Raw genomic sequence first — 118,197 nt, forward strand, 5'->3', positions numbered from 1 at the left:
CTGGGAAACCTTAAGACACGGGTGTTTTTACAGTAAGAAGAACTCAGGTAATCTTGTATATTACCCCTCATTGTACGGATGCGCGACTTGGACACCCGAGAAGGGGCGAAACGTCTGTGGCCTAAAGGGGACTCGAACCGGGGGATTATATGAGTCATCGGACACTGTCCATTAACCAATCACTCAATCGATCAATTAATTTCCGCAACATAACGTTTTCCCCGATAAAATTATAGATTTTTAAAATATATAAAATTATTGGGAATATTAACGCGATTCCCACCCTAAATCATTACTATTAATTTTTTTTCCTTAAAGCCTTTTTTTCTTCTATATTTTTTAACATGGGTATACTTGCATATGTGTTTTTCCAAATTGGGGTTGTACGGAAATGGGTTCCTCATTTTGTCTCCTTACCTTTTTGTCTGAGATTTAAGGTCATTAAATATTCTTTGAAGATATTTCATCAGAGAGCTAGATATTTTAAGCATAATCCTTATGCTGGGAATTTCGGTTGTTGCCAATTTAACACCTAGAAAAAATGATGCTGCTTAGGAGTTCGAGACCAGCCTGGGCAACATAGCGAGACCTCATCTCTATTTACTAAATAAATAAATTTTAATTAGCCAAGTGTGGTGGCGTGCACCTATAGTCCTAGCTACTCAGGAGACTGAGGTGGGAGGATCACCTCAGCCCAGGAGGTTGAGGCTGCAGTGAGCTGTGACCATGCCACTGCACTCCAGCCTGAGCAACAGAATGAGACCCTGTGTTGAATTATTATATTATTATTATTTTTTTTTTTTGAGACGGAGTCTCGCTCTGTCACCCAGGCTGGAGGGCAGTGGCGTGATCTCGGCTTACTGCAACCTCTGCCTCCCGGGTTCAAGCGATTCTCCTGCCTCAGCCTCCCAAGTAGCTGGGACTACAGGCGTGTGCCACCACGCCTGCCTAATTTTTTGTATTTTTTAGTAGAGACGGGGTTTCACCGTGTTAGCAAGGATGATCTTGATCTCCTGATCTCGTGATTCGCCCACCTCGGCCTCCCAAAGTGCTGGGGTTAGACGTGAGCCACCGTGCCCGGCCGAATTATTTGTCTTTCAAATTTCTAGAGGTGGAACGACCACGTGGACATCTGTAAGGTCCACTTTATGGACATTTTTAAGACTTTTGTTACTAACTGCCCTCCAAAAAATTAAACCAAAACACACTTCCATCAACAGCACCTGTTTCTCTGTTTTCGTGCATGCTAACCAAAACTGGATATTATAAATTTAATCGTGATTTGCAATTTTCATAATTGGAATATGGAACTTCCTTTTACATGTACTTCTTTATATATTTTCTTTTGATGTATTGAATTTTTTCTTGCAAATTTGATTTTTTTAATATATTAAGGGTATTAACTCTTAAATACATTGCAATCTTTTTTCCAGCTTATGATTTACCTTTTCAAAATTTTTTTAACGGCGGGGCACAGTGGCTCATGCCTGTAATCCCAGCGCTTTGGGAGGCCAAGGCAGGTGGATCACTTGAGGTCATGAGCTCGAGACCCGCCTGGCCAACATGGTGAAACCCTCTCTCTACTTAAAAATACAAAAAATTAGCCAGGCATGGTGGTGCGTGCCTATAGTCCCAGCCACTCAGGAGGCTGAGGCAGGAGAATTGTGAGGCTGCAGTTGGCTGAGATCACGTCACTGCACTCCAGCCTGGGTGACAGAGTGAGACTCTGTCTCAAAAAAAAAAGATATATATATATATTTGAACTTGTAGTAATTTTCACTTTTATATATCCAAACTTACTAATATTTGGTTTCTTCTATTATATGATTTTTAAATGTTTTGTTCTTGTGTTGTTTTTACCATTTACTTTAATCCATTTGTCATTTATTTTTTTGCCATTTATCATGATGTAAAGATCAATAATCTTAAAACCTGACACACTTTATTGAGCAATTACTTCATGCCAGGAACTGCTCTAATTCCTTTACTTGGATGAATCCAATCATTCCTTACAACAATTGTTGTACCCGAGCAAGTTAGAAAAACACCACACTTTGAGACGAATTAAGAGTCCTTTATTAGCCGGTGACCGAGAGATGGCTAACGCTCAAAATTTTCTCGGCCCTGAGAAAGGGTCTAGATTTTCTTTTATACTTTGGTTTAGAAAGGGGGGGGCGTCTAGTTAAAACAATCTTACAGCAATAAAGTAGGCAAAAAGTTAAAAGGATAAATGGTTACAGGAAAGTAAACAGTTCCAGGTGCAGGGGCTTTCAGACTATTACAAGGTGATAGACCCGGGGCTTTGGGCGTTATCAATCAGACGAATTCCTGGGAATTGCGAATATAGCTTGCCACAGTATCTTATCAGTTAATTGCATTCTTGGATGTGCTGGGAGTCAACTTGCACAACTGAAGTCCTTGAGGAAGGGGCTGCCAGTGAAAGAGCCAAGATGGAGTCTGTCTGGCTGTCTTAGCTAGGGGAGAGTCAATTCAGGTGGAAACAAGGCTAGGTGATTAAAGGAAAAGGGAGAGTCTAAAAACAGGGTTAGTAAAAACAAGGTTGGGCATTACACAATCCCATGAGGTAAATTCACTTGTTATCCCCATTTTTACAGGTGAGGGAACTAAATTGGCTTAAGGTCGTTGAGCAATTGAGTTACGAAGCCTGAGATAGAACGTGAGTCTGGGCTCTTGACCCCAAGGCCGTCCTGCCCTGTGGACTCACTGTACCCCAGAAGACACCGCATGAGTGGGTTCAAGGACAATTCCCTGTCTGGGCATGGATGGCAGTCACATCTGCCACTTACCCCTCACCCCTACTAATTAGCAACAAGAAAGACCCCATTACTAGTCCTGATGATGCTTTTACCCACTATCTCTGGGCTCTTAGGCATTTCCTCTCCTTTAATAAAATAGGGGTTTAAGTTGCAGCCTGTCTCATAGGCTTTAGGGGGAAAAAAATGCTTCCATATGAGCAGCCGCCACCCACTGTCATGTAGAAGGAACTAAGACAGGCAAAGTTTGACGTTTCTTCACCAGTTGGGAACCATAAACCAAGGCCTTTGTGACATTCAGTGAGACTGAAAACCAGAAAATAATCTGGCAGAAACATCCATTCTTCTGGGGTTTTTAAAAGCCAAACAAGCCAAAATCAGATTCCAAGGAAACCGATGTTCAGGATAAGGAACCAGCCAATGATGGGTAATATAAATTCATATCTTTAGCCAAGTTTTTCCTATAGTAAAATTGTTACATAAATATAACTTTTTACAAAATCTGCCAGAGGCCTTCCAATGGAGATGGTCCAAGCTGCAGATGAAGCTTTTTGGCACATCCAAATAATCTCTACAACCTACTTTTAGGGCCAGTTCCCACTTATAGACCTTTTAATATAGTAGTTAAAAAAATTTAGGCAGATAGTGAGGGTACAGGAGTCCTTGGTAAGGCTTTTAATAAAAAGCAGCCCCCCAAACCATTTCTTTTCCAACAGAAAGCAGCCTGAAAAGTCAAGCTGCAAGCATAAATAAGCAAGCTAGAAGCTTGCATAGATAAATGCCGGCAGCTGCACCTGGAAGCCAGGTGCATCCAATATGGAAGATTTCGCCTCCCTTCTGTTTGTTGCCATGTGTGCAGGTGTCAAGGCTCTGGCCAAGTAAAAAACCCTATCTGCTTAATAAAAGATCAAGGTGGAATGGCCAGTTTCTTCGAGGGCTATGTAAATGGCACACCTGGTCAAACCAATCCCTTGGGCTCTATGTAAATCAAATACCACCTCTTCAAACCCCCTCCTCTATATATCAGACTGCTTCCCACCAGGAATGGGGAGATCCATTCGGAGTCCTCCTCCCTCTGCACGGGGGAGCTGTTCTTTTTTCTGCCTGTTAAACTTTCTGCTCCTTAACCCACCCACGTGTGTCCGTGTCATTAATTTTCTTGGCACCAAACAACAAACGTCAGGTATTTCCCCAAACAACGAAGCCGATTCACTTTGACCCATTTTGTATGTCACGGAGTCTGGCTTCCTGCCGAGTTTTAAAATTGGGTGTCCCCTCACTTTCACTCCGTCACAGGCTTGCTGTGGACCAAGTCTCATGGGCAACATAGGGCCCAGAACCGCCTGTCCTTGAGAGCTAGGATTAGTTGGAGGGACATGTATGTGACCAAGTGGTGGCAGTCCCTGAGGCTGCCTTACACACCTGGACGTATCCACATAGCCAGGGATTCTCCTAGAAGTGTCACACATCTAGGGCTGTCGCCTACCTGGGAACTTCTAACCAGCTCTCTCTGACCATAACCCACAGAGTATGACCTACTCTGTTTTTTTACACCTAGAGTACAAGGTCTCAATCATGTTTGTGTAGGAAGCATTTCTGTTTTCAATCCAGGGAAAAATGCAAACCCCACTTTCAGGGATTCTTGAAGAAAAGGCACCCAATAACCTAGGAATATTATTTGATTTCCTCTCAAAAAACGTTCGTTGTAGTCTGTGGTAGGCTAACGCTCCTCCTGTTGCCGGTGGAGGGTGTCCAGGTTCTTGGCATCTTGAATAAAGAAATGGACAAAATGCACAAAGCAAGGAAAGAATGAAGCAACAAAATAGATTTATTGAAAAACGAAAGTACACCCCAGAGGGTGGGAGCAGCCCAAGCAGCTCAAGAGCCCGGTCACAGAATTTTCTGGCATTTAAATACCCTCTAGAGGTTTCCCATTGGTTACTTGGTGTACACCCTATGTAAATGAAGCAGAGGTCCATGATCAGTCTGATTGGTTGTGGGAGGGGACCAATCAGAGGCTGAAGCAAAGTTACAAAGTTACACCACCCTATACAAACATCTGACTGGTTGCGTAAAGCGACCAATCAGAGGCTGAAGGTACAAAGTTATACTCCTATGCAAATGAAGACTTGGCCCAAGACCAGTCTGATTGGTTGTGGGAGGGGATCAATTAGAGGTACTTGCAATTTTTCACCTGCTGTGCAGAAAAGGGGCCGGGGGTGGGGAGGTTGCAAAGGGAGTAGCCTCTGGTCCTTTTGTTACTTGAGCGTGGAAAGTTGGGGTTTTCCTTTTGACTTAGTTCTAGGAAGTCAGCCTGAATTGGCCTTAGGAGGCCAATTCCATGCCTCCAGACCCTATCTCCCGCTTCCCTCCCCTTCAGAGATGTCCCTGTCCTCCTCACCAGAACCTGTGAATATCTTATTCTGCAAGGTAAAAGGGGCTCTGCAGATGTTATTAAGAATCGCAAAATGGGAGATTATTCTGGATTATCTGGATGGGCATAATCACAAGCGTCCTTACAAGGAGGCAGGGGGGGTCAGAGAGGAGGTGTGCCAATAGAAGCAGCCAGAATGATGCAGCCACAAGCCAAGGAAAGGGCAGTCCCCTATAGTGCCTCTGAAAGCAATTAGCTTCTGCCGACAACCTTAACTTTGGCTCGTGTCCAGGATGACAGAATGATATATTTGTGTTGTTTTAAGCCACTGAGGTTGTGGTAATTTGTTAGAGTGGCCATAGGAACCAATACAGACTTCAACAGAGCAGCAGTGAGCTTCTCCTCACAGCCTCCTGTGGCTTTTTGACTATGTAGCTTTGATGAAGAAGTATACTATGGACAAGTTACTGCCGCCCATCAACCAGAGTAGTAGAGTGGTCAAGACAGCGCCCTCTGGATGAGATGGCCTAGGATGGAGTACTTACTGTTTATTTCACCCTTTTGTGTCTCAGTTGTCTTGTCTATCAAATGAGGGATGATAAAGAACATACAGTCCTTGGAATAACATCTGCTATGTGGTGAGCACATGGGAAATGTCAGCTATTACAGCTGCTACTGCTTCATCACAGCACTTAGAACCAGACCAGATACCCCACTGCCCAGTCCCACGTGGCCCAATGCCCGAGGCTGACTCTTAGGACTATGCCATCTCCTCCCAATCCCTGGTGCCAGGATGCCTTGCTGGTAGCTGGAAAGTGGCCATAGCGGGAATATTTACATCATAGATATCAGCAAACACTCCATATCAGGGCTTTTTAATTTTTTGCCCCAGAGGGCTGGTTTGCCAGCACACCACAACCCCAGACCACCTTTTACCCTGATTGCATCTTCACTCCTTATACTATCAAGGTCTTAAGCAAATAGCAGCCCATGTTGGCAAAATCAGACTAGCCATTCTCTCATCACTTAAAAAGAAAAAAAAAACTTTTATTCTGGTGTAAGGTGCTATGACTATCAGTATCCTCACTCCCAGCTTTCCCGTGTCCTTGGCACGTCAGACCTGGTGGCCACAAGGACTAAACTGGAGTCTAGAACAAACTCTTTCCCCACCCCAAAGATTCTAACCACACACGTGGCCCCATCACTCTACAAGTCCTGTCTTCCTGCATGTGGCTGTTTCAAACCTGAAGGATCACTCGCCTTGAGGATTCTTTGGTCATAACCTCAGAAGAAAAAAAACAGTAACATTCACAAAAGAGACAAAGTGACCTTACAAGTCACTGCATCAGGACCTTACAAGTCTCAATCTTAAAGGTCCAGTAAAAGAAACTGCTGATTCTTGGGATATGATTCTCCAAGGCCTCTCACATTTTTATACATCTGGTAAGAATAGGCACCAATTGCCAGGTTCCAGACTTGTATTTTCAAGAATGTTTATCTAGTGAACAGTCTTGGATGACAGAGATAGTGTCTGTCTCTGGAGCAAAAGTCAGGCAGGCTTACTGCCCATTATCAAATACCAGGGTCCCCTAAGCATGGGGGTTCCTCTTGTAATGCAGCCCACTGCGTGTGCAGGTCTCACCTGGCCCTCTTCGTGGGGCCTGGGGCTCAGGGAACCAGTGCAAATGCTGATAATCTGGCCACTGCTGTTGCTATAATAAACTGTCCTTTGTCTCTGACCTATGAGTCTCATAACTTCTGCCAGTATCCATGAACCCATGTGGTGTGCTCACTTTATTAGCCTGAAAGTGGGGTAAAATCTCATACCCTTCACAGGTTTGATACCTATGTGGTACTTTTAAGAATCCAGAGCTGTAAAAGAAGACAAAGTCCAGGTAGCAAAAAACAGTTTGCTGACTCCACACACAGAAAAGACCCAGGAAATACAATGTTCAAGGAGCACTTTAATAGTCAACAAATTGATGCAGTTTTGTCACAATACTTTGCATAATTTTATAGTAACAGTAAAATTCTGAATGACTTTATAGTAAAAGACACAGAGGAAAATAATTTCCCTGTACAATGAAATTTTCATACACTATATGGCGATTTCCCACATCTGTCAAGTTTTGGCTCAGAATAAAAGATAGCTAATATATTTCACTCTTTTTTCTGTTACTTTTTTTTTTCTTTTTTGAGACAGAGTTTCGCTGTGTTGCCCAGGTCGGAGTGCAAAGGCACCATCTCGGCTCACTGCAACCTCTGCCTCCCAGGTTCAAGCGATTCTCCTGCCTCAGCCTCTCAAGTAGCTGGGATTACAGGCGTGCGCCACCATACCCAGCTAATTTTGTATTTTTAGTAGAGACAGTGTTTCACCATGTTGGTCAGCCTGGTCTCTAACTCCTGACCTTAAGTGATCCACTCGCCTCAGCCTCTCAAAGTGCTGGGATTACAGGCATGAGCCACTGTGCCTGGCTTTTTCTGTTACCTTTAAAAGTTACTTCACATAGTAAAGAAATTAGGACTGATTCTTGGCATAAAGGAGGGTACAAAAAAAATTGTGCCAGGTACAGTGGCTAATGGCCGTAATCCCAACACTTTGGGAGGCGGAAGTGGGCAGATCACTTGAGCCCAGGAGTTCCAGACCATCCTGGCAACATGGTGAAACTCGTCTCTATTAAAAATACAAAAATTAGCCAGGCGTAGTCAGTCATACACACCTGTGGTCCCGGCGACTCGGGAGGCTGAGGTGGGAGGATCACTTGAGCCCAGTAGGTGGAGGCTGCAGTGAGCTGAGATCACACCACTGCACTCCAGTCTGGGCAACAGAATGAGGCCCTGTCTCAAAAAAAAAAAAAAAAAGGAAAAGAAAAGAAAAAAAAATTTGGTTTCCTGGCAGATAGAGTTTTAACAAGTGCATCAAGCAGTAATAATTTGTGGTCTTGTGCTCAATTCTCACACATGATCTTTGCAAGGATCCCAGCAGCCATCACAGCTCTACTTTCACATGCATGGGACACAGCACAGAGCAGCAGCCTTGAAAGGACTGCAGAGAGGTGTGAATTCCAAACATTCTCTTAAGTCCTAACATTTCTGTTCTTCATTTTGTGTGACACAAGCCCACGGAAACAAGGCGATGACGGCGCTCGAGGGTGACCAGACCTCCTCAATCATTCCATCAGCCACCCAGGACTCAACAGCAGAACCTCAGAGGACTCAGCTGAAAGAGGTTTTCACTCAAGCACTAACCACAGAGAAATGGGAAGTGCCATCCTGCTGCCATACACAGCTGATGGCTGGTTAGGACTAAATGCCCTTCTGTGGTGAGATGAACCAAGACGGCAGATGGGGGAATAACATCAGTGAGAGAGAGATTACGAATGGATCCTTATATTGCAGATCAAACTGGGTTGTCTCTTCTCAAACCACCCAGGCAGTTTCTGAATGTCCCAAGATAGGGGTAGGAGAAAAGAAAAAAAAGACAAAACAGGAGACGGTGGGTAAGAAAACCTGAAAGGCACAATGAGACAAAGGCCTAAGATGGAGGCTGGCTTTGGGATCTGAAATCCGGCCACAATCCTCCTTGTTTTACTGAAAGTCCAAGAATTGTCAAAAAGAAAACCCAGAAGAGCTATTCATCCTAAATTTTAAAACCTTTTCTTCCTGGCCTACCAAGTCCTTGTGTTTTCTTTCTAGGTGCCCATAACTTACAACCCCACTACAGTTCTATTTGGCTAATAATTTACAGAACATTTAAAATACCAGGTAGGTGAACATCTCTTCATGGCTTTTGTGCAAGGTCCTGAAGCGGAGAGAAAAACAACTGATTGGAGATTCCTATCCGGTGCCTTCTCCAGGGAAACTGACAACCAGAGAAATCTGTTGCTAGGATTTCTAGGACATCTGGAAATTCCTTTTTGTTCTTTCTCAACAATATAAAATGGTATGTTTGCAAACCTATCTGAATCACCTCAATCTAGGCCACTTTAAAAATTTCATTTAAAAATGTAATCACAGATTTTTAAACTAATTATCCAGTTTGCAAACAAATCCCAGCTACTTCTGGTCTTGAACATGGAGCAAAGGTGTGTCAGTAAGGCCAACGTTCTTAGGTTGACAGAGACAGGTTAACACATTGGCTGGCTTCATTTACCCCCGTGCCATGCCCCACACTGAGCTGGATGATTTGATGGGAAGAGAGGGTCCCCATCTCAGGGTTCACTTCCCCAGCCCTAGCGTTCATGGGTTTTCAGGAGGCTCAGCCTGTGAAAAAGAACCAATGATGATGCACACCCTGGCTGAAGTGACATCTGGCCAAAGGATTCCAACAGAATGAATTTCATCAACATGGAAAAGATAATCCATGGCACCAATTCTGTGCTTCTTACAGGCAATGGTTACCAAATGAGTCAAAACATGGCCTAGAAGTGGAGTCGGGTCCAATGAAAAGCCTGAGTTCACACGTGCTAGGGGCTCCGCTGACTGCCCTCTGCAGCCCAGCACCCAGTCCTCTTGCTCTGGGTGCAAGGTGAGGAGGCAGAGTGCACACACTGGCTCCCATGTCCCTGGCCTGGCTGGCAATGGTAAAATGGGCTGCCTTTCTTTTGCAGCTTCTTCTAATCGAAATACCAAGGGGTACTGACCTCAAGCCTCAGGGATGTGACTTGCAGTGCAAATTTTACCTCTTCAGTGCAGAGAGTGGTCTTGAAATCTTGCCAGTGTGTGGCCCTCCCTCAGCTCCTACCACCCTCGGGAGCCAGGATGCTGAAATGCATAAGGCAAAAGCACTGAATCGGATCTATTCCCCGCTGACCTTTAGTTACGATCACTCTGCCCTGACCAGCTGGAGTTGGGCCTGTGTGAAGCCAGTGATTTCCAACACACTGAAGAAGGTATCTGAGTCCAGTGTGAAAGCCAAATTCCTCCTGAATCTGTGATTTAGTGAAGCTCTATCTGTGAGGTATTTTTTGTGTGTGGAAGACTGAAAGTGAAGGGAAACAACTAAAAAAATTAAACAGACAAAAGCAGTGTACCTTATACTGGTTTCTTCAAACATAATGCCTGTGCCAAGAATTGGGCAGGACAGAAACCAACAAAATGAATATAATAACTTATCCTGAGGCACTCCCTCCCACGCTGGCTTAGAGATCTCGCACACACAAAAACTCTCCCTGTTTATAAGAAGCTGTCTCTCAGTATGCAGGCAGTTCTTCCCAAAAGCCCGTCATTAAATAAGCTAAAAACAGGTGCAAGCGATGTCCCTGCATGGGTTCCTGAGACTTGCCTTGAAGAAGCGGCCTTCCAAGTCACCAACTCTTGAGAACTCCAGAGAAAAACAGCGCAAACGCGTGGGCAAAAGAAAAATCCTGGTGCCTGCACCAAGTTCTTCTCCCAAAGTATGTTTTGCTCACATAGGGCAAATTTCTGTCGCGGCCTCAGCTGCCTTTAGGAGAGTTAAGGATTTGAAGGGGCACAGAGAATGCTGTCAGTGTCTAAGGAGGAAACCCTGCCTCACTTATTTCAAATCTTGACTCTGGTTTTCTAAGCAAATTCATCTTAGGATACAAAGCACACATTAGAGCTTCCTTCTTGCCTTAATGCAATTAAATTTGCAGCCATTCTGCAGAAGAACTGAAGCTCTCAGGTGAAAAGAAGCCTTAAATCATGCCATGATATACATGGGGGGAGGGAGCATTTGGGTATAGGTATTTTCCTGAAGGAAGAGAAAGGGTTGAATGTATTGGCAGCTGAGCTGTCCCTTCAAGGGGATATTGTGAAACAAGCTCAATAAAACCCTCTCCCTCTGAAGCATGAAATGTTCCCAGAGGGGACAGGAGGATTCCTTTGTTGCTATGATGTACCCTCAGGTCATGTGCTCGCACATGCTGGAGCATTTTCCTGAGTAACCTGAGGAAAATGTGGCAACAGAGAAAAGCACTTGGAAAATACATGTAGCAGGCAGGTAGTGTTCACCTCCCTGGTTAAAGGAAAGGCACCCCCCACATGCTCACAGGAACTCTCCCTCCTGCCCCTCCTCTTCCCCTACCCCACTTCCACCCCAGGGACCACTGGAAGCAGCAGCAGCAACCCCGGCTCCTCATCCCCTGCCATGATGTCTGCAAGTGGCTCTGGCTAGAAGTGGTGCTGGTGAAGGGCTGTAGATGAGGCTCTCTTCTCCAGCCTCTTCACGTGGCAGGAGTGACAGAACAGGTGGTCCTCCAGCGGATAACAGCGATGGCCATCTTCATCATTGAGCTCCAGACCACAGTCCTGGGGGGAGGCAGACATGTCCAGGGGAAGCAAAACAAAACAGACTGCAAGACTGACCTGAAGGCCACAGTCCCCAAAATCAGCAGAGGGTGCTGTGTTTTTCTGTACAGGCAGGAAATGCTAGTGCAGAAACACAGCTCCTGCCCTGTGGAGGCCTGTCCAACACAGGAGACACAGCCACACAGCACTTGCTGTGAACCACTTAAAATGTGCTGTCAGTGTAAATGCAGATTCCCAAGACTTAGGACAAAAAGAGGATGTAAAAATATCTCATGGGAAAAAGGAATGAGATCATGTCCTTTGCAGGGACATGGATGAAGCTGGAAGCCACCATTCTCAGCAAACTAACACAGGAACAGAAAACTAAACACCGCATGTTCTCACTCGTAAGTGGGAGTTGAACAATGAGAACACATGGACACAGGGAGGGGAATATCACACACCGGGGCCTGTTGGGAGGTGGGGGTGAGGGGAGGGAACTTAGAGGACAGGACAATAGGTGCAGCAAACCACCATGGCACACATATAACATATACCTATGTAACAAATCTTCACACGTATCCCTTTTTTTTTTAGAAGAAATAAAATAAATTGTGGAGTTACAAAAAAAAAATCTCATGAGTAACTTTCTTATATTGATTACATGTTCAAAATATAACATTTGGATTTTTTTTTCTTTTTTGAGACAGTCTCCCTCTGTTTCCTAGGCTGGAGTGCAGTGGTGTGATCTCAGCTCACTGCAACATCTGCCTCCCTGGTTCAAGCAATTCTCCTGTCTCAGCCTCCCGAGTAGCTGGGATTATGCACGTGCCACCACATCTGGCTAATTTTTGTATTTTTAGTAGAGACAGCGTTTCACCACGTTGGCCAGGCTGGTCTTGAACTCCTGACCTCAAGTGATCTGCCCGCCTTGGCCTCCCAAAGTGCTGGGATTACAGGCATGAGCCACCATGCCCAGCGGGATTTTTTATTTTTTTAAGACAGGGTCTTGCTCTGTCACCCAGAGTAGAGTGCAGTGACGCGATCCTAGCTTCCTAAGTAGCTGAGACTATAGGCACAGCGTGCCTGGCTAATTTTTGTATTTTTAGTAGAGACAGGGTCTCACTGTGTTGCCCATGCTGTTCTCAAACTCCTGGACTCAAGTGATCCTCCCCTGCCTCGGCCTTCCAAAATGCTAAGATTACAGGCAATGGGCCCATGCCTGGCTGGATATTTTGAACTGAATAAAATAATTAATCTCACCTGTTTCTTTTAACTTTTTAATTGTGGCTACCAGAAAACTTAAAATGATACTTGACTTTAATTTGTGGCTCTCATACTTCTTTCTTTTTTGGGGATGGAGTCTTGCTCTGTCGCCCAGGCTGGAGTGCAGTAGCATGATCTCAGATCACTGCAACCTCCACCTCCCAGGTTCAAGCAATTCTCCTGTCTCAGCTCCCAAGTAGCTGGGACTACAGGCGTGTGCCACCACAACCACTAATTTTTGTATTTTTAGTAGAGATGGGTTTTTGCCATGTTGGCCAGGCTGGTCTCAAACTCCTGACCTCAAGTGATCTGCCGGCCTTGGCCTCCCAAAGTGCTGAGATTACAGGCATGAGCTATCGTGCCCGGCCCCTTATATTTCTTTTGGATAGCACTGGTCTAGAAAATGTGGAGAGGCCTGTTGAGCAAATGTCCTCACCTTTTTCTCCTGCAGTGACCTGGGGCACCTGGGGTCCCAGCAGCAATGATTCCCACCCATTTCTTCAATGTTGGCAGTGGGACAAGTCTATATGAGGGACACCCCCATTCCCTACCCACAAGGTCACCAAATGAATCTAATCTCCTTCCATGGGTGAATTCACTTAATTGTGGCTGAAATTCCATGGTCACCCTTCACAAGGGCTGGTGAGGGGCGACCCCTAGCTTTCCTGACAGTCATCAGGTACTAGTGCTCCTTCATCCTGGGTTGGTACACAGGGCAGGAAGGGGCAGGCGGACCCCACCCGCCTTCATATCACCAGCTGACATGCCTGTTTCCAAGAGGGGCTTCATGATTTCCAGGGCTCGGCTGAGAAAGGAGCTACAGGCAGATAGAACAGCCTGCAAGTTGGAGGGGAGGGAGTCCCTTCCCCAAATGGCACACCTGCCTGACAATGTGGCCCCCAGATAGGACCTGAAACCCATGCTCTCCACAACCCTCCTAGCTCTGCAGCTTCAGGGAAAGCAGCTCCAACAGTTACAGGACTTGATACTTCTGAATATGCAGAAGAAAGACCTTTATACCTTGAGCATTTCCATCTTCTCCTACCTCCCCCAAGAACCAGCCTTCATTCCATTTCCTACAGAAGCTCTAGAGGGCTGACCCTTGCCAGAATCTTGTTGACTGCCTCTTGCCCCAGTCAACGCAGGATGCTTTTCTCTTGGATGTCTGCAATGGGCTTTGGGGGCTGGGTGGGGAGGGGCCTACCTCGCAGTGGTAACACTCCACGTGGTAGTCTCTGTCCATGGACACGACACGGATGGTCTCATCTGAACCCTGGGACCAAAAAAAGCAAGAACACATAGGAGAGGCCTGTTGGGGGGCTGTCGGGCTTGATGTACCGTGGGGTGGGGAGGGAAGAGGGTTTTGGGTAACAAGTAGGTGGCCTTGGGAGAAGAAGGTAAATCAGGAGTACTTGTTGGAAGAAGAATACATTTAAGCTGATGAGAGGGGGAGTGGGAGGGACAGGAGTCCTTCCTCCTAGAATGTCAGAGTTAACACTGAAAGAAAGACCTACATGGACACTTACTTTAAAAAATGAAGAAAAGACAAGCCTTTCTGCTCATCTGCTAATCCAAGAATTAGTATCAAGTAAGGGAGTTTGACCTGGTTATGGGGACAAATCAGCACAAGAAGGGTAGTGGGCTGGGGAAGCCAGTCAACAAGGAAGGGTGAGGACAAGACTTATCTCAAAGGTGAAGTGGGTTTTTTTTTTTTTGGAGACAAGGTCTTGCTCTGTTACCCGCTGGAATGCAGTAGCACCATCATAGCTCACTGCAGCCTGAAACTCTTGGACTCAAGCAGCTAGGACTACAGGCACATGCCACCACGCTTGGCTAATTTTCAACAATCTTTTGTAGAGATGAGGTCTTACTATGTTGCCCAGGCTGTTCTTAAATTCTAGCCTCAAGCAATTTTCCTGCCTGGGCCTCCTAAAGTGGTGGGGTTACAGGTGTGAGCCACTGCACCAGGCCAGAGTTGAGATTTTTTAAAAGGATACCTTAAAAGCTGTAAGGACAGGACATGGATCTTGTAAACGAGCCCAGGGAGATATTCATGTCTTCGAAGCCCTGGGAGCATGTCTGGAGGGGCATCTTACCTCAGGTGGAAGGATGGGAAGCCCACAGGCTGCACACTTGGGGGCCAGCACCCTGCGGGGAGAAACAAAGCAGCAGGAAATGTTGCTTCTGGGAGCAAATTCCGGAGTCAGACTTGCACTTGGAATCCACATGGAGCCTTCCTCCATGCCGCCTCCTGCCCCTTGCTTTCCTCCCTCATAGAATGACTGGAACCTGGCTCACTTTGTGGAATATGCCTTAGTATTCGCTCCCCAGCTGCAATGAGGACACTGGCTGCCTCTCACTCTTCTGGGGACAGCACTAACCCATTTGTTTACACCTCTCATGGTGCCTAGCACAGGCCCAGGCAAACCAAGAGTGGTAGGAACCAGCACTGCATAGGGGCCTTGTCAAGTTAGGTAACGCTGAAGCCACAGGGCTTGGTGGATTCCTCCCGAGGCCTAGCCACAAATATGATTATTAGTTTTTTGTGCTCTGTTTTTTTTTTTTTTTTTTTTTCACTAAACATGATTCTTTAACCCATTCCTATCAACGCTGGCATCGACCAACCTCCCAAGGTCCCTGCTGTACCCCTCAAAACCATTAAGCCTTTGCTGGACTGTGATCTAAGGGCGGCTGGCAAACACAGTTCTGTCGGTTTCCACCACTCACTCTGCTGAGATCAGCTTGGCCTACCCGAATGGGTCCTGTCTGCTCCCATCCCTTCTTACTTGTGGTAATCTCGGACACAGTAGATCTTGTTCTCTGAGTCCACAGTGAAGGGTACCCCATCCAAACACTCATTACAGATGACACAGCGGAAACAGCCGGGGTGGTAGGACTTCCCCAGGGCTTGCAGGATCTGGAGGAGAGACCAAGACTCAGTGGGGATTATAGGGAAGGATGAGATGGTGGAAGGGGAGAGAAACACATCAGGCCTAAGGATTACAAGAGCAGTCACACACAGAGTACACTGACCCCCGAGTTTCACCTAGGAGAAGAGCAAGAGGTGATGGGGTGGGAAAGGCAAATCTGTTTAGATGAATACACAGAAGAGACCACACAGGAATCCTTTTCCTGCAGCCTCTCACAGGGTCTCTGAGCTGGGAGGGAAAGAGGGCTCCTTTCCAACCCTCACCCAGAACGGGAAACTCTTGCATGGTTCTTTAATAGAAAGAGATGGTAAGGAAGGGATGGGCCAATCCCAGGGCCACAATCCACCATGAAGAAGTGGCAAACGATGCAAAGCAGGGCCACAGAAGGATCCATCCTTCCCAGATTTGGGAAGCAGCAAGTACTCGGAAAAATGAAATGAAATTCCATGTGGAAATAGCAGAGCTCAAAAGGAATCCCTTCGCTTCTGCCTCTTGGGTGCCCCCTTCCATGCAGCTTTGACTCTGGAGCATGATAATCTAGAATTTCTGACTCAACCCAATGACCTTAAATCCAAGTGTAATAAGTAAAGTTTCTCTGTTGTTGTTTTTAAACGCAATAGAGGGAAAGCCCCACAAACTTCTTCCTCTCAGTGTCATTTAATCTGGATCTCGATGGGATAACTGGAACTGCCAGAACCAACCTGAAACCAGGACAGACCCAAGACATGGAGAGCAGGAAACAGAAGAGATGGAAAGAACATCCTTGGTGAGGTCCATAAGTAACTGAATTAACTCATCATGGAACCGTGTACCTCCAAGCCTCTTTTTAGATGAGATAAAATATCATTCCTATGAAGTCAGTGGTCCCCGAAGTGTGGACCCCAGACCTTCAGCATTAGCATCACCTGAAAACTTGTTAATAATGCACATTGTTGGACCCCATCCCAGATTTCTTGAATCAGAAACTCTGGGGGTAAGGCCCAGCAGTTGGTATTTTAATAGGGTGATTCTGATATATTAAAGTTGAAGGATCATTGGTTTAACTAGAATTGAGTCTGGGTTTTTTCTATAATTTGCAGTTGAAAGCATCTTCACTGACTTAATAGGAGATTCATTTCTGCAATTACCTGCATCATGAAACTTAGCAAAAAACAACTGAACTACAGAATCAACATGAGCAAGGTCACACCAAAACATGCATCTGTAAAGAATGTACAGAACGGTCATCAGCATCCAGCAGTGGGGGCCCACATAGAAAGCCTTCAAACAGGCTGAAGAAAGGGGATTTTGGATTTGGGGAAGCCTTGTCAGTATACTGCGAGACCCAGGGGTAAAGATATGCTGTGTTCCAGCTCCTTCCCCTGGAAGCCTCAGGCAGTTAACTCTACACTGCACAAGCTCCAGCCAAGGAGGCAAGAGGAGGGTGTTGTGCTATTCCAGCTTTCCTCTGAATGCTCAGCTTTCAAGCTTCCTCATTCCCTCTTGGGTTTCACTAACCTTTGAGGGCCCTCTCAATCTGCAGTAAGGCAAAACAGGAAGAACAACTGGCTGGGCTTCCAAAACCCCATTTGGCAATTTGGACCTTGGAATGCATTTTCCCTAAGATGAATGCTGTCTTGGCAGAAAGAGATCCTTAAATTAATTTAATCCACATTGTGCCTAAAGTAAGATTGGAAAAAGATGCCATTTTGCTGCATTGTGACTAGCCGTAATACTTTTTTTATGTGAGACCATGCCTGGTTCTAACCTGCAAGCCCAGAATGTACCCTTCAATTAACAAACGGGTATACAGAGAGACAATTTACACAGAGTTAGACAGCTGGGGTTCTGTCTAGACATTCACTAAAAGTTTTCAAGTCCTAGAGAAGACCTGAAAGACTGAAGGTTCAACTTCATACTATCCCAAATGGTAGAGATCTCACATCAAGAGATGGAGAGTATTTCCCTCCCCCGCCTTGAATCAGAACTGGCTTTGTGACTTTCTTTAATTAACAGAAAGCAGAAGAAACAATGTTCTGAGATTTCTGAGTCAAAGGCTTAAGAAGACTGGTAGCTTCCACTTCCTATCTCTTGCTGTAAGGAAGTCTGAACTAGACTACTGAATGATTAGAGGCTACAGGGAGAGGGGCCTGGAGGGTGAGAGGTCATCTTGGATGTTCCAGTTCAACTGTGCTACCAGCTGAACAAAGTTAAATAGGAGACCCCAGCCAATGCCATACAGAGCAGAAGAATTGGCCTGCTGAACCCTGACCTAAATCCTGACCCACAGCATGAAGCATGATGATAAATAAGAAATCACTGTTGTTTTAAACTACAAAGTTTTAGGGTGGTTTGTCATGCAGCAATAGATAAATGACATACCCTGAGGTTATCCAAAGAAGTCTTAGGATTACTAGAACTAAGAATAGGGTATAATCATACTCATAAATTCGGACCATGTTGACTTCATATGCAGTAGGTTTGTCAGAAGGACACTAAAAACAAAGGCAAATTCTGCTAAAGAAATAGAGCCCTACAGAGTCTAGAAGATACCTGGGAAGGAAAGGTAAGCATATGTAGCTTCTGCCTACCTTCCACTGCAAGCATGGGGGAAGGGCCACGTTTCCCAGGGAAGTCTTGGCTACTAATGAGGACATGGCTCTAACAGGGCTAAGACCTCTGCTGAGGTCTGTCAAAGCCTGGGAGATAGCAGATATTCATCACGAATAGGGAGGGCTCTGGGTCACTGATGTTTTATAAATATTAGCACATAACCAGCAGAAATGAGTGTTTATGTCCATCAAAGACATGTACAAGAGTGTTCACAGCAGCTTCATGCATAAATAGCAAAAAACTAGAAACCACCAAATCTCCATCAACATGAGATGGAGAAATAAATTGTGCTATATCCATACAATGGAATTCCACTTAGCAATACAAATCAATGAACTACCAATACAGGTAACAGCACGGATGAAGCTCAAAAACGTATGTAATAAGACCTGAAAGAGTCTATACTGTATGTTTCTATTTATATGAAGTTCCAAAACCAGCAAAATGAATTTCTGGCAAAAGAAGTTGGAATAATGATTGCCTTTGTGGGAGTGGGGTCTTGAGTGGGAAGAGACGAGAAGGAACTTTCTGGAGTTTGGGAAGTGTTCTACGTCTTGATCTGGGTGGTGGTTACAGGGGTATATGCATATGTGAAAACTCGTTCAGATGTACACTTAAGATTAGTATCTTTTGGCCAGGCGCGGTGGCTCACGCCTGTAATCCCAGCACTTTGGGAGGCCGAGGCGGGCGGATCACGAGGTCAGGAGATTGAGACCATCCTGGCTAACACGGTGAAACCCCGTCTCTACTAAAAATACAAAAAATTAGCCCGGCGAGGTGGCAGGCGCCTGTAGTCCCAGCTACGCGGGAGGCTGAGGCAGGAGAATGGCGTGAACCCCGGGGGGCGGAGCCTGCAGTGAGCCGAGATCGCGCCACTGCACTCCAGCCTGGGTGAAAGAGCGAGACTCCGTCTCAAAAAAAAAAAAAAAAAAAAAAAAAAAAAAAAAAAAAAAAAAAAGATTAGTATCTTTTACTCTATGAGTTATTTCTCAATAAAAAGGTAAAATTAAAAATACTAATGATTAGAAATTAGCTTCTCTAGAATGAAATTAATGAGTCAGCTTAGAGAGGGACTTAACTCTTTCCAACTAAAAGTGTGTTATATAATCATTTCCTCTGATCAGTGTATTAAAGAACTTCTTAAAGGCTTGTTTCCAATGGTGAACAATTTGATGTTGTATTCATTAACCTCATAAGCTAACCCTCTAGGGAAAAATTGTCCCCACTGAAGACCTGAAGCCCAAAATAACCTCAGAGAGCCAGTGACTGAGCAAAGAATGGAATGTATAAAACCTGGTCCTTGCTCTGCTGTCTCAGAACTAAATGACAGGCCCTAAAAACTCATCTTCATAATGGTATGAGCTGGGCATAACATGGGGGGAAAAACAACTTTGCTCCTCTGGCTTTCTGCATTTGACTCCAAGGTAGCTGAGATTTCTGCAGTAAAAACAGACTGTATTTAGCATCTCACCTGGGATGCCACAAGGATCACAGAGAAGCCAGAGGGAGGCCAGTGTGATTCAAACAGCCCAGAGGAGGAGAGAGCATTATCGGAAACATGACATCGTGTGTTCTAGATGGTTAAAGATGTTAATTCCAATAAAAGCCAACAATGTGGGTTCTATTAGAACAAGCAAGCTGCACTTTACAGGGACTTTTTTTTTTTTTTTTTTGAGGTGGAGTCTCACTCTGTCACCCAGGCTGGAGTGCAGTGGTGTGATCTCGGCTCACTGCAACCTCCGCCTCCAGGGTTCAAACAATTCTCCTGCCTTGGCCTCTCAAGTAGCTGGGACTACAGGCATGCACCACCACACCCGGAAAATTTCTGTATTTTTAGTAGAGACGAGGTTTCACCATATTGGCCAGGCTGGTCTCAAACTCCTGACCTCGTGATCCACCCGCCTCCGCCTCCCAAAGTGCTGGGATTACAGGCATGAGCCACTGTGCCCAGCCGTAACCACGAATCAAGATAAGAAACACTGTCTTCAATTATTAATTTCTTTTTTCTCTGAAAACCTCCTCCTCCACCTGAGATGCTGCTCTCTTCTTTGGCTGGCCTACTCACCATGTCCATGATCAAATGTCCACAAAGAAAACACCTGTCAGCCGACTGCTGGAAACCAGAGTACTGCAGAAGAAAAAGAAAAGAAAGTTAAACCCAGACTGGTAAGATGAATCAGCCACTTCCCCACCAGCCAAGAGGATTATAAGGAATTTCTCAGAAAGATGTGTCACACTCTGTGCAGAATTCTGTCATCTCCAAGTACAACACAGCTGTGAGCTGAGTCATAGAATATGCTCTGCCACAAAAGCCATCACAAATACTAGTACCACTCACTCTAACAATGATTGTGTCTGGGCACCCACAGCATGGCAGGCTCTATGTAAGGGACAGTATATAGGGATGCTTTAATCCCATCTCAGTGGTTCTCAAAGAGCAGTTCCCTGGCATCACTTGAAAGCTTGTAAAAAATGCAAATCCTTGGGCTCCACTCCAGACCTACTGATTTGGGAACTCAGGGAGTGGGTTCTGGCAATCTGTGTTTTCACAAGCCTTTCAGGGGATTCTGAAACCACCACTCTAATGCTTACGACAATTCTGAAAGGTCTACATTATTACCCGGAATCCTCAAATAGAAGCAGAGGGCAGCTCAGGAGGTTAAGTGAACCTTTAAAGGTCACACAGCCAACAAAGGGTAAGGATAGGAATCAAATTCAACTCCGGTTCTGGTTAAAAAGCTAATGCCTTTTATAGTTAGCTTCAAAGAAACTTGATAAATATCTGCTTTACCTTACCTTATCTTACCTAAACACATACACACACAGAGTCTTGAAAGACACGAGGTGCTCTCTTCAAAAAACATACTAGATGCTACACACTAGACTAGAAGTTTGGGTATTACAAACACAACTTAACTGGGGGAAACCTTATGAAAGGAAGGTGTGAAAAACAAAAAAGGGAAACTTTCTGCAACCTACACCGTGTGGTGGAGGTTTCTGTTATTTGGCACCTACGCCCCATTCTGGGGGTAATAGTTCTTTATTTTCATTTGAGATCCAGCCCCCAGCTCCACACCACATGGCTCCCATCACCATGTGGGCTGGCTCCATGCCAGAGCCCAAGCAGGACATTGACAGATCTGGCCCATCAGAGCCTTGCATTCCTCCAGCACTGATAGTTTTTCCAGGGGTGGGCATGTGGCCCAGTAAGAGCCAAGGAGACTCCAGGAGACATCTGTGGAGGATTCCGAAGGCGGGACTGGCACTCTTGCCCATCGGATGTGAAACTGAGAGAATGTAAACTCTGGGGTCCTGCCAACATCTGGCCATCACACAGGACCTGAGACTGAAGCTAACACTGATATACAGGGCCAAAAACTGCGGAGAAAATGACTCCTGAGGCACCGCTGGAATAATTTCCTTTTTACTTAAGCCCGTTTGGGTTTGCTTGTCTGTTTCTGGCCAACAGAAGTCATAATGAATCAACTTTTCAGTGAAAACCAAATAGAGCTTTTCTCCAAGGGAAGGCAGGGAGAAGCTGGCCCTGAGCCCATCTCTGCATCTCACATTCCTCATCCCTGAGATGACAGGGTCATTTCAACCACCATCTACCAAGCACCCACTCTGCATGGCATCGTGTTAGAATCTGCAGGTGTGAAGGTGAAGATGCATGTTCTTTCCACCCTGGAAGCTCTCAGTCAATGGAGGAGAGACTTGTAAACAGACATACTGCTCAGGGCTAACAGCCCACAGCCCTGCCAGGGCAGGCCCCGGGCATGGTGGCAGCACAGAGGAGCTCCTCCACTGTGGGTGCAGGAGGGACAGGAAAGCTGTTGGGGGGATCTGGGAAAATAAAGGGGCAAGACGTTGCAAGCAGGGGAAATGGCCCAAGCAAAGGCATGAAGGCATGAGGTTGCACACGTGTGGGCAGCTGGGGATTCCAGACCTCAGAGAGCTTCTGAGTGTGCTTTGTACCCTGCACATGCTGGGACCAAGCAGGCCAGGTTTATGCCCTATAAGGGCCTCTTGATGCGGGTGTGTGGCGGCCATTAAGCTAGCCTGGCTGAGCCGTGCCGGAGGTGTGAACGGAGGTAGAATTGTGGAAGGCATGGCAGCACAGAGTTCAACGCCTGACTGCATTCAAGGAGGCGGGGTCGAGGACAAACCTAGGAGGCAATTCTCACAGATCAGGACCCAAGGCAAGGTAAGATTTTTCTGCTTCACCGAAGTATGGTGAGGGGCTGGTATGTGCGGGGCTGGGACACAGCCCAGGGGCCAGTGGGATGCCAGCAGCTGGCCTCAGAGGTGCGACAGGGCTAGAGCTCAGGTCTGGGAGCCACTGGCACATGGATGGACTTCCAGTCCATGGGAGAAGCTAGATTCCCAGAGAGAGTGGGATGAGAAGAAGAGAGCCCAGGTCCCAGTCCAGAGGTCTTAGAGCAGGAGTCCAGGGTGGTGGAAGAGGCAGAACTGCAGACAGCAGCAAGAGGATAGACAAGTGACCCCACAGTTCCTTCAAAGTACAAGGCTGTGTGGTTTGCCATTGGCCTCAGGAACACGGCCACCCCCATACACCTACAGAAGGAAAAGCAGGGCCCCTCTCTCCAGCAGTGCAGCTTCCCCACGCGCTGGCCCAGGTCCCCCCAGGCCCCTGCCCCCGACTCTGGCCAGGACATGCAAGGGGAGGCTTCGGTGACACACTCACCAGGAAGTCTTCTTCACAAAACACTTTGCCGTTGACAAAATAAAAGGCTTTTCCTCTCAGCTTCCGGCCTAAGGAAAAAAACACAAAGACAGGGTAAAAAAGAAAAATTTTAATAGGCAGTGGGAAAAGTGAAAAGTGAAAAGCAAAATCTTTAGGCAGAAATAAACACATAAAAACCACCAACTGTCAATGACACTTTCCAGTTCCTAAAAGATGCCGTGGCCCTCGGCGAGAGGCAGGCAGGCTGAGGCCGGGAGGAACGGTGCCCTGGCAGGTGCTATTTGGCAAAAAGACTCAAGGGCTGACTTGGAAGTCATCCTACGCTCACCTTCCAGCACCTCCTATCTGCTTGGAAAGACGCCAGCAAAGCATTTGGTGGCAGGACAGCAGAGGCAACACAAGGGGGCGTCTGGGCAACAGTCTCTTGTGAAGATGCAGTTTCCCACAGGCATTTATGACAGTCACCTTGGACATGTGCTCCAGGACCATTGTGACTGCTTATCAGGAGAGTGCTATACATTGGTTAACTATTATTTTCCTATCCATTTCTCGCCTAAACTGTAGAAAACATACATTGTTGGAAGGATATTTTTGTTTTCTCTTGACCTAAAACGAGCAGGTAGGAGTGGGAAAAGTTCAAAGCACCCTGATTCCTTGGATGGAACTCTTGCTTCCATAGGGCTAACTAACCCAGGCAAACATCCTTTATCAGTCCCTCTCATCTCTTATGGAAAACACAATGGGGCTGTGAGCTCAAGGTCGGCAGAGGGATCATTAGGGTGTCCCGGGATCCCCTACTTGGCAGTATTCACAGATCTGAGGGCATTTCCAGTGCCAGGCTCAACACATACTCAACAGGCAATGTGGGGGTTTCAGAAACTGAATGAACTCTCTGCCAAAAGTTAAACCAAGCCCTTTGGGGCCAGCTCACAAAATGAAAGTAAAATCATCAATGTCACAAACAGTGCCCGAGATACAGAGAAACCCGCCAGACAAACACTGGCTGCCCTCGCCTGGTGACACCCACAGGAGGCAAAGCAGTGCAACGCAGATAGCGACAAGACTATCAAAGAACATTCGTCAGACCTCAGAGAGGACCCTGAAAGCATCAACGCAGTGGAAAAGGCATAAAAAAGGAAGTAACTTTAACTACAAATACAAAAACCTCCAGATGGATGAAAGCCCTAAGTATAAAAAACAGAAACTAGTATAAGAAACTACAGGCTGGGCGTGGTGGCTCACACCTGTAATCCCAGCACTTTGGGAGGCCAAGGTGGGTGGATCACAAGCTCAGGAGATGGAGACCATCCTGACCAACAAGATGAAACCCCGTCTCTACTAAAAATACAAAAATTAGCTGGGTGTGGTGGTGCGTCCCTGTAATCCTAGCTACTTGGGAGGCTGAGGCAGGAGAATCGCCTGAACCCGGGAGATGGAGGTTGCAGTGAGCCGAGATCACTCCACTGCACTCCAGCCTGGTAACAGAGCAAGACTGCGTCTCAAAAAAAAAAGAAAAAAAGAAACTACAAGCTTTTTAATTCTCTATTTTGTGATATTTTATTTATTTTTACTATAAGAAAAGAAAGTCTGACTTTGGCATGGAGAAGGATTTTGTAGGTAAGATATAAAAAGCACACCGCATGAAGGTTGACTGATCAATAGACATCAAAAATGTAAACTTCTGTACAAGAAAAAAGAGCATAAGCAAGGTTTAAAAGATGCAACTGCTGAAGAAAATCCAGCCTGCTTCCCAGCAGGGAGGCACTGGCGAGGGTCCCAGGACAGGGCTTGAGGCCGCATGGAGAGCAGTAGAGACAGAGCAGGCAGAAGTGCTCAGCTGTCCTGGCTGCAGGTGAGACGTGGAGGCGGGAACAGAGGTGCTGAAGAGCCAAGAGGCTAAGGCTAGGAAAGAAATGAGGAAGACTCTCGGCTGACCACCCACTTTCATGCCTCTGTGCTTCGCTTAACTGGATGGCCCTTTCCTTCAGGCCTGGCCAGACCCTTCTGATATAGTTCGGATATTTGTCCCCACCCAAATCTCATGTTGAAATGTAATCTCCAATGCTGAATGTGGGGCCTGGTGGGAGGTGACAGGATCATGGAGTGGTTTCTCATGGGTTAGCACCAACTCCCTTGGTGCTGTCGTGGTGATAGTGAATTCTTGTGAGAGCTGGTTGTTTAAAAGTGCGGCACCTCCCACTCTCCCTCTCTTCCTCCGGTTCCAGCCACATGAAGTGCTTGCTCCTCCTTTGCCTTCCGCCATGATTGTAAGTTTCCTGAGGCCTCCCCAGAAGCCAAGCAGATGCCAGCATATGCTTCCTATGCAGCCTGCAGAACCGTGAGCCTCTTTTCTTTATAAATTACCCAGTCTCGGGCATTTCCCTATAGCAATGCAAGAATGGACTAATACATCTTCTTTGCTGTGGTGCTCGTTGCTACCAGATCTAGTGTTGTCTGAATGTTTCCCCAGCCCTCCTGTTGGTTCCTGTAGGACTTTTTAATACTCTGAGTATATGCTACATTCCTTGAAGATATAGCTAAGTCAGCTTCATACTTGGAGGCGAGGGCTTGGCAATACTCTAACAGAGTGCAGTACATGTTGAGTTAAAGAAAAAAGGAAGAGTAAGCCATGGATCGGAAGATGGCCAAAGCACATATAAAATGCTATTAGTATCTGGCCGGGCACAGTTGTTCACGCCTGTAATCCCAGCATTTTGGGAGGCTGACACGGGAGGATCACTTGAGGTCAGGAGTTTGGGACCAGCCTGGCCAACATGGTGAAACCTCATCTCTACAAAAGGTACAAAAATTGGCCGGGCGCGGTGGCTCAAGCCTGTAGTCCCAGCACTTTGGGAGGCTGAGGTAGGTGGATCACCTGAGGTCAGGAGTTCGAGATCAGCCTGGCCAATATGGTCTCTACTAAAAATACAAAAAAGTTAGCTGGGCATGGTGGCGTGCACCTATAATCCCAGCTACTCGGGAGGCTGAGGCAGGAGAATCGCCTGCACCTAGGAGGCAGAGGTTGCAGTGAGCCGAGATCGTGCCACTGCACTCCAGCCTGGGTGAGAGAGGGAGATTCTGTCTCAAAAAAAAAAAAAAAAAAAAATTAGCCAGGCATGGTGCCACACACTACTTGGGAGTTTGAGGCAGGAGAATCACTTGAACCCGGGAGGTGGAGATTGCAGTGAGTCAAGACTGGGCAACAGAGCAAGACTCTGTCTCAAAAATAAATAAATAAAATAAATCAAAATAGTATTAGTACCTAAGACACAGAGAACACCAATTAATCAATAAGAAAAAGATAAATAATCCAATGGGGAAATGAGCAAAGGGCAGGAAGAGAAAGTGCATAGAATAGAAAACCTGTTATACCTTAGGCAGTAACCAGGATTATTAATCATAACCCCAATATCTATAATAAAAAGATGTTCTATCCTATCAACGATCAGGATAATGCAAACTAAAACCACAATGAGATTCTATCTCGCTTTCATAGATTGGCAAAAATTACTAAATCTAATAGCATGTCTTGGAAGGTGTGGGACAAGAGGAGCCCTTTCACACTGGTGGGAGTATCATCAACTGGGATGACTACTTGGGAACAATTTGTCAAGGGCCAATAGATCTGAAAATACACATAATCCACAACACACTTCTAAGGTTGCCCCTTGAGAAGATTACCCAAATATGCATGAGGACAGACATGTATGGATGTTCACGGCAACGCCGTTATGGAAAAACTAGAAGCATCTTCAGTGTTCACTAGATATGAGAATTGATAAATAGACGAAGAAACTGGAGCTGTATTTACTGGATGTGACACCAGACAGCAGTCAAAATGAAAGGGCTAGATCTATGCATATCATTATTAATTGAACTGAATACCAGTGCAAATAAGGCAAAATGCCTGAAGATATACCAATGATCATATATGTGTTAGTTTGAGAGTGCGCACACACACATACACAAACTAGCACTGTTTTTTTTTTTTTTGAGACGGAGTCTCGCTGTGTCATCTAGGCTGGAGTGCAGTGGCACGATCTTGGTTCAATGCAACCTCTGCCTCCCAGGTTCAAGTGATTCTCCTGCCTCAGCCTCCCAAGCAACTGAGATTACAGGCACTCACCACCACACTCAGCTAATTTTTGTATTTTTAGTAGAGATGCGGTTTTACCATCTCTAAAGAGATGGTGGCCAGGCTGGTCTCGAACTCCTGACCTCAGGTGATCCACCCACCTTGGCCTCCCAAAGTGCTGCGATTACAGGTATAAGCCACCATGCCCAGCCACAAACTAGTACTGTAAATTAGTACTGTATGTTTTTTTTTTTTTTTTGAGACGGAGTCTCGCTCTGTTGCCCAGGCTGGAGTGCAGTGGCACAATCTCGGCTCACTGCAAGCTCCGCCTCCCGGGTTCACGCCATTCTCCTGCCTCAGCCTCTCACAATCTCGGCTCACTGCAAGCTCCGCCTCCCGGGTTCACGCCATTCTCCTGCCTCAGCCTCTCACAATCTCGGCTCACTGCAAGCTCCGCCTCCCGGGTTCACGCCATTCTCCTGCCTCAGCCTCTCCGAGTAGCTGGGACTACAAGCGCCCGCCACCACGCCCGGCTAATTTTTTTTTTGTATTTTTAGTAGAGATGGGGTTTCACCGTGGTCTCGATCTCCTGACCTTGTGATCCGCCCGCCTCGGCCTCCCAAAGTGCTGGGATTACAAGCGTGAGCCACCGCGCCCGGCCGAGTACTGTATGTTTTTTATTGATAGTAGCATATATGGTAACAGTAGGAAAATTTCAATTCATAATGGCAGCTGCCCTAGGGAAGGGAGATGGGAAAAGGAATCAAGATGATTCCAATTTTTATATAATATTTTATTTCCTTTACAAAAATACAGAATAAAAGCTACAATGTAAAAATGTCTGTGCATTCTGGGTGATAGGTAAATAAGGATTATTTCCTATAGTACTTTCCAGTAGGTTTTAAAATACACACACAATGTTTATACATTTAATTTCCTTTATAAAAAATATCAAACCAAAACTATAATGTAAAAATGTCTGTGCATTCTGGGTGATAGGTAAATAAGGATTATTTCCTATAGTACCTTCCAGTAGGTTTTACACACACACACACACACACACACACACACACACACACACACACACACTTAGGTGAAACACCGTAAACCAAAAGGCAATAACAAACTAGAGCAAACATCTATACTGTATGACAGAAAAGGATTTAACTCTAATACGAAAATAACTCAAGTAACATTCCTATATAAAAAATGGGTAAAGAATAGGCAGACAAACCACGAAATAAGTACAAATGATCAATAACTATAAAATAAAATCTTTAGCTTTCCTCATGATTTAAAAAATATTGCTGCCAGGCACAGTGGCTCACACCTGTAATTCCAACACTTTGGGAGGCCAAGGCGGGAGGATCACTTGAACCCAGGAGCTCAAGACCAGCCTAGGCAACACAGCAAGATCCCATCTCTACAAATAATAAAAAAATTAGCTAGGTGTAGTGGGACATGCCTGTAGTTCCAGCTACTTAGGAGGCTGAGCTAGGAGGATCACTTGTGCCTAGAGGTTGAGACTGCAGTGAGCTGAGATCACGTCTGTGCACTCCAGCCTGGGCGACAGAGTGAGACTCTGTCTCTCCAAAAACAAACAACAACAACAAAAAACCCTATGCTTTACCTATCAGAGTAGCAAAGCTTAAAAAGAATGATAACCCCAGTGTTAGTAATGACACAGACAAACAGATACTTGTTCACACTCTGCAAGGGATAGCAGAAGCTGAAACAAGTTCTTAAGAGAGAAATTTGGCATTAAATGTCAGTGGAATTTAGAAAGTTCAGACATTTTCTCCCCAAAAATTCTATTTCAGGAATTTATCCTAGTTCCGGAAATCGTCATCTCAGCTTTATTTATAATAGCTTGCTAAAAATGAGCATCAAATATCCAATTCCTATTAAATGATGACCCATATACATGTTGGAATATTATGCAGCCATAAAAAGATTGTGTTTTAAAAAATATATTTATTGACAGGGAAAACTACTTAAAATATTTTAAAGGAAGTATACAAGTATGTGGGTTACAGTTATGAACACACTCACATATATGATGACAAAATTATGTGTACACTCATATACATAAGATGTACACCAAATCTTAAGTCATTATCTTTGAGTGTAAGAAATAGGTAATTTTCAATTACCGTTTTTTCCTGCAATAATTATGCATTATTTTTATAACCTGAAACAAAGTTTAATGGAGTAGGGGAATGTGGGTGGGGGTACGTGGAAGGGACAATAGGACTTACACAGAAGGCCACAACTCTTCAGGTCTCCAAAGCTGCTCTCTTGTCCTCCCCTCAGTTACTGTTGCCCTCTCTTCTAGAAGATCCCCATCCTTGAACGTTCGCAGTATTTTCTGACTCTGCTAAACTAGGGTACCAAGAATGTCTACCTACAGCTGGGTGATCTCAGGGATCATCAGCAGAACACCCTTGACAGCCATGGAAATTAATTTCAGTTACTTAAACTTTCCTCTCTATAAAGGGACTCCAGAGAACTCGAAGTTTTAGAAAAGAAAATGAGAACTAACTAGAGTATCTTTCCCATGTTTTTCCCAAATCGGACACCTACCTGGGTGACAGCTAATCTGCTGCCCTCTGTCCCTCCCCAGGAACAAGGTGACGAGGAACACAAACAGCCCACCTGGCCAGGCGTGGTGGCTCACGCCTGTGATCCCAGCACTCTGGGCAGCTGAGGAGGTTGGACCACTTGAGGTCACGAGTTCGAGACCAGCCTGGCCAACATGGCGAAACCCCATCTCCACTAAAAATACAAAAATTAGCTTGGCGTGGTGGCACGCGCCTATAATCCTAGCTACTTGGGAGGCCGAGGTAGGAGAATCGCTTGAACCTGGGAGGCGGAGGCTGCAGTAAGCTAAGATGGCGCCATTGCACTCCAGCCTGTATGGCAGAGCGAGACTCCGTCTTGGGGAAAAAAAAAAAAAAAGACAGCCCACCTAAGAGGAGCTGCTCAACCAGAAAGCAAAACTATTCACACACTGATCACAAAGTCCAAATCTTTACTTGTAGAGCTCCCCAGTTTCGCCTCTTCCTTCTCGGAATTCCCGCAGGGTAAACTCATTCCTCAAGAGAGGAAAGGAGGTGGGGCTGCAGTTGCGGATGGGGCCCCTAGAGGGAGCTAGGAGGCCACCAGGAAACGGCGCAGGACTTCCAGAGCTTGGGCTTCTGATCCAATGTATGGAGAACACAGCAAACAGCACTCTGGTTCCAGGAATGGGGTTAGCAAGTTCTAAGGAATCTGAGCTGGAAATCAACGTTTCTATTCCAAAAATCACAGAGGAAGATCATTGAACATGCAGAAGCACTGAACCCTCTAGTGTTAAGAAACAAATTAAACAAGAGCTTTTTCACCCAGGAGATCAACAAAGATTTTTTAAGTGTTTGTGACTGTTGTCACTGCATATTTTCATAAGCTACTGCTGAGAGTGTAAGATGATAAACTCTCCCTTGAAGGGAAACTTTAAAATGTTTATCTCTGACTCAGTGAGGTTATCTGAGACTTAGCTTTGGGAAAGAATTTTAAAAAGTAAATAAATATTTACTTAGATCCAAGCTGGCAGCCTTAGAGGAATGGTTATATAAACCAGAGTACATATAAATGATGAAATGTTACATAGCTATTTAAAATGTCATTTAAATAGTGTTTTAGTGATATTGGAAAATGCTTATACTACAGAAGAATAGCGCATATATATATATGTTTGGGGTTTTTTTGAGATGGAGCCTGACTCTGTCACCCAGGCTGGAGTGCAGTGATGCAATCTGCAGCCTCAGCCTCCCAGGCTCAAGGAATCCTCCCACCTCAGCCAGCCTCCTGAGTAGATAGGGCTACAGGTATGCACCACCACAACTGCCTAATTTTTGTATTTTTTGTAGAGACAGTGTTTCGCCATGTTGTCTAAGGCTGGTCAACAACTCCTGAGCTCAAGTGATCAGCCCATCTCAGGATTACAGGTGTGAACTACTGCACCCAGACTGAAAATATATTGACAAGTGGAAAAAGCAAACTTGACAAGTGTATTTATAGTACAATTCCATTTCAGTAATTTGCAGATACCAGTGATATACAAAAGGGAAAAAAACAAACAGTGGTTAACACTGGTAGAACAGTGAAACATCATTTTCTACTTTATATACTTTAATATTTTAAATTTTCTTTCTAGTATTAGGTACAGTGATGGATGGTATTAGAGAGAAATTTCACTTCATATATTTCTATATTAAATTTTTCTAGAAATATGTGTAATATGAAAAACAATACTTTGAATTTTAAAAGAAAACTCTTATGTTATAATGTGAAAAGTAAAAAAGCAAGATTTAAAAATTGTGCATCTCAACTATATAAAGAAATTCAAAGAAAAAAAGACTGGAAAGGAAATCTGCCCATGAGTGGCAATGCCTCTGAGTGGACATATTTAGAATCTGCATGGTAAGGCCAGGCACAGTGGCTCATGCCTATAATCCCAGCACTTTGCGAGGCCAAGGCGGGCAGATCACCTGAAGTCGGGAGTTCAAGACCAGTCTGACCAACATGGAAAAGCCCCCTCTCTACTAAAAATACAAAATTAGCCAGGCATTGTGGCGCATGCCTGTAGTCCCAGCTACTCAGGAGGCTGAGGCAGGAGAATCACTTGAACCCAAGGGGTGGGGGTTGCGGTGAGCTGAGATCACGCCATTGCACTCCAGCCTGGGCAACATGAGCAAAACTCAGTCTCCAAAAAAAAAAAAAGAATCTGCATGGTGGAGGGGATGGTTTATTTCCTAGTTGGTTGCTTCTATATACTTTCCTACACCTTCCCAAACATTTACCAATGAGCAGGTGTTGCTCTGATCATCATTTAAAAAATTGTCCAGCTGGCTAGATAAGTCCTCTTGCTGCCAGTTCCCACAGCTGAGAATTCCCATGTCCAGATACAGGAGGCCAGTACAGGGGGTTGGGGGACTACGTCTGATTTTCCTTTATTCCAAATTTTAAAAAACTGAGACTCTCCCACTGACCTAAGAGGGTGGGGCTTAGTTTGCTCTGAAGAACTCACACTTCATTTTTCACTTTGGTTTTGAAAGACCACCAGAGTTTAGAAACTGGTTAGTGTTATCAAAATATATTTGTTTGTATTCTGAGTGGCAGAAAAGCCTAATATCTACTGATTGTCTTCTGTGGTCTAAGTACTATGTTTAGGGCTTTCACATATATTTTTAAATGCTTGAAAACTTTGCCACACAGGTTACTGCATCACCCCACCTTCTGACCCTGTACTGCCACATGCCTTTTACGGAAGAAACTCACAAAGTCATTTCCTACTCAAAGCCATCACCTACTCCAGGTTTCAGCAAGCGTGGAAAGGGTTCAGCAAAGAGTGAGGCAGAAATAAAACACATCACATGTCAATGTCATGGAGCAATACAAGGATACAGGAATTGATTATTTTGGGGAATCACTTGAAATCACACCCAAGGATTACTCCTAACTTTCTGGAGTAAAAACATGATACTTATGAATTACACATTATCGTTTTCATCTCATAAGTGAGGAAATTGAGGCTTACCCAGGTAGCAAGTGGACAGGATGGGAACCCAGATTTGTCTGACTGAAGACTGTGCTTTTTCCACTGCATCATGAGACCATGCAGCAGTATTTAATGCTTGTTGGATGCACACCTATATGCAAAATCCAGTTTCTCTCTTCTGCCAGGAAATGGGGCAGGCCTTTCTTTCTTTTTCCTTTTTTTTTTTTTTTTTTTTTTTTGAGACAGGGTCTTGCTCTGTTGCCCAGGCTGGAGTGCAGTGGTGCAATCATAGCTCACTGCAGCCTCGAACTCCTGGCCTCAGCAATCCTCCCGCCTTGGCCTCCCAAAGCATTGAGATTACAGGTGTGAGTTACCATATCTGGCCGGAAAAGGGAATTTTCATTCAAACACTTTCTAGGTACTGGGTCCTTTACTTGCCTCATGTCTCAATTAAGTGTCATGAACAATTCCGTAAAAACTCCTTGTGATGACAGGCACTTAGATGTAACTTGATAGATAACCTTCCACTTGGAGACAGGCTAAAGTTTGTATCTTTGGAGAAAGGGAGTTGCTGAGAGGAGGCTGAGGCCAGGTAGGAAACAGCAAGCAACCTGGTGCTGAGAAGCAGGGAGGCAGAAAAGGTATTCTCCAGGCTGAATTACCCCAGATTTGGCCAATGAAACAGATGCCAACTAACCTGAAAATTCCTGGAATCACTGCCACTGTCCTGAAAGTTCCAATCAAAAGCAGGATCCAGAATCCTCCTTATTGACATTTAAGCTAGAGCACCCAGCCGCCACTAGGTGGTGCCAAACCACAGCCAGGACAAGGACAGGTTGAAGCAGCACAATTTAAGCCGGCCAGCCCTGGAGGCCTCGTTGAGTCATTTCATTAATCTTGCAATAATGTGCCCTAATGTTTGGGCAGTTGAAACTCAGTTGTCGGCGGAGCACGGTGGCTCACGCCTATAATCCCAGCACTTTGGGAGGCCAAGGTGGGCGGATCATGAAGTCAGGAGACCAAGACCATCCTGGCCAACATGGTGAAACCCCGTCCCTACTAAAAATACAAAAACTAGCTGGGTGTGGTGGCGTGTGCCTGTAATCCCAGCTACTCGGGAAGCTGAGGCAGGAGAATCGCTTGATCCCGGGAGGCGGAGGTTGCAGTGAGCCGAGATTGCACCACTGCACTCCAACCTGGCGACAGAGTGAGACTCCGTCTCAAAAAAAAAAAAAGAAATAAAAAGAAAAAGGAAACTCACTGTATTATGGTCAAGTTACTGATGCTTTTTTTTTTTTCTGATGGAGAAACAAAAGCTAAAGAGGTTAAATTCACCTATGTAGCTAGAAGTTAAATAGAAGAGTTGAGATTGAAACCCAGGTCTCTCTCATGCAAAGTCAACACTCTTTCCACCACACTATACTGTCTCTCTTGTTGTCTATTCCAAAAGGAATATCTCTCAGACTAAGGGGAATGTCTTAGTCATTTTAGGCTGTTAGAACAAAATACCATAAACCAAGTAGCTTAAACAATAGACATTTATTTCTTACAGCTCTGGAGGTTGGAAGTCCAACATCAGGGTGCTAGTAGGGTCGGGTTCTTGGTGAGGATCCAGTTCCTGATTTACAGATGGCTGTCTTCCTGCTGTGTTCTCACATGGTGGAAAGGGAACTAACTACATCTCTGAGCTCTTCTTATAAGGACACTAATCCCATTCAGGAAGTATCCACTCTCATGACTTAATCACCACCCAAAGACTCCACCTCCAAATACCAGCATGTTGGGATTAGCGATTCAACATAAGGATTTGTGAGGGGGCGGTATAAACGTTCAGTCCTTCCAGGGAAGTAGGCGGATTTGCTGGCACTCCCAATTAAACTTCCTTCTGCTCCCTTGAAGAGGCAAATTTCACTGTCCTCACTGACGTGTTATGGCGGCTCATACGTAGAGGTGTAACACTAGGGAGCTGCTGTGGCTTTGGTGGAGCTAATAAGCACAGAGGACAAAATGGAATAGCCAAGGGATAAACACCAAAAACTTAGGTGGTTCTCAAACCTTAGCATGCTTCGGAACTGTCAGGCCTCTGAGCCCAAGCCAAGCTATCGCATCCCCTGTGACTTGCACGTATACGCCCAGATGGCCTGAAGTAACTGAAGAATCACAAAAGAAGTGAAAATGCCCTGCCCCGCCTTAACTGATGACATTCCACCACAAAAGAAGTGTAAATGGCCGGTCCTTGACTTAACTGATGACATTCCACCACAAAAGAAGTGAAAATGGCCGGTCCTTGCCTTAAGTGATGACATTACCTTGTGAAAGTCCCTTTTCCTGGCTCATCCTGGCTCAAAAAGCTCCCCCACTGAGCACCTTGCAACCCCCACTCTGCCCGCCAGAGAACAACTCCCCTTTGACTGTAATTTTCCTTTATCTACCCAAATCCTATAAAATGGCCCTACCCTTATCTCCCTTCACTAACTCTCTTTTCAGACTCAGTCCGCCTGCACCCAGGTGATTAAAAGCTTTATTGCTCACACAAAGCCTGTTTGGTGGTCTCTTCACACGGATGCGAGTGAAAAGAACCACCAGGTGGGTTTGCTGAAACACAGATTGCTGACTTAGTAAGTGTGGGAAGGGGCCCGAGACTCTGCATTTCTAGTTAAGTTCCTGAGTGATGCTGATGGTGCTAGTCCAGGGACCACACTTTGAGAACCACCGAGTCAGACTATGCCTCAGGCTTGTCTCTGAACTGGCACTTCCATTTGATGCTGTTCATCTTGGTCAAAAATGCTAAGACCTAAACCATCCCTGAATAATCAGCATCAAACATAACGCTGGGGATGGGAGTGTCAGCGTTACATCTTTATAATTCTAGTTTCAGAATCGTCCTGCTTCCAGCAGAGGAATTCCCTCCACTAGGAAATAGCTGATGATAGTCACACTAAATATATACTCAAGAGACCATTTTTACAGTTTTAGAATACAGTAGTCAAAATGCTCTTTATTTTCTTTATTTACATCAATCGTTTATAAAATATTGACTGGGAGGCTGAGGCGGGCAGATCACTTGAGGTCAGGAGTTCGACACCAGCTTGGCCAACATGGTGAAATCCCGTCTCTACTAAAAATACAAAAATTAGCCAGGCCTGGTGGCGTGAGCCTGTAATCCCAGCTACTCAGGAGGCTGAGGCAGGAGAATCACTTGAACCCGGGTGGCAGAGGTTGCAGTGAGCTGAGATCGCACCATTGTACTCCAGCCTGGGTGACAGAGTAAGACCTTGTCTTAAAATAAAAATAAAAATAAAAAAAAAATTGACTGATAAATGTGCAGACTCATAGAGAATCCACTCCAAAAAGACACTTCCCGTAGATGTAGTGAATGAATTTTTTTTTTTTTTGAGACAGGGTCTTACTCTGTCACCCAGGCTGGAGTGCAGTGGTGCAGTCTCCTCCTGGGCTACAGCAATCCTCCCACCTCAGCCTTGAGTAGCTGGCAACACATGTGGATGCCACCAGGCCTGGCTAATTTTTTGTGTGTATTTTTAGTAGAGACGGGGTTTCACCATGTTGCCCAGGCTGGTCTCAAACTCCCGGGCTCAAGCTATCCACCTGCCTTGACCCCCAACAGTGCTGGGATTACAGGTGTGAGCCACCACGCAGGCCGAGAATGAGTATTTTATATTTGCCTTCAGGCCATCTTCAGTTGAAAAGAGAAAAATGCATCTGATAAAGCCGGCGTAGTTTAACAAAGGAAACAAGAGTTAAGGACATCACAAAAAGAGGTCAGCCATTTAATCTGACAAAACTAAAAAGTGCAATAATACTCACCACTCTTCCTTCCCTATAAAATAGAAATGAGATATAACCTATTCTGGAAACATAACTGGTCCTTGGCAGTAAGCCTCCACCACAAATTTCAGTTCCAAAATATCTCCCTGAGAAGTAAAAATGCGAGGGTTTCCCAACAATGAGAAGAGTTTTCCGAGAAAAGAAAGTAAAAATCAGCAGTCACTTGGATTGTTTTGATTGTACTGTCCCAGTTAGTGATTTCTATCTGTACTGTCCATGGTGGCTACTAGCCACATGTGGTTATTTATATAAGTTTAAATCAATTAAGATAACATTAAAAATTTAGCGCCAGGACTTGAACAAGTATATCTTGAGTACTTGATGGCCACCTGTGACTAGGGAAGCTATTTAGAATATCTGCATCATCGCACAAAATTCTAACCAATCTACTTCTTCAAATAGCTTTTCTAGAATAGATTCTTTTTTTTTTTTTTTGAGACAGTCTTGCTCCATCGCTCAGGCTGGAGTGCAATGGTGCAATCTTGGCTCACAGCAACCTCCACCTTCTGGACCCAAGCCATCCTCCTGGCTCAGCCTCCTGAGTAGCTGGGACTACAGGCATGCACCATCATTCCCAGGTAATTTTTGTATTTTTAGTAGAGATGGGGTTTCACCATGTTGGCTAGGTTGGTCTTGAATTCCTCACCTCAGGTGATCTGGCTGCCTCAGCCTCCCAAAGTGCTAGGATTACAGGCATAGGCCACAACACCCAGCCCCAGAATAGGTTAACTCTTAAAAGATATTGCTAAAAACAAATCAATTTGGTTTGGCTCAAGTGAAGGAGAGATCCAGCCTTGATTTTGCAGGCTTGCCCAGCCTCAGTAAGCCAAGGAGCACAGCAGAAAGCGGCAAAGTGGAAAAGCACTCAGGCTTGGGGTCCAACCTTGCCTTTGCCCCTTCCCTGAAATGAGACCCTGGCTGTCACCCAAACCCTTCAGGTTCCCTGGTAAGGATAAAAGTGGGATCACAATGGGGAATGCAGCCCAGTGCACCTCATACCAGGTATCTGGTGTGACTGTTGCCAGCATCCCTATCTGACCTTCCGTTTCCTCAAATGACACCCACCAGAGCTAAAAATCACAACCTTCACCCTCTCTCCCTCCTCATCCAAATCCTCTACATCACTCCCTCCTTCTCAGTCTATCTGTGGCAAAGGGCTAGGTATGGGAGGCTTTTGTTTTTAATTTCCATCTGTCAGACTTATTATCTTGCAAAATACAATCATATACAAAAATGAAACATAAAATCCAAGCCCCAACTGTACTTATTATCCAATTCAACTGACACAAAGCCACTCTGTCAAACTCTTAGGAAGGTCTCTAAACGTTCTCATCTCTTTCTCGGCCTTTCCTGGTGCTGGCCAAGGACCATGTTCTGAGCACTGCTGCCTCACGCTCCAATTCTCTTCTCACGTGCCACTCCAAAGTCTTTCTTTGTCTTATAGTTAGTTTTCCATTTCCCCTATTCCAGGCTATTATCGTCTGGATCAGAGATGAGAATACTGCACAGAGAGACAACCCAGAGACGTGCAGAGGGTCTCCTTTAAGTGTTCAGCAGAGCATGGGTCAGCTCTTGCCTGCGAGGAAACTAACCAAAGTCAGAGGACAAACATCTGCGGGATTCGCAAGAACAGTGCCTGGCACCCACAAAAGCTGGAAACAGTGCCTATTCCCACCAGCCCTGAGAATGAGGAATAATAGAGCCCTAGACTGAGCTCTGCTCTGAATTCATCTAATAAATCGTAAAAGCGAGACTAGAAAGAATCACTGTTCCTAAATAATTTAACGGCATCCCAGAACAATGCTCAGAAGATTGAAAGAATACAAAATATCCAAGACTCAATAAGGTAAAGTTTACAATGTCTAGCAGCCAATCAAATATTCCCAGGCATGCAAAGAGGCAGGAAAGCATGACCCACAGGGAAGAGAATAATCAATCTATGGAAATAACCCTGATCAGACATAGATACTAGAATTAGCAGAGAAGGACATTAAAAGCTATTGTTTCTATATTCAATATGTTGGAAATGTTAAGTAGCAACATGGAAAATATTAAAAAGGCTCAAACTGAGCTGCTAGAGATGAAAACCAAAATGTCTGAGATAAAGAATACATTGGCTGGCCGGGCACGGTGGCTCTCACCTGCAATGCCAGCACTTAGGGAGGCCAAGGAAGGCGTATCACTTGAGGACAGGAGTTTGAGATCAGCCTGGCCAACATAGTAAAACTCCACCTCTACTAAAAATACAAAAATTAGCCAGGCATGGTGGTGGCTCATGCCTGTAATCCCAGCTACTTAGGAGGCTGACCCATGAGAATCGCTGGAACCTGGGAGGCGGAGGTTGCAGTGAGCCGAGATCACACCATTGCACTCCAGCCTGGGCAGCAGAGCAAGACTCTGTCTCAAAATAAATAACAGGCCGGGTGCGGTGGCTCACGCCTGTAATCCCAGCACTTTGGGAGGCCGAGGCGGGTGGATCACCTGAGGTCAGGAGTTTGAGACCAGCCTGGCCAACGTGGCAAAACCTTGTCTCTACTAAAAATACAAAAATTAGCCGGGCATGGTGGTGCACGCCTGTAATCCCAGCTACTCGGAAGGCTGAGGGAGGAGAATCGCTTGAACCCGGGAGGTGGAGGTTGCATTGAGCCGAGATCATGCCACTACACTCCAGCCTGCACAATGGGGGCGAGACTCTATCTTAAAAATAAATAAATAAATAACCATCTGATCTTTGACAAACCTGACAAAAACAAGCAATGGAGAAACGATTCCCTACTTAATAAATGGCGCTGGGAAAACTGGCTAGCCATACGTAGAAAGGTGAAACTGGATCCCTTCCTTACACCTTATACAAAAATTAACTCAAGATGGATTAAAGACTTAAATGTAAGACCAAAAACCATAAAAACCCTAGAAGAAAATCTAGGCAGTACCATTCAGGACATAGGCGTGGGCAAGGACTTCACGACTAAAACACCAAAAGCAATGGCAACAAAAGCCAAAATAGACAAATGGGATCTAATTAAACTAAAGAGCTTCTGCACAGCAAAAGAAACTACCATCAGAGTGAACAGGCAACCTACAGAATGGGAGAAAATTTCTACAATCTACCCATCTGATAAAGGGCTAATATCCAGAATCTACAAAGAACTTAAACAAATTTACAAGAAAACAACAACCCCATCAACAAGTGTGCAAAGGATATGAACAGACACTTCTCAAAAGAAGACATTTATGCAGCCAACAGACATATGAAAAAATGCTCATCATCACTGGTCATCAGAGAAATGTAAATCAAAACCCCAATGAGATACCATCTCATGTCAGTTAGAATGGCGATCATTAAAAAGTCAGGAAACAACAGACTCTGGAGAGGATGTTGAGAAATAGGAACGCTTTTACACTGTTGGTGGGAGTGTAAATTAGTTCAACCATTGTGGAAGACAGTGTGGCAATTCCTCAAGGATCTACAACTAGAAATACCATTTGACCCAGCCATCCCATTACTGGGCATATACCCAAAGGATTATAAATCATGCTGCTATAAAGACACATGCACACGTATGTTTATTGCGGCACTATTCACAATAGCAAAGACTTGGAACCAACCCAAATATCCATTAATAATAGATTGGATAAAGAAAATGTGACACATATACACCACGGAATACTATGCAGCCATAAAAAATGATGAGTTCATGTCCTTTTTGGGGACATGGATGAAGCTGGAAACCATCATTCTCAGCAAACTATCACAAAGGACAGAAAACCAAACACTGCATGTTCTCACTCATAAGTGTGAGTTGAACAATCAGAACATGTGGACACAGGGAGGGGACATCACACACACTGGGGCCTGTTGGGGGTAGGGGGCTGGGGGAGGGATAGCATTAGGAGAAATACCTAATGTAAATGATGAGTTGATGGGTGCAGCAAACCAACATGGCACATGTATACCTATGTAACAAAACTGCACATTGTGTACATGTACCCCAGAACTTAAAGTATAATTTTAAAAAAATAATAAATAACAAAAAACTTTTTAAAAATTTTAGAAAAGAGAATACATTGGATGGGATTAATGGCAGATTACACCTTGAAAGAGAAAACATTAGTGAATTTAAAGGTACAGCAATAGAAAATGTCCAAAATGAAATGAGAGGAAAAGAACTTTTTAAATAACGAAATGGGCATAAGTGAGCTGTGGGACAACTTCAAGATGCCTAAGATTGGAGTAATTGGAGTCCCTAGTGGATGGGGAGGAATGTGAAGAAATAGATTTGATGAAGACTGACTACAAACCCACAGATCCAAGAAGCTCAACAAACCCCTAAGCACAAGAAACATGAAAAGCACACCAAGGATATCATAATCAAATTTCTCAAAATCAACGACGAAATCTTAAAGCAGCCAGAACGGGAAAAACATGTTACATACAAAGAATAGAGATATCAGATTTCTCATTTAAAAAAAATAAGTGAGAAAATACTAAAAAAAAAAAAAAAAACTTCAAGGAACTCAAAAAAGTATCAAGCTAGAATTCTGTATCCAGCAATATATATACATATAATTTTTTTTTTTTTTTTTTTTTGAGACAGAGTCTCACTCGGTCACCCAGGCTGGACTGCAGTGGTGCAATCTCGGCTCACTGCAAGCTCTGCCTCCTGCGTTCAAGCCATTCTTTTTTTTTTTTTTTTTTTTTTGAGACGGAGTCTCGCTCTATCACCCACGATGGAGTGCAGTGGCGTGATCTCGGCTCACTGCAAGCTCTGCCTCCCTGGTTCACGCCAGTCTCCTGCCTCAGCCTCCCGAGTAGCTGGGACTACAGGCACCTTCCACCACGCCCGGCTAATTTTTTTTTTTTTACTATTTTTAGTAGAGACGGGTTTCACCATTTTAGCCAGGATGGTCTCGATCTCCTGACCTCATGATCTGCCCGCCTCGGCCTCCCAAAGTGTTGGGATTACAGGCATGAGCCACCGCGCCCAGCCGCGTTCACGCCATTCTGCTGCCTCAGCCTCGCCAGTAGCTGGGACTACAGGCACCTGCCACCACACCCGGCTAATTCTTTGTATTTTTAGTAGAGACGGGGTTTCACCATGTTAGGATGGTCTCGATCTTCTGACCCCATGATCGTCCCGCCTCGGCCTCCCAAAGTGCTGGGATTACAGGCTTGAGCCACCATGCCCAGCCAAAAAAATATATTTTAAAATAAAAAAAGTGAAAGAAAGATAAATTCAGACATACAAAAGTTTAAAGAATTCATCACCAGATCAGCACACGAAAAAGAACAAATGTTAAGAGAAGTCCTTCAAGCAGAAGGAAAAATGGTACCAGATGAAAACCTGAATCTAAACAAAAGGATGAGGAGGAGCAGAAATGGCAAATGTGAGGACAAGTGAGACTTTATTCTTATTAGTTAAATCTCTTTAAAACTTTTAGAAGAAATTATGGACATGAATCTTTGTGACCTTGGGTCAGCCAATGTTTTCCTACAAAAAGCACCAAAACACCGGCAAAAAAAGAAAAAAAGTAGATAAATTATACTGCATCAACATTTAAAACCTTTGTGCTGTAAACGATACCATCAAGAAAATGAAAAGACAGTCCACAGAATGAAAGAAAATATTCGCAAATCCTATATCTGACAGGAGATTTATATGTAAAATATACAAAGAACTATTAAGACTCAATAATAAAAAGACAATCCAAGCAAAAATAAGCAGGGAATTGAGAAGACATTTTTCCAAATAAGACATACCAATGGCCAATAAATGTATGAAAAGATACTCAACATCATTAATCATCAGGAAAATGCAAATCAAAACCACAATGAGATCCAACTTCACACCAAATAGGTTAGAATAAAAAAACTAGTTAAGCCTAAGTGTTGGCAAGGATGTGAAATACTGGGAGTCTCATACATGGCTGGCGGGAATGTAACATGGTAGAGCTTCTTTAAAAAACAGGTCCTCAAAAGGTTAAACATAATTACCACATGACCCAGCAATTTCACTCCTAATATTTACCCAAAAGAACAGAAATGATACGTTCACATAAACACCTGCCTAGGAATGTTCATAGCAACATTATTTATAATAGCCAAAAATAAAAACAAGTGTCTATCAACTGCTGAATGGATAAACAAATATGGTACATCTATACAAGGGAATACTATTCAGCCATAAAAAGGAACGAGATACTGATTCATACTACAACGTGGATGAACCTGGAATGCATGCTAAGTGAAAAAAGCCAGACACAGAAGATCATATATTATATGATTCCATTCATATGAAATATCCAGAATAGGCAAATCTATAGGGATAGGAAGATCAGTGGTTGCTTAGGGATGAGGGAAGGTGAGTAAGGAGGTGAAGTGATGAGTACCAGGTAATGGGGAAGTGTCACCTTTATTTATTCCAACATTTATTCTGTGTTCAGAATTATACTAAAGGTGCTGAAGGGTTATAAGGAGTAAAATTATGATCAGTTAAACCCTGTCCCTATTCTCCCAAAACTGATCACATAGGAGGAGATAGAGATCCCTGCAAACAGTTTCAATCTAATCATAATTGAAAACACCATAGCACAGGCAAATGAACAAGGTACACATGGGACCCAAGATCAGGACAGTCGCAATGGAGATGGCAATGGAAGACACTGAAGGGAGAGTGATATGCACCTGGGTGGTGATGGAGGGTAAGGGTGACGAGGTACAGGGGTAGAAAAGGGCAGGTGATGTGCAGTGTGGCCAGGGGCTTCAGCACTTCAGGAGGCTGTGGGGCAGTGGAGGAGAGGGGTAGTTAGAAAGAAAGAAGACAGGAAGGAAGTTAGAACTAATTTAAGGAATGTCTTAAACACCAGGCAAAAGAACTGGACTACAATGTTAAGGCAAGAAGTAGCTGAAGGTCTCTGAGCTGTGCAGTGGCCTCCTCGCTGCTGTGCCCAGAGACCAGACTGGAGGTGACAGCAGTGATCCATGCAAGAGACAGAGACGCTCTGCCCAAAACAGGGCATATGGGACCCTGCTGGCATCCAAATGCCACCAATGGTGACCATTGCAGGGCTGCTGCTGATGTGCAGAGGCAGCTGTCACCCTGCCCCTGAACACAGGGAAGGGCCTGCATCCTCTGGCCAGGCATTGGATTTGCCAGACCCCCAGGCTGACCCGTGCCCTGCTATGCATCTGGTCCTTGAAAACCTAGCCACAGGATCCACACCCAGTCAGCCTCAGTACTCCTGGGAAGAGTCTGCTAAGAGTTCACTTCCCCTTTAAACTTTAACTGGCAGGAAGGTTATGTTGGCTTTGAGTCATCAAATCAACAGGATCTTACGCAGCAGATGGTTATGAAGACTATGGAGCAATGAGGGAAAAGGCATATCATATATTTCTAAGTGGAAAAAGCAGGGCATAAAAGCAAACATACACTGTGATGACAACCAGGCAAAAACGTCTATGTAGGTACAGCATACATTTTTGGGGGTTCTTTTTGGTATTGAATTATAGGTGATTTTCTTCTCCCATATATATTTTTTGACAATGTGACTACACTGACTTGGTGATGTATAAAGTATCAAAAACAAGAAACTTCATGAATAACTTCCTACTAATAAGTGAACTCTGGCTAAGAAGATTTAGAGGCCGAGCATTGTGGCTTGCACTTGTAATTCCAGCACATTGGGAGGCCAAGGCGGGAGGATCACTTGAGCCCAGGAGTTTGAGACCAATCTGGGCAACATAGTGGGACTCCATCTCTACAAAAATTAATTTCAAAAAAATTAGCCAGGGGACCAAAGGGACTGAGGTGGGAGGATCACTTGAGCCCATGAGGCAGAGGTTGCAGTGAGCCATAATGAAACACTGCACTCCAGCCTGAATGGCAGAGTGAGACTTTGTCTCAAAAAAAAAAAAAAAAAAAAAAGATTTAGGAACAAGAGGCTTTACATGCAGTCCAATACAGTAGCCACAAGCTGCACATGGCTACTAAAATAAATTTAAACTTTAATTAATTAAAATGAAATAAAATGGAAAATGCAGCTCCTTAGTCACACTAGCCACATTTCCAGTGCTCAAGAGCCCCAGGTGGCCAGTAGCTGCTGTGTTAGATGGTGCAGGTCTACAGGTCAGAGAGAGGCCAGAGGACTGAAGTCCACATGAAGGTCAAGTGGGCTGGTGGTGAGGCCCACTGCAGGGCCACAGCCAAGTTCCCAGCTAACTTCATCATAATCCCCCAGGATGCTCCCCCTGCACACGCAGATCTCAGAAATCAGGATCTCTGTAGGCAGAGCCAGAGGTCGGCACTGCAACAGGCTCCTTGTGATGGCGACTGACGCACAGTGAAGGGTGAAGGCCATGGATATGGTGGCAAGCATATACACAGTGGCCACCTGCCCCTGGGCACGAACACACTTCCCCACTCACCAGCTGGGCAACTGCTCTGAGACCCCATGACCTCTTGTGTAAGATGAGTGTGGCTGGAAGGCAAGCAAGGGACACAAGAAGACAGCCACGTGCAGCTTGTGGCTACTGTATTGGACTGCATATAAAGCCTCTAGTTCCTAAATCTTTTTTTTTTTTTTTTTTGAGACAGAGTCTTGCTCTGTCACTCAGGCTGGAGTGCAGTGGCACGATCATGGCTCACTGCAATAAATGCTCCACAGACAGCAGCTCGCATTACACTGGCTTACAGGCATGGATCCACTGATGGGCAACTATGGGTGCAAACAAAACTGTCGGTGAAAGGAGGAGAGAGGAGGGAAGGGAAAGGGAAGGAGAAGGAAGCTGAAGGGGCCAGAGCCAGGGGCAGAAATGTAAGAGAACAGCTGAGAGACACATGAAGAAGGGATACCCTCAGTGAGATGAGATGGCCACAGAAACCTGAGGAGTGCCTACAACGCCAGAATACAGTCAGGCCTGGGTAAAAGAGTTTACTCCCTAATCCAGGACTCCGGCTCTGAGATGAGGCACTGCGGTGCAACATCTTCCTGCTAATTACGGTGTGATGCTCCTGGCGTACTGGAGTGCTCTTCATTCTCCTCTTCGACTTGAGAAGACAAGTGACACCCTGGGCACTGCCAAGTATCACCCTTGGTCTGGGACTACCACGGGGGAAAGGTACAGACTTCCAACAAAAACCAGATATGTGCAATATCAGGAGCTTAGGATGCAGACATGGCCACATAAGGTATAGGTTACACCAAAGTTAGCCTCTACAATATACTGCAAAACCTCTCAGACTGTGTTCAGACGATAGGAACAAAGGAATCTGATGGTCCCCTGTCAGGGACTTCCTGGCCTCTGACTGAACCAGCAGAGTCTGACCTGGGAAACCAGGTTTGGCCCCAACTCCAGTGCACTAGCAGAACTAGGCTTGCAGGAGATGGACACAAGAGACCCTTTGATAACCAAATTAAGTGGCCCCTCCACTCTCTTCTGATCCCTGCGGCCCTCTGGCCAGCTCCAGCCTATTTTGGTTGCTTCCTGATCTTTCCCGTGCCCACTGATTTCCTTTAGCATCTGCCCACTCTTCCTTTCTCACATTCTTGATCTTCAGCTTTTTCCTTAGGTCCTGCTGACTCATTCAGCTCATACAGAACTGCTGAATATGATGAGAAATATTCGGACAATTCAACAGCTCAGAAACTCAGGGATCAAAGCCCTTAGTCCATTTCTCTACTATGGGTGCATCCCATGATTGAATTCTACCTCCCCTATTCCCAGCCCCAGGCCACTCTCCTGCACTCACAACTCCAGGGTGGCCGAAAACCCAGTCTCTGTTGTCACACAACCCCAAGGCAGCTGCTGAACCTGAAAAGTCAAGGCAAGGCCCCATGGCTACAGCCCGGCTCCTGTCTTTGGCAAATACTCTCTCTAAGTAAAGGTAATTTAATACAGTGGCTAAAAGCAAGAGCTGTGGATCCACAGGTCTTGGGTTCAAGTGCTGACCACACCACTTAACAGTGACATCACCAACCACAAACTAAACTCTCCAAGCCTCAATCTGTACATCTTAAGTTGAGAGTAATAATAATAATGAACGTTGAACTCACTGAATTGTTACAGGATTTAGTGAGCCATGGGTGGAGGAGGGCTATGTGGTGTCAGGCCCACAGTAAGCTAGAAAGCTTACCTATAAATTATCTATAAATATCGCAGTGACTGTTTTACAGAAGCAGACCTGCATGAATTAAAGGAAGATCTCCCTAGTTCAGGCTTAACTAATTCAAAATGTGTAAGCATTTTCAGGGGCTGGGTTGACGAGGTCATTTACAAAGTCAACAAAAAAGGGAAAGGATTTCAGATGCAGTATTTAGACTTTGTAAGAAAAACAAAAGAGCTGGCAAGAACCCTCCTGTCCTTCAGAGGCGAACTAACTGGTGAGTCAATCACCAAGCACTTATTCATTCGCTAAAAACCTCTGTTCCACAACACGAGGCTTGGTCCTAATTGTTTTATTTATCTCAAGTAACAGAATGGCATTTTGTGAGTGTTCTAGATGCAGGCTTTTTACTAAGAAAGGCTTTCTTCCAGCTGGGTCTCAACAAGTGAGGTTTTACTATAAATCCCATTCGCAATCTTCAACAGGCATGGACATTCGGTTTTTGGAAGGTGAAATGAGCAATGGTATATAATCTTAGTTTTGCTTTTTCTCCCCACTAAGGCATGGCTGGCAGGTCACAGTGCATCCTACACCCAGCAATATAAACAGTAGGTTACACCACTGCAATTCATTCTGGCCTTGACTTACACATCCCAGCACCATCTCAAGTGGACCCTGTCTGGCCCTCTGCAGCCTTCCACTGAGCTCGGACCTGCACTGGGTGTAATTTCTGTCAACTGTGGGACTGGCTGCTTCCCAACTTCCATCCCCAAGGTGGGCAGCCCCCTGCTCCATGGGATTCTGGCAGGGAGAGTATATTTACTTAGTCCATCATTTTCCGTCTCATATCATCGAAAAACTAATAGGAATCATGACACTAACATGGCAAGCAGGTTTCACCTGACTGTAGGATGGAATTTGTTTAGTCTGTGAAATGAACATCTTACTTTTTAAACCTCAATCTGCCTGCAGTGAGGACGCAGGACCTTGCCTACTTCTCCCTCACAGACCTTTTTTTTTTTTTTTTTTTTTTTGAGACAGAGTCTCGCCCTGTCGCCCAGGATGGAGTATAGTGGCACAATCTTGGCTCACTGAAAACTCCGCCTCCTAGGTTGAAGTGATTCTCCTGCCTCAGCCCCCCAAATAGCTAGTATTGTAGGCACGTGCCACTACACTCGGTTAATTTTTGTATTTTTAGTAGAGATAGGGTTTTGCCATGTTGCCCAGGCTGGTCTCAAACTCCTGACCTCAAGTGATCTACCCGCCTCAACCTCCCAAAGTGCTGGGATTACAGGTTGAGCCACCACGCCTGGCCTCCCAGACTATTCTTGAAGGTGCCGAGAAGTCCACTCAACCCCACAAGTCAGCATGTTGTTCCTCCTCTCATGCTGCTGCTTCTGAGGCACAGGTGGGAGCCAGCCTCCCTCAGACAGGCCACTTGACACATAAGTAGACACAGCTGCCAACAGAGGCCACTCCTGCCATCTCCACGGGCCTCCCTCCCACTCCAGGGTGTGCCAACAGCTTCCTGAGAGTGTCCAGTGCCAGTGGGGGGCATGGCCGCCTGGGGTGGGCAGAGCCTGAGGGGGGAGGAGGGAGACCCACAGCACTCATCTCCACGGCAACCAAACATTCCCAGCCCAAGGAGCACGGAACTTGAACAAACCACACAAACGCCCACACCACAACCTGATGCTTACTGCTGGAACGAGCACCAAGGAAACAATCCCACAGAAGGAAGGAAAGATGCTGCACAAAGATGCTGGCTGCGGCTGTGTGTAACAACCTGCAAACCAGCCATTAACTGTGGCACGCCTTATCGATCACCATGTAACTTAAAATTATTATTATGAACTATGACATGACGTTAAATTGAAAAGGATACAACATTGTTTATATACTATGATCACAACTCTAAAAAATGTGTATAAACTTGGAGAAAAACTGGCAAGGAAAACATAAAAGTGACAGTAGCTGAGCTACAATGCTAACTTAACAGGTTTCTGTCTTTAAAATTTTCTTTGCAGCGGCCAGATGTGGTGGCTCATGCCTATAATCCTAGCACTTTGGGATGCCAAGGCAGACAGACTACTTGAGCCCAGGAGTTCGAGACCAGCCTAGGCAACATAGCAAGACCCTGTCTCTACAAAAAATAATAAAAAATAGCTGAACACGGTGATGAATGTCTGTAATCCCAGCTACTCAGGAGGCTGAGGTAGGAGGATCGCCTGAGCCCAGGAGTTCAAGGGTGCAGTGAGCTGTGATCACACCATTGTACTCCAGCTTGTACGACAGAGCAAGACTCTGTCTCAAAAAAAAAAGAAAATTTTCTCACAGCTTTCCCCATTGCTGCTTCTCATCAGCAGATGGAGAAATGTGCATATCCGTGTAAGGGAACCTGCCACGGTGCCTGGGAGAACTGCACATAGCCGTCTATGCAAAGGTTTGCCTGAATCTTGGTGGAACACCTTGCAGGCTTCCAGAACATAAAAAGATGCACGGCTGTCTCTCATTCACCTCCCTATTCCCCTAGGAGCCTGTCACCAGACAGTGTCTTATCTCTAATGAGGTATGGGGATTTCTGCCTGCCCCTCAGAACAGAGCTGTGGGCTCTGAGACCACTTCGCTGCAGTCTAAAATTGCTTCTCAAAATCCCACTTGTGTGGCAGTCATCAGCCCCTTTTGCTTCAGTGTCATCCTCTTCAGTGTATGGGACCAGGACCCAGGAAGATGGTACCTTTGACATATTCTTTGTGTTGCCTATGTAAGTAATAAACTGCCTAAAGTAACAGTGGCTTGTTGTATCTTTACCAAACTCGTCAGGCCCTGGACTTGCCCTGTAAATGTGTGTGAGCTTAACAGTATCCCAATACTATGTTTTAATGCAGTATCAATGGACCTCAAGAAGTATGTGTATATACCAACAGATACCACCATATGCCATATGCTATATATATATATAAAATATAAATAAAATAAAATATATATAAATATATATAAAATCTGGCTTTACATACTGTATACAGTGTTTTAAACTAGATTTTCATAAATGCAATGGGAAAATAGAAAAGATACATATACAAATATGTTCAGAAATATACACACTAACCAGACTCTATCAATAACCAAAATAAGATAAAGAACAAAGAAAACACACTTATTTTTGCTTGACTAGGTGGAAATAAATCAGAGGAGGGAGAACCAGAAAAACAACGAAGTACAGGTGAGCATAGATTCAAGAGGTCTGGATTCCGTGCCAGCTCCATAGCCAGGTTTCTGACCTTGAGAAATTCTCTTTCCCTGTCTGCCCCCATTTTCTCTTCTAAGAAGGAGGGGATGCCCTAGATGCACCCAGACCCCCAGCTGTGCCATCTCCGTGGCGTTGAGGCTCACAGAGACACACTCAGGACCTGCAGAGCTGAGACATAGAGCTCCTGGGTGCCTCCTTCTGCTGAAAGCTGAGTTAAAGGGGAGCAATCTGGTAACTGAAAAAAGACAAGTCACCTCCAGTGTCTGAGAGAAGCTGCTGAGACACATGCCCAGTCTCCAACATTCCAACTGCTCTTTGGAACTGGAGAGGAAGTGGGACATTCACACAGCAGGAGGGCGTGCAGCCCCAGGGCAAACAGCAATGCCCCTGCACTCACTTTTTGACAAAATCCGAATCCTCATTCCTTTAGCAACTCTGTTCTAGGGACTGGTTTGCTGACAATGGATCCACAGAGTGTGCGGTTCACCGTCTATATAATAACACCAACAAGGGTCGGGCGTGGTGGCTCGCACTTGTAATTCCAGCACTTTGGGAGGCCAAGGCAGGCAGATCACCTGAGGTCAGGAATTCAAGACCAGCCTGGCCAACATGGGGAAACCCTGTCTCTAAGAAAAATACAAAAATTAGCCGGGCCTGGTGGTACATGTCTGTAGTTCCAGCCACTTAGGAGGCTGAGAGGCAGGAGAATCGCTTGAACCCGGGAGGCAGAGGTTGCAGTGGGCTGAGATCGTGCCACTGCACTCCAGCCTGGGCAACAGCGTGAGATCCGTCTTTAAAAAACAAAACAAAACAAAACAAAACAACAAGAAAGCAGAGTGCACCAAATTCAGGAGAAGTCTCTTCCTGCTAAGGAAACAGGGAAGGCTTCCTGGAAGAGGAGGCATTTGAGCTGAGTCATAAGACTGGACAGAGAAATGTATTAAGTGAATGGGGAGAGGCTATTCTAGATAACAATGTGATCAGAGGCATGGAAGTGAAAAAGAGAAATTCAGTTTGACTGGAATAGGAAGCAGGAAGTGATAAGACAGGGACAAGACCACAAAGGCCTTCAATGCTAGGCCAATCAAAAACCCAAACCAGGTCTGTCTTCCTTAAGTGTCTGTGCTTGTCACAATTTGAAGAAAGAGAAACTCAATGCATTACGAAATAGCCACTCTAGCAGCCATGGATGGAACCCACAGACTCATCTGCAATGGGCTAAATGTCTATGTCCCCCTAAAATTCCTATGTTAAAATCTAACCTCTGGCTGGGCACGGTGGCTCACACCTGTAATCCCAGCACTTTGGGAAGCTGAGGCGGGTGGATTACCTGAGGTCAGGACTTGGAGACCAGCCTGACCAAGGTGAAGAAACTCTGTCTCTACTAAAAATACAAAAATTAGCCAGGTTTGGTGGCACACGGCTGTAATCCCAGCTACTTGGGAGGCTGAGGCAGGAGAATCACTTGAACCCAGGAGGCGGAGGTTGTGGTAAGCTGAGACTGCACCACTGCACTCCAGCCTGGGCAATAAGAGCAACACTCCATCTCAAAAAAAGAAAAAAAATCCTAACCTCCAAGGTGATGGGATTAGGGGGTAGGATTAGGAGGTGATTCTCATGAGGTGGAACCCTCAGGAATGGGATTAGTGACCTTATAAAGGAGATTCCAGAGAGCTCCCCTTCTACCATATGAGTACCCAGGAAGTGGGCCCTCAACAGACACCTCATCTGCCAGCACCTTGATCTTGGACTTTCCAGCCTCTAGAACTGTGAGAAATACATTTCTATTGTTTATAAGCCAACCAGTGTATGGTACTTTGTCATAATAGTCCAAACAGACTAAGACGCTCATCAATTGGTTTTCCCTCACCAACAGCTTCCCTAATTCAAATGGTAATTGCTTGAGGTGGAAAACAGCCTCTCCTTAATATTTATTTTCTTTTTCCTGAAAAATAGAGCAAGTATTGAGAAACCGTTGCAGGAGTCAAAGGTCAAAGATAAATTGTAAACAAAGATCTGATACGAGCAGCCAACAAACATGAAAAAATGCTCAAGGGTCAGGTGTGGTGGCTCATGCCAATAATCCCAGCCCTGTGGGAGGCTGAGGTGGGAGGATCACCAGAAGTCAGGAGCTCGAGACCAGCTTGGGCAACACAGCGAGACCTCTGTCTCTACAAAAATTTTAAAACATTAGCTGGGCATGGTGGCACATGCCTGCAGTCCCAGCTACTCAGAAGCTAAGGCAGAAGAGTTGCTTGAGTTTAAGGCTGCAGTGAGCTACAATTACATCATGACACTCCAGCCTGGATGACACAGCGAGACCCCATCTCAAAACAAAACAAACCTCCACATCATTAATCATCAAAGAAATGCAAATCAAAACCACAAAATGGCCATTATTAAAAAGTCAAAAAGTAGATGTTGGCAAGGCTATGGAGAAAAGGCGACGCTTATACACGGTTGGTGGGAGTGTAAATTAGTTCAGCCACTGTGGAAAACAGTTAGGAGATTTCTCAAAGAACTAAAAATAGAGCTACCATTTGACCCAGTAATCCCATTACTGGATATATATGCAAAGAAAAGTAAATCTTCTACGAAAGATACCTGCACTCGTATGTTTATCACCACACTATTCACAATAGCAAAGACATGGTATCAACCTAGGTGCCCATCAGCAATAAATGAATAAAGAAAATGTGGTACATATACACCATGGAATACTACACAGCCATAAAAAAATGACATCATGTCCTTTGCAGCAACATAGAAACACAAGAAACAGAAAACCAAATAGCTGAAAAACTTTCTACTGGGTACTATGTTCACTGTGTGGGTGACAGGACCAATTAGAAGCTCAAACTTCAGATTCGCACAATATACCCTTGTAACAAACCTGCACCTCTTGAATCTAAAACTAAAATTAAAATTTAACTAAATAAATAAATAAAGGAGGGCCTAAACACAACTCCCATACAGATAAAACACAAACATGTGCCCAAGACTTTATTTAACTCATCAATTAATAAAGGAACCAATAAGTGGTATAATTGGGAGAATTCAAAGAATCATAGGCCATCAGGAAATGTTGACATCAATGTGTTTAATAGATTGCAAAACTGGTCAATCTCCACAGGGCAACAATCACCAACTGCACCTCCACCAGACAGTCTGCATTGCTATAGACAAGAATTGTGTTTGTTACCATCAATATTCTACAACTTACAGAGTGCAACATAGCTCAAAGACAAGGAAAGGCCCAGAGACCCAGATAATTCGATAACCAGACCACTCCTAGATTTCTACTGCGGACATTCTCAAAGTCTTTCCCTACACAGGTGAACACTGATCAATGTGTAAACCATAAACTCTCAGGCACGTGTTCTAGGGGAAATTGCAGTGAGGACTGAAGCATGAGGTTCAGAACTCAGGCATCTGCCTGGACCATCAAGGCTCAGCAGGTTAGGAGGCCACTGGTTAATCACATGCACTGGTTAACTTTATATCGGGAATTAGGATCTCTGGCTGTGAGCAAGTTCTTCCCCTTCCCTTCACCAGAAGGATCCAAAATGAGGATCCCCAAACCAATGGTAGTCAGCCCTGATCACACCCTGGAAGTATCTGAGAAGCTGTGAAAAAATACACTTGCCCCACTTGGGCGGGCGCAGTGGCTCACGCCTGTAATCCCAGCACTTTGGGAGGCTGAGGTGGGTGGATCACAAGGTCAAGAGATCGAGACAAACCTGGCCAACATGGTGAAACCCCGTCTCTACTAAAAATACAAAAATTAGCTGGGCGTGCTGGTGCACATCTGTAGTCCCAGCTACTCGGGAGGCTGAAGCAAAAGAATCGCTTGAACCCAGGAGGCGGAGGTTGCAGTGAGCTGAGATAGCACCACCACACTCCGGCCTGGGCGACAGAGCGAGACTCCATCTCAAAAAAAAAAAAAAAAAAAAAAAATTAATACACTTGCCTCACTCCAGAAATTCCAAGGGTGATGCCCTGGCCCCACCCTTGATTAGCAGAATCAGATTGAGGTTCCTAGCTAATCCTATCAGATTAGGATTTAGCTCTGATTCTGATTAGCAGGGGTTTAAAGTCTCCACAGGTGATTCTAATGAGCAGTCAGGATTGCAAACCACGAGGCCAGATGGTTAGAAAGACCCCTTTGTGGCCGGGCGCGGTGGCTCACGCTTGTAATCCCAGCACTTTGGGAGGCCGAGGCGGGCGGCTCACGAGGTCAGGAGATCGAGACTATCCTGGCTAACACGGTGAAACCCCGTCTCTACTAAAAATACAAAAAATTAGCCGGGCGTGGTGGCGGGCGCCTGTAGTCCCAGCTACTCGGAGAGGCTGAGGCAGGAGAATGGCGTGAACCCGGGAGGCAGAGCTTGCAGTGAGCCGAGATTGCGCCACTGCACTCCAGCCTGGGCGACAGAGCGAGACTCCGTCTCAAAAAAAAAAAAAAAAAAAAAAAAAAAAGAAAGACTCCTTTGTTCCTGACACCCTGTGACTCTGCTGTAACATTCCCTTTTAGTTGAGAGCTGCTAGCCTCAGTATAGGATTGAGAATATAAGCAGGACATTTTCCAAAAATACTCCTCAAAATTAATCTTTGATAGAGACAGAAAACAAGCAAAATCCATAACTTGGTCGGACTTGGCAAGCATGCAACGTGTTAGAATCTTCCACGGGGAGCGGTTGCCATCCATTCAATCCAGACTCCTGATGGGCTGCTTGAATTATAATGCATGTACTGGAGTACAAAGATGCCCACAGGTGTGTGCTACACGGGTGGCAATGCACACACACCTCATGCTCATACAGCAGCCTCCAAATCAAAGATGAGGTGAGGGAGGTGGTTACACAGTAATAAAGGACCCCCTCTCCGCCTCACACTGGGGTAGCTGACTGACGAATCACTTTTGGTTGGCTGGTCCCCACAGTGGGGGAGAGAACCGACAAATAGCGTAGACATGGTGAATCCCAGCACTTCCTCCCAAATCTTCTGAAACCTCTTCTTACATATTTCAAACCTGATGTGATTAGGGATCACTCTGAACTCATTCAACTTATCACCAGAATCACAGGCAATCTTTGGTATTGTGTTAAGTCACCGTGCCCTGATCGGCCTCTGTTGGTGGTAAGAAACTCTGCTATAAAAGACACTGTCTGGCTTTTCTGTGGGGCTGAGGAGGGCCATGGACCAACTGTCTCCGGAAAGATGATCTTCTCTCTCCTCCCTTTCTCGGTTCCCATGTTCCTTATGCATCCCCCACACACCCGACACCCACACCCACACTTACTGCAAGCTGCACAGGTGAAGCATGTGTCATGGTAGAGGTTCCCCATGGCCTGACAGGCCTGGCCAGCCCCAAACACCCCTTTGCTGCATTTCACACAGGCTCCTGCAAGGACAAGAGAAACATCAGTGAGTCAGGAGGGAACCAGTGTAAACTGAGTCATAAAAAAGCCAATGAACAAAGCATAATACCATCCCTCCCCATGGCCAGCCCACCACCAAATCCAGTGGATGATTCATTTGAAGTCTTTCTCTCCCTCTCCCTCTGTCACTCTTTCAACTGCAGAAAACAGCTACCAGGCTGGACTTCAGGTCCCACTTTCCCTGCCCCACTGTTATGCTAATGTTCAGAATTCCTGGGCTTGGTCAACTCCCTCCCTCACCCCACCCAAAGCTTTTGAAGGTTCCCACTGTTTATAAGACAGTTCAGAAAGATTGCACCATCACTATAATATGCCAAGCATGCAGGTTGGGCAATTTCTTTTTTCTTCCTTTTTTTTGAGATGGGGGTCTCGATATGTTTGTTGCCCAGACTGGTCTTGAACTCCTAGGCTCAAGCAATCCTCCCGCCTTGGCCTCCCAAAGTGCTAGGATTACAGGTGTGAGCCACCATGCCTGGCCAGACAATTCCAACTAAATTATGAAGGGGTGGCCTGCCCCTCCACACCTGTGGGTGCTTCTCGTTAGGTGGGACGAAAGACTTGAGAAAAGGAATAAGACACAGAGACAAAGTGTAGAGAAGGAAAAGCGGGGCCCAGGGGACCGGTGCTGTGCTTACAGAGGACCCACACCGGCCCCGGCCTCTGAGTTCCCTTAGTATTTATTGATAATTATCTTTACCATCAAAAAGATAATGGAGTGACTGGACAATAGGATCATTGTAGGGAGGAAATCAGCAGTAAGACATATGAACAAAAAATCCTTGTAACCTCAATAAGTTTAAAAGAAAATGCTGTGCCTTGAGATGCATATGCGAACATCTCCATAAACCTTTTAGTAGTATTGCTCCAGCAAGCCCCACCTTATTCCTAAAGGCGGTTTTCTCCTTACTCAGTAAACAAAGCACACAAAGGGTTTTACCTGGAGATGTTCCATCGCCCAGGGACGGGCAGGAGACAAATGTTTTTCTTTTTCTCTAGATTTAAGAGAATGGTGATGACCTTTAACCATAAGCAGCCTTTAGGCACTTGTTTAACAAAGCACATTCTGCACCGCCCAAAATCCTTTTAACCTTAAGTCACCACAGCACATGTCTCTTGCAAGGACAAGGTTGGGGGTAGGGTCACAGATTAACAGCATCTCAAATACAGAACTAAATGGAGTCTCTTATGTCTACTTCCTTCTATATAGACACAGTAACAGGCTGATCTCTCTTTCTTTTCCCCACAAATTATTTCCTTTAATTTTCAGTGGGAACCACCAACTAGGATTTAGTAACTTCAATTTTTACAAAAAGTATATCACACCCCAAGCCCCGGGTTTATCAGACTGCAAGCAAGTGCTCTTCCCTGCCCTTCCACCAGCAGCTCCTCACCCCCTAACAAGTCCCACAGGGTCTTAGCCCAGCCTTTGCTGATGGGCCCCTACCTAGTACATTCTACTCCTGCCCTTCTGTTCACTCAAGTCCTGAGGTTTCATCTCAGCCTGCCCCACGATTCCTTCCTCAGACTGTTTGAGGCCAGGAGTTCAACACCAGCCTGGGCAACATAGGGAGATCATCCATTGAGAAAGAGAGAGAGAGAGAAACTTTTTTTGAGACACAGTCTCACTCTGTCACCTGGGCTGGAATGCAGTGGTGCAATCTCGGCTCACTGCAACCTCCGCCTCCCGGGTTCAAGTGATTCTCTTGCCTCAGCCTTCCAAGTAGCTGGGACTACAGGAATGCACAACCAAGCCCAGCTAATTTTTGTATTTTCAGTAGAGACAGGGTTTCACCATGTTGGCCAGGCTGGTCTCAAACTACTGACCTCAGGTGATCCGCCTGCCTCGGCCTCCCAAAGTGCTGGGATGACAGGCATGAGCCACCGCGCCTGGCCTGAAAAAACAAATTTAAAGAGCCAGGTTCTAACCTTGAGCCTCCCACCTACCCATGACTCCTGTAGAATGGATTAATGGTCATCGGCTCTCTGGGTGTCCGTTTCTTAATTAGGAAATAGAGGTTCCTTCCATGTGCCCTGCATATTCCCAGGAGCAGCAATTAAAAGAGTTGCTTTGTAAACCAAAAAGTTCTAAAGAGTTAACATGCCTCAACTACAAAGTGCTTATTGGGACGCCTGGTCTAGAACAGCTCCACAATTTACTAGCTATGTGACAAGCACAGACTAATTGAACTCCGATGTTGGGCTAGAAAATGGGGACAACAGTGGCCCCCTCGTAGGGTTACTGTAAGAGAATATGTGCAAAGTACTTAGTGCAGGGCCCCATACTTGGGAAATGCTCAATTAACAGGCAAATTGTAAGGATGACAATCATGTTACTGCCTCCTGCAAAAAGTGCCTTCAGCTTAAAAAGAGCTGTCTAAGAAGTTCTGGGCCTCTCTGGATCTCACATGGGCTCTGTGAACAGGCTGGAGGTCTCTCAGGCTAGGCCAGCCCAGAACCCCTACAGCAGCAGCCCAGGCTCCGGGCCTGTCCACATCAAGGAGGCCTTGGAGTCTCCCTCCCAAAGAACTCCCCTATTACAGTCAAATGAAAGACAGCACAATTATGTAAACAATGCACAAGATGAAAAAAGATTCATGGAGGAATATATTAAAATATAAACAGTGGTTTCTTTCTGTTGTAAAACTGTAGCTGGCCTTATTTCTTTACATTTTCTGTAGTTTTTTATAAGACAGCAGGCATTCATTACTTTACAGATTTTAAAAGGTCGTCTCAAAAAAGTGTTTGAATATGTTCAAATACATTATATAATGTTAAAATTTTTGAAAAATCAACTTCACAGATTTTATAAATATCAATTGCTCCCCTAGCACCCAGCAAGGTAGCCAGCTGGCATCCTTTGGTCAGGAGGAGCTCAGGCATCCTTTTCTAACTCTGGCTCCAATCTGCCAGGCTATTCTCAGGCTGCAAATCCCCAGCCTTCTGCCCACAGGGTAGAAAGCCCTGTGTTTCAGAGTTCATAACATTTTAAATTGATAAACTGCATCACCATCAAAGGAAGTCCAAGCTAACACAGCCTTCATGAAATTCCCCCACACCAACAGGTTTAAGGAGAAAGCCCCTCTGCTGACACCAGGAAGCAGGGTGAAGCAGTCTGTAGGAAACAGACAAGAAATTGACCATTGGAGAAATCCATTTATGGAAAGCTCAAGACGGCACAAGTATTGGTTATCTGCAGTTCTTCTTCTGTTTCAACATTTTCAAACATGCAGAAAAGTTGAAAGAATTATACAGAGGGTACCCATGTACTCACCATCCAGATTCTATAATTAACGTTTTGCTATCCATTCCTCAATCAATCCAACAATCCATCCGATTCTTGATGGATTTCAAAGTTGCAGGCAGCAACTTCACCCCAAACACTTCAGCCTCCCCATCATTAACAAGAGTTCATTATTTATTTGCTTAGGCTTATTTTTTTCCAGGTAAAATTCACAAAGAGACATGAAAAGTATAAGTCTACCATTCAATGAGTTTTGACAAATGATCTAGGTAAAGCAAACCCAAATCAAGATATCGAATATTTCCAACACCTCCAAAAAGTTCCTGCCTGCCTCCTCCCTTCCATCTTCTCTTTTTTTTTTTTTTTTTTTTTTTTTGAGACAGAGTCTCTCTCTGTCGCCCAGGCTGGACTGCAGTAGCGCAATCTCGGCTCACTGCAAGCTCCGCCTCCTGGGTTCACGCCATTCTCCTGCCTCAGCCTCTCCGAGTAGCTGGGACTACAGGCGCCCGCCACCACGCCCGGCTAATTTTTTTGTATTTTTTAGTAGAGACGGGGTTTCACTGTGGTCTCGATCCCCTGACCTCGTGAGCCGCCCGCCTCGGCCTCCCAAAGTGCTGGGATTACAACCGTGAGCCACTGCGCCCGGCCTCCATCTTCTCTTTAATGGCTATGAAATGCATGTGTGTGCATGTATATGTGCCTGTGGAGGGGAGGGTGGTGGGGGGGATGAGATTACTGGGCAGCTGGCATTTCTGTTCCTTGCAAGCAGCAAAGTCAACAGGGAGCCCCCACCAGCATGAAACTGAAAGCATCAAGTAATTCAGAGGCATCAGCATTTCTTTCTGTCTAATGATTTTTATATACAACTTAGGTACCTTATGCTCTCAAGGTAGAAAATACAGTTCCGGGCAAACTGCATTTCTTTTGCTGGCACACATGGAGCTGTGGGGCCCACCTAGCAGCAAAGCATAAACACAACAGGGTTCAGGCATTACCACTCATCTTTAAGGCTCCTTTAAGCGGTCTCATTACTCTGGAAAGCAGTGGTGTTCACGGCTGCTGCTAGGGGCCCATGCACAGTGGCCACTGGACCAGGCCGAGCCAAGTGGGGCCTCTAGTATTTGGGATGGGGCAAATGTGGAAGTGATAGTGGTGGTGCATCCGCCATTGGGCACAGCACCTACCATGCTGTGGTGAGTTGCTAGTTACCTGGGCATTTGCCTGCCTCTCCTAGTGAATTGCAAGCACCTTCAGAGTAAGGGCCATGTCTTAACTGTGGCCTCCGCAAGTGTTCAGGGAAACAAGTGTGAGTTGAATCACATTCCACATAGTTCCCTGCACAGTCCCTTCCTCTTTCTTCCTTACCTGGCACCTGCTTCCTTGTATCTTGGGCACACATGTCTGTTCCCCCACAAGCACTTCCTACCAAGGCCCAGGGTCTTATTCATCTCTGAACACCCCCAGCCACAGACAAAGTGCACTTAGTATCCCCTCAGCAGACCTAAACACAGAGAAATGGGTTCTATAGACATCTATTGGGAACTGGCGATGACATAATTCAAATGTGACGATGGGGGAGAAATCTTTCCGAAAAGTGCCAAATATCAGGCCATGGCAAAATGTCAAGGTATGAGTTAGGTTATTGTTCGGTAATGCCAAAGTCCACTTCGAGATTACCCATCCTAAGTCCCCTGGTGGACCTGACTCTAAGCCTTTACAATGAGCAACAAAAGCTAGTTTGTCAGGCATCAACCAAAGCACACTCGAAGCAGGCTACATGTAATGTTAAAGCAGTGCACTCGTGAATATAATTCTGCTCACAAACATGGTGTAAAACCACTCCCAAATGCTGTGGCCTCTTTGTTTAACCTCCTGTAAAATGCTGGCTACAAAGAGCAGAGGGGCGCAGGGACTCAGCAGCTTAGCATGGCATGCCCACCTTTCCACCACCCACAGCGTGAGCGCATGAAGAGGACCATCCTGCAAGACAGCTCACCAAAAAGGAAAGGTGAAATGAATTGCACGTGTCAGTGCAATGCTGCTGGCCCAGACTGCAGAAGCAAATGCATCTTATTAGGGTTTGGGGAATGAAATCCAGCACCTCTCCTACCCCTGTTCATAAGAGGCTGGCAGGATGGCCAGTGTCTTCACGTGGATGCTCTGACAACAGCTAGTGCCCCCCTGGACTTCCTGCCACTTTATCTCTCAACGGCAGAGCTTCCTCCCCTCTCGCCACACGCTGCTCAGCTACACTCTCTTCTGGTTTCCTCTCTCTGAGGCCTGTGACCCTCTGCCTTCAGCTGTCCCTCACTTTCTGTTCCTGCAGCTGAGTCCTTTGGGCTGCTGACATCCTTTCTCTCCACCGTGACCAGTGACCACCTAGCACAGATACAAAACAAGGAAGCCACCTGTGTTCGAAACCATGGAAGACCCCATAAGAAGCCAAGCAGGTAGGAAAAGATTTCATCCTTGTGGCTAAATGGATCTAAAAGTACTTCCTAGACAGAAAAGGTAGGGAAAACAATAAACTGAATTTCACATTCTAGGAAATCATGTGTCTACTATGGGCCAGACCCTGGACTTGGGGATTTCTTTGTTTTTTTTTGAGACAGAGTCTCACTCTGTCGCCAGGCTGGAGTGCAGTATATCAGTATGGACTCATAGATATTTTATTCTTTGGATTTTTATTATTATTATTATTATTTGAGACAGAGTCTTGCTCTGTCATCCAGGCCGGAGTGCAGCATGCGATCTCGGCTCCCTGCAACCTCTGCCTCCTGGTTCAAGCTATTCTCCTGCCTCAGCCTCCCGAGTAGCTGGGATTACAGGTGTGCACCACCATGCCTGACTAATTTTTGTATTTTTAGTAGAGACGGGGTTTCTGCATGTTGGCCAGGCTGGTCTGGAACTCCTGACCTCAGGTGATCCGCCTGCCTCAGCCTCCCAAAGTGCTGGGATTACAGGCGTGAGCCACCGCACCTAGCTAGACTTGGGGATTTCAACCAGTGAAGGAGCTGCTGCCATCTCCTGTCTAAAACCCAAGTTCCAGAAAGGGCCTGTCACTTGCTGAAGGCTGCACAGTGGGTAGGTTTGAAAGAGGGAATCTGAGCCCCAGTTCCAACTCAAAGGTCTCATTATGACTATCTGGTTGGCAGCTGTGGCTATTCCTGCCACACATGCCCCCCGACCCCCATCATGAGGGGAGCTCCTTCCTCACCCCGTAACATATCACCTGCTCAGGGATTCAGACCCCAGACCAGCCCTGCCCCCAATCTCCTACTACCCACCCTGGCCCACCTTCCATTCTACCTTGTCCCTCACACACATGACCATCTTTCTGCCTGGGACCTCAATCACAAGGCCTCTCCCCAGGGGGCGACCCGCAGCTCCTCCTGCCCTTCTGTGAGGGGCCCCGCAGGTGCGTGCCTTCTGATTGCCCTTCAGGAAACCATTCATTCCCCCCACAAACACTTCCCTCTCACTCATTTGGAGCCAGCCCCTCTCCAGATGCTGGCTACAGGATGGGGAGCAGGGTGACTGCACTGTGGCCCTGCCCTTGTAGAAACCAGACCCTGCCACCACTGGTGGTGAGCTGCCCAATCTCATCTGTACGTTCACTAAGTGGTCCGGGCTGAGGAGAGGCTCAGGATCAACAAGAAGAAAAAGAGTAGGCTCTTAGCCTCCCTTGGCTTTGCCAGGGTCCACCATGCCACAAGATTTTAAAGAAATGCCCAACAGAGGAAAGAAAATATATCATCATGTTACTATAACAACCAAGCTCAAAAATCAGAAGGGAAGTAAGAGGAATAAGGAATACACTTTTAGGAGAAGAGAGGAAGGGATGGGCATTTTTCCCCTGCAATTAGACTTACTGCCCCTTTAGCCCATTCTCCAAATTGTAGCCCAAGCGATCTTCTTATAAAACAGCTTTAATGAGATATAAGTAGCATATAATAAGCTGTACCTATTTAAAGGGTACAATTTGGTATTAAAATGGGAAAAGTCCCATTGTCCCTCTCACAGGGTGTGCAGTGGGAGTGTGGCTCGCTTCTTCAGTGCCCCGCTGTTCAAACCTCTAGGGGAGCATACAGGCTCTCCTCTGACTGCCCCAGCCAAACTCTGCCTCGTTCTGCCAGTTGATGGCCTGCCGGTGTGGTGGTGTCTGTCGGTGTGCTCCCGGCATCCTCTTGCCATCCAGCTGCTTGTATCTTCTTCCGCTGATGTGTTCCTCCCACCATCCAGCAGCTTCTGTCTCTGCCTTGCTAGGGTCTCAGGTTTTTACAGGCCCAGGATGGGAGCAAGGCAGGCTGGGGTGGTCTTGGAAAATGCAATATTTGGGTGCGAAGGCAGAAGTGCCTGTCCTCACCTAGGTCCCTGATGGTAGAGCCCTAGCCAGGGACCATGCCCTCCTCTACCCAGCACTTCCCTTCCCTGCTTCTGTATCAGTATATTGTGACATTTCTTTTCTTTTTTATTTTTATTTTTTTTTGAGACAGAGTCTCGCTCTGTCACCCAGGCTGGAGTGCAGTGGCGTGATCTCGGCTCACTGCAACCTCTGCCTCCCAGGTTCAAGCGATTCTCCTGCCTCAGTCTCCTGAGTAGCTGGGATTACAGGCATGTGCCACCACACCTGGCTAATTTTTGTATTTTTAGTAGAGACAGAGTTTCACCATGCTGGTCAGGCTGGTCTTGAACTCCTGACCTCATGATCTGCCCGCCTCGGCCTCCCAAAGTACCAGGAATATAGGTGTGAGCCACTGTGCCCAGCCCCATGTTGTGACATTTCTATACACCTGTGAAATCATCACCACAATCAAGACAACGCTCAAATCCACTGCCCCAGAGATTCCCCATGTCCTCGTGCCTTTTGCAATCCCTCCCCTCTTCCTCTTCCTCTCCCCAGGCAACCACTGATCTGCTTTCTGTCATCACAGATTAGCTTGTCTTTTCTAGTTTATATAAATGGAATCTGGAGTATGTACTTTATCTGGTTTATGTACTTTATCTGGTTTCTTTCACTCAATATAAATTGAGATTCACACATGCTGTTACATGCAGCAGGAGCTCATTCCTCTTTATTGCCATGTGGTATTCCACCATATGGATGTATTAGTTTGTTTATCCATTTGCTTATTGATGTATATGAGCTGTTTCCAGTTTGAGGCTATTACAAATAAAGATGCCATCAATATTTGTGTACAAGTGTTTGTAATGGACATACATTTGCATTTCTCTTGAGTAAAGGCCTAGGAGTGAAACGGCTGGGTCTTATGGTAGGTGGATGATTAACCGTTTATGAAATTGACAAACTGCTTTCTGAAGAAGTTATATCATTTTACATTCCTACCAGCAGTTCATTAGAGTTCCAAATTCTCCGCATCCTTGCCAACACTTGGCATGAGTAGTCTTTTAAATGTTATCCATTCTATTGTAATAGGTTATACAGTAGCATCTCATTGTAGTTTTAATCTGCATCTCTCTAGTAACTGATGTTGTGTAGGGGCATCTTTTCACCTGCTTATTGCTCATCCTTTTCTTCTTTAGTGAGGTGCCCAAATCTTTTGCCTATTTTTTTTCTTATTGTTATGAGAACTCCTTATACATTCTAGATACAAGTTCTTTATCAGATATTGCTTCACAGAGGTTTTGCTAGAGTCCCACAAACTAGCTGCCTTGGTCCCCATAGACTCTCAGCTCCTTTTCAACTCAGGGAGTCCACCAGGTTCTGCCTCTCTTCTCCCTCCCTGTGCCAAGGCCTGGAAATTCTCTCGAGGCAATTAGCTGGGGCTGTCACTGGGCTCACCTCATTTGCTTCCTATCTCTCAAGAATCACCTTCTTGATGTCCAGTGTCTTGAAAACCTTTGGTTCATGTATTCTTTTTTTTTTTTTGAGATGGGGTCTTGCTCTGTCGCCCAGGCTGGAGTGCAGTGGCACCATCTCGGCTCACCACAACCTCTGCCTCCCAGGTTCAAGCGATTCTCCTGCCTCAGCCTCCTGAGTAGCTGGGACTACAGGCATGCAACACCACGCCTGGCTAATTTTTGTATTTTCAGTACAGATGGGGTTTCGCCACATTGGCCAGGCTGGTATCGAACTGCTGACCTCAAGTGATCCATCTGCTTCGGCCTCCCAAAGTGCTGGGATCACAGGCATGAACTATCGTGCCTGGCCTATTTTTTTTCGGTTGTTTAAGGCAGGAGGTTCATCCAGTCCCTGATGCCCCATCTTTAGAATGGGCTTTTTCATTTTATATTTTATAAAAAAGTGATGGGTTCTCACTATGTTGACCAAGTTGGTCTTGAACTCCTGGCTTCAAGTGATCCTCCCATCTTGGCCTCCCAAAGTGCTGGGATTACAGGTGTGAGCCACCACATCCAGCCCAGAATGGGCATTCATTAAACATCACAAGTGCCAACATGGTGCTAGACAGTTTATATGTGTTTCTTCATTTAACAACAATTCTATAAAACATCATCACTTTATACATGAAGAAACTGAAGTTCAAAGATTAAATCTAATGCGCAAAGTCAGGCTGACTTATCTGTCTCCTTTCCAGTCCACCCTACTGCACTTATAAGAGGGGCTAAGGGAGTACGGGGGAAGAAAAGGTCCAGGAGTTCTGCTTATCCCCAAAACTTAGTATCTTCATGGCTTTGGGGCACCAGCGAATCCCCAAATCCCAGCTCAGTGATGGGAGCATAGCTCCTTCTTGGCTGCAGCTAGGAGATGAAGGCCAAGCCCACCCCTACGCACAGAGAGATGTGGCCCTTGGAACCCTGGGCATGGAGCGGCCCCAGAAGAAGGTGTTTGTGCCCAGGGCCTCTGCTTCGAGGACACCAAAGAAGCTGGGGGAGCACAGTGGATTTTTGAAAGATCATTAATAGTCAATAGGCCCATAGACTTCAGTGGGAATTATTTTTAAAAAAATGAAAATTTATCATTTATCATTTTGGCCTATTTCCTTCCGGTATTTTTTCAATGAATTTACTTTTTTTTTTTTTGAGCAGTTTTAGGTTCACAGCAAAACTGAGCAAAAGGTACAGAGAATTTCCACATATCCCCTTCCCTACACATGCACAGTCCCCCTCCCTATCAACGGCCCCTACCAGAGTGGTACACTTGTCACAACTGAGGAACCTACATGGACACATCATTATCACCCAAAGTCCACAGCTCCTGTGTGGGTTCACTCTGGGTGCTGTACATTCTATGGGTGTGGACAAGTGTATGGCATGTATCTATTACAGTAGCAAACAGACTAATTTCACTGCCCTAAAAATCCCCTATGCTCCACTTATTCATCTGTTCCTCCCCAAAAACCCCTGGCAACCATTGATCCTTTTATTTTCTCCAAAGTTTTGCCTTTTCCAGAATGTCATGTCTTTGGAATCATACACTATGCAGCCTTTTAGATCGGCTTCTCTCACTTACTAACATGCATTTATGGTTTCTCCATGTCTTTTCATGGCTCAATAGCTCATTTTTTCTTAGTGCTAAATAATATGCCATTGTCTGGATATACAACCATTTATTGATACAGTCATCTACTGAAGGATCTTGCCAAGTTTTGTCATTATGAATAAGCTTCTATAAACATCCGTGTGCAGGTTTTTGTGTGGACATAAGTTTTCAACTCATTTGGGTAAATACCAAGGACCGTGACTGCTGGATTATACAACAAGAATAGGTTCAGTTTTATAAGAAGCTGCCAAACTGTCTTCCAAAATGGCTATACAAGATTCTTTAAAAAATCATAATATTCTCACAGGAAAGGGCAAAAACAAGGGACAGTTTCCTGTTTTAAAAGATGTGCAGCAGGACGCAATGACCCACTAAGGATTACTCAAACGTTTCTCCCACCTCTCTTTTGTGGCTTATGGTTTTATACTAGGTAGGGTTAGCAGTATATGTCTCCTCATATTAGTCAAACACACAAGCTTGCTGAGCCAAATAAGCCAGGGCAGGGCTCTGGCTGTATATTTTAGTATCCCCATGTCTTAATCCATTTCGTGTTGCTATAATGGAATACCCGAGATTGGGTAATTTATAAAGAGCAGAGATTTATTTCTTACAGTTCTAGAGGCTGGGAAGTCCAAGGATCAAGGGCCCATATCTACCAAGGGCCTTCTTATTGCATCATGGAAGGGTGAAAGCATGTGCAAGAGAGAGCAGGGAAGGGGGCTAAATCCATCCTTTTACCAGGAACCCGATCCAGAGATACCGTCATTAATCCATTCACAAGGGCAGAGCCTTCACGACCTAATCACCTCTTAAAGGTCCCACCTCTCAACACTGTTGCCTTGGGGATTCAGTTTCCAACACTTGAACTTTGGGGGGCATATTCAAACCCTAAAGGATGCCACAAACAAGAAATGCTGAGTGCCACACACACAGTAGATGCCAAATAAGCACTGAACACATTCAAAAACCAGAGTCAGCAGGAAGGTGTTCTAGGTAAGTGAAGGCACAGAGACAGGAAAGGCAGAGGCACATACACAACTGTGTTCCATGCTTATTTGGCATCTACTAGGTGTGAGGTACTCGGCATTTCTTGTTTGTTTAGGCTCCATATTAATGGCATCGGTGAGCTATATATATAAATCAGGCTGACCTAACTTTCTCTGTGCACAACAGTGGTTCTCAAATGGCTTAAATGGGTAGAAACTTTTCTTTTAAAAAGTATCAATGGAACCTCAACTATATATAACACACATAAGAGAAACCACCATGGTTTAGGGTGGGACAGAGCCCACTCTGCCTCCTAGGCTGTCCTGGCCCCCTGCAGTGGTTCCAGGAAGATTATCTGAAAACCATTAACACACAGCAAAACTGATCAACTGCAGACACAACGCTGCCTGGCCTGGGCAGCATTCCATGTGAAATAAGTTACCCTGAATTGGTATTAAATCACCTTCTGCACACCCAAAGCCAAAAAACAATTTGAACTCTGCGGGGCACCTACTCCACTCTCCCAGCAAAGGCAGGATTTACAAAAAATAAAAATAAAAAATAAATAAAGGAAGATAGCAGAGCACTCTTAGCAAGAGAGTTGGCTAGAAGACAATTCCTGCCTCCTTCCTGCCCACAGCCAGGCTGAGGATGCAGCCAGCCAGGGCGACGACCAAGTCAGAATCTCCTGTTGTGATGGAAAGTTTTTTGTTTTTTTTTTTGAGACGGAGTCTTGCTCTGTCACCCAGGCTGGAGTGCAGTGGCGCGATCTTGGCTCACTGCAAGCTCTGCCTCCCGGGTTCATGCCATTCTCCTGCCTCAGCCTCCCGAGTAGCTGGGACTACAAGCGCCCGCCACCACACCCGGCTAATTTTTTTTTTTTTTTTTTTTTTGTATTTTCAGTAGAGACAGGGTTTCACTGTATTAGCCAGGATGGTCTCGATCTCCTGACCTCGTGATCCACCCGCCTCGGCCTCCCAAAGTGCTGGGATTACAGGCGTGAGCCACCGCGCCCGGCCATTGGAAAGGTTTTAAATAAAAAGGCTCTACCAGGCTAGCCAATGAATGTGGCCCTGCTCCCACCCCCGTCTCACACCTCGACTTTCTTCTGTGCCACTTCCCTCTCAGTGAAGAAGGGAGGCCTCCCAGAGCAGTGCCCCCACCACACCACCAGACATCATGCAAGATCACATAGCCATGAACCACCTACTGTGTGCTGAAAGGGGTTGGGGCAAGGGTCAGGGCATCCAGTCAGCATCTGCAGGGATGCTAGAAGGATCAGCCTGGAACATAATTTTATGAGTTATCCCAAACATAGCTTGAGCAAGGCTCTTTCTTGGCCAAAAGTTGCTGCCTGTGCACCTGGACAGCTCTGGGCATCAGCAGGTTCTGAAGAGGAGCCAAGTCCTTGGGGCAGAGCTAGACCAATGATCACAACAACAGTCTTCCCCCAGCCACTCTAAAAGCTCACAAAAGATCTCCAGGGGTGGCTGCTGCTGGGCTGCTGACTAACACGCATATCAGATTCCCACTTCTCAAGTCTGGCTGTACAGAATCGATGTGCGAATGCCCAACACTACCTCCAGAGACAGGGTCCCGTTTTAGGAGTAAGGCCAAAGCTCTCCAGCTGACTCTAGTGCACAGCCAGGGACGAGAACCACAGATGTAGATAACGCAACACCCTGCATCCTACCTGGCATCCTGGACATCCCCTGCCTCTGCCCTCTCCCCTGCACACTCTGTAGTTCTCACATCAATGGGTAAAGCCATCACTAAGCCACGAAGGAAGTACTTAAGACCACTCTGGGCCATGGGGTCATTGCACCAGCCTACTTTCTTCATTCTGAACTTGCCATTAAAACACACACGGCCTCAAAACCAACGATGGCCTTACTTCATCACAGTGGGAAAGGAAGTTTCTAATGCAATTTCCCAATCACTGTGAGCCTGAGCTTGCCCTGCCAGATTGCCTGTAGGTATACTTTTGCCCAAGGACACTACTACTCCCTGGCCTAAATGATTCCTGGCCTCCACTCTACAGGGAAACAAGGAGCTCAAAGTACCCCTGAGCAAGTCCTGCATCCCACCCCCAACTCCTACATGATGCTCTCCTCCAGCTATCGCCAGGGCAGCCCAGCCTGCAGCCTCTGGTTATACCCTTCTCTCTGGTCTTCCTTTTTCCTCATGAGGGTCTTCACTTCGAGTCTCTCCACAGAGGCTGATGAGCTTTCTCAACTCTAATACGAAATAGGAATGGCCAAGCAGCATTCAAAAGGGTGTTCCTTGCTAGGAGTCACATGCAAAGAGGGGATGCCACTTGTCACTAACCTGATTGACAAAGATGGCAAATAAGGATGATAACAGTGTCACCGAGGTGTAGAGAAAGGGCTCTCTCATACACTCTTAATGGAAGCACAAATGTGGACAACCTTTCTGGAGGGCAGTTTGGCATGATACATCAAAAACCTTTAAAAGGCCAGGTGAGGTGGCTCACGCCTGTAATCGCAGCACTTTGGGAGGCCAAGGGGGGATCACCTTAGGTCAGGAGTTCAAGACCAGCCTGGCCAACATGGTGAAACCCTGTCTCTACTAAAAATACAAAAATTAGCCAGGCGTGGTAGCACATGCCTGTAATCCCAGCTACTTGGGAGGCTGAGGCAGCAGAATTGCTTGAACCTGGGAGGCGAAGGTTGCAGTGAGCCAAGATCATGCCACTGCAATCCAGCCTGGGTGACAGCGTGAGACTCTGTCCTAAAAAAAAAAAAAAAAAAACCTTTACAAAAGTTCACACTATTTGACCCCATACAGCAGTCTCCCCTTTCCTCAGTCTCAGTCAACCATTGTCAAAACATGGGTGAGTACAGTACAGCAAGATATTTTGAAAGAGAAAGACCACATTCACATAATTTTATTATAGTGAACTGCTATAATTGTTCTATTTTATAATTGTTGTTGTTCATCTCTTACCATGCCTGATATGTAAATTAAAGTTTATCATAGCTATATGTATACAGGAAAAGTCACAGTGTGTATAGGGTTCAGTACTACCCACGGTTTCAGGCATCCACTGGGGGTCTTGGACTATATTATATCCCTCATGCATGAGGGCGGACTACTGTAATTTAACAGAATTTTTCCTAAGGAAAAAAATTTAAAATTCTCCCCAAAATAGATGTGCACAGAGACAGCTAGTAGATTCCTGTTTGCCTAGGGCTGGAGGAGAGTGGAGCAGGGAGTGACAGCTAGTGGGAGTAGGATTTATTTTCTGGGATAATAAAAATCTTCTAAAATTAGATAGTGGTGATTGTTACACAACTCTGTGAATACACTAAAAACCAGTGAATTACACAATTTCTTTTTTTTTTTGAGATGGAGTCTCGCTCTGTCGCCAGACTGGAGTACAGTGGTGTGATCTCGGCTCACTGCAGCCTCCAACTCCCTGGTTCAAGTGATTCTCCTGCCTCAGCTGAGTGCCTGGGATTATAGGCACACCACCATGCCTGGCTAACTTTTGTGTTTTTAGTACACACGGGGTTTCAGCATGTTGGCCAGGATGGTCTCGATCTCCTGACCTCTTGATCCACCCACCTCGGCCTCCCAAAGTGCTGGGATTACAGGTGTGAGCCACCATGCCCAGCCTGAATTGCACAATTTCAAATGATGGATTTATGGTAATGTGAAGTATACCTGTTATTAAATGCTGGTTTGTTTGTTTTTTTTTTGAGACAGAGTCTCGCTCTTTCGCCCAGGCCAGACTGCAGTGGCACTATCTCGGCTCACTGCAAGCTCTGCCTCCTGGGTTCACGCCATTCTCCTGCCTCAGCCTCCCGAGTAGCTGGGACTACAGGTGCCCGCCACCGCGCCTGGCTAATTTTTTGTATTTTTAGTAGAGACGGGGTTTCACCATGTTAGCCAGGATGGTCTCGATCTCCTGACCTCGTGATCCGCCTGCCTCAGCCTCCCAAAGTGCTGGGATTACAGGCGTGAGCCACCACGCCCGGCCCATTAAATGCTGTTGTTTAAAAAAGAATGTGCAAAACTACTCATCAAAATATTAAACACTTAAATATGAAAAATAGAAAATATAAATATCTAATGCAGAGGTAAAGTTAAGTAAATACTACACAACTTTTAAAAATCATATTCTAGAGTAGCACTGCCTAATAGAAACGTTTCTATAATAATGAAAATGTTGGCCAGGCACAGTGGCTCACACCTATAATCCCAGCACTTTGGGAAGCCAAGGTGGGAGGATCTCTTGAGCGTAGGAGTTCAAGACCAGCCTGGCAAGAGAGTAAGACCCCTGTCTCTACATAAAATAAAAAAGATTTTAAAAATTAGCCAGGTGTGGTGGTACATGCCTGCAGACCCAGCTGCTTGGGAGGCTGAAGTGGGAGGATTGTTCGAGCCTGGGAGTTCATGGCTGCAGTGAGCCATGGTCACACCACTGCAGTCCAGTCTGGCAACAGAGCAAGACCCTGTAAGGAAAGAAAAGGGAAAAGGAAAGGAAAAAGGAGACGGGAGGGGAGGGGAAGGGAGGAATTCAATCCTGGAACTAAATCCACTGCATTTAGTGGTTGTCTCTCTTGGTCTCCTTTAACCTGGGACAGCTCCTGAGTCTTTGTCTTTCTTGACCTTGGTACTTCGGGAGAGTATAGGCCAATTATCTTGCACGCTGTCTCCAAGTGGGCTTTGCCTAACGTTTCTTCACGATCAGACTGAGGATATGCATTTTTGGCAGGAATGTCCCAGGAGTGATGGTGTGCCCTCCTCAGTACATCATATATGGGTGTACATGATGTCAACATGCAGAATAGAACATTTTACTGCTGGTGTTAACTTGATCACTTGGTTAAGGTGGTATTGGCCAGATTTCTCCACTGTAAAATTACTCTTTTTCTCTTTGGAATTAGCAAGAGCTTTATGAAGAAATATTTGAGATTCCTTATCGTATTTTTGCCCACTATGCGGCATCCATTGATGATTCTTTTTGTTTGTTTTTTGAGACAGAGTCTTGCTCTGTTGCCCAGGTTGGAGTGCAGTAGTGCAATCTTGGCTCACTGCAACTTCTGCCCCCCAGGTTCAAGCGATTTCTAGCTAATTTTTAGTAGAGACAGGGTTTCATCATGTTGGCCAGGCTGGTCTCAAACGCCTGACTTCAAGTGATCCACCCACCTTGGCCTCCCCAAGTGCTAGGATTACAAGCATGAGCCACCATGCCCAGCCGCACTGATGATTCTTGACAGCAACAACTATTACAGTGGTCTTTCCAAATGCTGACCTCTTCATTTATCATTCTTTCTACATTTTACTAATGGAATCCTCTCTACAAAAGTTTTCCCTTCTCCCCACTTATGTATTTATATCATCAGTAAGGACTTGTGGATATTTATTTTATTCTCTGGGTTACAATACACTTCTATCATTATTTATTTTGTTGCTCAAATTGGCCCAGATTTTGAAGCCAGTTTCTCAAGTTAGCTCACTTTTAACATCACCCTTCCCTGTGAGAAGGCTCAAAATCATGCATGTTTCCCAGGATCTTTGCATCAACATAAACTACTAAAACAAATGTCAACCTCCAGCAGAAAGTATCTTGACCCCATCATGCAGGCTGAGTAGTGCAACATTCATATCACTTCTCCCTTTCCAGGTCACTCCACACACCCACTCTTGACATCGGTTCAGTTTTCCCACCAGCAATTTAGAATACCCCATCCGACATCCTCCACCAATTTGCTTCTCTCCTGGATTATTTCCTTCCATCTGGCCTGGAAATTCTCTGATCTCTCAAATAAGGCTCAGTTGTACTCCTTACTCCCTTCAGGTCTCAGCTTAATTTAGGGTTGCCAGATAAAATATAGGATGCGCAGTAAAATGTGCTTTTTTTTTGGGGGGGGGGTTGATTATTATTATTTTTTTTTTTAGATGGAGTTTCACTCTGTTGCCCAGGCTGGAGTATAGTGGTGCAATCTCAGCTCACCACAACCTCCGCTTCCCAGGTTCAAGCAATTCTCCTGCTTCAGTCTCCCGAGTAGCTGAGATTACAGATGCCCATCACCACGCCCGGCTAGTTTTTGTATTTTTAGTAGAGATGGGGTTTTACCATGTTGGTCAGGCTGGTCTCAGACTCCTGACCTCAGATGATCTGCCCATCTTGGCCTCCCAAAGTGCTGGGATTACAGGTGTGAGCCACCATGCCCAGCCTTAAAATGCAAATTTAAGCATAGCAATAAATAATTTTTTAGTGACCGTCCCATGCAAATTTGAATATCAGATAAACAAGTATTTTTAATATAAGTACCATCACATGGTACATATTTATACTAAAAATTATTTGTTGTTTATCTGACATTCAAATGTATTTTTATTTGTTAAATCTGGCAATCTAAGCTCAAGTATAAAGAAGAACTCAAGGCTGGGCACAGTGGCTCATACCTATAATCCCAGAACTTTAGGAGGCTGAAGCGGGAGGACTGCTTGAGCCCAGGAGTTCGAGACCAGCCTGGGCCACAGTAAGACTCTGTCTCTACAAGAAAAAAAATAATAGATAAATAAAGAAGAGCTAGCATTTATTATACACACAATTGGTAATCAGTTTAGATGAGACAAGCAACAGAAACATTTTACGATTTCCAAAACCATTACCTCATTGTCCTTTTCTAGAGAGTATAGTTTTTTAAAAAACATTTTTAGTGATGCATACATAAAGAAAAGCCCAAATATTGTTAAGTTTATAACGCAATAATTTTTCACAAAATAAGCACTCCTGGTAAACAGCAAGCAGATCAGGAATCACAGCAACACTAGCCCCAGAATTCAGGTCCACTCTTGCTGAACCTAAGGACCACCCTGCTGTCCTGGTGGGTCCCAGCAACAAGACCTTCTTCCCCACGTCCACAGCCTCCCTCCTGCAGTGGAACTGTAAAGAGTGGGTTTTGGTGTAAGCACTGGGTTCAGATCCGACCTAGGACATCATTGTAGCTTCTTCACCCACCAAATGGGCTGTGACAGTAAACGCATCTCACAGGATAGCGGTGACGATTAAGTGAGATCATGTAAGCTCTTACCTCTGCTCCTGGCACAGAAGTGCCCCATAAAAGTTCATTTCCTTCCCTCCCTTTCTAGGAAAGGTGTTTTCTTCCAGGCCTTAGCACAGTGAATTCATAAAAAAATAAAACCACTCTCCTCACAGACACCCACATTCCACACACTGCACTTCACAAAACCTCCTGAGTTCTTCCCCAGGCCTCCCAGACTCTCCGGACTGAGCTCTCTCCTTCCCTGCCCCACACCCCTCCCCACTCTTCCACTGGGTAATGACCACACTGTATTGGAACTGTCCCCATAGGACAGCAGGGCCCTTGAGGACTCAGCCACCCTTTTGACCTGAGCAGGTGCCAAGCCCACAGCAGGCGCGCTCAGTAAACGTCTACCAAGTGAGTGAGGGAATGAATGAATGAATGACGCACGAAATCTGACCTTAGCTTCTCTCTTCGCAGCTCCCTGCTCCCATCTCCCCACTCAGCATGCTTTCAACTGCCCTCCTGCCTCCCTCCAACCACAGAAAACACAAACTCTAGCAGGCGGCTGAGCGTGTCCATGTGGGGCAGAGATGACTGGAGTGGCAAGAAGGGCTCGGAGGTCAGTGACCTCAGGCAGTGAGGTGCCCCATCACACAGAACCAGAAGGGAACCAGAATGAAAATCCTTTCATTTTTCCAGAAAAAATAAAATCCCAAATTCTCCTCAGAAGTAACACAGAGTGGATTTTAGAGATGCTCTGAATCTGCATTCACCAAAGAGGAGGAAGGCTGTACCAGAGAAGGAAAAGAGGCGAAGTGAAAATTGTTGGTAGAGCCTATTAAAGCTGAGGGGAGGTTTTGTATTCTCTCCAATTTCCCCACCGACAGCTCTTCCTGTCCTCCCGCTCCCCAGCAAGTCAGAAGCAGAAGGCTTGGTTGCTGCCAGCCAGGCAAGGGACAGCCTCCAGCAGAGTCCACCCACCCACAGTTGTCTCCTTAGAACAAACAGAAAGTTTCGCAAGCACACTTTGTTCAGTTCTGCAGCTTACCAGGTGAGTGACCTTGTGGCTCTCTGCTTTAGTTTTCCCATCTTCAAAACAGGAGAGAAAATTAGTGGGCACTTTGCAGGGCTGCTGGGAGGAGGAGAAATGGAGCAGGTAGACACCTGGCACAACTGTGCTTGACATGCAGTCATGAGCCTGGTGTGGGACGAATGGGTAGGGCACTGGGCAGGGTTCATGCGATAAAATGGAGAGTTTAACATCGGTTCTGTGCCTGCCTGGGAGTGTAATGCAGGGCAAACCATCGGGGCCCTTTCTTAGAAAAGACAAAAACATTGCTTTTTAAGACTATCTTGGACGGGTGCAGTGGCTCACACCTGTAATCCCAGCACTTTGGGAGGCCGAGGTGGGTAGATCACCTGAGGTCAGGAGTTTGAGACCAGCCTGGCCAACATGGTGAAACCCCATCTCTTCTAAAAATACAAATAATAATAAAATAAATTAGCCAGGTGTGGTGGCACACACCTGTAGTCCCAGCTACTAGAGAGGGTGAGGCAGGAGAACTGCTTGAACCTGAAAGGCAGAGGCTGCAGTGAGCTGAGATCGTGCCACTGCACTCTAGCCTGGGTGACAGAGCTAGACTCTGTCTCAAAAAAAAAAAAAAAAAAATAGGCCAGGCGCGGTGGCTCATGCCTGTAATCCCAGCACTTTGGGAGGCCAAGGAGGGTGGATCACGAGGTCAGGAGTTCGAGACCAGCCTGGCCAACATGGTGAAACCCCGTCTCTACTAAAAATACAAAAAGTAGCTGGGCGTGGTGGCGCACACCTGTAACCCCAGCTGGAATCACTTGAGCCTGGGAGACAGAGGCTGCAGAGAGCCAAGATTGCGCCACCGCACTCCGGCCTGGGAGACAAAGCGAGATTCCGTCTCAAAAAAAAAAAAAAAAACACCAGACTTTCTCATATCAAATCTAATGTAAGTGAGCTATCTGCAATGCACACACAAGCATGATTTGCTTGTGAATCTTGAAGAACCAACACATCTTTCAGGGAGGGGCCTGAACAACTACCTTGTGCAGTGGAAAGAAACTGGAATAGTGATGGGCTCACAGGCAGGAGGGGACCCGGGTGCAGCACACAGCAGGGACTGGGGGTGGGGAAGGCAGGACCTCCAAGGCTACCTTCAGGACTCTGGCTCCAATTCCGCGGGTGAGGAAGAAGGGGTCGGGGGCACTGAAGGATTCCTTCCAAGCCCAGGAGGGATGTGACCCAGTTTTGTTTTTACAGGATCCATCTGCCTGCTAAGTAGGTCAGGTCTTTGGGAAGACTGCTGGCCGGAGAAGAAAAACCTTCTAACAATCTCAACTCATTGACACTTGTCCAGCTGTCCCTCGAGAGAGTGAGACAGCAAGGAACAGAGGTTTGTCAGAAAGAGGCTGCAAGAGATCCCTGCTGGGGACAGGAGGAAGGGGGCCCAGTTCTCCATTCTGATTCCAAAATTACTCATATCAAAATAGAACCCAGCCATCCCTACAAAAAATAAAGGCAGAAACTAGGGTGACAGAAGTCTCCCAGAAAGTTTCTTAAACCAAAGGGAAGCAGCATTGCCAACAAGTAGCAGAAAGGGAAAATCTTTCATATGCTGGCTTCTGAACCCTGTTTTTAATCCCTAGAGGCCCCTGAAGGCTGGCAGAAGATGCCACCCCAAAATATGCCACTTTGACACAGGATTATATCAAGCTAAAGACACTTGAAAAACAGCAGATGCAAGAAGGCCATTTTCATCTTCAGGAGATGAAAACTCCCATGTAAAAGGTGCCCCCTCCCTACGGACATACAGTGTGGAATGACAGACATTAGAGGCTTAGAAGGGAAGGGGAGGAGGGTGGGCGGGGCGTGAGGGATGAGAAATTACTTTTTTTTGTTTGTTTGTTTTTTTGAGACAAGTTGTCAACCTACCCAGGTTGGAGTACACTGGCACGACTATGGATCACTGCAGCCTCAACTTCCCAGTCTCAGGCAGTCCTCCCACCTCAGCCTCCAAAGTAGCTGGGACCACAGGCACACACCACCTTGCCCGGCTAATTTTTCGTATTTTTAGTAGAGATGGGGTTTTGCCATGTTGCCCAGGCAGCCTCAACTTCCCAGGCTCAAGATATCCCCACTCCCCTCAGCCTCCCAAAGTGCTGGGATTACTGCCCAGCCAGAAATTACTTAGTGGGTACAATTTACACTGTTCAGGTGACGGTTACACTAAAACCCAGATTTCACCAGTAGGCAATAGATCCACGTAACAAAAGTGCACTTCTCCCCCCTAAATCCATATAAATAAAAAATAAAATAAAATAAAAGGTGCCCTCCCTGTACCAGGAGAAAAGAAACACTCTTCAATGGAGAGTAACAGCAGAGAAAATTCTGTACAAACAGACCTTGTTAAAATAAGGCTTACTTTCCTTTAGCCTCCCCACGTAATTTGGTTACTTCCCCACAAATACCTCTCTTTGTTCAACCTCATATAAAAACATGTACGTTTTGCCACTGGTTTGGGTCTTCATTTGTTTATGAGGGCTCCCGTGTCACATAGAACTTTTATTAAATGTGTATGCTCTTCTATTTATCTATGTCAATTTAGTTTTCAGACCCCACCAGGACCCCAAGAGGGAAGAGGGGAAGTTCTGACTCCCCGACATCCTCTATTGGCCCAACTTTCACTAAAGTCCCCAAATCTACAACAAAGTTAATTTTAGTTCACTCAAATTCTTTAAAATTAAATATCTATGTGTAAAAGAAAAAAAGTCTGTCCTAACAGTGATTATCCCTAAAGTAGGATGATGGGTGACCTTTCCAATTTTTTTCTATACTTTCTGACTTTTCTACTGTTAGCTGTGTTTAAGGTTTAAAAAATGGCAAAAAAAAAAAAAAAGAACAGGAATTTATTTTTTATTTTATTATTATTTTTACTTTTTTTGAGACAGGGCCTCATTCTGTTGCCCAGGCTGGAATGCAGTGGTATGATCATGGCTCACTGCAGCTTTGACCTCCTGGGCTCATATGATCCTCCCACCTCAGCCTCCCCAGTACCTGGAACTATAGGCAGGCACCACCATGCCCAGCTAATTTTTGTATTTTTCGTAGAGACAAAGTTTCACCATGTTGCCCAGGCTGGTCTTGAATCTCTGAGCTCAAGCAATCCCCCTGCCTCAGCTCCCAAAGTGTTGGGATTACAAAGTGCGTGAGCCACAGCACCCAGTCAGAGGATTTCTTTTTCTTTTTTTTTTTTTTTTACTACAAGTGCCCACCACCACACCTGGCTAATTTTTTATATTTTTTGTAGAGGCGGGGTTTCACCGTGTTAGCCAGGATGGTCTCGATCTCCTGACCTCGTGATCCACCCGCCTCGGCCTCCCAAAGTGCTGGGATGACAGGTGTGAGTCACTGTGCCAGGCCTAAGAGGATTTCTGTACTAGAGAAAACTGGTAAAAGCAAAAACAAAAAAATGTTTTTTAAATCAAACTCTTAAGAGAGCAAAGAAGCAAAGTAAAATAGTGATGGGCCCACAGCCCATCACTATCAAGAAAGGAATAAAATATCTTGTGAAGATAATATTTTAACAGAGGAAATTGGAAGGGTATCAGCCAAGTGTTGCCAGCTCAGAGAACAGGTGGCTTAGAAAGCAACAAGTAGGCCGGGCGCGGTGGCTCACGCTTGTAATCCCAGCACTTTGGGAGGCCGAGGCGGGCGGATCACGAGGTCAGGAGATCGAGACTATCCTGGCTAACACGGTGAAACCCCGTCTCTACTAAAAAAAATACAAAAAATTAGCCGGGCGTGGTGGCTGGCGCCTGCAGTCCCAGCTACTCGGGAGGCTGAGGCAGGAGAATGGCGTGAACCCGGGAGGCGGGGCTTGCAGTGAGCCGAGATTGCGCCACTGCACTCCAGCCTGGGCGACAGAGCGAGACTCCGTCTCAAAAAAAAAAAAAAAAAAAAAAGAAAGCAACAAGTAAAGCAGGGCCCCCAAGAAATTCTAAAAACAGCTGGAGAATCAGAGGAACTTTCACACTGCTGTGGGAATGCTAAGTGGCACGGCCACTTTGGAAAAGTTTTTGGCAGTTGCTAAAAAGGTTATACATACACCTACTCCATGATCCAGCAATTCTATTCCTAGGTATTTACCCAAGAGAAACAAAAACCTGTGTCTATACAAAGACTTGTACATATAAGGTGCAGTGACTCATGCCTATAATTCCAGCACTTTAGGAGGCCAAGGCAGGAGAATCACTTGAAGCCAGGAGTTCAAAACCAACCTGGACAACATAGCGAGATCCCACATTTACAAAAGAAAAAACAAACAACAAAAAAAAACTCAAAGATTTACACACAAACAATCCTAAAAGACTTATTCATAATAGCCAAAAATGAAAAAAAAAAAAAAACCTCAACAGGGAAATGGAAAAACAAAACTTGTGATGTATCCATACAATGTAATATTACTCAGCAGTAAAACAAAAGCACAACTGATAATGCAAAAAGCCCAATTGATAATGCAACAGCATAGCTGAATTTCACAGATATTATCTGAGTGAAATAAGCCAGACAAAGGAGTACTATAGTTGATTCTCATTATTTGTAATAGTTATGTTCTATAAAATTGGCAAGAATACTGAATCAGTCAATACCGAACCACTGCTGCTGGCAGAAAGACAGGGTTAGGTTTCTGAAAACTTCTGACCACAACACTTTCATCAACTGATTAATATATGACCTTGTTTTATGTGTGTTTCTATTTAGAGACACCTTCCTTAGCATATATTGTTGATTCATTAACATCGAACCCTCAGCCAACAGCCCTGTAGCTCGTGCCTGAACAAAGCTTCTCTCATACATATTCTCATTGTAAAGCACATCACAGCCCTCTTGCTCTTAGGAACACTAGAAAGCACTCCAGCACTATGCCTGGGGGCCATTTCAAACAGCAAAATCATCAACAAAAACCACAAAAATGCAAAAACCATGGCACTAAATAGACCATGAAAAGGACACCTGTTTACTGTATGAGCTGAAACAAGAAGGCGGAGTGTTGCCTTGTTTGACTTCAGCTGGGAAGACAGGCGTCAGGGGACTCAAACTTTTCAGCACTCTGTTATATCTGTGAATGACCACAAAAGAGCTGTGAGTATTAATTTTGGGGTTACACATAAATTTTAGCAAGTAAGCTGATTCACAAATACAGAATCTGTGGATAATGAGGATCAACTGTATATAAATACTATATGAATCCATTTATATTACATCTTAGAATGGGCAAAACTAATAAATGATTTTTAAAAATCAGAATTGCAGTTGCCTGGAGGTGAGCACTAACTGGAAAGAAGCATGAGGGAACTTTCTGGGGATGGAACTATTCTATATCTTGATAGGAACGTGGGTCACACAGGTGCATGCATCTGTCAAAACTCACTGAACTACACATTTCTCTGTATGCAAATACAGCATTTTGAAAACAATTCCTAGACACTCCTCCTATCAAGAAGTGAGAGTGTGGGAGGGCTTGTGACTGCTTAAAGTAATACAGCACAACAGAATGACACTAAGTGACTTCCAGGCATTGAGCCTGACCCCAAGTATCCAATGCAGACATCAAATGGCCTGCAAACGGCCTGGCACAGTGGCTCACACCTGTTATCCCAGCACTTTGGGAGGCCGAGGTGGGAGGATCACTTGAGCCCAGGAGTTCAAGACCAGCCTGGGCAACACAGTGAGACCCTGCCTCTACAAAAATTAAAAAATTAGCCAGGCATGGTTGTGCACACCTGTGGTCCCACTTATTCAGGGGGCTGGGATGGGAGGATTGCTTGAGCCCAGGAGGCCAAGGCTACAGTGAGCTAAGATGGCGCCACTGCACTCTAGCCTGGATACACAGTGAGAATCTATCTTTAAAGAGAGAGAGAGAGGAAGAGAGAGAGAGAGCACGTGCCTGCAAACCATGACAGAGCTGGGCAGAAGCCATGCTAGCTTCCTCAACACTACCTCCTTTCTTCCTCCCTGCCCTCCTCACTGGCCCCCACCAACTTCACTTCCTCTGCTCTCTGGCTATAAATTTGGGCAGAAATGCCTCTCCCCACACCTCACACACCCACCGTCAGGCATGGGCAACCCAGAGAGGTGGCAGCTGTGTGCTATGGGCAGAGGAGGGGCTGCCAGCTCCAGTCCATTCATGGCTTCTAACTGACCTCTGTGGCCGGCCAACAAAGAGCCTCTGTGTAAGTCCCTGCCACCTGCAAGCAAAGCCTCAGTGATGTCAGGACAAGCCTCAGACAAACAGGCCTTTGCAAGCTGCCTGGAAAGCCACCTCCCAGCCTGCCCCTGCATTGGCCACAGGCCTATTGGGAGGCCCATACCCAGGAAAGGGCTCCAGAGCCTAGACAGAGGGACAGGACACAGGCATCCCAGTAGCCTGTGGCCCCTGATGAGCCAAATCCCAAACAGCCTTCCTCCCACCTCTTGGGACAGGAAACACCATCGTTCACTTCTCTACCTCCCTCAAGGGGATGGGCCATCTCTTTGGGCTTTCTGCCTGTGCTTGCTGAACTGAGTGTATTTTTTAAGGCGCTGGAAAATTGGCTCAGCTGCAGCGACCACCTGCTCCATCAAGCCCTGTGCACACAGCAGCTTCGGACCCCAGAGCGCCCCTGCTTCAAGTGGGAACGGATTCGTTCTAAGGCTGCGTGGGAGCAGCCTGCCATCCCTTGCATCAGGTATTTGGCCTCAGTGGGCTCACTTGGTGGTTGGCAATCACAAAATCAGCCTCCCTTGAACAAATGATGATCTTTTTGTTTAAGCATTTGTGGTTCTGAACAAATTGATTGGGCTTGGCTTTCAGATGGGACAAGGTAAAGAGGCTTTCATGCTTTTGAGAAAATGACAAAGCAAGAGAATGTATACAGCAAACCACACAGGCTGTGTCACAGCCTGTTCGAAGTGCTTTGTAAAGCACAGCCCTGCCCAGCAGAAAAATATGCAAGCCACGTGCGATTTTACATTTTCAAGTACCCATACTTAGGAGGTAAAAATAGGTGAAACTAATTTTAATGGTTTACTTAGGCCAATATATCCAAAAGTCTCATTTCAACATAGAATCAATATGAAAAAGATTAATGAGCCACTCTTTTCTCCATACCAATTCTTCAAAATCCAGATGTGCTTCAAAATCACATCTCAGTTCAGAAAAGCCACCTTTTGAAGTACTTCACAGTTGCACGTGGCCAGTCTCCCGTACTGGACAACTTAGATCAGATATTAGCTAATTCAGTCCTCACAACCATATGCACATTTTACTGATGGGGAAACTGAGGCACAGGGCTGCTGAACAACATGCCCAAGGTCTCAACAGCTGTTGGCAGAGCTGGGGGGTGGCAGATCCAAAGCCCACGTGCTTATTAGACTTTTCATTCCCACCAACAGCTCGTCAAATCAAAGGGACCACACATGCCTGCCGGCATGTCTCCCTGCTCCCTGCCAAACCTGCGCAGGCCTTTGGTGAGCTGGTCCTTGGAACTCTGTTAAGTTTCTGTCCAGACAAAGCATGTATCCCAACCCTTTCTGGCCCCTCTAGTCCTCAGCTACCAAAGGCATCTCCTACCCACATGAGAGCACTCATCTGAGTAACTCTGGTTAGGGTGAGGGATGTGGACAGCAGCCCAGTGCCCCTGCCTCCCTAGCACATCAGTGTAGGGTATGGATTGATGCCAGAATGTGTGTCCCAGCTAAAGGCACTGACACTCAGGAGGAAGTCACGGAATATCTGCTCTCCACATTTGGCCAGAGTGTACACATATTCATTCGAGAAGTCTTTTTTTTCTCGAGACAGAGTCTTGCTCTGTTGCCCAGGCTGGAGTGCAGTGGCACACTGCAAGCTCCGCCTCCCGGGTTCAAGTGATTCTCCTGCCTCAGTCTCCCAAGTAGCTGGGATTACAGGCGCGCACCACCACGCCTGGCTAATTTTTATAGTTTTAGTAGAGATGGGGTTTTGTCATGTTGGTCAGGCTGGTTTCAATCTCCTGACCTTGTGATCTGCCCACCTCGGCCTCCCAAAGTGCTGGGATTACAGGCATGGGCCACCGCGCCCAGCCTCATTCAATAAGTTTCCATTGGGTACCTGCTGTGTGCCAGGCACTGCCTTGGGCCCTGGGGATACGACAGTGAACAAAACAGACAAAAACCCCACTACCAAGGAGCTCAGATACAGCAGGAGGAACTAAGCAATACCTGTTTGTGACAAAAGGAAGCCCTAGTAGTCCAAATTCAGTCTCTTGCACATAGGAGGTACTCAATAATAGCTGTTGAATGAATGAGTTATCCTGGCTTGGAACTATTTTTTCTGGATGTGGTAATGCAAAGATAGGTCCGGGGCAGGGGTGAGGGCTGTGGAACCCCGCAGGAAAGCCAGTGACCCACTTGGGGTTCATGCCCACAACTCCAGGTTCAGGAATCTGGAGCTCCACCCACCAAGGAAACCAAGGAACCATTCAGAGCCAGGCGTGGTGGCACACGCCTGTATCCCAGCTACCTGGGAGGCTGAGGCAAGAGGACTGCTTGAGCCCAAGAGCTTGAGGCTGTAGTGTACTATGATCACACCTACGAATTAAAAAAAAAAAAAAAGAAGAGAACATCAAGAGGCTCCCCCAGGTTATATGCTGACCGACTGAAATTCCCTCAATCTCAGAATGTAGTCAAGTCTCAAGTTTACCGCAAGGGACAGGGCTTCTCCAAGTTTACTGAATCTGGAGGTCCAGCACTTCTAACACTCAACTTCCATTCCATGCTTGGCCCTCCTCCCACAAGCAACGTCACCCAAGTCGTCACCAGATAAGCTCTCCCTTCGAAACTCTAACAGGTAATCAAGGTCTGGTGAAAATTGGCACAGCTACCACCAGGCACAAGTTATGGAGAAAATACCTATGTAGCATCCACTGTTTCTTAGCCACTACTGCTGAGCAAACAGTAGCATTGTCACCAAAATATTTCCCTTTTTTTATTCTGATTGGGTAATATTATAAATACACACCATGATTCATTCATTCAACAAATATCTCATGAGTAACTTCTACAGACCAGGTCTTGGGCTTTCTATTTTGAACCTTACCCCGCTAATTCAGTGTTTGGTTTTATTTCTTCATTCTCTTTCTTTTTTTTTTGATACCGAGTCTCGCTCTGTTGCCCATGCTGGAGTGCAATGACACAATCTTGGCTCACTGCAACCTCCGCCTCCCAGGTTGAAGCGATTCTCCAGCCTCAGCCTCTCGAGTAGCTGGGACCACAGGCATGCGCCACCACACCCAGCTAATTTTTGTATTTTTAGTACAGACAGGGTTTTACTGTGTTAGCCAGGCTGGTCTCAAACTCTTGACCTCAAGTGATCCGCCCGCCTCGGCCTCCAAAAGTGTTGAGATTACAGGTGTGAGCCACGTGCCCAGCATCATTCCCCTTACTTCTTAGAGACAGGGCCTCACTTGCTTCTAAACAAACTTTGTCATTGTACACGTTTTTCACACCCTCCCCATCTCAGGCTTCTTCACTCCGTCAGTGGGCCTCTCTGCAAGCAAATGAGGGAAAGCTTCCAAGTTCAACCAATGTACATGCCTGGGATGCCCCTGCCCATACACACAAGGTGTCCGAAGCAAGTTCTCCCTAAACCACTGTCACCCTCAGAGCCAAGAGTCTTCTCCCAGCCAACAGCCCTGAATCTAAAACTGGCTCTGAGGCTCAAAGCAAGGGAAAGGAAACCGAATTATAAGCAGCACAGGACCTCTAGTCTCCATAAGATGAAGAAACTGAGGGCAGAAAAGTGAAGCAGAAAAGTCAAGCTTACAGCCAGAAAGCAGCACAATCAGGCCTGCAATGCAATCCTTGCTGCCCACATTTAATGTAAAGATAACTGTCAGCAAATGCCCTGGAACCTAGCCATGGCCAGCAGCTGAGCTGCCCCCAATTCCATTTCTTTCTAAATTTACTACCTCACTGCATCATCAAGAAGGAATGCAAACTGAGGTAGCGGGAGGGGAGGGAACAGGCGACATTTTGGCAGATGCAAAACCTCAGGGCCAGCCCTGACCATCACGCGAGCAAACGTGGCCACAACTTGGTTCCACCCTGCTGAAAGGAAATCCATCAACCCAGCTGACAGGGAGGTGCAGGGGAAAAGGGAAGCTACTGTTATTGTCAGAAGGGGTTTCGGGCACAAAAAGCAAATTTGCTCCCGCTTTACCACCTGAAATGACCGTCACATGCTGGCCAGCCTGGGCCTGCTGGAATATGTGCTCACCGCCTGACTTGGAGCCTGCCTGCTAAGAGGGGTGCCTTATCCACTAGCTCCTCTAAGTACCTCAGTCACTATCCTTCCAGAACTAGCTGCAGGGCGGACTCATGCTAAATGCAAACTCCCTCCCTGGAATGACAGCATCATGGCAGGCTTCCAGAACTTTTTGTGTGCTACAAAACATGTTTGTGGGGAGGGAGGTAGAGACCCCTGAGATGCTCCCCACCAGCTTTCAGTAACCGGGAGTAACCCATCCTCACTCCCCAGGGACACAGCGACAGTCACACAACAAGAAAGATGAGGAAGGAACTTGGCCAAGTTTAAACTCATAGCTCTCAAAACTTAAAAATAACCTGGCTGTGGATCCTAAGAACTCCCTTTGAAACCCTCAAGCAGAAAGTCTCCTGCCTTCCAGTGTGACCCTGAGACCTGTGTCCAGCTGGTTTCCCTGTAAGGGGAAAAATGGAAAACAAAAACTGGAGTGGATATAAATATTTGCTGGCAAGTGCTACCCTGTGTTGCCACGCCTTGGAAATTTTGGTGACCTGTTTTGTTTTAGGACAAGGTTTCTGTTCAGTTTGTGGATGGACTCTAAAGACGGTGTCATCCAAAATTTGGTTATAGGCCAGGCATGGTGGCTCACACCTGTAATCCCAGCACTTTGGGAGGCCAAGGCGGGTGGATCACTTGAGGTCAGGAGTTCGAGACCAGCCTGACCAACATGGCGAAACCCCATCTCCACTAAAAATACAGAAATTAGCTGGCCAAGGTGGAGTGTGCCTGTAATCCCAGGTACTTGGGAAGCTGAGGCACGAGAATTGCTTGAAACTGGGAAGCAAGGTTGCAGTGAGCTGAGATATTGCCACTGCACTCCAGCCTGGGCAACAGAGCGAGACTCTGCCTCAAAAACAAAAAACAAAACAAAACAAAATTTGGTTCAAGCACCTCTGCACACAGCCTGGGGTTGCTCCTGACCCCCAGACAAGGCATCTTGCTCACGCCCAAGGGAAGTATGGGCTGGCACACCCCTACTTATGCTTGCAGCACTTGGGGATGTCACACAAGCACCCCTGAGGACATGGTCCACTTGCCCTAACCCACAACCCTTCAGAGGAACACAACGCAGCCCACGTGCCTCCGAGCCTCTGGGGCTCTGTCCACTGCCCTGCAGGGAGGCACTTGTGCAGGCACAGGCTCCTGGACAGAAGAGAAAGCTGGAGACAGCCTCTCATTGCAAGAGTGGGACCCAACTCCTCCAGTCAGCTCAGGCACACCTCCACACTCTGCCTTCTTTCCTGCTCCTGGAATGGCCCTGGCTCCACCAGAGTACAAAAAGACCTCAGCTTTGACCTACCCTAGCCACAGTAGCCCCTGAAGTTTCTTCTTTGTTAGAACGGAGAAACTTCCAAGAGCTAAGAGGCAGCACAACACAGTGGTCAAAATCTCCAACTCAGCAGCCGGACTCAGCAAAGATACGTCATAAAAGTACTAGGCAGGCCACTTAACTTCTGTGTAGCTCAGTTTCCCCATCTGTGAAATGGGGATAATAAAGTAGGGTTGTTGGGAGGATTGAACAACTTACTACAGGTGAGAAAAGCATAAGAAGTGCTTAGAAAAGTGTCTGGCAGAGAGAAACTGCTAGACAAATTTTAGTAAAGCTGTCTCAGAGCCATAACCCCAGCTAAAAATCCCTTATTCCACCTTCACGGCCTAATGGAAGTCCCTCCGCTCCTTCAACAGGCATCCACGGAGCCCACGGCATGTGGGGCACTGGGACAAAGAAGGGAGACTGGCCCAGACACTGCTGGGCCTGAGGCCACTATCCTATGACAAACGATCAGGGCTGAGACCCAGCAACGCACAGGGCGCCACAGGAGCACACGGACAGGACCGGGTCATGCCAGTTCAAACAAGGACACTGAGTGCCACAGACCAGAGCTCCCAGCTGCCCCCTGCACTAAGGATGACAAGTTTAATTGGAATGAGCGCCTCAAAAGGCCTGCAGGGTTGGTGATCATCCTCATACCAGTGGCTTGCCACGTGTGGTTGTTTCCTAAAGGACACCTTTCGTCCTTTCTAATCTCACTTTAATTAGATGCACTCTTCCAAGCAAATTGGCCTTTAGCTCAGTAAATGATTCTACATTTGGCCAGAGACCCAAGAATCACAGTGCCTGATACATTCTGTATCACCAGTGGGCTCAGCCACTACTTTGTACTGGATACTTTCTGCAGACAATCTTAACACTGATTATTCTAAGAATGGAAGGTACATCAGTGATTCATGTTTCTTCTTTAATTGTATGTATTTTACAGAATATCTAAAGTAAAAATGATTACCACTTACAATTGCAAATGTAACCATAACTAAAAATAAAAAATTGTTTTTTAATTCTGTAGAGGTCTGGAACGGGGCTGGGAGGCCAGGCCGCTTGGCCTCTGCCTTTCCAGGCTCTCTGCCACTGCCAACAATAATGCTGCCCAGTCCCTGTTACTTGGTTAGCTGAAATCCAGGCATCTAATTATACCCAATGCCACTGTCACAGGACTTTGGGCCGGGAAGGACCCTGAGAGGTCATCTTGGCTCCACAGAGCTAGAGGGACTTGCCCAACATCACACCCTGAGCTGCTGGTGGGATCAGGCCCAGAAGACCTGGTTTCCTGACTCCCAAATATGTGTCTTTCTTGCACAGTTCTGTCTCCTATGTGACAGTCACAAATCAACAGATGTAAAGAAACATAACTTTTTAAAACCCCTGGCAAGAATGATCGTGTCAAAATATCCGTTTCATGTTCTGGACCGTTAATGGAAAGAGCAGGAGGGCTGGAAGGAAGAAACAAGACATTCTTTCCTGGTCACAAAACACAGCAGAAACATACCATACCAAGGAGGGAGGACCCCAGAGAGAAAGCGTGACGGGACAGGCAGACACTGTGGGAATCCATGTCGGGACGTGCCAGGGCTACGGCTCCCAGCAGATCAGCCTGCTTGGAAGGGATTGGTGGCACTGGCAGCACAGCACTGGCCAGAAGGACATCCGTTGGGAGCTGCCAAGGCAAGGACCTCAACAGGCTCAGAGAAAACAAGGCTGGGATGATAGGGAAGAAGGAGCAAGGTGAGGCACAGGAGGGGTGGGCCAGAGTGAGGGTCTCCAAGGTCACAGTGAGAGGAGTGTGAATCCATCGCACTGGCTGTCCTTCCCCACAGCACTCAATCCAGTGCTGAGGACACAGTGTGACCTGACACGTATGCATCATTGATCTGCTGATTGAGCAAAAAGATGAACCTATCTAAATGAAGTTTGAGAGCTTCCTCACCTCTACCCCTGGAAAACTCTGAAGAGAAGTGCTGTGGAGAGAGATGGCATGCAGGGACGGGGCTGAGGCACATGATGTAGTCACATCCCTTCAGAGAACACAGAGGACCGAGATGGTATCCAGTCCTTGACCACTGATCACACAGGAGTCACCGCTGTTACAGGGCGAGCTTCCAGCCCAGGAAGACATACAGTGGAAGTGGCCCTGGGCAGATGGCACCAACTCCTTGCTTTCTCCAGCCCAAGCTTCACCCAGGTCAGCCACACGATCTCCGTTCATCCATCCCCAAACATGCCATAATGTGTTTTTACATTTTTCAAGTTTTTAAAAGTTACATCAAATCACATGTTTGTTTAAAAGCTCATTTTTGCTATCAGAAATCAGACAGCTGATCCTTGGACACTGGTAGTGACTGTACAGGGGGGCACAAGGAGCTTCCTGGGTGATGATCGTGTTCTGTCTTGATCTGGGTGTTGGCTACGCAGATGGGTTCACTTTGTGAACATCTGTGATATGTGTACTTTTTTTTTTTTTGAGATGGAGTCTCGCTCTGTCGCCCAGGCTGGAGTGCAGTGGCGCAATCTCGGCTCACTGCAAGCTCCGCCTCCCGGGTTCACGCCATTCTCCTGCCTCAGCCTCTCCGAGTAGCTGGGACTACAGGCACCCGCCAGCACGCCCGGCTAATTTTTTGTATTTTTAGTAGAGACAGGGTTTCATCGTGGTCTCGATCTCCTGACCTCGTGATCCGCCCGCCTCGGCCTCCCAAAGTGCTGGGATTAAAAGCGTGAGCCACCGCGCCTGGCCGATAGGTGTACATTATACATCAATAAAAGGTTAAGAATACATGCCTTCCTGACTTAGGGAGATTGCCTGGTCCATTAAAAAAATTCATGTGCTGGGCCCAGTGGCTCATGACTGTAATCCCAGCACTTTGGGAGGCTGAGGTGGGAGATCACTTGAGGCTGGGAGTTCAAAACCAGCCTAAGCAATATGGTGAGACTCTGCCTCAATTTTTTAAAAGAATGCACACAGGCTGCCCAATGTCTAAAGGACTGGGCATCCCCATATCCCAGGGTGTGCATCTGCAGGGTCAGAGAGATTGGAGTCTTGAATGTCACTGACAAATGTTACCAGCAGAATCAGAAATTTACTTCCATGTCAATGGAAACCTGGATTCAGCTGGTTCAAATGATGGCACATCTCCAAAAGGCATTCTGGTGGCAGTCCCCAGGTCATCACATCTAGTCATGCCAGTCACTCAGACAGAGGCACGTGGCTGTTGAGCTTGTCACTTTCTTCCACTTCAGCAGTTGGTTTGGGTTTAATGAAATGCCCGATACGAGAGGAGGCTGGTTAGCCAGTGCCTCTGGGGAATACAGACAGACCTCTGTCCTGGAATTCTCGTGGGGCTGCTTTATTACAAGACTAGCCCATGTTGTTTCTTTTTATGTGAAAAATGCTCGATTTTTTAATCTAGGCTAGAATTAAGCACCATGTTTCAAGCAACTATTGCTAATAAAGTCTGATAAACAGTAATTAAAAAGTCATGGAGGGCCAGGTACAGTGGCTCACGCCTGTAATCCCAGCACTTTGGGAGGCCAAGGCGGGCAGACCACGTGAGGTCAAGAGCTCAAAACCCGCCCGGCCATCATGGTGAAACCCCGTCTCTACTGAAAATACAAAAATTAGCCGGGCATGGTGGCGTGCACCTGTAATCCCAGCTGTTCAGGAGGCTGAGGCAGGAGAATCACTTGAACCCGGGGAGGCAGTGGCTGCAGTGAGCCAAGATCGCACCACTGCACTCCAGCCTGGGTGATGGAGTGAGACTCTGTCTCAATTTAAAAAAAAAGAAAAGTCATGAAGATGAGGAGCAGCTCAGTGTGCAACAGACTGTCAGATGGAAGGGCATGTGTAGTCATGTAGACATGCAGATAGGACATCTGTAGTCATGCAGATAGGACATGTAGGTGCGTAGATAGGACATCCACATGTTCCTTGCTTGGAGTGCTCGTTCAACCCTGTGCATCGCTAGGAAAGTAAAATCAGGTAAGACAGGCTCCCTGGCCCTGGTCAGGGCAGGGCCATTCTCAGGAGGAGTCACACCTGTTTTCAGGCTCCCAGGCTAAGGGGGGTCTGCCACTGCAGTTTTCTGGGTTAGGATACTGCTGAAAGGACATCCACCAAGGACAGAAAAACCAAACACAACGCCAACCTTTCCTCTCTCCATGATGGTGAGGAGCAGCCCTGTCCATCGACTTCCGGGGTACAGGAGACCCTGGAACCTGCTTATTCTTGCCTTTCCCACCCCTCTAGTCCTAACGAAGTCTGGCAGAGCCTTCTCCCCAAGCGAGCAAAATGTGGCTCTCTCCTGGTTAGCTTTAGCAGTGACGGATCACCAGGCCCACCCACAGCAGGGAGGGTGAGCACAGGGGCTTCAGGTCCAGGGGACACAAAAGTCCACAGCCCAGGCCGGGCGCAGCGGCTCACGCCTGTAATCCCAGCACCTTGGGAGGCCAAGGAGGGTGGATCATGAGGTCAGGAGATCGAGATCATCCTGGCTAACACGGTGAAACCCCATCTCTACCAAAAACATATATATAAAAAATTAGCCGGGCGTGGTGGCGGACGCCTGCAGTCCCAGCTACCCAGGAGGCTGAGGCAGGAGAATGGCTTGAACCTGGGAGGTGGAGCTTGCAGTGAGCCAAGATCGCGCCACTGCACTCCATCCTGGGCGACAGAGCGAGACTCTGTCTCAAAAAAAAAAAAAAAAAAAAAAGTCCACAGTCTGAAATGTGGGGGAAGGAGGCATGGAAAATGCAAGGAGCCCACAAATGCTCCCTACAGTACTTGGGTGGAGAGTGAATCTGGAGGCGCAATAGAAGGCATCCACTCAGACGTGAGAGACCACCTAGTCCCACCATGCAAGTGGTCAGAGCAGAAGGAAAATCCCGACTGGTGTGGGAGCACCACTACTTGTACCCACGTGGTCTTGAGCATGTCACTTAACCTCTCTGGCCTCAGTTTCTCAACTGTAAACAGAGAATGGTGCCTACATCAAAACTAAACGTGCAGGTTAAATGCCAACAAGGCCCACAAAGCACTGAACCCCAGTGCCCAGCACACCACTGGCACTTGACACACGGTAACTACTACTAGAACCATAATGCCCAAGTCACCCGCTCCTACCTGTCCCGAGAAGGGGGCGCTGTGGGAATGCTGCAAAGGCCCTTCGATGAAGGAGAGGACAGGGGAGGGCGCAGCTGCTGGGGTGCGGCAGGCAGGTTGCCCTTCTGTCAGCCCCTGGAGAGACTGTCCCAGCTGCACAGAGCTACCTCGCCCAAAGTCACCATCTTCCTGGGCAGCCCACAGCCAACAGCTGAGCCACGAGGGAGTGTGAAGGCCAGGCCACGTCAGGCCAACTAGGATGACCCTAAAGGACTTTTCCAGCTCCCAGGCTCCCTGCAGGGTCAGGTCCCAGCAGCTCAGCTCTCCTCTACCCACTCCTGATTCCTTCTCCATCTTCCACAGGTGGGGACCCCAAAAGCACCTTTTAATAAGCCCTTGTATGGTCAACTCTGCCTCAGTCAGCTTCCCAGGAAACCCAGCCTATGATAAGTGGTTTATTTGTGGGGTTTTTTGTTTTTGTTTTTGTTTTTGTTTAGAGACAGGGTCTCGCTCTGTCACCCAGGCTGGAGTACAGTGGCATGATCATAGCTCACTGTAGCCTCAACCTCCTGGGCTCAAGCAATCTTCCCACCTCAGCCTCCCAAGTAGCTGGGACTACAGGTGTGCACCACCACGCCTGCCTAATTTTTGTGTTTTTTGTAGAGATGGGGTCTCACTGTGTTGCCCAGGCTGGTCTTAAACTCCTGGGCTCAAGCAATTCTCCTGCCTCAGTCTCTTGAGTCACTGGGATTACAGGTGTGAGCCACCACACCCGGCTTGTGTCCTTTTTCCTTAGAAAGGGAGAAGAGGACAAGTGTGAGGAAGATAGGTGGATCGCATGGAGGAGACGGTGGGGCACAACTAACAAAGGCACGGTGGCCCCTGCACCCCACCTCTGCAGTGTCAGCAGTGGTGCTAAAACAGAAGCCACACTGCACTAGGTGGTGCAGGCCAGGAGCAACGCCTAGAAGACCAAAAACCCAACAACATGGACATAGGGACACAGAGGCCATGGGGGCAGGGGGTGGGGAGGGTGGCTGGAGGAGGAAGTAGGCCCAGCAGAGTAGGGAAAGAGACACACCTCTGTAGTATCCTATTTTACTAAACCCACAAAGACCAGCCATGGAAAGTGCCAGGAGAGTTCCCGTGCCAAGTTAATCAGTAACTGGAAACTGGGCATCTTGAGACTCTAAGGGCTTACAAAGGTGGCAACGGGGATTCACAAGCCCTTCCCACAAAGTCAAATACCCAAAGGGACACCTTCGGTTCAACCTAGGAAGGGGCCCAGGCTAATCCAAACATCTACTTTGCTTTGCTTTTGGCCTGAGTGACATCACCTCTCATGGGGAGTTCTGTCACTCTGACTCTCACTGCCAAGCACCCTGCACCATTAAACATTCTTCTATTTGGAAGTAGAATCTAACCATTATTTAACAAATGTAGCGTGTTGGGTAGACAAAATCTTTCAAGTAATACCAGATGCAGGGGAGGGAAAAGTATCTGTGGGGGTGAGCCCCTCAGCTCTCCAGCCTCCTTGGTCTACCAACAAGGGAGGAGTGGTCTGGAGGAGCATGTGGTCTCTTCAAGGTCCCCACACAGGGCCAGGCAAAGACTGCCAATCCTCAGACCGAAAGACTTCCTCCTCTGCCCCAAGGTAGGTTGCAGAAGAGCAGATGGAAGCTCTGCCACCAAAGCAGGTGTGGGGCAAACCCTCTCCTACACAGCTGGCAGCTCAGCCCTGGCATGAGCTCTGCAGGAAGCAACCAAGCCACACCTAAAGGACACAAACCACGCAGCCCCACAGTCCCACTCCTGGGAGCTGATCCTGCAGCTACGCCTGCCCCTTGTAGATGGGTACATTCCAAAGGCCCATCAGTGAGGGCTGCTTAGGTGACCTTAGGTGACCTGGGCACATTGCACAGCAGCCACGTATAGCCAACTGAACACATGCTGATGTAGAGCCACTGCCAAGACGCTGTGCAGTGGAACGGCATGCCACCACTGGGGCTGGCAGAAATACACACATGCTCATTACACCCAGAACACTTGACTAGACAGACCAGGGAAAGAGGCTCGATTTTCACTGCGCGTGCTTGCTTATCTGTGAAGTTTATACAAAAAACGAATAAAATACACGATTCCATTTCTCAATGAAATTCCAGAATAGGTAATGCCACAGGGACAGAATGCACATTGGTTGTTGTCAGGAGCTGGGAGAGGATGAGGGGAAACAGGGAGCAACTGCTTTATGGGTATAGGGTTTCCTTTTGGGTTGATGAAAACATTTTGGAACTGGACGGAGGTGTTCATTGTACAACGTTGTGAATGTATTAATATTAAACACCACTAAATTGTTCACTTCAAAATGGTTAATTTTACATTATGTGAATTTCATCTCAATTAAAAAAAAAACATAAAAAGAAATAAATAAAATAGGCTTCCAAATCTCTGCTTGGGAGACAGTTTGGCAATGCTGGTTAGACACATGGGCCCTGAGGCTGAACTGAACTGTCAGGTTCAAGTCCCAGCAGTACCCAATATGACCTGTGACACTGCCAGTAAGTAATTTAATCTCCCTGAGCTTCCGTTTCCTCATCAGTAAAATGGGCATAATGGCAGAACCAGCTTCCGAGGATGCTGTGACCAGTCAATTCAATAGTCAGCATCAAGTGTTCAGTACAGTGCCCAGCACAGACCAGGCCTACAGGGACTCTGTGCTTGCTGCCTGCTCTGCCAAGAACACCATTTCCCTGGGAAAACACACGGTCCAGTCTCCTGCCTGCCTTTGCTCAAATGCGTCTTCTCGGTGGGACATCCCCTGATCACCCAATTTAAAACTGGAAATCTCTCTGCCAGCCCCAGCCCCAGGGCTCCATTCCCTTTCTCTACTTTGATTCTCTCCCTAGTACTTGCTTATTTACTTCATTCACTCCCTGCCTCCTTCTACTACATTGTCTGCTCCAGGGAGGCAGAGGTTCCTGTCTGTCCTGTTCACTGTGTATCCCCAAGACCTGGAACACAGCATGGCCTCAAGATAGGTGCTCAGTAAATTTTAATATATGCTGAATGGATGAGTAGCGTCAGCTAATACCGCTGCTCTGATGCACAGCATAAACTTGCATCCCAAGATAAATAAAACTGCTGTTTGTGTTGTCCAATGAGCTTGAAATTTACAACTAAACAAAAGTTTAAATTAAAAGACCCACAGTATTTCCAGCTAACTATTACTCCCAAATGTGGGAATGTACTGAGGAGAAAAGATAGTTCACAGTAAGATGGTGCCATGTGCTTTAAAAAATAAACCAGTAGGCGGGGCACAGTGGCTCACACCTGTAATCCCAGCACTTTGGGAGGCTGAGGCAGGAAGGTCACTTGAGCCCAGGAGAACAGCCTGGGCAACCTAGAGAGGACCCCCCAACCTCCATGTCCCCTTCCTCCCCTGCTTCCTCCTAAGTAGTCCTAGCTACTCAGGAGGCTGAGGTAGGAAGATGCCTTGAGTCCAGGAGGTCTAGGCTGCACTGCACTCCAGCCTGGGCAACAAGGCAAGACCTTGTCTCAAAATAAATAAATAAACAAATAAATTAATAAATAAATAAAACTTTAAAAAAAGTAAGCCGTAAACAGTTACCCTGACCTCAGCCTGCTGAGTATGGGGTGAGAACTGGCTCCCAAGAGGTTCTCGTGAGAAACAAAACACAATGCTACCATAAGTTGCACACATCCAGCAGCCCAGTGCCTCAGACCCTGGTCCCTCAAAGGACCTTGGGACACTTGCTCGTTTACAGAGAATAAGCGTAAACTGACAGCAGTAAGCCAGCTGTCTTCCTCTCCCAGGGCCTTCCCTGTCCCTGCCCTCCATTAGGCAGAGCTGCTACCCCAGCAGGACTCAGGCTATGGGGAACACGGGGGTCAAATATCCAAAGTTAAAAAATGAAAAAGAAAAACCCCTCCGATTCTCTGCGAATAGGCTGTCTTTCTAGTTAGCTCTCTTATGAGACAACTAATCATTACTCAACAGAAAGATACAGCTACCACTAAACCCCGTGCAAAGAAAAAAAGTTGAAGCTAGCAGTCTCCAAGAGTTTGTGGTTTTAAAAAAGAGAATAAAACAAAACACGCAAGTTTGAGTAAAACCAGGAAGATACATTTTCCATCATAGTTTGTGCCACGGCTGTGGTGCAACCTGGCTGTTGGCTGTTACCTGGGTATGGGCTGGGTTAGGAGGCACATGGTGCAGCAGGGCTCAAATCTCACCACACAGCAGGATCACGGTTTGCTGGGTCCCATCCCACAGTTTCTGATTCAGTAGGTCTGGGGTGGGGCCCAAGAATTTCCATTTCTAATCAGTTTCCAGGCAAAGGGATGCTGCTGATCCAGGGACTACACTTAAGAACCACTGCTCTGGCCAGGTGCGGTGGCTCACGCCTGTAATCCTAGCACTTTGGGAGGCCAAGGCAGGAGGATCACGAGGTCAGGAGATTGACAGCATCCTGGCTAGAGCAGTGAAACCCCATCTCTACTTAAAAAAAAAAAAAAAAAATTAGCCAGGTGTGGTGGCGGGTGCCTGTAATCCTAGCTACTCAAGAGGCTGAGGCAGGAGAATTGCTTGAACCCGGGAGGCAGAGGTTGCAGTGGGCCGAGATTGCACCACTGCACTCCAGCCTGGGCTACAGAACGAGACTCCATCTCAAAAAAAAAAAAGAACCACTGCTCTACAAGTCTTTCATGGTAGTGTTTGACCTGCCTCAGCTGCACACAAGTACCCACCTACACACAGACACACACACACACAGACACACACACACGGCAGTCAACAGCCCCTGCCTCAATCACTGGTCCCTCAAACAGCCAGATCAACCAGATCTGCCCAACCAGCTACACACTGAATGCTCAGGGGTACCTGCCCCTGAGAAAGCTGGTCCCACTCAAGTCCTATATGAGCCTGTCACTGAAAGAGGCTCTAAAGTCACACCCAAAACCCTTGAAATCCAAAGTCACAGCATTTCTCTTTTCTGAGAGCAGTCATGAGCAATCCCACCCTGCCGCACCCTTCACACATGGGTAACCCCAGCTGCAAGGTCTGCTTTCTGCCCCAGGATGCTTTCAAGTTTCTGAATCAGAAAAAGCAGCTGAAAGAGGAAGCCCAAAACAAACAAACAAAAAAAACAGGCCACTCAGAGAGAGGTAGCTACAGCCTACAGCATCCCTGGTAGGCGGCATGTTCCCCAATCTCAAGAACCCCATCGCCCCACCATGGGCAACTCCACCAGCCTCTCACTCACCAAAGTAATCGGCCTTCGGGTGAGCATCCATCTCTCGCTCCAGACGCTGGGTGAGGGCTTCTAATTTCAACTCAGCAGCAGAGGGTCTCAGCTCAGGCGCTGGGATGAGGGGCTGGCAGGGCAGCCTTACCCTAGGGGAGCTAGGGCTCTCCAGGAGCACAGGTCCCAGGCTACCATCAGAAGACCAGCCCAGGGGACCCTCTTTACAAGATAACTCAGGCAGGGTGGACATCACTGGATGGAGAAGACTGGTGGGGCTGAGCTTGGGACCAGTGCCAAGGTCTGTGCAGCCAGGCTTCGGCCCCAGCCCAGGGACCGCACCCTGCTGTGAACCGTCCAGGCCAGCTGGCGAGGATGACGGGGCAGAACTGGAAAGGTAAGATTTGGGCCCATCCTGGAACCAGGGTTGGGGGTCCACATTGGGTTTGGCCATCACACCTGAAACCTCACTCCCCAGCCCCGAGTTTGATCTTGGAAGACCTCCTTGCCTGGGGCAGCTCAGGGCCAGGGGTGCTGACACAGAAGGGGTCCTGGGCTGAACAGGCCCCAGAGCTGGTGCTCCGTTCTCCAAGTTTGGGGAAGGCAGGCCAGGGCTCACCCGCTGGGAGGAGGCAGTGGACCAAAGGCCTGTTGGCTTCTCGCTGCTACGGCCACCAATGCCACTATTCTGACCACCGAGGCTACCCTCAGAAGGCCTGCTGGAGCTCAGGGAGAGCTGTCGGTGATTTAGCAGATGGTCCCCGCAGGGTTTGGGCAGTGGTGGGTCACTCCCTGGGGAGCTAGGCCACACACTCCCTACACTCAGGCCGATGCTGGGGGACACTCCTGGTTTGTCACCCCACTTTGGGCTTGCCAAGGAGAGGTTGTCATAGTAGTCTCCGTGAGTGAGGCAGGAAGGATCCTCGCAGGGGCCTGGCTGGTGGAAAGCAGACATCTCAGAAGTCACCGGGCTCTCCCTGGAACCACAGTCCTGGCTGCCATGCCTTGTGCCATGCAGGTATGGCCTGGATCTCTGCTCCTGCGGTGGGTACGGGGGCTGCCCAGCAGCAAGTGTGGTGACTGCCCCAGGTGCCCCTGTCGAGGCAGCAAGAGGAGGCTTGGCAGCACCATCCACAGTCAGCTTGCTGCCCACAACTTCCCGACGGGCCTGTGGGCCCAGGCGGCCCCCTCCATTGACAGGGCCTCTGCTCCCCCTGGGCAGGGTCTCCTCCTGCAGGAGCTGCTGCTGCTGCTGCTGGAGGTGGATTTTGGCCATCTTGGTGGCGAACACCCTGCGAGTTTCCTCAAACTCAGGGTTGTTGCCTGCACCCTTGTCCACTCGGAAGAGCCCATCCTTGGAGGCCTCATACATGTTCAGGTCCTCGATGAATTTACTGGCCTCCAGGCCCAGGTCGTCATACTTATCCATGCTGCAGACAGGTGTCCGGGCCTAGCCCAGGTACCGTGTGTGTGTGTGTGTGTGTGTGTGTGTGTGTGTGTGTGTGTGTGTGTTGAGGGCAGCGGGGAGATGCTGGCGAAGGGTCGGGGCTCAAGTCTGGCCCAGTACAAGTAAAGACTTCCACCTGCCTAGCGTGAAGGGCATGACCCCAGGACCTAAGAGTCCAGCCGAAGTTGAGACCTCAACGCCAGCTGGACCAAGTTTGCTTCCAACTCCCTTTCCCCTGGAGACGTCCTTGTTGGGGTAGCTGGTGGCACTTCGCTGTCCCGGGCCTGCTCAGCGGAGTTCTTTTCTCCTCTTCAAATTATAAAAGGAAAAAGAAAACAGCAAAAAAGTAAAATCACATCCTCCTTAGGCAACCAAACACGGAAACTCACAGCAAGGCAGCAGCCAACTGGGCCGGGTGAAGCTGAATCGGCCGGGAGGGCGCCGAGGCCGCGAGTCGGGCCGGAGCAAAGGCGCGGCGGCTGAGGCGCAGGTACGTTCCGGGCGCTGGGTCCTCCGCTGCTTCCCCGGAGCTGCGATCCCGGCCAGCGCCTGGCGGGAGCGCCGTCCGGGACGCAGGGGCGGCCGAGCAGCGGTAGGAAGTTCACGGCAGCTGGGGCTGGCGGCCCATTGTCCGATGGCGGCGGCGGATCGGCGCGCGCGGGCCGGAGGGCGGCGGGACGCGGAAGTGAGTGCGCCAGGCGCAGTCCCCGCTGCTTGCTCGCCGGCTCTGCACGTCCCGAGCCCGCGCCGGGGCGGAGGGGGCGGCCGAGGGGCGGGGACGGCGCGCGGGCGGGCGCCCAGGGGCAGGCCTGCACCCGGCAGCGTGGCTGGGCCTCCCGCCCCTAGGCCTGGCTGGAGAACACCGAGGGGTGCCCCCCAAGTCCGTCCCACGCTCTAGCACTGGGACTGCACGAGAGTTCGCCGCCGCCACTGCCGCCCCCTGCGAGTCCTGGACCGAATTGGGTGCTCCGACCTCCCTTCCAGCCTCGGGTCCTCAGCCCGGCCCCGCCCCTGGCAGCGCTGGGCGGGGTCCTCCGCTCGGAGACGGGCGGCCTGGGTAGCCTGCATGGGCCCAACACAGGCGCTGGGAGTTTACGAGGAGTTTCGAGGACGCCGCTCCTCGCTCCACTGCCTCAGTTTCCCCGGTGGAAAACCAGCCCTGTGTGCCTCTCGAGGCCGGCACTGTCCAGGCTGTGCCCGCCGCCCGGCTTGCCCAAGGTGCACTATTGGAGAGGCGCACGGGCGTGTCACCCATGGCTGGCCCACCGTCCTCTTTGACAGGTCGGGAGACTGAGGCAGAGAGGGGGAAATGCCCAACATGCCAACGTAACCAGCAAAGCGTAGATGGGAGCCCGGGCCCTCTGAAAGAGCGGAAAAGAAGAAAGTCTCGTGCCCGCGCGCATTTCACGTCCTCAGTGCAGCAGTAAAAGCACGTGCCCTAGTAGGCTTGTTATTCGTAGAGGGACCCATGTGCAAGTGGATCCGCGCAGCTCCGGGGACACCAGGCCTGACTCCTTGGCGCCCCCGCATGGCTCGGGACTCCCTATACCAGTTCCCAGGCGACCCTGGAGAGGTTTCATTTCCCACACTACAGCCATCGTGATCCTAAGGCAAATACTAGAACAGACACTTCTCTGCCTAAATCCTCAGTGCTTACCCCAGAATTAAATTGAAATCGGCCCCTTGCCGCAGCCTTCCGGGCCTGATCTGGGGATCTTCCCTCCCTCCCTGCACTCTAGCTGCAGGAGCTTCCTGGTGTCTGCCCAGAGCTTGTCCCTAAACTGAGTGGCTCATCTTTCCCATCCCTGCTGAAGACACCTCCTCTTAGAGGCCTTCTCGGAGTGGTTCCTGTTGTTCTTTTTCAGCACCCTCTTTACTTCCTGCTCAGTTCTGATAACTATTTATAATTATTTATTTGTTGGTTAACATGCGTTTTTTTGTTTGGTTGGGTGGTAGATTTCCCACTCCAGTTGACCATATCTGTATGCCAAGTGCCTGGTATATATTAATAGTAGTACCTAATGGTCAAATAAGTGAATTAGTGAACCCCTATCTGCCAGAGTTGTGACAGAGAACAAATAAGATAATATATATGAATGTGCTTTATTTTCTGTAAACCAGGGGTCCCCAACCCCTGGGCTACTGACCAGTACTGGTCTGTGGCCTGTTAGGAACTGAGTGGCACAGCAGGAGGTGAGAGGAGGCAAGCCAGCGAAACTTCATCTGTATTTACAGCCACTCCCCATCACTGGCATTACCGCCTGAGCTTCGCATCCTGTCAGATCAGCAGTGGCATTAGATTCTCAGAGGGGTGCACAAACCTTATTATGAACTACCCTCATGAGGAATGTAGGTTGCACGCTCCTTATGAGAATCTAATGCCCGATGATCTGAGGTGGAACAGTTTCATCCCGTCTGTGAAAAAAATTGCCTTCTGTGAAACTAGTGCCAAAAAGATTGAGGACCACTGCCGTAAACCCAAAGTGTGGTTAATGGACTCCATATCACCAGGGAGCTTGTTGAAAATGCAGAATCTTAGGCCCCACTGCCAACCTACTGAATCAGAATCTGCATTTTAACAAGATTTCTGGGCAGTTTGTTTGCACAATAAAGTTTGAGAAGCACCACTATAAAGCACTATACTAAAATGAAGTATTTTTATTAAAAAAATTTTTTTTGGTTTTTTATCTACAAGTAATACATGTTTCTATAACAACTTTGAACAATACAGACATATATAAAGTTTTAAAAGTTGCCCACCATCCCCTTTCTCAGAGGTAATAATAATTAAACACTCCTTAGGTGTTGGGTAATACTTATTAATTAAAAACTGGATTTAGGCTAGAGACCAGCCTGTCTAACAAAGCAAGACTCATCTCTACAAAAATTTTTTTAAAATTAGCCAGGTGTGGTGGTGCACAGCTGTAGTCCTAGCTACTGGGGAGATTGAGGTGGGAGGATCGCTTGAGTCCAGGAATTCAAGGCTGCAGTGAACTGTGACTGTGCCACTGCACTCCAGCCTGGGTGACAGAGTGAGACAATAAAACAACTGGATTTACTCATAAACCAAGTGATTTGCTTATGAAATTTCTAGAACAGTAGTTCTCAAAGTGTGGTCCTGAAGCCAACAGCATTAGCATCTCCTGGAACTGGTCTAAACTAGTGCTCCCAAACTTGAACATGCACCAGAGTTCCTTGGGGAGCTTATTAAAACACCGATTGCTGGAACCTACCCCCAGAGTTTCTGATTCTGCAGGTCTCAGATGGTGACTAAGAGTGGGTGTCTCTAACAAGTTCCCAGGTAATGCCACTGATGCTGCTGGTTCAGGGACCACACTTGGAGAAACACAAGTCTAGAGTCCTGATTCCATGCTTCTCTAGGCACTGTGTGGCAGGGGCCCTTGATACACATAGGGGTGCATTTTCTTTTGGAGTGGAAGACTGGCTCACTTTGCCTGACCTCCAAATATGGCAGCTGTAGCTGACAAAGTGCTAGGAATATGTGGCCATCCCTGTGCAAAGTCCAGTAAGCTCAGAGCCAGCTTCCTGGGTTTTCAGTTTGGGACCCTGGTGCAGGAGCCACAGACACCAACCAGTGCTCTTACATTTGTCTTCTCTTTTCATCCTATCTTGGTGATGGCAGCAGTGGTCCATCTGGAGCAGCCACTGCCATGATGCTGGCTGCAATGGCGAGGTGTGGCCAGGACTGCATGCTCCGTGGAGCTGGTAGGAGCTAGGAACAGGCAGGAGCCCCACTCCCTTCTGAGTTGGTGGGGCGGGAGCCCTGCCTTCCCAGGCACAGCTGCAGCCACCCAGCTGTGGCTGCAGACCTGGGCATCCCTGTGCTCCCGGGGACCTAGAAAGCCCCCCTACCCCCACAGGCTCAGAAGTGCCTGCTCCTGCTGCCTGGCCTCTCCTGGTGCCCACTCTGATTTTGGAGCAAAGTTGAAGCTGAGCCCAGGTACTGTCACGACCCAGCTGGGGGTGCACACACTCAGCGCAGCACTGACACACTGGTCCCCTGTCGCCTCAGCCCCATCCAGACTTTGGGTGCTGGTGAGCACGGGAGGGAGGCCAGGGTGGGGCTGAGGGCAGTTTGGCATGTATCTGCAGGCACCCCTCAGCATGAACAGCCTGGGTGCCATGGGTGCCATGGCCAGCAGGTTGATGGCAGCAGGGGGCAATCAGGCTCCTGGGTGAAATGGGATGGGTCCCCAGTGAAGCCCCACCTTCAAGCCAGGGACAGCCTGAAGCCTAGGGACTGGGCTATCAGTCCTGCAGACTGGTGTGAGAATTTATGGTGCTTTTCCTGGGCCTGCCTATGGCTGCCCGTGGACCAATCAGCACACACTTCCTCCCTTCTGAAGTCCATAAAAAAAACCAGACTCAGCCAGACTCAGGCAGACAATGGGATGACCTGCCTGCAGATAGGAGCTTCCCACTCTGGGTCTCTCTGCTGAAGGCTGCAGAGACATCGGGGCAACCTGCCTGTGGAAGGCAGCTACCCACTGTGGGTCTTTTCTCCACTGAAAGCTGGACACTCATCGGGACAACCTGCCTGAGGAAAGGAGATACCCACTGAGAAAAGTTCTGCCACTCAGTGAGGCTCCTTTCTGCCTTGCTCACCCTCCAGTTGTCTGCATACCTCATTCTTTGTGGACACGGGACAAGAACTTGGGACCCACTGGGCAAATGGTGGCACTAAAAGATCTGTAACACAGACAGGACTGAAACACACCCCTTGCTTGCCACGTTGTGGGCAATGAGAAGGAGAGAAGAGAGAAGGAGAAAAGAGAGAAGGAGAAACGAGCAGCAGCCCTTTGGGGGGCCCAGACCTAGGAGCGCCCCAATCCAGGGTTATGATACCCTCTTTGGGGCTCTGTGGTTCCTGGTGTCTCCAAGCTTCCAGGTGCCACCGCATTCCCCAGTGCCAGCGGCGGAAGTTGCCTGTGGTACGCCTGGTCCAGCCACAGCCTCGCAGGGAGCTGTGCCCATGCTGGCACCTGGAGCTGCCTGCCCTGCCATAGCTGGCATGCCTGGCTGTGTGCAGTGGCCAGACCCCATGCTTGCTTGCTCACACACCTCTCGCTGCTCCATGCCTGGCTTGCCCTTGGCAAGCATGGGATCCACACCAGTAGCACGAGCTAAGCACAGCCTGTCAGGCTAAGTGGGCGAAACAAGACCAGCAGGCCTGAGCAAAACTTGGGCAAAGGCATCACTGGCCACAGAGGTTTCTGGCTGGAAAAGCAACACCCCAAGTATCCTGTGACATTGGCACCTATGTGAGCCCACAATCCTTGATGCCCTCCTGCCTCCCCGCATCTTGGCTTAGCTGAAGTGCTCAGCATTCCAGAAGCTGGTAGACATTACTCTCCAACCCCGCTGCCATTCTAGAACAGTTGCACCATCTCCATCAACTCAACACAAACCTGAATCCACAATCCATGTATTTCCTGCCCCAACTGGCTTGTCCTCTCTTAGTCAATGGATCACCTTTCACCGTTACAAAATAGCTTATAAAGATGGCATCCCAGCCGAGCACAGTAGCTCCCTCTTGTAATCCCAGCACTTTGTGAGGCCAAGGAGGGAGGAATGCTTGAGGCCAGGAGTTTGAGACCAGCCTGGGCAACAAGCGTAGTGAGATCCCATTTCTACCAAAAAATAATTAAAAAAAAATTAGCCAGGTATGGTAGCACATGCCTGTAGTATCGCACCACTGTTCTCCAGCCTGGGTGAAAGAACAAGACCCTGTCTCAAAAAAAAAAAAAAGGAATAAAAAAAAGATGGTATCCCATGGGCATCAAACTGAATAATATACCACTGTGAAAGGGTACTTAGAAATGGCCAGGAGACTATTGATGTTTTACTGCTGCTGTTTAATACTTAAGAGGCAGAGGTCTTTCAAATTCTGTGCATAGCATTTAGAATCCCAGCTGTAGTTATTTAATATAGGCTGTTTTTGTCTGTTTCATGTGCTTGGAAACAACTTTAATATCTCAAAAAAAGGTGTTTATATTTGCATAACAGTTGTTTAAGAAGCAAAATACTGAAAAGCTAAAAAATTTTATCAGTAGGTAGGCCGAGTGTAAATGGCTTTAAGTGTTTACCAGTAATGTTTTATTTTGTTTTCTTGAATGAAAACATGTTCAGTATTCTATTTTACTAGTGTCTTGGTCCATTTGGGCTGTTATAACAGAATACCACAGACTAGGTGACTTATAAACAACAGAAATGTATTTCTCATGGTTTGAGAGGCTGGGAAGTCCAAGATCAAGGCACCAGCAAATTCAGGGTGTTAACCAAAAATAAAATCCTAAGACCCCCCAGCCATCTAAATGGACTTCCTCCTCGGCCAGGGCACTCTAAAATTTAACCTGAAAGTGGGGGTCAGACATGCCTCATTACACCTCTCTGGCATTAACATCAACACAGACCTTAAGTCTGGTGAGAAATATTTACAATCTATTCTCTCTGGTTTTGTTGTTGTTGTTTTGTTTTGAGATGGAATTTTGCTCTTGTTGCTCAGGCCGGAGTACAATGGCATGGTCTCAGCTCACTGCAACCTCCGCCTCCTGGGTTCAAGTAATTCTCCTGCCTCAGTCTCCCGAGTAGCCGGGATTACAGGCACACGCCACCACGCCCGGCTAACTTTTTGTATTTTTAGTAGAGCTAGGGATTCTCCATATTGGCTAGGCTGGTCTCGAACTCCTGACCTCAGGTGATCCACCCACCTCGGCCTCCCAAAGTGCTGGGATTACAGGCATAAGCCACTGCGCCCAGCCCAACAATCTATTCTCTCTGAAGCCTGCTACCTGGAGGCTTCATCTGCATGACGAAACTTTGGTCTCCACAGTCTCTTATCACAACCTAGATTTTTTTTAATATTGATAACTATTTCAACTAATTGTTGGTTAGAAAAATTTTTAATCTACCTATAACCTGGAAGCCCCCACCCCCACCACCCCCCTCTTTGAGTTGTCCCACCTTTCTAGATGCAACCAATATATATCTTAAATGTATTTGATTGATGTCTCACACCTCCCTAAAATGTACAAAACCAAGCTGCGCCCCAACCACCTTGGGCACATGTTCTCAGGATCTCCTGACGGCTGTGTCACAGGCCATGGTCACTCATATTTGGCTCAGAATAAATCTTTTCAAATATTTGTTACAGAGTTTGACTCTTTTTGTCAATGGGTGTTTGGTGAGGACCTGCTCTCTGGTTCATAGATGGTAACTTCTGCCTGTGTCCTCACATGGTAGAAGGTTGACCAGGCTCCCTCAGGCCTCTTTTTTTAACAGCACTAATTCCATTCATAAGGGCTCTACCCTCATGACCTTCTTTTTTTTTTTTTTTTTTTTTTCTTGAGACAGAGTCTCGCTGTGTCATCAGGCTGGAGTGCAGTGGCATGATCTTCGCTCACTGCAACCTCCACCTCCCGGGTTCAAGCAATTCCCCTGCCTCAGCCTCCCAAGTAGCTGGGACTATAGGCGCACGCCACCACACCTGGCTAATTTTTTTGCATTTCAGTAGAGATGGGGTTTCACCATGTTGGCCAGGATGGTCTCGATCTCCTGACCTCGTGATCTGCCCGCCTCAACCTCCCAAAGTGCTGGGATTACAGGTGTGAGCCACCGTGCCCGGCCCCAAAGTCCCACCTTCTAATACCATTACCTTGGGTGGTAGGATTTCAACATATGAATGTCGGGGCAGTGGGCATAGACATTCAGTCCATAGCAAGCTGTAAAGCATGGAGTCCCTGCAAAGCAGTGATCATTCCTTCCCATGGCCCTGCCTGTGCAACAGGTACCATTTTCGATACCCAGCTTTCCTTTAGGAAAGCTTTAGGCTGAGGCAGGACAATTGTTCATGATACACAGATACAAAAACGGCCTGCCACAGGGACACACTCATGGAATGTGAATTTTTTTTACTTGACCTGCCCAGAATCTCAGTAACATCAGTCAGATCATGGCTTTCCCTAGTGCAAACCCGCCAATGGCATCCTGAACCACACTTAGATCCTTTCCTTGGCTCTATGTGATCTGGTCCCTTGCCTCCTCTGCCTCCAAATTTTCCACTATCCTTTCCTCTTGCTCCATTCAGACACATGGACTTCTTTACTGTTCCTTGCCCTTGCCCTTACCCTTATCATGCATTCATTCACTCACAGAACAAATGGTACTGAGCACCTGTAATGCCCTGGGCCCTTTCCCAGGTGCTAGGGATACAGCACTGGACAAAACAGATGAACATCCCTGTCCTATTTGGACTTCCATTCTAGTACATCTGAGTAGGGAGGATAGACAATAAACAGAATAGATGCATGCCTTACAGTACGTATTAGAAAGGGATGGGAGCTATGGTGAAAAATGAAGCAGGAAAGAGGACACAGGGAGGGGTGCAATTTTAAACACAAGGGTCAGGGAAGGCCCCACTGAGCAAGTGACACCTGAGCAGAGACCAGAAGAAGAACAAGTGCAAGGAGAGACGTTGGAGACAACCATCTACACAACTCTCTAGGAGTTTTGTTGGGTAAAGTGAATTAGAGGGAAAAGTGCCATGAAGAGAGGGTTTTTCAATTTGTTTAAAATGTGGGCCAGACATAGTGGCTCACGCCTGTAATCCCAGCACTTTGGGAGGCCAAGCCAGGTGGATCACTTGAGGCCAGGAGTTTGAGACCAGCCTGGCCAACATGGTGAAACCCCATCTCTACTAAAAATACAAAAATTAGCTGGGCATAGTGGTGCACACCTGTAATCCCAGCCACTTGGGAGGCTGAGGCAGGAGAATCGCTTGAGCCTGGGAGGTGGAGGTTGCAGTGAACCGAGATCATGCCACTGCACTCTAGCCTGGGTGAGAGAACGAGACTCCATCTCCAAAAAAAAAGTAGGCCAGGCATGGTGGCTCATGCCTGTAATCCCAGCACTTTGGGAGACTGAGGCGGGTGGATCATCTGAGGTCAGGAGTTTCAGACCAATATGGTGAAATCCCATCTCTACTAAAAATACAAAAATCAGCCAGTCATGGTGGTGTGCACCTGTAGTCCCTGCTTCTCAGGAGGCTGAGACAGGAGAATTGCTTGAACCCGGGAGGCAGAGGTTGCAGTGAGCTGAGATCACACCACTGCACTCCAGCCTGGGCGACAACAAGACCCCATCTCAAAAAATAATAATAATAAAATTTAATTAATTAATTAAAAATGTGAGAGATTGGCTGGGAGTGGTGGCCTACACCTGTAATCCCAGCACTTTGAGAGGCCAAGGTAGGAGGATCACTTGAGCCCAGGAGTTTGAGCCCAGCTGGGGCAACATGATGAAACCCTGTCTCTACAGAAAATACAAATATTAACCAGGAATGGTGGCGTGCGCCTCTAGTCCCAGCTACCTGGGAAGCTAAGGTGGGAAGATTGCTTGAGCCTGGGAGTGGAGGCTGCAGTGAGCTGTGATCATGACACTGCACTCCAGCCCGGGAGACAGAGCAAGACCCTGTCTCAAATAAATAAATAAATAAATAAATAAATAAATAAATAAATAAATAGTAGGAGGTGGTAGGGTATGTTTCAACACTGGTGGGAATGACCCGGTGAGATAGGGACATGGGCGAGGAGCATTGCTAATGTAGAAGGTAGAGGAGAGAGTTTTCCTTGAGTAGCAGAGAGGGATTGGACTTCAATGCACGTTTCATGCATAGTAACAGGAAGGAAGGTTTTGGGTAAGAATCAGGTAGGTAAGTACATGAGGTGTTGGAATCTTAGAGTGGTAACTCTTCTGATTGCTTTAATTTTCTTGGTGACATAAGCAAGTAAGGAAGGCAGCTGAGAGGGAGGCTGGCAAAGTTGCCATGGGAATTGGTTGTCTGGGGAGTGGGAGGATGAATGGCCCAGGGAAGCACGAAGGCGCCCCACCCCAAGATTCTGGGCATGGGTCTCAGTGAGGCCAGCCAACACAGTGGCATGTTTTTCTCTAGCCAGGGTTCAGCTGCACAGATGTGGGTATGGAGTAGGTGGAGAATTGGGTCTAACTAGGGTTCGCTTTTGTCCAGTGAGTGCAGTGTATCTAGAGTGGGCAAGGGGGTAGCCATTCCTCTGCCTCGAACCCACTGTCCCAGATATCCACGCAAATCCCTCCCTCACAATCCCCAGGTCTCCACTCAGCAGTCACCTCCTTGGGATGTCCTTCCTTACACTCTTCTCTCTGTCCCTCTCCCTACATGACACACAGTGAACATCTGTTTCATTACTTGTTTGCTGTCTGTCACCTCACTAGAATGCAGACCCCACAAGGCCATGGATCTTTGACCATTTGGTTCATTGCTGTATCCTAGGAACCTAGAACAGTGCCTGGCACATGGTAGGGGCCCCCCAAATGTGTGGTAAATTGATCGCATTGGAAAAGGGAGCACTGGTGTGGGGTTGCCATCTATAAGTAGAAGAAATTAATTGGGCTAAATGGTGACCCAGATTTGGAAAAACAAAGAAGAGAGGGCCAGGCGTGGTGGTGGTGGCTCATGCCTGTAATCCCAGCACTTTGGGAGGCTGAGGCAGGTGGATCGCCTGAGGTCAGGAGTTCGAGACCAGCCTGACCAATATGATGAAACCCCATCTCTACTAAAAATACAAAAAATAGCCGGCTGTGGTGGCATGCACCTGTAATCCCAGCTACTTGGGAGGCTGAGACAGGAGAATTGCTTGAACCCGGGAGGTGGAGGTTGCAATAAGCTGAGATTGCGCCATTGCACTCCAGCCTGGGCAACAAGAGTAAAACTCCACCTCAAAAAAAAAAAAAAAAGAAAGAAAGAAGAGAGGCTGTATTGTTACTCTTGTAACTTTGTATGTCTCTGCAAACCTTCTGTAGATCTTGTCTGAAAACTTTGTACCAAATACTTAATCTTTTATCTATATCATATTTGATGAATATTAGTGATATATAGCTTAATTAAGAATATGACTACATATAGGCCAGGTACGTTGGCTCATGCCTATATCTCAGCATTTTGAGAGGCCAGGGTGGTTGGATCACTTGAGGTCAGGAGTTTGAGACCAGCCTGGCCAACATGGTGAAACCCTGTCTCTACTAAAAATACAAAAATTAGGTGGGCGTGGTGGTGAGCGCTTGTAATCCCAGCTACTTGGGAGGCTGAGGCAGGAGAATTGCTTGAACCGGGGAGGCGGAGGTTGCAGTGAGCCAAGATCACGCCACTGCACTCTACCCTGGGTGACAGAGTGAGATTACATCTCAAAAAAAAAAAAAATAGTATGACTACATATATATGTGTATGTGTGTGTGTGTGTGTGTGTCTGTGTGTCTGTGTGTGTGTTTGAGTGTATAAAAGATATTTGACTTTAGAATATCTGTTTATAGCTGGGCACAGTGGCTCACACCTGTAATCCTAACACCTTGGGAGGTCAAGGTGGAAGGATTGCTTGAGCCCAGGAGTTTGAGACCAGCCTGGGAAACACAGTGAGACCTTGTCTCAAAAAAAAAAAAAAAATTATTCAGGCATGGTGTTGCATACCTGTGGTCCCAGCTACTTGGCAAGCTGAGGTGGGAGGATCACTTGAGCCTGGGAGAGCAAGGCTGCAACACGCCACCACACTCCAGCCTGGGTAATAAAGCAAGACTCTGTCTAAAAAAAAAAAAAAAAAATCTATTTGCATGCATATATATATATGTTTTTCATATCGATATATAAAGAATTGTTGACTAAAGGGCATTTGAAAAGCCCTAGTCTAATAGACTGTAGGCAGTAAATGGAGCTCAGGCAGCCTATGAATTACCAAGGGGCCCATGAGGCAAAGGCTGCCTGTCTTGGGACAGAGCCCTGTTTATTTTGCAGCAAACTGAAAGGGCCTCTCTGTCGCTTTTGCTTGGCTATAGGAAATGTCTCTGCACACAATGCTGTGTGTGTCCCAAAGCTGAGGGCTACTTCAGGGAGGGCTCTGAAAAGAATCTTTATATTTCAGCTAAGCACATGGACGAAGAATTAAGAATTAAGGTTCCTTTGGGCTCTTTCCATTCCACTGATGGCCCAGAGCAGGCCAGGAAAACACTGGCCCCTCCAAATCTGTTTCCTGAACAGATTGGTCTTCTCTGGCCCCAAGGTCCGCTGTGGAATTGCCCCATGAATGCAGAGAAGCAGCTGCAATGGAGGCCCTTTCCTGGTGCTTGCAATGAGCCTTTGTCCCATGAGTTTTACCCTGGAAAGGTGCCGAGGCCAGACCCAGATATTAGGACCGTGACCTTGTCCTGTGTGTGTGGCCTCTGCCAAGCTGCTGGAGCCCACTGTCTTTGCCAGCTTCAGTTCTGCACCCCAGCCCTTTGGCCGTGCAAGCAGACCCAGCTGGAGGCATGTGCCTAGCCACAGGCTCCCCATACACCCATAGGGGAGGGAGGTTTCCCGCTGGCCCTGGCCCAACCCCTCCCAGGACCATCTGCTCAGAGAGCAGCAAAAGATGTTTAACAGTACAATGAATTGTAGTGCTGATTTCTGAATTGGCCCTAGTCACTGGATTACCCTTTTAAAAAATAAAACATGCATATGGGTTAAAATTCAAAAGGTACAACTGAACATACAGTGAAAAGAAGGTATCCTCCCACTCCTATGCTCCAGTGTCCCCTCCAAAGCCAACTACATTACCAAAAGTCACATTACCAAAAAGTACCTGGGCATGTACATTTCTTTTTTGGTTTTGTTTTTTTAAAACACAGGAAGTAAATGCACTGCCTCTTGCTTTTTGCACTGAATAATATTCTTGGAAATCTTTTCACATCATTTCACATGCAGCTGCCTTGTTCTTTCTTAGGGCTAATATTTCTTTCTTTGAGTGAGTCATGGATTTTTTAACCAGTCTCCTATTCACAGACATCTAGGCTGCTTCTATGCTTTTGCTACTACATTTACCGTAGCAAGGGATGACTTATAAACCATTTCACACCTGTGCAAGCATAGCTGTAGGGTAGACACCCATGAGTTAGGCATATTTTTGAGAACTCCACAGTGCTGCTGGAATGACTTGGATTTCTTCATAGACACCAAGGAGGTCTGTCTGGCTCTCTGCTGGTTGTCATCTAGCTGTGGTCAGTGTGAGAATCCTTGATTATTTATAACAAGATCAACAAGGACCACTAACACATCATAGCACCTACTCTGTGCCCAACATCATTTTATATCCTCTACAAATATTACACTGTTAAATCTTCCCAACAACCCACAAGATAGGTTCTGTTGGCCGGGTGCGGTGGCTCAAGCCTGTAATCCCAGCACTTTGGGAGGCCGAGGTGGGCGGATCACGAGGTCAGGAGATCGAGACCATCCTGGCTAACACGGTGAAACCCCGTCTCTACTAAAAATACAAAAAATTAGCCGGGCGTGTTGGCGGGCGCCTGTAGTCCCAGCTACTCGGGAGGCTGAGGCAGGAGAATGGCATGAACCCGGGAGGCGGAGCTTGCAGTGAGCCGAGATCGCGCCACTGCACTCTGGCCTGGGTGAAAGAGCAAGACTCCGTCTCAGAAAAAAAAAAAAAAAAAAGATAGGTTCTGTTATCTACTCCTTTACACAGATGAGGAAATAGGCATAAGGGAGATAAAGAACTTGCCTAAAATTCCACAGCTAGAAAAAAAAATTCCACAGCTAGTAAGTGGAGGATCTGGGATTTGAACCCAAGCAGCCTGGCTCTAAACCACACCATCTCTCATAACCAAATAATCCGAATGATTGCCAGGCTATTGAAGCTCCCAGAGCTACTTCCAGAGTGTGTCTATCAGTGAATGTTTGCCTGCCAAATCTGAATGGGGGGACCATGTCTTCTGTTTCCAACACTACTGTGGGTCCAGGAAGAGGCCAGACTAGACTGTAAGCTCTGTGAGGGTAAGGATCACGTGTGTCTTGCCCACTCTGGTATCTTGTACAGTACTTAATTAATTATTGTGAATGAATGAATGAATGCATATTGTACTGGATAATAATAATGCTAATAATAGTTGACATTTGCTAAGCACTGGCTAAGGGTTTGCATTCTTGCCCCTAATCCTCATAACAGCTCTCCTAGATAAATTCCATTATCCCATTTTACAAATAAAGAAATGGAGGTTCAGAGAGTTTAACTAGATTGCCTAATGGCACATAGCTGGTAAATAGAGGGGTAAGGATTTAATCCCTGAATGTCTGCTCTTTGTACTGAATGATGTCTGAGGTCCTATCTGCACCTAAGTTTTCAAATCCATGAATTTCCCATCTATGAATTGACTTCCATTGGGTGCAGGCTAAAGGTAATAGCCACCTGCCAATCTTTTTTTAACTTTTGATAGAAGTATGTTATATGGAAAGAGTATAGCATGATGGATTTTCATTAACTGAATACCTGTGTGCAACCTGAACCCAGATCAAGAAATAGCACCTGACCAGCACCCTAGAAGCCCCCTGTGTCCTCACCTAACCACCACCTTCCCAAGGGTAACTACTATCCTAACTTCCAAAAGCATATGTCAGTTTTGACTATCTCTGTTTTTCATATAAATAGAATCACACAGTATGTATTATTTTGAGTCCAGTTTCTTTTGTTCAACATTATGTTTGTGAGAATCATTCACATTGTTGTGTGTCATTGCAGTGTGTGCATATTTATGGCTGTGTAATATTCCGCTGTGTGATGTACCATGCTTTAGCTATTCCATTGTAACAGGCATTTGGATAGTTCTCATTTGGGGCTATTTTGAATAGTCCTGCTATGAATATTCTATAGGGCAGGGCTGTTGGTGAACTAATGTAGGCACTTCTCTTGGGTATATCAATGAGAAGGGAATTGCTGGGTCATAGCGTACTGGTAGATCCTAGTAATAGATCCTGCTAACCAGGGTTCTAAAGTGGTTGTACAGTTGCTATCAGCAAAGGAGAGTTCTTGCTCTCCCACATCCTCATCAACACTTGATTTTGCCATTCTTTTCATTTTACCATTCTGGTTGGTGTGAGGAGGTATCTCATTGTGGTTTAATCTGATTTCTCTGATGATAAGTAAAATTGAGCACTCCAAATCCCTTTATATAAGAAGGTCAGAAAACAAAGCCATTGCAGAACTACTGATTTTTTTTTTCTTTCTGAGAAGTCACTGAAATAAACCTCCCATTCTGTTTTCAGGATGATGTAAGAGACCTACCTCTTTCTTGAGATCCAGTGAGTAAAGTCCTGAGCTCAGACTGGACTGGCTCAGGGCCAATACTCAGTCCTCTCCATTCTCCTTCCCTCTTATAAATGAGTTAGGACCCCCCAGATAGCAATAAAACATGACAAAGAAGACTTGTGTTCCCATAGTCTTTGTCAGATATTTGCATTTCATCAAACCAGTATGTCTATCAAGGCCATGTACACACAGACCCAGCCTAGCAGAGCCTTTGCTAATCCAGCTTTGTCACTTAGACTTAAATATGCCCCAGATCAACCACATCACTGAATCAGATGGAGCCACAAGGCTTTCTTCTCTGACAGCAAAACCATAGAGGAGTTTGCTATATAAGATTCTTCCCCAAGTGATCTGTTCTTTGAGCAGTTGTCTTGATCCATCAGAAACAAAACAAAGATCTTTGAAGCAACTGTCATTTAGATGTGCCAAGATGGATGTCTCAGTCTGTTTGTGTTGCAATAACAGAATACCACAGGCTGGGTAATTTTTTTAAGAAATGTATTTCTTACAGTTCTGGAGGTTGGGAAGTCCAAAGTCAAGGAGCCAGCATCTGGCAGAACCTTCTTGCTGCAACATCCTCTGGTGGAAGGTGAGAGGCCAAGAGAGCACATGCAAGAAAGAGAGCAGGGAAGGGGGCCTAGCTCATCTTTTTATCAGGAACCCAATCCCACAATAACTAACCCACTCTTGCAATGATGGCATTAAGCCATTCATGAGGACAGAGCCCTCATGGCCTAATCGCCTCTTAAAGATCCTGCCTGAACTTTGCAGGACACATTCAAACCCTAGCAATGAACAACTGGAATCAGTGTCAAGAGGGCATAAGTATAGCAGTTCTAGAACCTGGAGACAAAATTATGAATGAGAGGCAAAGGGTAGAATAGAACAACCACAGCCACTGCACTCTGCTTGGTGCTTTACAAGATCTTCAGTTGGGCAGTCATCATTGACAGCTCTGCACATTAGGGGCCATCCTCATTTGGCAGAAACGGAAGCTCAGTGAGGTCATGGCACTCACCTAAGGTAGCACAGCCTATTGGTAGGGGAGCTGGAAGGCAGACCCAACTCCTTCCAGCACCAAAGACCCTGTTGTTCCACTTGGCCCTCTAACAACTCCCAGAAGGCGGCCTCAGGAGCTGAGTCATAGGGAGCTAAACACCTGAGCCCACCTTTGGGACTGGCATATGGAGAGAGGAAGTTGCCACTGTAAACCTACCAAAGGAGCACTGACTACAAAGCCAGGTGACAGCAAGTGTTGTGGAGGATGTGGAGCAAGGAAGGCTCTCCTCCATTGCCAGAACACTTTGGAAATAGTCATCTCGTAGAGCATGCATGTGGACCTCACCCAGCTATTCCACTCCTGCAGCTATCCCCAGGGAAACTCATGCCTTCAGAGACAGGTAGAGAATTTTCTGTTTTTTTTTTCTTTTGCGACAGAGTCTCGCTCTGTCGCCCAGACTGGAGTGCAGTGGTGCAATCTCGGCTCACTGCAAGCTCCGCCTCCCGGGTTCCTGCCATTCTCCTGCCTCAGCCTCTCCGAGTAGCTGGGACTACAGGCGCCTGCCACCACTCCCGGCTAATTTTTTTTTTTTGTATTTTTAGTAGAGGCAGGGTTTCACCATGGTCTCGATCTGCTGACCTCGTGATCCGCCCGCCTTGGCCTCCCAAAGTGCTGGGATTACAAGCGTGAGCCACCGCGCCCGGCCTATCATGTTGTAGCAGGACAAGCTGCAGACAAAACCCATCCGACACCGAGTTAAAGAAGGAAGGACTTTATTTGGCCAGGAGCTTCGGCGAGACTTAATCTCTAACAACCGAGCTCCCCAAGTGAGCAATTCCTGTCCCTCTTAAGAGCTTACAACTCTAAGGGGGTCCACGTGAGAGGGTGGTGATCGATTGAGCAAGCAGGGGGTACGTGACTGGGGGCTGCGTGCACCAGTAATTAGAATGGAACAGAACAGGACAGTGCTTTTCCATACAATGTCTGGAATCTATAGATAACATAACCGATTAGGTCAGGGGTCAATCCTTAACTACTAGGCCCAGGGTGTGGCGCTGGGCTGTCTGCCTGTGGATTTCATTTCTGCCTTTTAGTTTTTACTTCTTCTTTCTTTGGAGGCAGAAAATGGGGATAAGACAATATGAGGGGTGGTCTCCTCCCTTAATGTGGCCAATTTGTTTTTGTTTTTGTTTTTTTTTTGAGATGGAGTCTCGCTCCATCACCCAGGCTGGAATGCGATGGCGTGATCTTGGCTCACTGCAATCTCTGCCTCCTGGGTTCAAGCAATTCTCCTGCCTCAGCCTCCTGAGTAGCTGGGATCACAGGCACCTGCCACCACGCCCAGCTAATTTTTTGTATTTTTAGTAGAGACTGGGTTTCACTGTGTTAGCCAGGATGGTCTTGATCTCCTGGCCTTGTGATCTGTCCACCTCGGCCTCCCAAAGTGCTGGGATTACAGGCGTGAGCCACCGCGCCTGGCCTCCAATTTGTTACTTTTACAAAGGTAGTCTGGTCCCCAGGCAAGAAGGGAGTTTGTTTCGGGGAGGGCTGTTATCATTTTTGTTTCAAAGTTAAACTATAGACCTGGTATGGTGGCTCACACCTGTATATCTTGACATTTTGATAGGTTGAGGCAGAAGGATCACTTGAAGCCAGGGGTTTGAGACCAGCCTGAGCAGCATAATGAGATCTTGTCTCTACAAAATTAAAAAAAAAAAAAAAATTATCCAGGAGTGGGCCAGGCATGGTGGCTCACACGTGTAATCCCAGCACTTTGGCAGGCTGAGGTGGGCGGATCACTTGAGATCAGGAGTTCAAGACTACTTTGGCCAACATGGTGAAACCCCGTCTCTACTAAAAATACAAAATTAGCCAGGCGTGGTGGCATGCGCCTGTAATCCTAGCTACCTGGGAGACTGAGGCATGAGAATCGCTTGACCCCGGGACACAGAGGTTGCAGTGAGCCGAGATCACGCCACTGCAGTCCAGCCTGGGTGACAGAGCAAGACTCTGTCTCAAAAAAAAAAAAAAAAAAAAGGCCAGGCACAGTGGCTCACACCTGTAACCCCAGGACTTTCGGAGGCCGAAGCAGGCGGATCACCTGAGGTCAAGAGTTTGAGATCAGCCTGGCCAACATGGCAAAACCCCATCTCTACCAAAAATACAAAAATTAGCCAGGCGTGGTTGTGCATGCCTGTAATTCCAGCTACTTGGGAGGCTGAGGCAGGAGAATTGCTTGAACCCAGGAGGTGGAGGTTGCAGTGAGACAAGAAAGCACCACTGCACTCCAGCCTGGGTGACAGAGCAAGACTCCCTCTCAAAAAACAGAAAGAAAGAGAAAAAATTAGCCAGGAGTGGTGGTGTATGCCTGTAGTTCCAGCTACTTGGCAGGCTGAGGTGGAAGGATCACTTGAGCTCAGGAGTTCAAGGCTGCAGTGAGCTATATGATTGTGCCACTGCACCCCAGCCTGGGTAACAGAGCAAGACCTTTTCTCTTAAAAAAACAAAACAAAACAAAACAAAACAAAAAACAGTTAAACTATAAACTAAATTCCTCCCAAACTTAGTTTGGCCTATGCCCAGGAATGAACAAGGGTAGCGTGAAGGTTCGAAGCAAGATAGAGTCAGGTCAGATGTCTTTCACTTTCAAAATTTCCCTATGCCAGATTTTTCTCAATGTCGTAATTTTTACAAAGCCATTTTCATCAGTGGATGTGGAATTTGGTGCCATTGGTGTTTGATATCATGGGCCTGAGTAAGCTCATCTGGGCAGAGGGTATAGAGAAGAATGAGAAGAATAGAGGGTCCAGGACCAAGCCCCCAAGAATTCAAAGAGAGGAAAGAGCCAGAAAATGAGGCTGAGACAGCATGGCCAGGGGGCGGGAGAAGAGAAAGAGGAGTGTGTCTGTAGAATTAAGATGAGAGTTGAAAGTGTCATTGGCTTTGCAACATGAAGGTCACTGGTGACCTTGAATGGGCTAGTTTCAGTGGTGAGAGGGCACAACTTCCCCTAGTTTCATGAGATTAGTGGTTGGATCTATTTTATCTGAGTAATAAATAAGTGGATTGGAGCTGGTGGCTATTATCCTTAGCAAACTAATGTAGGAACACAAAACCAAATACTGCATGTTCTCACTTACACATAGGAGCTAAATGATAAGAACTTATGGACACAAAGATGGCAACAACAGACACTGGGGTCTACTTGAGGGTGGAGGGTGGGAGGAGGGAGAGGAGCAGAAAAATTAACTGTTGGGTACTGGGCTTAATAGCTGGGTGATGAAGGCCGGGCGCGGTGGCTTATGCCTGTAATCCCAGCACTTTGGGAGGCCAAGGCAGGCAGATCACGAGGTCAGGAGATCGAGACCATCCTGGCTAACACGGTGAAACCCCATCTCTACTAAAAATACAAAAAATTAGCCGGGTGTGGTGGCTGGTGCCTGTACTCCCAGCTATTCGGGAGGCTGAGGCAGGAGAATGGTGTGAACCCGGGAGGTGGAGCTTGCAGTGAGCGGAGATCGCACCACTGCACTCCAGTCTGGGCGACAGAGCGAGACTGTCTCAAAAAAAAAAAGAGCTATGGACACAAAGAAGGGAACAACAGGCACTGGGGTCTACTTGAGGGTGGAGGGTGGGAGGAGGGAGAGGAGCAGA

The 118,197-nt window shown here is 46.8% G+C and overlaps 1 protein-coding gene and 1 long non-coding RNA gene across 5 annotated transcripts; one reads left to right on the forward strand and one right to left on the reverse strand.

Moving 5' to 3' along the window:
- Positions 1-7,092: 7,092 nt before the first annotated feature.
- LIMD1 (LIM domain containing 1) lies at positions 7,093-99,116 on the reverse strand. Of its 4 annotated transcripts, none has more exons than XR_010113959.1 (9): positions 96,939-99,116; positions 55,006-55,107; positions 22,891-22,958; positions 20,251-20,313; positions 15,450-15,580; positions 14,760-14,811; positions 13,868-13,936; positions 11,195-11,418; positions 7,093-9,912 (listed from the first exon to the last, which is right to left on the reverse strand). XR_010113959.1 is itself a non-coding variant. In XM_055280200.2 (8 exons), the coding sequence occupies exons 1-8, from the start codon at positions 98,344-98,346 to the stop codon at positions 11,281-11,283; spliced, it is 2,031 nt and encodes a 676-aa protein (XP_055136175.2). In that variant the 5' UTR covers positions 98,347-99,116; the 3' UTR covers positions 7,093-11,280. The 4 variants fall into 4 exon arrangements, 1 of the variants encoding a protein (XP_055136175.2); XR_010113958.1 differs by having other exon boundaries at positions 10,433-11,418; XM_055280200.2 differs by having other exon boundaries at positions 7,093-11,418.
- On the forward strand, positions 98,737-101,006 carry LOC134731597 (uncharacterized). The gene is made up of 2 exons (XR_010114012.1): positions 98,737-98,854; positions 99,646-101,006. It is a non-coding gene; the product is annotated as an uncharacterized lncRNA (long non-coding RNA).
- Positions 101,007-118,197: the final 17,191 nt, after the last annotated feature.

This window comes from Symphalangus syndactylus, chromosome 1 (genome assembly GCF_028878055.3).
Source record: "Symphalangus syndactylus isolate Jambi chromosome 1, NHGRI_mSymSyn1-v2.1_pri, whole genome shotgun sequence".
Lineage (NCBI taxonomy): Eukaryota > Metazoa > Chordata > Mammalia > Primates > Hylobatidae > Symphalangus > Symphalangus syndactylus.

Coding starts and splice junctions, on each gene's coding strand:
- LIMD1 (XM_055280200.2), bottom strand. CDS start 98,346: ATGGATAAGTATGACGACCTGGGCCTGGAGGCCAGTAAATTCATCGAG. Junction 20,314..22,890: donor TTTGTGAAGAAGACTTCCTG/GTGAGTGTGTCA, acceptor TTTCTTCTGCAG/TACTCTGGTTTCCAGCAGTC. Junction 15,581..20,250: donor GACATTTGATCATGGACATG/GTGAGTAGGCCA, acceptor TCTCTCCTCCAG/ATCCTGCAAGCCCTGGGGAA.